The following is a 144,179-nucleotide window of genomic DNA, read 5'->3' on the forward strand; positions in this document are numbered from 1 at the left end:
AAACTTTCCATTATTTTACTCGAAGTCAACGAAAATCGAGCAGGACCAAAACATTTTACAGCTGATCACTGTGAACAAATTCAGCGACGACATCAAGTATAACAGCAGCAATTACAATGTTCTTAATAGACGGTTTCAGCAGTAACATAAACACATGGCTTTCGTGGTCATCACGTAACTTCCGGTAAACTCTGCGAAGAATAAATAACAACAAAGTCCTTTTTAAATTAGTTTATTTATATAACAAGCATAACAAACAACACGTAAATTACATAGGAACTCAAAACATTTGTTATTTTCGACGAGGTATTTGTTTAAGAGTTCAGTCAGACCATTAAACAAACAGAAACCGGAAGTTCGGACTAGACGCTTATCGCGTCACCGCACATGCACCCGATGAAACCGTTTATATGAAAAAATAAGTGTTTTGGTTAATGCCATAAATGTTTATTTTTTTAATCAGTGTATACCACTAGTCAACTAAATGAATATAACAAGGCAAAGATGAATGCACATTTATATATAGATTCATAGCATTTTGTGTAAAAATAATCAGTTTTTATAATAAATCTTGGAAAATCAAATTTATGGATTTCAATTTTTATGTTTTATAACCTAAAGATGCTATGTGAAAGTTTGTAACAGAAAATAGAATAGTGGTTTTCATCTTGTCACATTCTTGGTATCGAAAACACATTTTTACCCAAATTAGCCTAAATGGATTTATTGTGTTTTGGAACCAAACTCTCCACAAACTCTGTTTTTGGACAACTTTGAAAGGGGTTTCTCTGAATTTGTGGTAGCTAAAGCTGACCACATCTACATTTCACTGCAAGTTGTCTTGAGTGTATAACAACAAGCTGCTTTTTTGTTTTTGGGATTACTGGCTACACGCATGGATCCTGCCTACTAGTGTCTGCACGTGTAATTGCACGTCAATGCGGATGACGGCGCAAAAGTATAGAACCGTTGTGTAGCCTACGCCATAGCACCTACGCACAACTACAGTATGAGCCCTTTGTTTTTTCCTCACTTGTGCACATCTTCCCTCTAAAGTAATCCTCCTGTATCTTTTAACATTTCTCACACCATTCATCTCATCCGCTAACACAGTCCATCTGCTTTATTTCATTTTTTCCTGTCTGTCTCAAATTATTCTATTTTTTTGAAAGGTTAACAAGATTTTTGTCTTACAGGTTTGGAAAGACATGTGGGCCACCCGAATGAACCGAATCTTTAAATATGTGGGTCGAGGAACTTTTCCACATGGGAACACAATCCAAGGACTCGTGTGGTCTCTGCCGGCACAGAGCGCAGACCTTTCGCTATATTTATTAAAAGTGGAACACAGAGACGGCTCAGGAGGCCTGTTGTCAGTCAGGCTTTGTGTTGGGAAGATCTCGCTCTAATTACACGCGGTGAGTGACGGGCAGAGGAGAGAAAAGGTTAGAGAGACAGCGGGGTGACTGCTACAGCGGCACAATTAAAACAAAAACGCGCACACACACACACTTCATCTATCACTCATAGAAACTCTCCATTCTGTCCTTTGAGACCTCAGCATTCAATGGCTGAAGGCTTCTGCTGCTCCGAGCAGGAAGACACCACCTGGTGCCCGATCCCACAACTTCCTCCGCTCCCGAGACTCTTTTACCTTTGATTGGTTGAAAACAACAGGGGAGATGGTTTTCTTGACACATGTCATGATCCGTGTGCTCACTTGTGACATGTTTAATAACGGATCCGTCCTGAGACCTGTAGAGGCAACTTCGATATGCAGGGATTTTACTGTAGAATTCCTTTAAGGGTGTTTTCACATCTGTAGTTCGGTTCATTTGGTCCGGACCAAAAGCAAAAAAAAAGATGCATTGTAGTTTTTTAGCAGTTTTGGTTTCTTTTTACACCACACTGATTGCACAGATCCGCACCATTTGAAACGAACCAAAATTCAGTCGTTTGATAACTTCCACATCACTCATTGGCCGCATGTTTTTGAAAGTATTTCCTAAACTGCTTCTCGATTGGTCAGAATCAACGTGTTGGAAATTCCAACTGAACCCCGGAAGTAAACAAAAAGGAGAAAATTATGTAATTATGTCCGTGGTTGTTTTACACTACATAGTTTGTATACAGCACTCTAGACTAACTGTTCATTTCCAGAATGAAACGGGGATGCGGCTTAAAAACAAAGTTTTAATGCACTTCAAACAGCAAAGCCACCAAATTTCTGAGGCTCCCCAACTCCAGGTATGTCCGCGACCTGTCATTGGGCTAATATAACTGTCAACAAACACTTCCTCAACTGATAATGCACAGCGCAGCTGGCTACGGCAGCTGGTTTTGTCCAAAAATTCGCAGTACTTTTGCAGTTAGGTCTGTTTGATCTCGGACCGCGTTCTCACCACAAACGAACTGCTCTAGAGTTAGTTTAAAAGTGTATCAAGACCACCTCTTCAATGAGGTCTCCGTCCTAGGGTGACCATACGTGCCATTCTTCCCGGACGTGTCCTGGCCAGGATTTCGGTGCATGCGTATTTGTTGACTGCATACGCCATTCAGTTAAAAACATAAGACATACAATCGTAGTTTCATTCTTACCTTAAAATGTAACTGTTGCTTTTCTGTAATAATAATAATAATAATCATCTATGACGTATGCGGTCAACAATTACGACTTCCTGAAGACGCCCTCGAAATACTGGACAGGACGCGTCCAGGAAGAATGTCACGTATGGTCACCCTACTCGGTCCGCTTGTTTGATCTGCTTTTGGTGTGCACCCAAGTTTGATTGCTGCATTCCCACCTGCCCAAACGAACTGCACCAAGTGAGCTATCGAACTCTGGTACGATTCAACCAAACTAAATAAGGCGGGTGTGAAAGCACCCTAAGATTAAAGCCAGAGAAACAAAAAGGTATGACAATTGGCCGGTGAGGAAATTGGATTGGATTCAAGTGTAGAAGATGTTGTTTGTAAATTGTAAAACATCATTATCTGAACCAAAAAAAAAAATTTGTGTAGAAGTGTATAAAAATACACTTAAAAGAATAGGTGCCTAAAAGGATGGGCTGTATCGTTTCGGCTCTCTTGATTTTGCGGTTGTGGTTAATATCCTCTGGGTAACATTATATTGACCCTGGGACAACATCAGACTTCATAAGAATAAGCTGCTTCTTGTAGAGGTCTTCACTGGTCCACTTAAATCTGAAAACCAGAGGTCCGACCAGAGTTCGGGTCTAAAAGTTTCACTGGGTCGGGTATAGTATTAGAGGCCACGGGTTTTGGGTAATTTAAAGTGAATTGAACGGACCGAGAAGACCCGAACTCTCTCTCTCTCGTGTACATAGAGTCCTTTTCAACACCCCTTTGTTTGCCAAGACAGCTTGCGACATTGTGTGGTTGGCAGTATGTTAATTTTTGTTGAGCCAGACCTGCCAATCAAGGCCCTGGAGAAGTTTTGACCTGCACTAACATTTGTGCTTTTTTCAGTTGCTTAAATTGTTAAGCGTCGCCGTCCCGAATACGGGACACCTAAGTTTGCATTAATATTGTTGATGTAAATTTTAATCTATCACTACAAACTATATATCGTTGGAAAGGTGTAACCCTCCCGAATAGACATTTCAACAGTGTTTTATAAAATAAATTATGTAGGGAGAGTAATTGATTCATTTATGAAGAGAGTGTGCCTCAAAAAAAAAATGTTCTGCTAAATGTCACTGTCCCACCAACAGGACGCCTACATTTACTTCAATGTTTACATATGAATTCTTATCTAATCATGACAAACTGTATATTGTTTGAAAGCTCCAAGAATGTTTTCCCAAGACTTTTCAAAACAGGATCTAGTAGTCTAGAGTTTTTTCTTCAAAATGATGTGAAAATCATTCTGCCTACTCATTCACATAAAACAATATATTGATTTACAATTTCAAAGTCACTTTTTGGTTAGGAAGGCAATATGCAGGGAGGCTGGAAGCTCTTGAATAATCTGTGATTGACAGCTGAGGAAACAAAAGACTTTAGACAGTAATGTAAGAAGACGCCATTATTGTTACGTGTTTGTTTGAGAAGCAACACAAAAGAAATTCCTTCCCATGTGTGATCCTGCATTAAATAAACTTACTGTGCAGAGATATACGCGAATAAACAAGGTTTTAGATGTGTTTAGATGCGTCTTAATACCACAAAGTGCGTCAAATATGAGGCATCGTGTGTTCGTGTGTGCGTTTGCCCATTGTTCGGCTCAATCCCGGCCAGCTATTTTTTTTAAAGTTGCCCGCCAGTGTTTTTCACAAAATGCCTTTCAGAAAATTTTCTTCTAAAAATATATAAACATACAAATATATAAAATGAAAGAACAGACCCTCTGCTTTCAAACAAACAATAAACAAACACAAACAAAACAGAGGAAAAAAAACATTTTATACTATCTATATTTTTTTCGCTGTTTATAAACTCTTAAATATGGGTATTTTTCTTTTAAAATAGCAAAAAGCTGAAATAATTGCATTTTTATGAAGGAATTTTGTTATAGATCAGATTCAGATTGATTATCAAAACATACACAGAGTTTAAAATTAGTAGATAACGTTTCGACTACAGTATTTTTTTTCATAAATTGGGTAAGTGCGGTATTGCAGATTAACATAAAAATTAATCAGGAACCAGTTTTTATGCAAATGTTTTCTCTTAATTAAGGGAAAAAGTTAAAAGAGACACAGCCAGACTTTTGCAACTTAATTTATATTTTTGTTGTCATAACCCTTGCAAACTATTGTAGCAAAGCTTTGAACCATCCAGCAAAGCTCTCAATTTGTCCTGAGATAAGAGAAGTCTCACCTAAAGATCTTGATGTGCCCACCCTCTAAACCTTCATAAATTAATCTCTCTCCTTGCAACCAATTTTAATGATTTAAATAAAAAGAGAGATCAATCTGCTAATGGCGCAGAACCATTTTTATTCATTATGCAGATGCGCAGTAACCAAACAACACGCGCCCATCTTTCACTCTGACAATTAATCCCAATTTAAGACTCACGGAGGAACGTGGCAGACCCCCAACCCCATAACAGGACGAGTAATAGCATTTCATTTGCTGTATAAATTTTATGCCGACACCCGGAAACCATTGAAAGCCATCAATCTTGTGTGTGTGAGTCGCGCGCGTTTCCTATCAACACTGAAATCTGTGTCTCATGCTAATGTGTGGGCGTGGTCGATAAATGAAAGGCAGGGTCGGGAACCTCTGGTCTCTTTCTGATTTCCGAACATATCTATTGGCTTTGCAGTGAGAATGCTAAATAGATTCCTGTTGAATATACATGACCAGATTTCTGTTTACAGAGAGAGTGAGCGGTTGAGTGTTTTCATTCAGCTCACGTCGACACACACAACACACACACACGGAGAGTTTGAATGATGAAAATAGGAAAGGCTGTGATCAAAGACAGTATGAGCCAAATTACAATCAATTTAGATGCTTTTATAAACAACTAAAAGGCTTCATATCTCCTGAATAAAACATTGCATTAGCAGTGCAAAAGGTCAAGTGTTCAAAACTAGAAATACAGATACTGAAAAAAATTTACACATAGTAATGCACTGAAAGTCGCTTTGGATGTAAGCGTATCCAGAATATTGATATTGATGTGGATAATATAGCTTAGGTCAATTGCGCAGAGACAATTGTTATATTTTAAACACAAGACAATGCTTTTAATGCATTGCTCGTCGGGTAATCCACTAAAGAAACAATTGAGACATTAAAGAGTCTATGGCTCTGTCGTTCCCTCCCTCTTCTCTGTTCTTATCTCTCTGATAAATATATAAAAAGTCATTTAGTAGTCTCATGTGCAGCGAGAAGGTCAGAGATCACATCCAGCGGGGTGTTGAGGGGAAAGGGTGGACAAAAACCCTTCTATCATCATCATCATCATACAGGGAGCGAGCAATGCTGTACCATCGGTCTATTCCTCTACCGTCTGCCTCTCTCACAGTTTTCACTCTGGCATTGAACAATTAGCAAAGATGGGCCACAAATGAGGCTGAACATTTGATGAATAAGACTTGTTTATGCCAATTAAAAAATGGCTAACGAAGCGACACAGCCAATTATGTACCGGTTCTCTCCAATTCCTCCATCACCAGAAAAGAGATGCAGGAGCACGGCCCATTACCACAATCATATGAGTGGCTTTCCTCAGAAAGATTTATACTGTTATTTAGCGCAAGCGAGAACTCCGCTCATGACCAGACAAGTTGACATAAATCATTGTGCACATGTGTTAAAATATATGCAATTAGATTTAAATGCATGGATATTTAGATGTACCCATGTGGTCAGTCAGTTTTTTTCTGGCTCATTGTGAAGACTTATTTAAAAATGTCTGTAGTTTAACTAATGGGGCATACACACCAAATGCAAATTCAACGATTTGCACGAGTAGATTTTATATAAAATCAATGCAAAGACGCAAATAGACTTGAAATCTCGTGGGGAGATGTAAATGACACGAATTGGGAATGGCTCAAATGTGTCTTTGCACAAGTTGAAAATATTCAACAAGCAAAAAATGTGTATGACACGAAAATAAATTCAGTGAGGAACACAAATAATCTAGAGCAAGGAACGCAGCGCTTCATGTTTGGATATGCGACATAAGGCTTTGTTTACACGAAAATGATGTAGTAAAAAATGGAAACATTTCCTTTGAGTTTAAAAATAAAACGCACATTCACAACAATGTTGTTAAAACGTGCCAGACAAGTAGTCAGGGATGTTCGAAATTTTAAATGACGATGAGGTAGATTTAGTACCTTAAGTGACCCTGGACTATAAAGCGGCAACGTTTTGTAAACTATGTTAAGTTAATAAACTAAAGTATCTTGAGTAGCACAAACACAGTCCATAAGCCGCCATTGTTGTTAAGTACTCACATGCCTGTGGATTGAATACATTATTTTTAAATGTATGCTTTTTTGATGTTTACACAGAAATAGCTTTTAAAGATGTTTTAAAACACCATTGTTTAAACAAAAAAGCCAAAATGCATAAAGCTTCTGGTCGCTTGTTCACACGACCCCTTATGGTGCGTTCACACCAGATGCGGAAGAGACGGCAAGCGCGACTGATTTACATGTTAAGTCAATGCAAAAGACGCATCCTGCAGCACGGTAAGCACGAATGATGCGGATGGAGCGTGATCCGCACAATCTGAACTTTGGCGGATTTTTGCTGTGTTAACCAATCAGGAGCTTGCTCTAGCAGTGACATGATTACAGGAAGCGAGGAGGACAATGGAGGACAATCATCATCGCTACACAAGATATCTTCATACTTTTACAGGAAAAAAAAGGATCTTGTTTGGAAAAAAGTGACTGAGGAGGTCGAACAATCGGGTGAGTTTACTCAATTTGAGCTAAATAAGCCCCTCCCGTGATGCAAATTTACGCTCGAATGACTTGAATGACTCTCAAATGACTCGAATGTCTCGAATGACTCTCAAATGACTCGAATGACTCTCAAATGACTCTCGAATGACTCTCGAATGACTCGAATGACTCTCAAATGACTCGAATGACTCTCAAATGACTCTCAAATGACTCTCGAATGACTCTCGAATGACTCGAATGACTCTCAAATGACTCGAATGACTCTCAAATGACTCTCAAATGACTCTCAAATGACTCTCAAATGACTCTCAAATGACTCTCAAATGACTCTCAAATGACTCTCAAATGACTCTCAAATGACTCTCAAATGACTCTCAAATGACTCTCAAATGACTCTCAAATGACTCTCAAATGACTCTCAAATGACTCTCAAATGACTCTCAAATGACTCTCAAATGACTCAAATTTCACGTGCATAAACTCAAAATGTTCAAGAGTCCAACTACTCGCAAATAGCGCGTTTTCGTCGCCTCTTCTGTACCCAGTGTGAACGCACAGTTAAACTCTTGTTTTGGATGTGCACAATACCTCTGCCGTGTCCTAGCCAAACTTTTAAGCGCTGAACCTCCAAGCCTTCAGGACAGTAGACAGAACTGAAACTCCATGAATAATTATCAGAGACCAGGAGCGAAAACAGAAGGATGGTTGTTCAGATGTTAAGAAGTTCTCTGGGGAGGGAAGTAGCTGGTCTTATAAAACTTCTTCTGGCAGTGCTGTGCTCCCATTACATAATTTGCCTGATATTAAGTTTTTTGGGAGCTTAAGGCCTTGGGACACTGTGGTGTGGAGATAATGGAGAGCTAGAAGCACGAACCTCTTTGTTTCTCCATTTATTTAAAAATAAAACAGAATTGTTTTACAGTGGTTTACTTTAAATCAGTGCCGGATTATAAGAAAACACGAACACACAAAGAGAAAAGGCTAGAAGGATGAGATGTGTGTTTTAATCTGTCTGTGATTATTAGGGTAGCTTCTTTGAGAAGGATTTCATTTCTCCTATGTGAGCTGAAACCTCCAGGGGCATCAAGCTTTCTGTTCTTTAAACTTTATAATGAACTCTAATCTTAGTCTCAGCTTTGTTTTTGGTCAAAATTTGTTTATCATCATGCTTTCATCCAATCACTGTGATTGCTGGGCTTTGCTGTTTTTGTCAATATATTTTTTAAGATATATTGTAAAGGGTTTTGTTTTTAGGCAATGAGAATTGTTACAGATCAGGGGTCCCATTTATAAAACTGTGCGTAGGATTCTTACTAAAGGTCTACATATGCCTAAAAACCAAAAATGGCATGAGCCAAAAAATATTAAGACTTATAAAACAAAGCAATGTTCCTTTTACAAATCACAGATATCCTGCAAGAGTGCATGAATCATCCTCATATCCCACCCGTCAAGCCCATTCTCCCGTCAAGTTTGTTTTTGTATAGATTACAATTGTTGTGTGGGATCTGCACGCTTTATAAATGAGACCCCAGATCTTCGTCCTTCATGAGCACACTGTGTTTTTTACTAAATTTGTAAAATTGCCATAAAACTTTAATTCACTTATGAGGTGATGCCTTAAAAAATTAAGGTTCAGTGATTTCATAATGCAGCAAATACTGTAATGCTGTGATGTCAAAGCATTTGGTGTCATAATACAATGGATGTTGCTGTCTCATAAGACTGCAGGGCAGCTTTCCAGAAGAGACAACATAGATACTAATCAAAGACACGCTATTATCAGTTTGGTTTGGATTATTAGGGGTCGGGCTACTAGTCAAATGATGCGTAGTCCAATGAGCAGATATGCTCAATTTTTTCATAATGCGTTTAGGTTTTAGTGATGTCATAATCACACATTGCTGTTATGTCATAAGTTTCAGGGCAGTCATAATGCAACATGTTGCTGTGATGTTGTGAAGTTATGACTTTATTAGCTGCACTTGGTTTGGTAAAAAAAACAGCCTCTGAAAAAAAATGTGCATTCTGCAGCTTAGCAAATTTATATCAAAGAGATAAAAGCAGGTTTGGACACACAACCTCAGCACAATAAGCCGGCAGATTGATGTGATCTCAGTAGAGGTCTACACGGGTCCAAAAATTCCTACCCGAACCCGATCAGACCCGTAAATGTGCTACACTGAACCGACCCGGACCGTCTGTTGTTTTGAAAGCTGGACCCGGAACCGACCCGGACCCGTCTATTATTTAAAAGCTGGACCCGGATCCGACGCGGACCCGTCTATTATTTAAAAGCTGGACCCGAACCCGTCCGGGAAGACACAGACCCGACCGGCAAATATTCTTTAGCTAAATGTTATTAATAAGTCAATAAACAAGTAGCGAAAATTTAACTTTTTGTCTTACCCATAACGTTAGAAGTTAGTCTTTTCCCTCCTTGTACCTGACTGTGTGTGATGCACAATCCTTATTTCCAAGACAGTTCCATCCATGTTATTCCTCTCTTGACGATTGAAATGTTTAATGCTTATTCCAGCTTTAAAAGTCCACTTTGTTGTGTATCGGGTCAACTTGCTTAATAATGTTTGCCCATTTGGATTATAATAACGATTGCTCGTTCAGTGTCATAGCTGCTTTCGTTAGCTTTACTTTGCTATCATCTCTGTGCTCTTTGAGCAGAGTCGCGAAAACTTTAGATATAACAGCAAGACGGTCAATTTATAATATCATTATAAAATTATAGAAGTCACGTCAGTGCAAAATGCGCGGTACGGCGGAATAGGTCCCGCCTTCTAAATAAAAGAGCCAATTGTCAAAGGTAAAGTCATTGCGTCTCACTGCAGAAGCTCCTGACTGGTAGCCAGAGAAACATTACAAGAGAGCATGCGCGTTAGCTGCCTGGTTTGAGCAACCAATTATAAACTTTTAACGCAACTTTAGCGTCATAGAAAAAATTTATGCGACAGTTCATCTAAGTTTTTGTTGCTGGAGGAATATTTTATTTAAATGTGAGTGTGTGTTCTCCGAGTCCGATCGACCTCGGGTATTACCCATAATGTTAAACAGACCCGGACCCGAAGTAATAGATTGAGACCCGACCCGGACCCGGCTGATCGGGTCCCGGGTCTTCGGGTCTCGGGTCTTCCGTGTAGACCTCTAGATCTCAGTATTAAATGAGCACCATTCTGCTGCTTTTATGTAAGGAATGGATAAAGGTTTGCTGATGTGATCTTTATGTAATCCTCTTCTTATTACCTATTATGGAGAAACACAGCCTTCTAAATGCCATAAAGCAAACGTATATGACAGCAAACAGCAGAATCATGACTTTTCAGTAGATTTTGAGATACATAAAATCCTCTCTCCTGCCTGTACTTTAACCCATGAAGCTAAGACGTCTCAATTCAATTTAACATGAATCAAGTTATTGTACTTTAGTATTTACTTCATTTTGTAGTGTAGTTTAAATAGAATTGTGTACACAAAACTCTGTACAGTACATTTACCACTTACAGCCAAAATACAAGTACATTTGATTACGAGGGGTGAAAACCAAAAGGGCATTTGGGTAAAATGAAGGTTTAAATCAAGAGTTTTGTTCCATTATTTCTAAACATGTTAATTATAATGTTAACATGTTCTTATTGTTTTTTATATTGTGCTACTCAGCTGTATTTAGTAATAAAGGCTTAAGGCGGGGTGCATGATCTCTGAAAGCCAATGTGATATTTGAAATCACCTAAACAAACACACCCCTACCCCAATAGTATCTGGACCTTCTTTTGATAGACCCGCCCCACGCAATCCAGGCAACGAAAGGTGTGTTCGACTTCATGCGGCGCTGCGCAGACCGATCGGTGGCTGACTTGAAGCAGTGCATTCCGGTTAGTAATTTTGTCCGACTTAAGCTGCCGCTGCAGGCACGTGACTGTGTCATATGGTTTTTAAGTACCGCGAGAGCGATTCGAGATCAGCCGCCTGAGTCAGCCAGTGCATTTCCCGAAGAGGAGCTGCACGGGCTGTAATGACGACACAGCTGTTTCAAGATTGGTCGGATTCACCACATGACAACAATCACGTGTGTTTCGTGCTTATTTTCACGCCCTCAGTTCCACAAATGCTCACAAATCTGTATTTTTATAACAGTTAAAGCTATTTTCATGTAGTCGCGATGTTATATTGTGTCATCTTTATCAAATAAAATGGATAAAAAACATAGACCCCACTACATTGGTATTTAAATAATATATGCTTATGTTGAACTTTATTCTTGTAAAAACAGATGCTGTAAACCTCTTCAGTTCCACTCATGCTCATACACGGACATTCAAAACAGTATAATTCACTTTTTATATAGTTTACATCTTACAAATCATGTTTAATGCGATTAAGCAAGCAAACGGCAAATGATCAGCCATGCCTGACGTAAATTCAGCAAACTACGGGAACCACAGCGTGTCCGACTTCACGTCTCCGTTTTCAGCTCCACCCCGCCTGCACGTGGCTAATCTCGCCGATCGGTTACATCCAGCCGCAGCCGATGTCGAACACGCCTAATGTCGGTTAGTAGACACGCCCCTTACTGCTGATTGGATACAAATGTGTTTTGGAAGTTGGCCTGACTTCCCTTCTGCTAAAAAGGAAACGATTGCAATATTAATCACTCTGGAGTTATAAAAGATTGAAATTAGTACACAAAGTTAGATCAAACAATGGTAATATTTTTGCCCTGGCTCTTCTGTAAAGTTGGTGAAATGTCACTTACACCCCTCCAGTTCTCCTTCTTAAATATTAAAATCTTTTTAAATCTTCTGATTGTGCTGAAGCTCAAATGTCACAACATTGATCAAAACAAGTGTAAACATGTCTAGACAATTTTCCTGTATGTTAGTAAAATATATCTTTGGATTACTGCATGATGTAAACTGATAATGTCAGTGATGCAAGGTGTCACTCAAAAATCGAGTGAAGCTATTTTAAGAATAGCTTTGGAGAGAGTCTTTGTGATATACATTAATGTGACAGCTCGAGTTTTCTTTTACTCAACTTGGTTGCATGACTCCAGTTTGATCTTCCCTGCCGGCATTTTCCTTTGAGCTGCGTTCTGATTCACAGTCTGGAAACAAGAGGGTCTTATGTAAAGAATAAAGTACAACGAAACAATATTTGAAAAGAAAATCCTGTCCGTCAAAACACAGATTTATCCACAGAAGGAGATATGCTGAAATCAAAAAGACTCAAACAAACCAGATATGAGTGATGCTTACCTGTGCAAAATCCACCACCCTTAACATAACCAAACCAAACCATGCAGTTGCTGAACTGTTTGCAACAATGGACAATGAGAAAGTGCTATAGAAATAAAATTATGCATTTAACACAATTCTTTCCAAAAGAACAATTAAAAATGGATCATGTTTACCTTGAATGCAAAGCTGTGTTTGACAGCACATGTTATTGTCCAGAGATTGAGTCTGTCTGCAAGAGAGATGCGTGTTATCAGAGGACGTCTAAATCCCGACGCCGTACGTCTCATTGTCTCCAGGCGAGAGGTTTAACCCCTGTTATTAATTCGTCACATTGGAGGGGATGTTTGTGTCTCTGCTCTTCTCCTGTTGCTTTTAAAGGATAAAGTGGCATTAGTGAGGGTAGATAGCTGTCAGGTTTCTCTGTGTGCGTGCGTGCGTGCGCTTGCGTGTCAGAGAGGAAGCTCAGAAGGACTCAGGCTTTATCTAACTGAACGCTAAATTTTGCTTATAAATGATGAGGTTGTCAAAAAAATAATCCATTCTTTAATCAAATCACATGTCAGTCTTTTCTTCTCAGGAACAGCAGAACGACTGCAGAATTACAGGTGGCTTCTTAAATCCACACTTCATGGCCTGGTTTCACAGACAGGGCTTACCTACACTGAAAAAAAATATTCATTGAATTTAATCAATTTTTTTAAGGTAAGTGGTTGCAATCAATTTATTTAAGCTACATTTAAACAAAAGTTTTATATTTTATTTTATGTTACTAATCTTTTTTGTTTAAATGTAGCTTAAATAAATTGATTGCAACCACTTACCTTAAAAAAATTGATTAAATTCAATGAATCATTTTTTTCAGTGTAAAGTTAGGACTAGTTGAGACGGCTCAAACCTGTGTTTTAGTCTAGGACTAGCCTTAAGCCAGACTGATCTCACAGAAAGTTGTGTTATAGTCATGCAAAATTTGATACATTTATTCATCTCCATGGCACGAAATTCTGCTTTTTTATGCCTTTGAGCACGAATGTCTTTTTCGTGTGCGTTGCATGACTTTCTTTTTTGTTTCATTTTATGTAGTTTTCTCATTTTCTTCCTATTTTCTTGCTGTTGTCACTTCGGGTTAGAATCACTTTGTTACATTTTTAGACATCCTAACCCAAACCCCAACTCTAACCCCAACCAACAATGATTTAAAAAAGACTGAAAACATTTGTGCTCAAGGCACGTAAAAAGCTGAATTTCGTGCCATGGACACAAATAAATTGATAAATTTTGTGTGACTATAACACGACTTTCCGTGAGATTGTGTTGCTTTAAGACTTGTTTGTGAATCCCCGAGCAACATGGATTTTAAAAAGTGAAAGGTCCCAGCCTGCAAAACTTTGAACAGATATTTATGCATAATTCAGTTGACAGCAGACGACTCTGGGCTGGATCCGCACTGGATCTGGGAAGTCGGCAGGTCTGGAACGTATCCGGTGTGGAGTCGTCGGCTGTGTTTTAGTCGGTTAACAAATAATTAAACATAAATTATCCCACGCACTGATGCATTTGTTTTGCAGGTGTACATACATTCAGCAGAGGGGATTTAGGCCCTGTTTACACGTACATGGTTATTTTCAAAAACTGAGAAATTTCCCTTCGTTTACACGCAAACGGAGAACTCGCCTCTGAAACTGATTCTTTCTAAAAAACTCTGGCCAGCGTGGAGATTTTGAAAAACTTTGTTTGCACGGTTGCACGTAAACTGAGACAAATGAAAGTTAAGGCAGCCAACGTTACAAATCGCCAAAGCTCTCACCTACGCCAATAGTGCGACCTTGTTCAAAAGAGGAGCAGGAAGGGATTCGTTGCTGTTCTCAGGATTATGATTGGCTTACGTGGGCTTGAGCTTCTCTTTACAACGCCATCTAGAGGTTTGGCATGCTCGTGACGTCATATATACACAGATACATGTCAATGAACACTTTTCTGAAAACTGACATGTGTGCACAAAACCGGATGTATTGAAATGTCCGTTTATGAAAATAGCCACCCACGTGTAAACTTAGTCTTGTGTTTCTCACTCCTGTATCTTCTAAAGTTCACAGCTTTTTAGCATGACATCAAACAGCTGCATCTGTTTGAGTTTTGAGTTTGATTCCTAATAAAAAGTATAGTCTGAATGCTTAAAAGTTGTGTATAAAGACCTTACAAAATGAACTGTATTGTTTTTATTGTCTAAGAATGAGCCGTTTTTATCTACATAAACCGCGGGTCTCCATACATGAAAGTCGCCATCATGTTTCTACAATAACCCTAAACAGACAAACTGATCTACAGTGCATTTCGTCACTACGTTGTCCCAGACAATGAAGTGTTTGTCCTGTACGACGGCTACCATGCGCGGTTTGAAATGTGGTATGTCGAACGTCACCTGACCAAACCGGAAAACTGGGTTGATCGTTTCCAGTTGCCAGTATGTGCTATCGTAGCTTGTTATTGTTATTCGTAGTATTATTATTTGTTTTATGTTCTTTTTATTCTAATATCTGAATGTATGTGAGAAGAAAATGACTTTGTCAAAAGCTATAAAGTATAAAAAACTGCCCCATTACAGTACCATAACTGTACATGTTTTTTACAGTATGATGCCTTTACCGCAGTTCCATTTTACGGTATAATACCCTTACTGTAACCTAGTTTTAAAAAATATACTGCCTTGAAGGGAATCAAACCCGGGTAACCCGCGTCGTAGGTCTGTAACACTAACACAGTGCCACTAAATAAAAGTTACTCGCTAAGTTAATTTCATAGATATATTTTATTTTTCCATTTTATGTGCTTTTATAACACTGTTTTATTCAACTACAGTAGCACTACTGCTGTTGTTTTACAGCAGTCTACCGCAAATTCAAAACATACAGTAAATCACTGTAAATTAAATATTAATACCCATAATGCAATGCATTACACTGCTACTATGTTAATAAACAGGAATGTGAAAGTAAGTTGCGCATATACCCTATTGAGGGGTGAGATGTTGGTTGCAATTCACAATCTCACCACTAGATGCACTAACATTTACACACACACACACGTTTCCATGTTTTGTGGGGACATTCCTTAGACGTAATGCATTTTATACCATATAAACTGTATATTCTATTCCCCTTACCTACCCCATTCCCTAACCCCAACCATCACAGAAAACCTTCTGATACCTTAGATTTTCAAGAAACATCATTCTGTTTGATTTATAACCTTGTTTCCTCATGGGGACATCAAAATGTCCTCACAAGGTCACAAAAATACTTGTATTCCTATCTTTGTGGGGACAATTGGTCCCCACAACGTGATAATTACCAGGTACACACACACACAAATATTTTCAACCAAATGCATAAATGTAAAATGAACATCAGCTAAATCTGTTGATATCTGGCTTCTGTCATATGTTCAACCTGGCATGTTGGAAACTGCGATGTGTAGATAAATGAAATGCAGTATATTGTTCGTTTAACTGATAGAATTGTGGTTGCATTGAACATTGTGCTGCAAATCTTTCCAATCTTAAGTATCTGTATTGTTTCGCACACGTCTTTTTAAGATCATCTCTTCCTGTTTTTCTTCATTTACTTCTATCTCTCGGCTCAGGCTAATCTTTATCTTTTTGCCGTGAGAGGCAAGACAAGCCAAATGGCCGCATGAAATATAAGACCGTAAACATCAGATGCTCTGATAAGGAGTTGAATGGTGCATGAGACTCTCCGGAGAGACGGCGTAACACAATCCCCCATCCGCATGCTCTCTGGGTCTGCCAGGCCCGACCACCCATCAAGATCTCAGGGATAGTAATACAACTCGTTCCCTCATCCCTTGATTATGTAACGCTGGTTGCTTTGTTGAGGATTCTTTTAACAGAACTGAAGCCCCGTGATTGGACGTTGTTATTCTACAGTATAAACAACAAAAGAGTCGCACTGCAGTGTCTGATGGTTTCAGAAGAGCTGCAGTGTCTAGAAGATGCGTTTCATGGCCAATAGCTCAATGCACATCAAGCATAAATGAATCTTGATGGAAATGTCTCCACTGTTTTAGCTCACTAACAAAGCAGAGTTAAAAGAAAAACAATCACACGGGCCGGCTGCAAAATGAGATTTTTATAAAAAGTAAAACTGGCACAGCATTGCCACCATGTGTTGACTGTCAGTACTACAGCCCCACTGGTTAGGGCCCGAGCACCGAAGTGCGAGGACCCTATTGTTCATCAAAGAGTTATAATCCAACATTTGGCTTACACTTATTTTCTGAATTATTTGCGAATTTGTTCATGTTGTTAAGCCATGAATAATAAATTGTTGATTTGTTATTTGTCAAGTCATTTTTCATTAAATAAAAGATGCTTAAATGTCAAAACACAGCTAAAGAATGCACTGTAATCTTTTTCTACTAAGTAACAAACATTTTTATCAAACTCAAAACATGCGTTTCTCCTCTCATCCTGGTTGTAGAAGCGCGCACACACACACACACACACACACACACACGTGCCTCTCTATTTTCGTCTCTCTCTCTGTCATTGATGAATAGATTGTCTTTCTGCTGTGTAACCATGATTGAGTCCCTCATGAACAACTGTGATTTATAGCCCTGTACGCAGGGAGTTAGAGAAAGCAGATCTACCCGAACAACATCAGAAACTTTCATGTCCAGCACGGATGATTTCACATGCTACTGCAGGCCGTGCATGACCGAAACAACTCAAAATGAAACCTGAAAATTAGGCAAACAAAAATACAAGAGATGAAATAAAGATCACAAAGTAAATGTTCACTGATTGATTGCAATCTGTGCACAAACATTTCAATAATGTTGTGTGATGAGTTTTTATTTAGTTTTAGAGAGATGGGATTTCACAAACAGACAGAATTTTAAAAAGAAAGTTTATGAGGGCTGTGTTGCTGAACCCTACAGTATCTGAACTTCAAAACCCTACATGAGTATATTTGCTTTATGGATTTGCAAGGACAGCACCATAAAAATAAACCAGATGAATTAAATATTGTAATTCAAACCACATCTAGCATTTCAAATAGATTATGGGTGCACACAATGCACAATGATGCTAAATTCTGCACCACATCAAAAAACTATCAAGCCTCCATGACTTCACAAAGTCAATTTATCAGAATACACTACAGCAGGGGTCTTAACATACTGACCTATAGGTTACAATAGTGTTAATAGTTCATCCATTCTGGATAGCACACCAGTTTTTATTTACTACATTAGGGTTGACCTAAAATGTTACGGTTTCAACCCAGATGAACAAGCTGATAAAGAAACATGTAAAAAAACTAAAGTCATTTTTTAAAACTGTTTAAAAAATAAGAAATAAAACTTCTGAAGCACAAATGATGAAATGGTTTTCCACTTCTTTGACTTTAAAAATTAATCCCAGATTTTCCTTTTCTTTCTTTTTGCATTTGGCAAACACTCTCATTCAAAGTATCTGACAGCGTATTGTTTTCATTTCTTCATTTTGCTTTCATTCATTCATTCATTCATTCATTCATTCCTTCATTCATTTTGCTTAATTCCTCTTTCATTAATAGATTAATTAATTAATTTAATTTAATTTAAAGCCACTCATTCCTTCAACATTATTTTCACACATCAATTCACTCTCACACTCTCCTCTGGAGAGCAAATTTCAAAAACTGCAGGGTTTTTAAAGGTTTCTCAATAACCTGTAACACCTGCTGACACTAAGCAATAATAGGAAATTAAGAGGGTGTGGTTAAAACATTTACTATCATGAGCTAATTGGGCCTTGCTAACCAACCAAACCCTGTATGAAACTTGGGCTGGGTCAGAAAACTCTAAATTCTGCCTTCTGAGGCATCATTCCAAGGCAGGGAGGCATCAAGACATGTCCCAATCCAATGTTAGGTTTACTTCCTTACTCCTGACATCTTGGGAATGTGATTGGTTGAGCCTGGTCAAGTTTTAAAAAAAAATGGCGGCCAAGAAAGCAGCAGGAGCACAAATTTAGTGTAAATAAATGTATATTTTCATTTTCAATTAAATTCATATTCAATCGCATTTTTAGCAAGAAATTAGTATTGTAGTTTTCAAATATGTGATTAGTTATCACAAAGGCGCTTTCTGTTTATTAATCAAACACTAGGGTGGCCATTCATGCCAGTTCCGCCGAACACGTCCCGAACATGTTTTTGGGTTCGTTCTCCGGAAGTCGCGTTGCTTGACCGCATACGTCATCACATTTCAGTTAAAATACATTAGAAAATTAAGATTTATTTATTTTAAGACATACAATCATTGTAGTTTCATTCTAACCTTGAAATGTAACGGTTGCTTTTCTAAAAATTAAACCCGAAATATTAAACCTTGATGACGTATGTGGTTGACCAACGCGACTTTCGGAGAACGAGCCCGAAAACATGTTTGGGACATGTCCGGCAGAACTGGCACGAATGGCCACCCTATCAAACACGCTGCCTTTCAAGTTTAACCAAAAGGGTTTCTCTTAGCTGCCTTCATGTCTCCAAAGTCATGGCCTCATAAGGCAGCGAGGCAACAAGTCACTGCCTAAGTTTTCAGATGCAGCCTTGGTTAAATGTGCTTTTTTGAGACCAGAGAATCACTCGGGTCTTTTATTAGGGGCCATTCTTCCTGGACGCGTCCTGGCCAGGATTTTGGTGCATCTTCCGGAAGTCGTATTGTTGACCGCATACGTCATTCAGTTAAAAACATAAGACATACAATCGTAGTTTCATTCTTACCTTAAAATGTAACGGTTGCTTTTCTGTAAAAATAATAATAATCCTCTATGACGTATGCGGTCGACAAATACGACTTCTGGAAGACGAACCTGAAATCCTGGCCAGGACGCGTCCGGGAAGAATGGCACGTATGGTCACCCTACTTTTATCAACCAAATGATTTCAATCTTTGTTCTATTTAATACATACATTCTAGTTGAGGATTATGGTGACTCTACTACATGATCAATACGCTTTCTTTCTCCTTTAATAGCCTACATTTAAACCTTGTCTTGTCTCTCTGAGAAACTCTCAGCAGTCTGATGCTATGTTTAGCTTTCATGTTATGGCTCTCATTTTTTAACTTTCTTCACTCTTAAATAATGCTGTGCGCTCAAATGTGGACCCATGACACTATTTCCAGTGCCCTTATTTTCACATCTGAACTTCTTGGGTCAGAGCTAAACCAGGGCAGATGGTTTAAATTACCTCAAGTAGATTATTAGTATTTGTCTTTTTACTTTGCACTTCACTGTATAGCATGTTTGGTCCCTTATTATTTAACAGGAAAAGCCTTAAAAATGCATGAAAAATCCCATGCTTTTATTTAATGCAGCTGTTCTGCAGATTTTAGTTCCAAACACACCTGAACCTGCTATTCAAGTTGTTCAGGGTTACCTAAAAATTAGAGGCATGTGTGTTGGATTAGGGTTGGAACTAAAATATTCAGGACATGTGTCCTCCAGGAACAACATTGGAGACCCGTGATTTAATGGCTTTATGTGCATAATTTATTCAAGGGGTGAACGTCGGTCCTGGAGTGCTGCAGTCCTGCAAAATTTAGCTCCAGCTCTAATCAAACACACCTGAACAAGTAGGGTGACCATACGGGCCATTCTTCCAGTACGCATCCTGTCCAGGATTTTGGTGCGTCTTCCAGAAGTCGTATTTTTTTGACCGCATATGCCATTCAGTTAAAAACATAAGACATACAATCATAGTTTCATTCTTACCTTAAAATGTAACGGTTGCTTCTCTGTAATAATAATAAAAATTCTCTATGACGTATGCGGTCGACAAATACGACTTCCGGAAGATGCACCCGTAATCCTGGACAGGATGCTTCTGGGAAGAATGGGACATATAGGACAGCCTAATAAAGGTCTAAAGTGATACAAGAAAGCAACAGGCATGTGAGGTTTAGTAAAGGGCTCGTTATAGTCATGCGTAGGTCCTACGGCGTAGCAGCGACGGCGTAGGTTCCGTGTCGGTTTTCATTTATACTTTTGCGTCAGCGTCCGCGTCGATGTGCAAACAAACGCGCGACCGCTGGTAGGCAGTATCCACGCGTGTAACCACAGTAGCAGCACAAACGTGAAAGAAGAAGAAGCTTAGAAAGTTAACCCACAAACGAAGAAGAAACATCAACTTGTTGTGTATAATTTGAGAAGACCAGCAATGATGGAAGTAAATAAAGAGCGACTTTTGATGCAGTTTGAGTTAAATCACTCCTCAACTTGGCTCATCTTTGTTTGCACCGTCACAAACGGAAATACCTATGACGCAGTTTTTTTACCTGACGGGAGGGGTTCTGGTGGACCAATCACAGCGCTTGCGGTTCGCGTAGATTTGACGCGCTGTTAAATTTTTTGTGAGGTGCGCGTCAGGCTACGCAGAGCTATGCACAGGCTACGGATAGCCTACGCCGTAGCTACGGCGTAGAACCTACGCACGACTATAAATCGCCCTTAAGGGTCTGAGCTAAAATCTGCAGGACTGCGGCACTCCAGGACCGACGTTAACCACCTCTGATTTAATCCTAAATTTCAATCCTACTTTAATGCAGTGGTTCTCGATCCTGGTCCTGGAGACCCACTGCTCTGCACATTTGTATGTCTCCCTTATTTAACACAGTTGATTCAAATCATCAGCTTATTAGCAGAGATCTCATTGAACTGAAGCCGTTTCTCAATGTCAAGGAAGGATCCTCGGAAGCCAGAATTTCGAGGATGCTACGTCATCAACGTCCATCGAAGGACTGTTCCAATGTTGAGGATCCTCGGTATTTCAGCCAAGGACTAAGTCCTTCGTTTGAGAAATATCCCATATACAGGAAAGGATGCATATGTGTATACTTTGCACTCTTCACGCGCTGAAATCACCCACAATCCTACACCTTTCATTGACGCAATGACGTGCACTTGCTAGCCTGTTCCATTTACGTGTTCTCCAAATGCTTAAGAGGAGCCTCGCCTAGGAAGTGACTTGTAAGGACCAGTCCTACCAAGGAAGTATCCTTGACATTGAGGAAAGGCCAGTGTCTGTCAGATAAGAGAGATATATAAAATGTGCAGAGAAGTGGGCCTCCAGGACCAGGATTGAGGACCACTGCTTTAATGTTTGGTCATTTATCAGTATTAACCAACATTAAATCCTGAATTAGGCCAAGGTGGCATGTATTTAGCTCAACCTGTTAACATTAGGGTTTATCAGAGTAATGAGTTGTGTATACAGTCAACAATTACATTCGACACATTTTATTTAGAAACATTAATAAGCACCTGTATGAAATGTTTCTCTGTGATTAAGATAAGTGCATCTGCTCCTCATGATACCTTTGCACAGGTGTTCATTCTGGCATCATTACTAACTCAGTATTCAAATGTTTGTACTGTAGGCTTCTGGATTTAGGCTACATCTCTTTATGCAACTGTCGAATCATTACTGAACTGGAGAATACATTGAGCTGTAGATCACTGCCATGGCAACCAAGAGGGGGAAACAGGACATAGCCCATAATTCACAATGATCTACTTTCCTGGTTATTCCCATTGGCTATATCCTACATTCTTCCTGGTGGATGTACCTAAAAGTCTTCAGTAACAACTTTTTTAATCTCTGACACAGATACTTAGTTCTGTTTTAGGTTCATAACTTGACACTTGTATTTATTACTCAGCAGAAGGAAGTGATCAAACATCTGGATTACTAAACGGATATGTATCTGTACTAAGTAAAGCGCTGTGTAAAGTGATATTAAATATTTTTTTGAGGTTGTCTTGTCACTGCACATAAAAATGTGTTCTTAACCACCAATCCATATTTGAATGATAAAAACCCCAAGTAAATAAAAACAGTTATCAAAATCTGGGGGAAATTAGGAGCATTATCTACCCCATGGGGGGGGGGGGATAACACAAAATGTTAATTTGAGGTGAACTCTCATTTAAAGGGGACATTTCACAAGACTTTTTTAAGTTGTAAAATAAATCTTTGGTGTCCCCACAGTACGTATGTAAAGTTTTAGCTCAAAATACCACATAGATTAGTTTATTATAACATATTGAAATTGCCATTTTGAAGGTGCAAGCAAAAATGACATCACAAGGGGAGCCATATTTCAATTCATGCGTGCAGAGAATGCTTTACCAAAACTAAGTTACTGAGTTGATCTTTTTTACATTTTATAGGTTGATAGAAGCACTGGGGACCCAATTATAGCACTTAAACATGGAAAAAGTCAGATTTTCATGATATGCCCCCTTTAAGTTACTTGAGATATAAAGTTTTGTATAAAGATTGTAGATCATTAAAATCAGTCAAGTAAGGTAAACTTCATTGTGCTTTTTATGAAGAGAAAGTGAGCACTGTTCATCAATGATTATATGACTTCTGTTAACACCTCTACTTCAGTAGTTTGTCTTTTTTCACATGATTGTGATGTAATAATCTTATAATGATGTCACGCTGTGAGCAGGGTTCGAACCTGCGCGGGGAAACCCCATTGGATTTCGAGTCCAACGCCTTAACCTCTCGTTAAACTTTTTACTTTTTTTAGGTGTAGACTCATTATTGATCGCTTATATATAAAATTAGTGCTGGGTATCGATTCAGATGATCCAGATCGATTCAATTTCAATTCTCGGTTTGATTTACGGTTTCGATTCTCGATTTAACTCAATGAATATAGATTCAATACAAATACTATATTTATAAAAAAGAACAGTGAACATAAGTTTACAAGTGGGTAATTAATAAAAAGAAAATAATAGCCACAAACCTGTATATTAAACTTTTTTATTTTAGGTACACTTGGGTACATTAAAACAGAACCCATCTCTAATTTTCAAATGCATACAATTATGTTAAATACAATACAATTTTAATGCAAGATGAAAAATTTATGCAGAACAGTTGCATTCCTTGATCAAACAGGATCAGGTTATTTCATTAAAAAAATTGATTCATGGCCTTTGAGAATCGATTTTGAATCGACCACGTAAAAAACCGACTAATCGAAAAATCTTTTTTTTGCCTAGCGCTATATAAAATGTTATTTTACTTCTTATTGATCTTATACAGATGATGATATAGATGAGATTTTGTCCAATTAGACATCTAGTGGTTTTACATGAATAACAGACACAATTTTAGTGGATATTACGCAATAGGCTACAATGATTCATATTCAATGTATTACTGTCAAGATTTAAAATAAAATAATTCACCCAAAAAGAAAAATTCTGCCATCATTAATTACCCTCAAGTTGTTGCCCTAATCCCGACAAAAAAGAAACATATTTTAATAGGAAAAAATAATGTGGAAGTCAATGGTGGTCCAAAACTTGCTCTAAAGATCTTTCAAAGAAATTTAAGTTTGGGAGAACTTGGGGAAGTAAATAACACAAAATGTTAATTTGAGGTGAACTCTCATTTAAATGGGACATTTCACAATACTTTTTTAAGTTGTAAAATAAATCTCTGGTGTCCTCAGGATACATATATTCAAATCAATTCAATTGTATTTATATAGCGCTTTTCACAATTTGGTAATTGTATCAAAGCAGCTTTACATTAATAGAAGCAGTGAAAAGCACAGAAAATCGACAGATAGCACAACATAATACACAAAAGCACAAGCAGCTAAATTTGCTGCGGCTATAAATCAACATTAAAGCGAATGTATTACTAAGTTAAGCCCAAGAAGGCTGCCTCCCCGGGTTGAAAAACCCCCTAGGAGAAAACCCCCCGGATTTTTTAGCCCGGGAAGTAAAAAAAGTCCTAGGAGGGAAAACCCCTAGGGAGATACACATTGAAACGGATATGGAGATTAAGCGGAGATTAAGCAGGTTCTGCCGGTGGTCATTGGTCAGGCATCAGCTGAGTATCACGTTGAAGAACAGCCAGTAGATCAGAGGTGTGCCAACTTTCACATTTACCGGAACTGGATCTGTTTGTCTCATTGTCCTCGGGATCGAGGACGAGACAGGGAGAGAGAAACAAATTCTTATTAGCGTATAGGGGCCGTTCACATGTAAAGCAAGTGTCACACAGTGATGTGGTTTAACTCAGCTCGGTTCCGGACAGGCTAATTATTGCTGGTTAAGTGTATTACATATAGTTGATGATTTTAGAAAATTTGTGGGCCCAGGGTGAGTCTATGTATGGGGCCCCCCATATGATCTTTAAAACAGAAACTCGTTTGTCTAAGGCCAGAGGCCCCACTGCCGTCGTTAATACATTTCAATATATCATATTGAAATGTCAATTATTTTCTCTCTTTCTTTCTGTACTAAATGGCAGTGCCGTGGCTGGCATCACAAGGGGAGCCATATTTCAATGACCTATTTTTTCACATGCTTGCAGAGAATGGTTTACCAAACTGGTTCAAGAGCATCAAGAATCATATGGACTTCTTCTACTTCAGTAGTTTGTCTGTTTCTACATCACTGTGATCTGTGGGACCAAACTACAAACATTCACCATGTAACAATCTTATAATGAAGGCACGCTGTGAGCAGGGTTCGAACCTGCGCGGGGACACCCCATTGGATTTCGAGTCCAACGCCTTAACCTCTCGGCCATCACAGCTGACGTGCCATAGGAACCCATCACAAAGAAACGGATTGTATTGAAACTTTATCTCTTTAGTTGTAGACTCATTAGTGATTGCTTATATATAAAATGCTATTTTACCTGTTTCTACATGATTGTGATGTAACAATCTTATAATGATGGCAAAAGTCTTGCAAGACGTTGGAGAGGCTGTGTGCATTGCGAGAGTTGGCTATGCATCATCTTTAGCGCACATAGATGAAAGGAGTAGATGAAAGGTGTGTGCGTTGTGCGAGCTTTCGGAGGCAGATCACGCGTGGCCTCAAGTTCGCTTTATGTTTTCACTTCAAGAGGTTAAAAAGAAAAGTTTCATAATGCGATGTGTGCTGTGTGCACCAAAACAAACTGACATCTCAGCATACAAAAATTTAAGCTCCAACACATAGCGGTAAGTGTCACAGTAAACACTGTTTAAACAATTTAAACACTGTTAATGGTAATTTGGTAACTGTTCTGGCAAGCTACTGGCATGAAACCTAGTTGGATTCTTCTTGTAGTGGGCTGTCTTTTTCAAGTGAGAGAATTCTGCATATTGTTAACCTTGCAAACAGTGAGCAAGCACTTGACAGTAACTATGGGCATTTTTATCTCATTATAATACTATTTCACACACTGTCACAGTGATGTAGAACCAGATAAAGTTAGACCACCACAAATAGATGTTTGTCACTACGGCCCTGTCCCAAATGGCGCACTTCATGTGGATTCCGGTCTCGGGCCTTAAATTGCACGTGCTCGCTTAGTCCACGAGTCCGTAGGGTGTCCCATCTGTCATTTTTACGCTTTGAAGTGTGCTCATCAGCGCCTCCTTTGCCCCCTTGATGCGGTCTTCAGTGAAGCCCGCACTGCAGCAGGCTTCGCGCACTTTATCAACCCAGAAGTCCTTGCAAAAGAGCAATCAGACCATTCAGACGACGGAAGGGAGGAGCTCACACTGACGGGCAACTTCTTTACCTATATCCGGTGTGAGGCTCGAGTCTGTCCCAAAATATGACTCCGTTGCACCCACGTGGACTCGCATTAAGGGTCCCTAAAGTCTGGACTACGTGATGTCATCAAAGTGTGGACTCTGAGGAGGACCACAAGTCCGGAGTGTGCCATTTGGGACAGGACCTACCTCTGTCTCACATGACCGTTTCTGTACATGTGTGTGTTGCCATAAACTGCAAGGAAAACACTGGTATGGTGTTTCTGACTCTCAGCCTGGGGATGTTTTTCATCGCTAAAAGGGAGTTTGGAAACTTACAACAAAGGACAGATGACAACAGCCCAAGCACAAAGGTAAAGCTAATATTGCATTTAGCATTGATGATGGTAGTGACGATTCTCTCAGATCAGTCAGTGATCTACAGTGTTTTCACCTCACGTTTTAGTATCAACTTTATTGGCCCTGTCCCAAATAGCACACTCCAGACTTGTGGTCCTCCTCAGAGTCCACACTTTGATGACATCATCTAGTGCAGACTTTAGGTACCCTTGATGCAAGTCCACGTGGGTGCACCGGAGTCACATTTTGGGACCTTTCGCAAGGACTTCTGGGTTTGTAAAATGCGCAAAGCCTGCTGCAGTGTGGGCTTCACAGAAGACCGCATCAAGGGGGCAAAGGAGGCGCTGATGAGCACACTTCATTTCGTAAAAGTGACAGATGGGACACCCTATGGACTCATAGACTAAGCAAGCATGCTTAATTTAAAGGCCACGAGACCAAAAGTCCACGATTTTGGACAGGGCCATTGTGCTTTTTATGCAGAGAAGCAAGCCTGCCCTGTTTGTCCGTTTCTACATCACTGTTATATGTGGGACGAAATATCAGATGTTCATCATGTAATAATCTTATAATGATGTCACGCTGTGAGCAGGATTCGAACCTGCGCAGGGAAACCCCATTGGATTTCGAGTCCAACGCCTTAACCTCTCGGCCATCACAGCTGATGTGAAAACGCATGATTCAAGAGAGGATGATTGTTCTCACTGATGTGATCACAAAGAAAGGGATTGTATTGAAACTTTTTCTTTGCCAGGTGGAAATGGGGATTGAATCAACAACCTACATGAACCACTGAACCAATCATAAATCATCTTCTCTTGAATCACAGGTTGTCACCTCAGCTGTGATGGCCGAGAGGTTAAGACGTTGGACTTGAAATCCAATGGGGTTTCCCTGCGCAGGTTCAAATCCGTTATAGTAGGGTTCCCCAAATCTTACCCTGGAGGGCCGGAGCACTGCAGAGTTTGGGTCCAACCCTGATCAAACTCACCCACCTGTGATTTTCTAGTGATCATGAAGACCTTGATTAGCTTGCTCAGGTGTGTTTGATCGGGGTTGGAGCTAAACATCACAGTTGACATGTAAATGGACGAACTACTGAAGTAGTTCTGATAACAGAAGTCAATATGATCCTTGTTGCTCTTGATTGGAGATGTGCATTCCTGGTCCTGGAGAGCCACTATCCTGCAAAGTTTAGCTCCAACACACCTGAATGTCATTTCCAAGACATTCTGCAGCCATAGGTTAGCTTTTTCAGGTGTGTTTGATTAGGGTTGGAGTTAAACTTTGACGGGTAGTGGCCCTCTAGGACCAGGAATGTCCACCCCTGCTCTTGATGAATCTCATGTTATTCTGTGCAGGACTGGTGGTCCACAATGCTGAGATGAAGATCCTTTTGTATGAACTTGACCATAACCTTCTTCTCACTGCTTTATTAGGATCTCTGAACATCTCTGATGAACGAGTTATTGAAGACATTTAGTGCAGTTAAAGACTTTATAAAGACTCGCATGTTTTATGCTTGTCTCAGACCAATCATACGGGCTCTTTTTCTCAAACTGATATTTTTACTTCATCTGGCTTTTTATATGGTAGTCATCATGAATCATTATAAGGTATTCTGTAATATCCACTATAATTGTGTCTGTTATTCATGTAAAACCACTAGATGTCTAATGGGGCTTTTCCATTGCATAGTATCTAGTATAGTAGTTTACTTCTGGGGATTTTCCACTGTGTAAAGAAAGTAGTACCCAAAACTGTTTTAGGACCCCCTCAGTTGGGGTTCCAAGCGAGTTAAGTTGATACTAAAACGTGAGGTGAAAACACTGAAGATCACTGATTGGTCTGAGAGAATCGTCACTACCAGCGTCAATGCTAGATACAATATTATCTTTACCTTCGTGCTTGCACTGTTTCGAGCAAACCTGTTGTCATCTGTGCTTTGTTGTAAGTTTCCAAACTCCCTATAAGCGGTGAAAAACATACACAGGCTGAGAATCAGGAACACCATACCAGTGTTTTCCTTGCAGTTTATGACGACGCACACGCACCCACACCATTTTTGCAAATTAGCGAAGCGCGTCGACTAATGCCACTGGTGTTTGAACAGAAAGGTGTCATATGAGACAAAGGTATTGATAAACACGATGTACAAAGTAAACATCCATTTGTGGTCAATTTTGAGGCATGGACTTCTGTTATTACCTCTACATCATTGTGACCTTTGGGACCAAACTACAAACATCCGATGGGGAAACAAATTAAGAATCAAGAGCAGAGGTGGGTAGTAATGAATTACATTTATTTTGTTACGTTTACTTCAGTAAATTTTTTGGGTAATACTACTTTTAGAGTAAATTTAAGGATGGGTACTTTTACTTCGATTCGGTGGTGTTACTAAGCTACCGTTAAATGAAATAATAACTGAATATATATATATTTTAAAATGTTTATAAGGCTTGTTAGAAAGTCTCGCGAGACGTTGGAGAGGCTGCGTGCGTTGCGAGAGGCAGCTACGCATCACCTTTAGCGCACATAGATGAAAGGAACAGAGGAAGACGTGCGCGTTGTGCGAGCTTTCAGAGGCAGATCACATGGGCTTCTATCATCACCTTTACAGTCTACAACAAAAAGAAAAAGTTTCAATACAATGCCTTTCTTTGTGATCACATCAGTGATATGAACAATCAATCATCCTCTTGTGAATCATGGATTGTTACATCAGCTGTGATGGCCGAGAGGTTAAGGCGTTGGACTCGAAATCCAATGGGGTTTCCCCGCGCAGGTTCGAATCCTGCTCACAGCGTTTCATAATTATAAGATTGTTACATGGTGAACATCTGATCTTTGGTGTTTCTGTGCAAAAACCTGTGGCATTAAGCCCGGGATACACTGCAACAATCGCCGTGATTTTTGTTATCGTGGCTCTTCATCGGTGATCCTATGTCGTACAGTGAGAGAGGTTCAAAGATGGCAGTTTTTCCGGTCTTGTGTCCAAAGATAGCCTTAGCCTATAAAAGTGTCACAGGTCGGGCGGACCCGAGATATCTGAAGGGTCACGCCCCTTCCTAGTTTCCACCTCGAGGAGGTCCCAAAGCCACCCCAATGACCAGACACACAAAGTATTAAAATTTGACAACTTTTATTAAATATTAAAATAGGGGGAATTAAATATTTAAAAGAACATCATCAGTCCTCAGGTCGTCATAGCAAAGGGGGAGGGGGAGTGATCTACAGTGTTTCTTATGCGGAGAACGTGAGCATGCCCTGTTTGTCCAGTAGTTCATCTGTTTCTACATCATTGTGATCTGTGGGACCAAACTACAAACATCAGATGTTCATCATGTAACAATCTTATAAGTATGTCACGCTGTGAGCAGGATTCGAACCTGCGCGGGGAAACCCCATTGGATTTCGAGTCCAACGCCTTAACCTCTCGGCCATCACAGCTGATATAAACCCATGAATCAAGAGAGGATGAGAAGGAGTAGAGAGAAAAGAGACACGGGACCTCCTCTTGGTGATCCCGATAATACCCGGCTCACCCACGCTCTCCTCCCTCTTCAGTGGGGCCGAAATAATATACAGCACAAAACAGGTAACCTAGTATTTGCAATACAATGTAACCAGCAACACTACCCACATGGATGCTTCACTTCTAGGATGACTCCCGCGGCTCCCCCACGCCTATCTCTCTCTCTTCAGTGGGGCCGAAATGATATACAGCACAAAACAGGAAATACTTCGTATTTGCAATACAATATAGACAGCAGTACTACTCACATGAATGTTCCACTTCTAGGACGACTTCCGCGGCTCGCCCACGCCTATCTCTCTCTATTCAGTGGGGCTGGAATGATATACAGCACAGAACAGGTAATACTTCGTATTGGTAATACAATATGAACAGCAATACTACTCACGTGGATGCTGCACTTCTAGGAAGACTTCCACGGCTCGCCCACGCCGATCTCTCCCTCTTCAGTGGGGCTGGAATGACACACAGCACAAAGACGGGTAATACTGTGTATTTGCAATACAACGTAAACAACAATACTACTCACGTAGATGCTGCACTTCTAGGATGACTTCCACGGCTCTCCCACGCCTGTCTCTCTCCCTTCAGTGGGGCCGGAATGATTTACAGCGCAGCTCAGATGTTATCTGGTATTTGCAATACACACCATCCAACAACAATGTTACTCACATCCGTTGGGAAATTCAGTTGCCAAACAACCGCCGTCCTCGCTCCACTGGCTGAACCACTTCACGCTTAGCGTTCTTTCTTCACCCAGTCCTTCGTCTTCTAATCCTTCGTGGCATCCACAATGAACAGCGCAACCCACTAACGCCAACGGACCGCAACCAAACACACAGTCACCAAGCACCCGTTCTCTTTCCGTGGAGCTCTGCTGTACGAAATAGCCACGACTCTTCCCTCTGCGCTTCTCTTGGGCCCGCATTCTTTCCGTCCGCTCTTAGAGCGTTCCCCGGATCAACGGCACCCCTGGCGCCTTACAGGAAGTGTAAATAGTGGTCCGCCTTAGGCGGAGCAGAGCTCGCCCCGGAAATCAACTCTCCCCTTGTGCTTTTGCAGGTCTCTTTATGTGTCATCTTCACCACCTCCTCCAATCATGAGTTGCCATCCAAATAATCCACACCTGTTTCTCATGAGCCCTAGATTGCGTTGTCCCGGGAAACCAGGAAGTAAAAAGGTGTCTTGTGAAAGAAGGTCCAGCAGGAAACCATCTTCAGGTGGAACCAATCTTCTCTACTTTTGGTTCCGCCCTCTCATAGTCACCCTGTGACAGTAGTTTTCTGACAGTGTCAGAAATTCGGCATGATCACCGCACAGTGTGTTTGCTGCTACGACCTGCCACGAGCGCATGCTGGTGATGTTGCGCAACGTGTGACGCTGCCACCGAAGCTTCCGTGTCATCATCGTACAGTCTACATGCCTGTCCTACCCGAGTTTAAACGATCCATGTCGTACAGTGTGATAAGTTAATGATTTTATAAGAGGGCAAAAATCCTGCAGTGTATTCTGGGCTTTAGTCGACGCGCTCCGCTAAGTTGCAAAACTGCAAGGAAAACACTGGTATGGTGTTTTTGATTCTCAGCCTGTGGATGTTTTTCATCGCTAAAGGGAGTTTGGAAACTTACAACAAAGGACAGATGACAACAGGTTTGCTCGAAACAGCCCAAGCACAAAGGTAAAGCTAATATTGCATTTAGCATTGACGCTGGTAGTGACAATTATCTCAAACCAATAAGTGATCTACAGCGTTTCTTATGCGGAGAACGTGAGCATGCCCTGTTTGTCCAGTAGTTCATCTGTTTTTACATCATTGTGATCTGTGGGACCAAACTACAAACATCAGATGTTCATCATGTAACAATCTTATAAGTATGTCACGCTGTGAGCAGGATTCGAACCTGCGCGGGGAAACCCCATTGGATTTCGAGTCCAACGCCTTAACCTCTCGGCCATCACAGCTGATATAAACCCATGAATCAAGAGAGGATGATTGATGGTTAATCTCACTGATGTGATCACAAAGAAAGAGATTGTATTGAAACTTTATCTCTCTAGTTGTAGACTCATTAGTGATTGCTTGTATATAAAATGCTATTTCACTTCTTATTGATCTTATACAGATAATGATATAGAAGAGATTTTGTCCAATTAGACATCTAGTGGTTTTGTACATATTTAAAGTTTTAGCTCAAAATACCATATAGATAATTTATTACAAATTATGTTGAAATTGAAACTGTGCTGTCAATTATTTTCTCTCTTTCTTTCTGCACTAAATGTCAGTGTTGTGGTTGGATAATGCAGATTAAGAGGCTGGATTATGGTTGGAGCTAAACTCTGCAGGACACCGGCCCTCCAGGACCGAAGTTGCCCATCCCTGGATTAGATCATTGACATCGGTTGAGAAATGTAAACTTTATTTTGCTTTTTATGCAGAGAAAGTGAGACTGCTCTGTTCACTTGTATGCAGACAGGGGCGGAGTAGGACCCAAAAATCTACCGGGAAATTTCCTAGACCACCAGCCCTCTGTGCTCAAAAAAAAAAGAAAAAAGAAAATGGTTCGCTGTAAGTAAGCAAATGCTGAAATCTAAAATTACAATAAAATGACTGCAAAACAACATGAAATACCAAGTGTAATAATTATTAAAAGATCTTAAAGTCAACAACAGTCCCCTAGTTTTAGGTATGCTAAAGCTTACTTTGGTTGCAAAGCAGTTGCTGATAAAATGATTAAGCCTGTTTGGAGAGAGATATTTTATGTGACAAAATGTCAGTCATCGTGTGATAACGAAAATATAACGAGGCTTAAACTAACTTGCGTGTTCTGAGCAGATGTTGTCATTGAACAGGCTGTAAACTGTTGGCTAAGCTACAGACACTCGTGAAAAACTGATGCTGATTATCTGGGAAACATTCTCTAACAGCAGTTAAGTTGTCATTGTTTGTGTCAAAGTTTTGCATTTGTTGTAACATTAAAACAGGAGATCAGTCTTACTCTGTGCTGCTCAAAGTGATACTCAGAGCTCCATTCCTCTGTGGGTGTGCGTTGCTATGCTATTTTATTGGTTTTTGTGTGTTCTGATTGGCTATTGTGTAGCCTCTTTCTTTATTTTTTGATTGGCTGATAGAACTCCAGGGGAGACAGGCTTGATAGAGAAAGCGGTGCGGCCAGATACATTTTGAGCGCTGAAGCATATTAAATACATGATAAATAGGTTTTAGTGTGGCCGGAGTGCATGACTAAAGACTGAAAGCACGGCTTTTATCAGACCAGCCCTCGCAGCCTTAAAACACTACCGGCCCACCGGGAAAAGTCCCGACTCTACCGATTGCCACTCCGCCACTGTATGCGGAACAACATCATGAGATTCAAGAGCAACAAGGATCATATGAATTTCTGTTATCACCTTCACTTCAGTAGCCTGTCTTATAATGACAGCACGCCGTGAGCAGGACTCGAACCTGGGCGGGGAAACCCCATTGGATTTCGAGTCCAACGCCTTAACCTCTCAGCCATCACAGCTTATGTGACTGCACGTGATTGAATAAAGTCCACGGCTGCGTCCGAAATCTCTAAAATGCTGCCTGACAAGGCAAGAATTAATCAAGGCACATCTGAATCCAATGTTTGCTTTACTTCCTGACTCATGAGATACCTAGCTTTACTTTTGTGTTTGCGCTGTTTCGAGCAAACCTGTTGTCATCTGTGCTTTGTTGTAAGTTTTCAAACTCCCTTTTAGTGGTAAAAAAAAACATTGACAGGCTGAGGATCAGGAACACCACACCGGTGCTTTCCTTGCAGTTTATGACAACTTGCACGCATCCAAATAATTTTTGCAACGTAGCGGAGCGTGTCGACTGGATTTGAACCTGCGGGGGGAAAACCCATTGGATTTCGAGTCTAATGCTTTAAACTCTCTGCCTTCTCAGCTGATGAGACAACCCATGATTCACAAGAGGATGATTGATGGTTCATCTCACTGATGTGATCACAAAAATACTTTTAGATCAATGAAATCAGTTGAGACATGTAACCTTATTGCCATTTATGTGGAAAAAGCAAGCCTGGTCTATTCACTTGTATGTGCCAGTACACATCACTGTGATGTAACAATCTTATAATGGTGTCACGCTGTGAGCAGGATTTGAACCTGCGCGGGGAAACCCCATTGGATTTCGAGTCCTACGCCTTAACCTCTCGGCCATCACAGCTGATGAGAAAGCCCAAGAATCAAGAGCAGAGGTGGGTAGCAATGAGTTACATTTATTTCGTTACATTTACTTCAGTAATTTTTTTGGGTAACTAGTACTTTAAGGATGGGTACTTTTACTCTTACTCAAGTACACTTCTAATGAATAAACAGTACTTTGCTACATTCGGTGGCGTTACTAAGCTATTGTTAAATGATATAATAACTGAATATATATATATATATATATATATATATATATATATATATATATATATATATATATATATATATATATATATATATATATTAAAAAGTTTATATGGCTTGTTAGAAAGTCTCGCGAAACGTTGGAGAGGCTGCTTGCATTGCGAGAGGTGGCTACGCACTTTTTTCTTTATTATAATACTATTTCACACACTGTCCGAGTGTTTTTTTTTCATATGCGCTCTTGTGTAAGCAAATCCTGTAAACTTTAGAAACAACACACGTTCACATCTGCACATTTCCATATAATTTCCTCACAAAACTAAACAAAGTTAACAGCATAATGTGACGTCTCATGTATCTATTGCAGGACTGAGATAGGCTGCTTTACTGTAAACTAGGTTTCACGTATATAAGCAGAACAATGAAACTTGTTTGTGAAAGCCCGCCAAGTCATCTGAAATTCAGTGTTTTTACACTTCTTCTCTATCAGATCAGAACTAACCAGTAACTAACTACTTGAGTAGCTTTTTTATCTTATCTGATTTTTTGATCTAATACTTTTTTACTCTTACTCAAGTAAATATTTAGACTGTTACTTTTACATCACGTTTACCACTACCTTTTTCTCACATGACACGTTTCTGTGCAAACACCCGTGGCATCAGTCGACACGCCCCGCTAAGTTGTAAAAATGGCATGGATACGTGCGCGAAAGCACCAGATGCCGGAGCGCTGCCCACTACACCCTTCGGCTACGACTAATATTGCAGTTAGCATTGACGCTGGTAGTGACGATACTCTCAGACGATGATCAGTGATCAGACCAATCAAAAAAGTCCATATGATCCTTGTCACTCTTGATGAATGTCATGATGTTGTTCTGCATACAAGTGAACAGGGCAGGCTCACTTTCTCTGCATAAAAAGTACAAAAAAAGCTTACATTTATCAACTGATTTTCAGTCCACCTTTTTAATATCAGCTTTATGTATCTCTGCTTTTTATGCAGAGAAAGCAAGCCTGTCCGGTTTGTCAATTTCTAAACCACTGTGATCTGTAGGACCAAACATCAATTCAATCTTATAATGATGGCACGCTGTGAGCAGGATTCGAACCTGCGCGGGGAAACCCCATTGGATTTCGAGTCCAACGCCTTAACCTCTCGGCCATCACAGCTGATCACACTGATGTGATCACAAAGAAAGGGATTGTATTGAAACTTTATCTCTCTAGTCGTAGACTCTATATTACGCAATACCTTATAATGATTCATATGTCATACTGTCAAGATTTTAAAAAGATAATTCACCCAAAAATAAAAATTCTGCCATCATTAACCCTCAAGTTGTATATATAATGATTCATATATTATTTAAACCTGTATAAATGTTTTTGTTGTCCTAACCCTGACACAAAAGAAACTAATGTGGAAGTCAATGGTGCTCCGAAACTGTTTGGTCACAAAAAATATCTTTCAAAGTAATTTAAGTTTAGGACAACTTGAGAAAGTAAATAACACAAAATTTAATTTAAGGATAACTATCATTTAAAGGGGACATTTCACAAGACTTTTTTAAGATGTTAAATAAATCTTTGGTGTCCCCAGAGTACATATTTCATATTGAAATGTCAATTATTTTCTCTCTTTCTTTCTCTCAGCAGTAAATGACAGTGCTGTGATTGGACAGTGCAGATTAAGGGGCGGTATTATTATTATAAGATCCCCTTATGACATCACATGGGGGGGGGGCATATTTTAATGACCTATTTTTTACATGCTTGCAGAGAATGGTTTACCAAAACTAAGTTAATGGGTTGATCTTTTTCACATTTTCTAGGTTGATAGAAGCACTGGGGACCCATTTATAGCACCTAAACATGGAAAAGTCAGATTTTCATGATATGTCACCTTTAAGTAACTGGAGATATAAAGTTTTTGTACTCCGCACAGATTAGATAATTGATTTCAGTTGAGAAATGTAAACTTTATTCTGCTTTTTATGGAGAGAAAGTAAGACTGCCCTGTTCACTTGTATGCAGAACAACATCATGACATTCAAGAGCATCAAGAATCATATGAACTTCTGTTATCACCTTTACTTCAGTAATTTATCTGTTTCTACATCATTGTGATCTGTGGGACCAAACTACAAACATCACATGTTTATCATGTAACAATCTTATAATGATGGCACGCTGCGAGCAGGATTCGAACCTGCGCGGGGAAACCCCATTGGATTTCGAGTCCAACGCCTTAACCTCTCGGCCATCACAGCTTTTTTGCTTTACTTCCTGACACCTTTTGATTGCATTTCTAGCCAGAAATTGGTAGTTTTCAAATATGTGATTAGTTAACACAAAGGCGTTCTCTGTTTATATTTCAAACACAATTTCATTACACTGCCTATGAAGGCTGTCTGAATGTGCCTTCATGCCAACGCAGTCTTTGCTTCATAAGGCAGCGAGGCAAGAAGTCATCTGCCTTGGGTTTTGGACGCAGTCCATATGATCCTTGATGCTCTTGAATCTCCCGATGTTGTTTTGCATACAAGTGAACCAGACAGGCTGCATATAAAACACAATAAAGTTTACATTTCTCAACTGATTTCAATTATTTAATCTGCGCGGAGTACTTCATCTTCAGTAACTTAAAGGAAAAGTTCACCTCAAAATGAAAATTTTGTGTTGTTTACCTCACATGTTGTCCTAAACTTACATTTCTTTGGAAGATGTTTTGAGAAATATTTGTGACCAAACAGTTTTGGAGCACTATTGACTCACTCGTTATTTTTTCCTATTAAAATATGTTTATTTTGTATTGAGGTTAAAACAAGAAATTTGTACAGGTTTGCGTAATGTATGAATCATTATAAGGTATTGTGAATTTTCCACTAAAATTGTGCCTGTTCTTCATGTAAAACTACTAGATGTCTAAATGGACAAAATCTCTTCTATATCATTATCTGTATAAGATAAATAAGAAGTAAAAAAGCATTTCATATATAAGTCTACAACTAGACTACAATCCCTTTCTTTGTGATCACATCAGTGATATATGATACATCAGCTGTGATGGCCGAGAGGTTAAGGCGTTGGACTCGAAATCCAATGGGGTTTACCCGCGCAGGTTCGAATCCTGCTCACAGCGTGGTATCATTGTAAGATTGTTACATGGTGAACATCTGATGTTTGTAGTTTGGTCCCACTCATCACTGATGTTGAAACAGACGAACTACTGAAGGAGAGGTGATAACAGAAGTATATGATCCTTGTCGCTCTTGATGGATCTCATGATGTTGTTCTGTGAATGCCGAGATGAAGATCCTTTTGTATGAACTTGACCATGAGCTTCTTCTTACTGCTGTATTAGGATCTCTGAACATCTCTGATGAACGAGTTATTGAAGACTCTTCAGTGCAGGTTAAAGACTCTATAAAGACTCCACACCACTGATTATAGTCGTGTAGATTATATTGCACGTCTGTCAAGACAATGTTACACAATGTACCTTTAACATGCGTCTCAGAAAGGAAAACAGCTGTGATGGCCGAGAGGTTAAGGCGTTGGACTCGAAATCCAATGGGGTTTCCCCGCGCAGGTTCGAATCCTGCTCACAGCGTGATATCTTTATAAGATTGTAACATCAAAGTCCTATAACAGATTGTATGCAGAAACAAATATAAGAAAGCATGTAGCAAACAAACCCTTGCTACAATCAGTGTTGGGTAAATTACTCAAAAAAGTTACTAGTTATTAATTAAATATTCAATCATGTAATTTGATTACTCTACAAATTACTCCAAAAAAGTATTTAATGATTTATTACTTTCTAAATCCTGTTAAGTAAATGATATAAAAATAGGTTTAAAACAGCTTGAACTTTACTGTTTAAGCAGCTGGAAGATATGACATTTTTGAAAATGTGCTCATCTGAAAAATGATGGACATATTCATCTCGGACAGCTTTGGGGTGAGTGAATCATGGGTTAAATATCATTTTTGGCCAAACTATCCCTTTAAGTATTGGTATATTAAGTATGTAGAATAAGGTTTTGCAGAATCATGCATTAATATGTGTTATTTAAGTATAAATAAACAGACAACATCTCATTAATATTATTGCTAATACGTTAACCAACCAGTTAATAGTGAGAATTGTAAACTACACTACAGTGTTACCATTACCACTCTTATTAACATAAAGTGAGAAGGATACATAAAAAACATGCATTTTAACCTTAGACTTTAAGGGGTGGTTTCCTGGACAGAGCTTATCCACGACAAACGGCAAATTACATTTCAAGTATTTTTGTTTTTTAAGATAGTTTTTTTTCTAGATTTCATGCTGTCTTTGGATTCTTTATGAAACCACACTGCCACCTGCTGTTTACTGTGAGCTATTACATATACATTCTGTTTTTATTTAAAACTAATTTATCACATTGCAAACACATTACATGTGTGATGTGTCCAATGAATATAAAACGAATGAAAATGCACATTTGACATGAGATTCTGTCTGAAAAGTATAAAAACTTTAGGATTTAACACATTTTTATAATATAATAATATTCACTGACAATCATCAAAATATTTTTCTTTTATAACAACACAAATAGAAAGAAGACGTACAGTCATTTTCCTTTTATTCGCAGTCAGACCCAGGGTGAAGATTTGATATGAAAACTAGTTACATTCAATTCATATGAAACCAACATTTGTCACAAACACTCAACCAAGGGAAATTTTTTACAAACAAATCTGTGCAAAGTTTTTAGGTTCTGTTGAAGAGTTGGGAAACTCTATGTCTATAAATCCACTCATCCTATCTTTGAATGTTCAAGAATTTTTTACTTACACTTTTTATTTAAACCAGACAAACTTTTATTTGCATACCTTTGCAAATGCACACAGGCTCCCAAACTCTTCAAACAGCATGAGCCGAACACTTAAACATAACCGATAACATTAAAAGAATCAAACACTGCCATGATCACACGGTGGATATCGTACATACAGATGACATAAATAGATGAGCTGATGGAAGAAGAAAAATAACTGTGCTGTACAAAAGACTCTCGGGTGTAATGATATTTAAAACAAGTCTCTTTCAAAACACCATCTTCAGAGACCTACAACTACAACAACTCGTGTCTCTAATATTAAAGGCCTTTAGTGTCAATTTACAATCCATTATATACACATCATCACATTCATGAAAACATTAAAGCATATCAGGATATTTATGTATTGAGGTCAACCAAAGAGGGTTGTGTTTAATTAGCCAATGAATATCAAAATACCAAATGCATTCTGAATACGTAAGAACTTTGTGCCTAGCTGTTTTTTTATTTACGTTACACAGTATTTTCCCTCTTTCATGTCTTTTTGTCAAAGTTGTGAATTAGTGGTAGACATCACAAAACCTTTGACCCAGTAGGCAGTTAAACAATGGTCATTTTAAAAGCACTTGTGTCATGTTAATATACTTAATTCACTTTTCTATTGAGGCAATAAGTGTCGGTCATAAGGGTTTTCCCTTAAAATGTTGTGCAGTGTCTTGTACACAGTAGATCAGACTCAGAACAATGTTTTATAACATGATGTTACAGCAGTTACATGTCTGTAAAAAAACATTAGTGGCTCACATGAATGATCTTAAAGATGCTTTCATTAATCTGCACCCATCTTCTACAATTGCACTTCATTCAGTTTTGTAATAATCAACCTCTGCAATCAGACTGAACCAAGTTAAAAACTTAAAACTAACAAAAAAATTAAAGTTTGGGATTGGGACTTTGAGAAAAATCAGATCAAATAAAATACAGGTGCATTTTAAATCTTAAAAGTGTAATATTAACCTGAGGACTACTAAATGTGTATCTGCTAAATACTAAAGGCCATCTTGTGCAACCAACCGAACACGTGGAGATTATTTCACCATTACATCAAACAAAAAAATCTTTTTTTTTTGATTCTTAAAAATTTCAAATCCTACGATCAAGTGTTTTTTTAATTTGTGAAAAAAGTTCATTGTAATTTTCGTGTCAATAAAGCCATAAAACCGTTAAAGATTACAAGTTACACAACTTAAAGATAAAGGGTCAGTTTCCCAGGACTAATCCAGGACTAGGCCTTAGTTGTAGGACAATTTAGCAACCTTTCCAAAAATATCAAAACCATTACTGGTCTGCATCTTGAGACAAATTATATCAATATAGATGGGGATATTTTTTGCAGTGCAAAGCTGCTTTCAGTTAAAACGGCTCAAACATGTCTTTTAGTCTTGACTAAACTTAAGCCCTGTGAGGGAAACGGTTTAGACTGACCAGTAATGAGAATTGTTGGGAAATAGGTTTACTTGTCACAAAAATCTTGGACAGACATCATTTTCCTTAAAAAAATAATATTTTAGGTTTGAAATAATACCCAAATGTGTTTTCATTAGATTCCCCTCAACATGTCTTTTATTTCTTTTGTGTGTTGTTCCTTGTATTTTTATATTCATCATGTCCGTGCTAAAAATGAATTAGCTAACATAAACTAACAATGAACAATAATTCTATAGCATTTATTAATCTTAGTTCATGTTAATTTCAGCATTTACTAAAACATCTGCTAACAGTAGTTATACCACGGAGCTGTTGAATGCTTTATTCTGATTGGTTGAGAATGTTCCATGGGTGTGGATTATTTTTCACATAACTTTTAAAATGACCAGCAATATTTTTGGTAATCGTGGTATAAGAGAAATAATTGACTCTGGTCCTTTGAATTATTCGAAAATAATGCACACCCGCAGTGTAACGGCATAACCACCTTATGACAGCCCGTCGTCAATTATTCCTTACTTAATGCACTAACATGAACTAACACAAATAACTGTATTGACGTTAACTAACATTAACAAGAATTAATACATGTTGAAAAACTATATTGTTCATTGTTTGTTCTTGTTAGTTAATGCATCTACTACATGTAATGTTAACAAATGCAACCTTATTGTAAAGAAATGATTTATTTCTTTGTAAAGCTCTCTGAATTACCTTCATGCATGTCATGAGTCAAGTTTTAGACGTCTTGCATTTAAATGAAGTATAACTGACGTCCCACACGGACTATCTTTCTTGTTGATCAGAGTTGACTTTATGCTCCGCCTCTTCAGTGGGCGTGTCCAGTACTGGATTAACAAACCCTTCAAAGTCCTCATCACCACGATCACCGCTGTCCTCGGCATGAGCGCTGACAAAATCGTTCTCCCATTCAAGAGCGTTTGAGTCTTCCGATGTGGAGGTAGGACCGCTGCTCAACTGTTTTCCACCCGGGCGAAGAGCTGCCCGTAAAATGTCCTCCTCCGTTTTGGAGCGCTCCCATGCGTGACCCATCCTGTTCATTCCTGTTAATATACCATAAAATATAAACTTAAGACTAAGGGCACTCAAATGTGACATTTAACACATCAAACCAGTTGCCAAAAATTAATGAAAAAATAGAAAATCTACTGGATTTAATGGGAATTTCTATGAATCTATAATAGTCTTTGTGGGTCTACTGGTATGTGTTAGGTTCAATTGTAGGGGCCCTTAAAGCCTACTGGAATATGTCCCAAAACACTACAAAAATACATTTTTGGTGACAGCCAATGGTATTTTAATGGAAACCAACAGAGTTTCTGTGATGTTTTTTTAGCAGGGATGATCGATGACTCCATCATGATATCTAATATTTCATTAACTGATGTGAGAAGCGAAAGCTCTTGACGTTCTGTAACATCACTCACCTTCCTCATCCTCCCACTCCAAATCCAGTGATGTGGCGTCAGTTTTACTGGTATAGTCCCAGCTGCTCTCGGTGTTTGGAGTCACCACATTCGTTTCAGAGCTGAGTCCTACGCACACACACAGCTTGAGTTTGACAAACCATTCAAAATGTTTAATTTCATAAGATAAAAGTAAGAAATGAGTACTCACTGTTAGTACGAAAGGCTTCAGACTGTGCTTTCACACCCTGCAGGTACACATCAAACTCTCCGTCTGACAATTTGCTGGAGAAACAGCAGACAAGCAGTTACATCATCCGTCTGATGCAGACATAGATAACTTCAGTCTCAAAAGTTTACTGTTTGCACTTTTAATAGTAAAACTGTTTACTTATTCAAATTGCAAAATTCACTTTTGCAAGATTTTTGGAAATAAATGTGTGTTCTGTAGAGCAGTGGTTCTCAAACTGGGGTCCGGGGCCCCCAGGGGGTCCGCGAGATGGTGCCAGGGGGGCCCCAGTTTTATGACATTTTATAATACATTAATTTATCATGAATTCTGCGTAATTAAACCTAAAAAAATAAGGCAGCACTACTTTGTATAATTTAATGTTTGTTTAATTAAAATTTGAAGTTTTAGACCTTTTTTTGTCATACATTTTCTTTGGGGGGCCACGAAGGAATGCACCGTACACAAAGTGGGCTGCACGCTGAAAAAGTTTGAGAACCACTGCTGTAGGGCTGTCACTTTCCGTTAGAAAATCGATTACACAATCGATCGGACCAAAAAAAAAAAAGTTAAATAGGGAATCGATTTTAACCAAATATGTACACTATTAATTTTAAAAGAATTACACAATTAAAAAATATAGATAACACAAAACTCACAAACAAGCAGAAAAAGAAAGTACAGTAGGCGTTGGGAAAGCTAGATAGAAAATACCCAGCAATTTTACATGCCTATAGTTTCACGGTTTCAACCGCAGCATCTAGTGTTTTGCAAAAAAAATGGAGGACAATGGCAATAAACCTGTGCAACACGAAAGAGCGTCGAAAGCGAACTTATAGGAGATGAGTTATGAAAAAGAGCCACCATTGCCAGCTGACAGCGACCCGCTTTTGTGGCGAAGATTGGCAGTATGAAATACCCCCACCTTGCGCAGCTGGCAACGAAGTACCCGAGTTTCTGGGACATCAGTGCGATCCGAGCGCGTCTTCTCAACAGCTGGACATAGTAAATAAAAAATGCTCTGCTGGACCCCAAAATGTTGACCGACTTGTTTTCCTGTCCAATAATTTTTAATGGCCCTAGCCTTTTGTGCATTTCATTATGCCTGCCGGTGCCGCCTATAAGTGTCGATTACGTTTAATAAAAAACACACATGGCCTGTTCTCAACTTCAAGTAAGTCCATTTAAAGTTTCATTTTTGAACAGTTGTTTGAAAGGGATTGAATCATTATTTAAAATAATTTTTGAATTGCCTAAATCATGAATGCAGCCGGTTTGAAGCCTGCAGCGATGTTTTTCATTTATGCTATATTTTTGCTGTTTGTTATTCTGCACGAAACTTCATGGCAATAATAAATAAAAAATATTGCTGACTTGTGCGTTTTCAGCGCTCTCTTTACGTTCGTCCGTTACTTGGTGTTGAAATGGAAAACGCCTTTTTTTAGACATGGAAAATCGATTTTACAATCCATTCAATGAACACTTGTGTCTTAAAAATCGAAAACGATTGAGTGACAGCCCTAGTGTTCTGGCAGTGTGTGAACACAACAACCTTACAATAAAAAACTTTTTTTAATCACCATTAAACCAAAGCAGTCTCATAACAGATGCTGTTTTGATTCTTATATCAATGTGACATCACACTGATTAAGCCGCACCCACAGCCAATGACTGACTGGTCATTTTGCCCAAAAGCTTTTTTAAATGTGTTTGATGGCACGTTGAAGCGCAAATGTGGCGCTGTTGGTAAGGGAGTGTGGAGCAGTATCTCAATTGCATGATTTAATGAAAACTGCACATTTTTGCTCCTACACATTTAGGGGAATTTTAAAAATGCTTATAATCACATTAAATTAATATATATCTTTTTAAATTATAGCTGGTCAAATACATTTAGGGGGTCACTAAAGACTGTGTGTATTTACACATACGCTTTGTGTCGAGGTTCATTGCTCTCCGCTTCTGTCCTGAGTTTCATCTTATGTGACGGCTGCTTCCCCTAAAAAACAGGAGAGTTTAAAAATGTCACTAAAATACCACATATGCTCCATAAAGAGCTACAGTCCTTTGAATCTCTAAAGCTTCAAGTCAATAATCATTTCCAACTATTTGTGCCAAAGTTTGCTGGCCTGCTGAGATACAAACATCAAGTGTAACACTAGCAGATGGTCAAACACACTGATCATGCTACAAAGCAATGAAAGACATTAAAAATAAACACAACCATGAGGGCAAATAAAAAGGAAAACAATAATGAAAACGAAAAAAGGAGAAGATGAGGGAGATCTGCTTGTATATTTTTTCTCTTGTTTTAAGGTGGAAAATCTAGTTAAATATGACATTTGTTATTTATATTAATCGACTACATGTTTGATAGTCTATTAAAACGTTTGTACCATTTTATTAGATAATATTGCATTTATGAGGACAATACATTTGCAATAATATCATATATTCTATATGCATTAAAGCAACACTATGTAGTTTCCATGTAAAAATGACTTACAGCTCCCCCATGTGGTTGAAAAGCGCAACAGTGCGTGGTATCAGACACTCTTCTGCAGGCAGGGGGAGGGGCGGGGCTGTGTGCTCTACCGCCACTTTTAGAGTGTGCTTGTAGCAGCTAGGAGGTTGCTCAGGTTGCAGCAACAGTACAATTTGTCCAGTTAAAAGTTGTTATATCACTGAAATAATTTTAGAGACATTATTTAAAGGTAAAAAAAACTACATAGTGTTGCTTTAATGATCTATCTGCAAGCAAATAATGTAATATTTTAAACAGTGTTAAGTGCTGAGGTTATTCAAAAGGCAGATTAATATTTGATGTCGGAACCTCAAACATAATGTGATGTTAAGAGTGTCTGATATGCATGTCTCAATCTATAATTTACAAGATGATTTAGTTTGAACAAAAGCAAGCAAATGAGATACAGCACATCTGACCTCAAATCAGTTTGATTTGAATTAAAAACATAAAAAAAATAAAAGGGCACAAGTGTAAAATGCTTTAGGACTACAGGTGTGCGTTCTGTCAACGCCTCACCTCCTTTAGCTTTCGTTCCTTAGCGAGCCGCGCTGCCTCGCGCTGGGCGGCAAATATTGCCTCCTCTTCTAGCCTTAACTTCTCCTCTTCTGCCACTAACTGGGCAGAAATCAAAAAAGAAAAAGAAGGTTAACTAAAACCAAAAATAAAAGCAGGGGTGATAAACAAAAGCAATGGAAATGACAAACGAAACCATAAGAACTGAAGCTCTGACTCTAAATGTGTGTGAAAGTGATGTTTTGAATAACCAGCCTGACTGCTACACAGGTAAAATGGGTTGTGAACAGCATTTTATGTTGATTAAGATGATTATTGAAAATCAAATTGAAATGTAAAGATGTTGAGTCACATCTGTTTTAGGTGATGGCAACACTTCAATGATCTGTACCTCTGCTTTCAGCTTTTCATCCATCAGCACCTGTTTGTCTGAGATGGCACCGTAGCGATGCTCCTTCAGGTGGCCAATCTCTTCATCATTGATAGGTCTGGACCAATCAGAAAGAAGAGGTCAAGTGTTTCCTCAGCAAAATACAATCCATATCACATCAAACTATGCGTCAGGTCAGACAACTTGTTTATACCAGACGGGGATAAAGCGAGAAAAAAAAATACACGTAGTTGGACGCTTAAACATTTTGAGTTAACTCGCTTCATTCGAGTGTGAAATTCAGACGTGAACACGCTCAATTTGGCAACTTAAGCTAGCTTGTAGTCTTAGGGACCAGTCACACCAAAAGCCCCTCAATATGTATATTTATATATAGCTCAAATTGAGTAAAGAGCATTTTTACAACTTACCAGATTGTCTGATTTCCTCACTCACTTTTTTTCAAGCAAGATCCTTTTTATTCATGTTTCTATAAAAGAACGAAGATGTGTCGTACAGCTCCGGGTGTTCACATACAGCAATGATGATTTTGTCCTACATTGCGGTTTTGTATTTTTGACCCCGCTCGCTATGTTGCAATCACTTCACTTCTGGAGATGACGTGAACGCCACTGCTACGCTCCCATTGGTAGTTGCCAAGGGTGCCGCACAAGCCCAGAAAAGTGAAGCCAAAACGTCTTGATCTCCCCCCAGTGACTGGTCCCAGTATAGGTCATAAAGCCCGCCTCCCCATGTTATTCAATAGGACTTGAGACCAACTAAACAATTTAATTACACTTCAATTATCTTTTTTCCGAAGCTAGTTTCTGTCATTTACTGTAGTTTTTATCACGCTGATGTTAATTCAAATGTTTTTTTTTAAATAGGTTTGTGTTTAGTTAGTTATTTAACTCTTTCCCCGCCATTGACAAGATATCTCGTCAATCAAGAGAAAACGCTTCCCCGCCAATGACGAGTATTTCCGTCTTTCCGCAATACCGCTACAACTTTTTAAAACCGGAAGTATTGCCCTATGGCAAGCTGCTGCATGTCCGTGTCTGTTTTAAAGATCGCTCTGAATGGGATCTCTATGAAAAGTACGTCACAAAAATGGAATTATCTCTGCTTTTTCCTCAAAATGTGGTGTTTTTGCAGAAACCTACCCATATTCAAAAGCTGATTACAAAAGAACTACTGAAGGTAGGATGAAACAGTTTTTTTTTGTTTGAAAGCAGAGGGTCTGTTCTTTCATTTGGTATATTGTATGTTTATATATTTGAAGAAGAACATTTTCTGCAAGGCATTAAACTTTTGTGAAAATCATGAAAAACGCTGGCGCTGGCTGGCAACTTTTTTTAAAAAACGCTGGTGGTGAAAGAGTTAATGATATAAAAAAGGTGGTGTCACGTCATGATTGACTGCTGTGATATCGTGTGATATGCGCATTCTACGAGAGCGGGGTCTTGATTTTTCGCGGCTTCACTTCCTGCTCACTACCGCGCATGACTGGTCCCGAAATTACTACTGCGCAGACTCAAGACCCAAGATGTCAGCGCCATATCGGGACACTGGCGGCTTCACTTTTCACCAATGGAAGAGAGCGAACACGCGTCGTCCATCTTTTTTTACAGTCTATGGTAGTTGCTCATCATTTGCATAAATGTAAACTTTTTTCAACTTTGTCGCACAACTGGACACTCCCCATCCAGTCGCCAACGGTCACTGTCGCGCCTTTTTATTCCTGTTTCTATAAAAGTACAAAAATGTGTCGTACAGCTCCAGGTGTCCACAAAGCGGCGACTATTTTGTCCTCTATTGTCGTTTCATTTATCTGCCTTCACTCCCTATGTCGTAATCAAATCACTACTAGAGCAAGCTCCTGATTGGTTAACGCGGCGCAAATATCCACTAAAGTTCCAATTTTTCAACTTGCTTGAATCACCCGTTACACGTGTCAACTCCAAAACGCTCAATTGGCGCAGGATGTAAACCACTCGTGCTTAACACTCCATTCGCATCTGGTATGAACGAAACATAACATAAATGAGTAATATTTGACTTAAGCAAATAAACTGATGAGTTACCAATCATTGTAAACCTCTGAAAAACTGTTTGCTGACAGACATTTCTCCCTATAATTGACTATTATTTGGGCATCAAATGACCCATGAGCATTTTGTAGGTGTGTCCATGCTAAAAATGAATCATGATGATGTAATAGGCCGCATAGAAATATGATGTGATTCTCCTCCAAGATCCAGCTTGTGATAAAAGTGTCTAAGTTGAAAAGATTATGTAACGAAAACTGATTACGAAGAGAAAATGTTCCAGGAAGTGCAGAAAAAAAAGTTCACACCTGCTCAAATAAGAACAAATGTGTTTGCAGTAAGTCTAAATAAAACCTCAACATCAGTCAGGGTGTGATGAAGTTTACAACAGAGATGAAATTTACAAAGCAGCACACAAGTGTACATTAAACAGATGTCATACCTGGGGCAGCTTTGCGAGCTCTCACCCTGAAACAGAAGACAACTGTGAGTGATCATGTCTTGGCAAAGGAGGAGGAACATTATAAAAACTAATAAATGGATATAGGAGTAAGTGTGGTCTGACCTCATCGCTCTCCACAAGGTTCTCAAACTGTAATGCAAAAGTAGATAAGAGTTAAGTCAATTAAACTGCACAGATTTGGAGAAAGAGGATTATCTATGCTTTAATTTTTATAATAGTTTTACATAGATTAGGATGTACCTCTATTGTGTAGTGTTCCCCAGCTGTGCTACTTTTGAAGTACTTTGACCTATTGGTATACAAAAAAAAATCAATGTGACACCTACATTTCCCGATCAAACATGACTTAAAGTATTTGTGGTTTCCAATATAATCATCACAACATGCCATGGGTACAGTCAGTCACATGATCATATAGTAATAATATGGTACTTTCTTGGTACTGAATGATATAAATGTATACACCATGGGATATCATAAAATACTATGGAACTACTAAAAACATCACAATACTCTTGTCCCGTTTAATCCTCACTAATTTTTTTTATTGATTGTACTCAGATGTGTTATTGTTTTTCAGAATAGAGTTGAATTATTTAGGATCTTCCAATGAGTTTAATATTACAATCAATAAATATGCAAATGCATTGATTGGCATCATAATGTGTCACTTTAAATGGATCCACTATTAAAAAGATAAATTACAGCCTGATGTCCACGGGTCGATTCACAGGACGCTTCTGGGCGGAGCCCTTTGATCATAAAGCCAACTAATGCGGAAACCCAAGAAGAGCGGAGACGTTCAAATCATTTAAACGACTCGTTCGAATAGAGCGTTTCAATGAACCGGTTCAAAAGTGACACATTGATTCGTGTGAAGTCATCACTCAATTGTCTTCACAGAGACATAAATAGATAAATAATTAACAAAACAGTGGATAATAATGGATTGTAACTCATATCAAACAAATCAACTGATTGAACGAATTGAGTGAATTGGTTCAATCGAAGTATTAAAAATGAACCGTTTGAACAAACGATTCCTGAATCACAACACCAATGGGACTGGTATCAGTCATATTCCAGTTGTTTTTAAACTATATATGTTTACTGTAACATTAAAGTTCTACTAACAATTTCTAGTCTATTCCAACGAAACGATACCGAGATTGCCCATTGTTAACCGGACACCGGCCGGACAATTAGCCTATTTCCAATACAATGCACCTGATACCACATACGAACCGGCGAGTCACGCAGAACACTGCCAAAGATCAATCACCCACTTGTTATAATACCTATTAAATAACATGCAAATGACTCACCCTCCTCCTCTTTGGATCCGGTTTGCTTCTCTTCTAAAGAGCCCAAAACATTGAGCCCAGCAGTTCCCCATGGCATGCGCGTATCAGGTGTGTGTGTCTTTCAGCTACTCTCACATTCCTGATCGAGGTCTTGCACTTCTTTAGTTCGTACTTTATTCTGCATGACTCGTAGGGCTCGCGCAGGTACACATCACCTGCGCACGGTTCTCTCGCGCAACTGCATCATTCTCGCGTTCGGCCTAAAACCTCTTTTGTTTCTTCTTCCTGACAACTCGTACAGGACGTTAATGTTTGAAGTACGGCGAGTCGTGAGGGACATGTGATGTAATGACGTCTCCAAGACACAGAGTGGCGCCAGAGATTAATCAGCGTTACCGCCAAAAAGCCGTGTCATTCGTATTTTGAGGTAAAGTATGATGTCCATATCAAATATGCTTTAATACGATAAATATAACATTAAACTTATTGTGAAATATTAAGATAATATTAGTTAGTCCCTTTATCGCAATGTCACAATGAATGGAGCATTTAGATATTTAACTTCACTGACATTACATTACATTAATCAATGCATTAGATTTTTTCCACAATACACGTTGTTTCAAAAACTATTTTTATGAAAAACATTGCTTTACAAACCTTTCAGCGAATAAGCCACGTGAGACTTAATTATGATCCTCCTTGGTCTGATGCAATCATGTGTCATTTATAATGTTGGTTTTCGAAGATACTTGCAGAACTTGTACATTGAGATAGTATGTAAAGTAGCCTATAGTAAAGATAGATGGACAAATATGTATAAAGAATATACTTATCAAAATATGCAAAAACCTGCAGACAAAAAAGTATCGGCTCTCTAGTAAAGACGATTATAAATGTGATAAGTGCTGTTAGAATGTAAAAATATGGAAAGTTTTGGTATAATAATTAATAATAATAATAATTGGTATACTTCCATCGTCTAAAGTCCTTTTGGACAGTGGTTTCGAATTATGTGAAAGATTATGGGGTTGTTTACATTTGGGATTTTACAATTATTTAATACAGAAATATTTTGGATTAGACAAATAATGGACAAATAAAGTATCGCTTTATGGCAGCGCAGCACAATAATTTTGACCAGATGACCCCCCCAATTTATATGTTTGTGCTTTATAGGGCAGTGGTTTTCAAACTGGGGGCCGGAGACTCCAGGGGGGCCGCGAGATGGTGCCAGGGGGCCCCAGTTTTATGACATTTTATGAAATACATTAATTTATCATCAATTCTGTGTAGTTAAACCTAAAAAAATAAGGCTACTAACCCAAAGCACTACTTTTTGTATAATTTAATGGTTTTTTTATTAAAATGTTGAGTTTTAGAACAGTTTTTTGTCACAAATTTTCTTTGGGGGGCCGCGAAGGAATGCACCGTACACAAGGGGGGCCGCACGCTGAAAAAGTTTGGGAACCACTGTTATAGGGGGTCCCTTAATGCTTATAGGTGGTCCAGGACCACCCTAGCCCCCCTCAGTGCAAACACTGCTTTTGAATGTTGAGGACTACATATGGACATCCATATGAGCATCATTGTGACTCAATGGGGTCTGTGTATTACTTCATCAAAACAGAGACCCTGCTGTTTTTTTAGGGTCATGGAGGATTAAAATCATATAAGCCAGTATACACTTGATTTCAGAGAGCAAAAAATGCTCATAACAGCAGGTACAGATTGAACGCCAGGCACCTTTACGAACCCTCAGTATTGTGTTCATGTATGATTGGAAAACTTTAAGACAGCCATGCACACGCAGATAAACCCACATGCACACCTGCTTCAATCAGCAGGCCAGAGGGGTTGTTAATGAAAAGTAGATTATACCTGTAGACAAAAGAGCACTGAACACAGGTGAGAGATCTGCTGTGATCTGAAACAAACTTGGCAAAGGTGCTGGAAAAAACTCTGTCAGTTTTAAGGATGTTTGTGGAGGTGGCTATGGTCATTTAGCAAGAAGGTTAAAAACATGAAATCACGCATTATTTGTTCCACATACAGATAATCCCCTCCATATGGCTGCATATGGTGTTATGAAGCTCTTTGTTCAAATGGATTTGCAAAATGACTCTAATTCTTCACAGACTCGAAGTAAATGTGTCTGTGGCCATTAAAGCGCATGCGAGACTTTCTGCAATCAGTGGCTGAATGTGTCATTTAACCTGTAAAGACTCATGAGATCATTTTCTGTATTCCAGGCTGCTGCGGTACCATTTGCTATTTAGTTGTTTAATCAGTATGTTGGTTAGTCCAAAATTAGGATACGAGAACACTTCTCAAAATAAAAGTACTTAAAGGTTCACTTTTGTGCCAATTTTACTCAATGAAATTGAGGCAACTATTTGCATCAGCCTTTTCATTATTTTTTAACTCATATTTTTGTTTGTCCTATAGCATTTACGCATTTTATCAAAAGCAACTGAACTTACAGTCGATTACAAGGTAAGCATTTTTTACAGCATTAGACTTTTTTTTTTACTTCCACCTCTAATTAATGTTAAGTTTACAAAGATTATTTATCTTGTTTTAAGTTTTTTTTTTAAAGTAGCCTAATATTTACCAATTTTGCAGTTCAGGTCCTATCCATCACAGGACACTCACACATTGATTTCAGTGTTAGCATTGCCAATGTGATGAATTCAATGTTCAACTTCAACTCTTCGGCACAATGGTAAGATCTTCAAAATACCAACATAACAGTAATTGTTTTTTAATTCCAACAAAACCACACTTTTCTTGTCTTTATTAAAAGTGCATAGTTATTTTAGCTTATTTGAATGCTTGTTTTGTCTTATTTTAAATCATTTCAAAGCCCCCCTGTTAGTCAACAATTTAATCTCTTAAAACTCATCTTTGGGCCTTATATTAGCATATGTAAAACATTTTAATAGTAATTTCTTCATGCTTAAAAATAGGTTAAATGAAACTGTAGTATATGCGAAACAGGGCAGCTAAGTGGGTAGCACTGTTGTCTCACAGCAATATATGTTGCTATATATAACAATATATAATACCATCTATATATATCCATAGATGCTGGAATGGCGTGAAAAATAAATAAATAAATTAAATAAATTTTTCATTGATCTATATGCAAATTAGTCCCACCACTACTCAATCGCACCAGCTCCGACCATAGATATGAATTTGCTAATTAGTGCCCACCTATATTTGTACATATATGCTACTAGCCTGGGTTTCCCCATGCTGCCTTGCGCGCAAATTTATTCACGCTGCAAGTCTAGCATGGAAACCATGGACCTATTATTCCCCTGAAACGATGACGACGTCTATGAGACGTTTATGTGACACACCGAAGTAGTTTTGTTTATACAATTTCACTATGCTGCCCTACAAAGGCAAAAGGCAGTAACTTCGTTTCTGGTCAAAAATTACTTATTGATATTTTTGAGACATTCAAGACCTCCTTTATTATTTGCATTAGTATCTTGAGTCAATTTTATGTTTTTTCAAGAAAATAAAAATGAAGAAGAAATTAACTGACAACTGAAACTCACTATAAGTCTAAACTTTAAAGTAATTTTTCTCAGATTAACACTATAGCGAGTTAAGGTCTTTTGCCTTTGTAGGGCAGAATGCATACGTGAGTTGCGTGTTGACAGAACAGTTTTTTTTTAAACTGATGTTAATGTCCCCCTGGGGTGAAAATCAAGTTTTTATTGTTGTTGTATGTGGTGTTTTTAATATGTTTTAAGACAAACAATGTGCAAATTCACCATTTACCACCATTTCCTCCATAAAATTTTTGTTTTCTAAAGTAGTTATGTGTTGAATGGAGCATCTATTTGCATTATATATCTATGGTTCGAGGTTTTGCGTATTCTAAATGAGGCAAGCGCGTAGAGATTATCGTTTTTGAACATTTATATGCATTTGGGATTTTATTTTGTCAATATTGATGACCTCAAAGCTAGCAGACTAAAATCCTCAAATGAGTGAGTTTGGCGACTGAAGTTATATTTTTCTTTCAGCTCTTTTAGACTTTTAGACTTCAGAAGGTTGTAAGGCCTCATTTGTAGTGGTATACACAGTAACAGTGACCCTGGGCAGGGTGATTTAACCCGAGGGAGATGACAGATGGAGAATTTGGTCGGATGTGATTAAACAGTCATGTGAACATGTTAACCCTGCTGAGACCCATGGCCCAACTCGTGTCTAATTCTGATGCACTAACAGAGCGTTCTGAACACAGTGGGTTGCTGGTGATTATAGTGAGTTTAACAAAAGCCTTAGAGAATGAAGTGATGTGAAGTTTAAGTTTGCTTGTAAACTGCTGTGATCTGTTGCCATAGTTACAAAAATCGTTCCTCAACCACCGTAGATCCTGATGTAAACCGCAATAATGACATCATAATGCTTCACTGGGACTAACATCCAATCAGGGCACAGATGGTAATCCAAAGGACTGTTTTATTTCAGAAATTGCCCTTAATAGCTCAGTAGATCTGGTTTTAGTTGTTTGATGTACGTTTGGTCTCCTAAAATTGTTTAGGACAAATAGAAACAGGCACAAACGAGGCCATTTTTGACACAAGTAAAGAAAATGAACATTCATAGCTCAGATCATTTGGTCTTGAACGAATGTTGAATATTTTGACTTAAGCAGACTTTGCTATGTTGGCAAATCCACAGTAATCACAGTTTGAGACATGCTGAGTTTCTGAAACTCTTTCTGGTGTCTTTTATCCAAGAGACAGGAATCTCAGTTTGCTCTCATTTTTTTATTGCTGCCTAGAAGAACCAGCTGATTGTTTTTTTTAAAGTGTTTTTTTCTATCTTAAAAGGTATCAAAGAATGCATGTAAATAATCTGTTAAATTGTTCTCTGATATCTACATAGAAGGATTGGCTTTATCAAGCGCAAAATTATCCAAAGACAGATTTACATGTCCATTTACAACCCTAAGATTTGCCTTTAGAATGAAATGGCCTGTTATTACTGTAAAAAATATGGACGTAGTCAGGGCCGTGCACAGACATTTTGAGGGGCAGTGGCCCAAACCAAAAAGGGGGCACGGGGGGCACAATTTATATGGTTTTAACAATATGATGTGTTACAGATTAGTATCAGTGATTATAATGGAAAATAGACTTTATAACAAGATTTAGAGTGTGACAAAACTTCTTAATATTCTATATGATTTACATGCTGAAGCTTTGAATCCATGTTTGCAATTTTGAACAGCTTTTGCAGCCTCCCTTCCAACTCTGTTTTTTATTTTTTGTCGACAAAGTGTGCCAACAACAGCAAATTTGGTGTTATTTATATTAGATCTCATCGGGTACTCATTAGACAATCACTGTAATTCAAAAATTTTTTTGCTAAGTTGTTAGCACTTTGAGAAGACAGAGAGCATCCATATTTTTATTTTTGCTGCTTGTTTTCTCATGATCTCGAGATAACAAAAGTTGTTTTCTCGCTATCCAGACATAATAATCCAAATGCCATAATGTAATTTCCTGTCCATAATATTTCATTTATTTTGAAGTGGACTGCTGATGCATATGGAGTCTTCGCCGTTACCACGCGTAGCTAATTGTCGATAGACTTAATAAATAAATAAAGTTTGATGTTCGTGAATTCAGGGACCATCTGTAAAGTGCACTGTACACGTTTTTATCTTCAATAGTATTTAACAGTTTATTTGAATAAATATAAAACATCTAAAAAAGTGTGCATTATAGTTGACAACCACGAACACTTTACAGTTGGTTTTGTTACTGTTTGTTGACTTTAAGTTATTCCATTTTAATGCTGTTTAAAGTAGAAACGTATATGGAGTACTTTAAAGACGGTCCCTGAATTCACCGCGCTATCAAATGGTCATTGGCAAATCTGTTTCATCTTGAGCGAATCCCTGAAGTAAAATCTACGGAGCCCTTCTGGTCACCCCCTGGAAAAAAGAAAACAATCCGTGATCACGGTTTTGTAATTCGTCCCCTCAGTTTATAAACCGTACTCACGGATTATTAAACTGTTCCCTCAGTTTTAAAAAGCGTGCGCTCTGATTAATAAACCGTACGCACGAGTTAACAATCCGTGCTCTTAGTTTTGTAAACCGTACCCTCAGTTTTTGCAATCCGTACCAACGAATTTATAAACCGTGCGCACGCTTTTGCAATCTGTTCTCACAGTTTTGCTAACTGGATTTGTAGCCCCTCCCTCATTTTAGAACTCGCTATTCATTCTTAATCATTCTTTCCAAGTTTCCTATTAATGTTTGATATTTTCGGAAATTAATAAAGTTTAAACCGTGTTAAGCTGTTTTATACGTTCCTAACTGGAAACGTGCTTTAATATTTACGAAATATTTTAATCGGATGCTACAGTAAACAGATATCTTTGTGTAAAATTAACATGTTATTTAGATTTATTCATCAAATAAAATAAGTATTTAACTAACAAATGATTTCTACATATCCTATATATTTTAATCAATAGGCTTGCTATATATTTTCGTTTTTAATTGCTCATTTCAAATTCATATTTTATGTATTTAACATCAACTTATTAGGTAAGATTAAAAGATTACTAAGAGCTGCACAATTATAAACATATACGTTTTATATACCTATAATTCTTAATTATTGTAAATCAATATTATTTGCATTTAACATCAACTTCATGCCAAACTTTTATTATGATTTACTTAATTTTTTGGTGAAAAATTTTTACATTATGTTTATTATCTGAGCTATAAGCAAAAAAGTAGTTAGAAATTAAGTAGATCACATGTTAATTTAAGGATCAATGAGAAAATATTAATCAAAGGAAACTTCTGGGATGACAAACATCTGAGAAACTCTTTAAAAAATCCAGATAAGTTTGGAGTTTATTAATATTTAAACTTAAAATTTGTACTTTGTTAATTAAATATTGTCTTTGTCCTTGCGTAAAGTTTTTTTATCTGAATACTTGAAGTTATACTGTTATATTAACTGGGTAACAGCTTTCTGTGCAAATACTGCTAGAATAATCGTGACTATTTGTATTGTACGTATTTATTTAGGTCACCAAAGTGTTAAAATAGCTGTGCTCTTTGAAATGTGTGTAAAAGAATCAATTTCTGGTCATATTTTTAATGCACAATGAGCGGGTATAGGAGCCACACTCTGTAAAACATTTACTATGATTTATTCAATTTTTGGTAAAACATTTTATACTTACAAATACTGAGTAAATTTGAAAGCTTTAAATCTGGTATTAACAATAATTAAATTGATTTCCTATTAAAAATAAAATTGAGTAAAAATAAGTAATTGCAAATGTTAAGTAGATGTAGCTGTTTTTTATGAATTTTATTTAAATAAAAAATGAGTTGAATTTACTTAATGTAAAGTGAATTTATTTCATACCATCCTTTATGAACGATGAACAAAGCAATTGTACACAATTATTTTATTGAACATTTATTTACACATGACATAACTCTACAGTCATCATGAAACTCCAAAAATGCCAAACAGTACATGTTACAAATACAATGAGCTGAATAAACTCTGAGAGGTTGCAGAATCACTTCTTCATTCCAGACAGGTGGATCAGCAGAATCCTGCACCTATATTGTAAATGTAATTACTCATACTCCACACTTACCAGGATTTTTGAGGAGATTCGGAGATGTTTATTTTCTGCAAAAGACGCAATTTCATCTGCTGCTGAATAAAACCCGTTTGCTTTGTTGATTTTTAAATTAACACGTGATCTACTTTGTTTGCCTATATTTACTCAAATAATAGGCTACAATGTAAAAATGTTTGATTGTCGATGTTATGTTGATGTTAAATACATAAAATATTAATTTTAAATGAGCAATTATTATTATAAGTTTTAAAACGTGTAAATATTTAAGTGTGAAATTCTCAAATATATTGATAATCAGATATAATAATATTGATTTACAATAATTAAGAATTATATGTATATAAAACTTATATGTATATTATTGTGCAGCTCTTAATAATCTTTTAATCTTACCTAATAAGCTGATGTTAAATACATAAAATACGAACTTGAAATGAGCAATCAAAAACGAAAATATATAGCAAGCCTAAGTGTGGCATTCTCAAATATATTGATTAAAATATTAAGGATATGCAGAAATCATTTGTTGGTTAAATATTTGTTTTATTTGATGAATAAATCCAAATAACATATGTTGGTTTTACACAAAGATATCTGTTTGCTGTGGCATCCGATCAAAACACCTCGCAAATACCAAAGCACGTTTCCAGCTAGGAACGCACAAAACAGCTCAACACGGCCCAAACTTCACCAATTTCCGAAAATATCAAACATCAACAGGAAACTTGGAAAGAATGAATAGCGATTTCCAAAATGAGGGAGGGGCTACAAATCCAGTTAGCAAAACTGTGAGAACAGATTGCAAAAGCGTGCGCACGGTTTATAAATTCGTGGGTACGGATTGCAAAAACTGAGGGTACGGTTTACAAATCTAAGAGCACGGATTGTTTGCTCGTGCGTGCGGTTTGTTGGTCCGAGCGCACGGTTTGTAAAACCGAGGGAACAGTTTAATAATCCGTGAGTACGGTTTATAAACTGAGGGGACGAATTACAAAACCGTGATCGCGGATTGTTTTCTTTTTTCCGGGGGGTGACCAGAAGGGCCCCGTAAAAATCTCATTTGTTCATCCATGCTAATTTGCTAAATATGCTTTTGCTGTCTAAAAATTATGTTCTATTGAGTACACGTAAGCTTTAATCACAACACAAGAATACAACTTTTGTTATGTCGAGATCCAACCCAGTATCACGCTAAAGCGTGTAATAGACACGCTGGTCCACTAGAGGATGCGTGTCAATGTCACGCTTTGCCTCCTCAAGGCGATCACGAGAAAACAGCAGCTTGTTTTCTCGTGATCTCGACATAACAAAAGTTGTATTCTTGTGATGTGATTAAAGCTAAAAGATGACGAGAAAATTAAGTAGTGATCACGAGAACACAAGCAAGCAAAAATAAATACAGAACACGACCTCTCTCGGCTTCAAACTACCAAATTACTAATTGAGCAGCTCAACAACTGAGGTAATGTATTGAATCTACCTGTTAATACAACAAACTGTCGTCTTCGCCCTTCAAAGAGTGGACACAGAATGTGAGAGATGCTGCAGAGCGGCGGGAAATCACGAAGTGGATTACCAGAAACAGTGGATCTTTAGACGAGCAGCAACAGAACACTTTGACTGGGGTTGGCGAGAGGGGCATCTCAGGCGATTAGGGCAGAGGGGCAGTTGCTCTAGCCACCAGGCCACCCCCCTGTGCACGGCCCTGGACGTAGTGTCCGTGACGTCACCCACTGGTTTGTAAAAAGCTTTTTTGTAGCCAATAGTTGGTGGAGCCTGTCATCCCCATTTTGGCTGCCGTCATCATGAATCACTTGTGGATAACTGAAAATGGGTAAAGAGGTGGGATGTGGGTTAAGCTGAGGTGGCTGGTTCATACTTGTGTGAAAAATCTTGGCGTTTCACTAGATAGTTCTCTGAATCTGGATAAGCAAGTAAATTCTGTTGTCAGATCTTGCTTTTTTCATTTACATTTGCTGACAAAAGTGAAGCCTTTTTATGCCCCCAAGCTTTTGAATGGGTGATACACGCATTCTTATCATCTAGACTGGACTATTGCAATTCCTTATATTATGGAATAAACTCAACAACTCTTACACGTCTTCAAATAGTCCAAAATGCAGCAGCGCGACTTTTAACAGGCACTCGCAAACGCGAACATATTACTCAGATTTTAGCATCCCTTCACTGGTTTCCGGTCCGTTTTAGAGTTGATTTTAAAGTTCTTTTATTTGTTTATAAGTGTCTAAATAACTTAGCCCCCCTTTATTTGTCTGAGCTATTAAAGCAGTACAATCCTCCCAGAATCTTAGATCAGGTGCACAGCAACTTTTAACTATACCACGGTACAGACTAAAACATAGAGGTCACCGTGCCTTTGCCATTGCGGGCCCGACATTATGGAATAGTCTGCCTAACCACGTACGTTCTGCATCTTCCCTATCAGTTTTTAAATCATGCTTGAAAACATATTTTTACTCAGTTGCTTTTAATAATTTGTAACCTGTTTCTTAATTTTCCTTGTTTAATTTATTGTGTGATATTTTATTGTTTTGTAAAGCACATTGGTCAGCTTGCCTGTATAAATGGTGCTATATAAATAAATTTTGACTTGACTTGACTTGGTTGCTAAAACCACGCCCGCCTAGCTCGACTCTAGTGACAGCATTGGCAGTTCACCTGTCACTCAAGCGGCCACGCCCTTAATTATGCAGAACTTCAAGGTTTAATGTAATTTAAATGGATGAGTTACAAAAAAATTCACCCCCTCACAGTTATCATTTTGGTCTATATTGCAAAATTAGCAATATAGACCAAAAACTTTAACATGGAGGTCTATGGGAATTGATTCCCTTTTGGATCCAGCATCTAGCGGCCACTCAATGAATTGCACATTAAGTCACTTCAGTATTGGCTTCATCAGAGAGATCGGAAGGTTGCACATCGATTATTACCTTATTAGAAAGGGTCATGAATAATAATGTTAAGCTCTGATTGGCTGTTTCTCAGAGCAGCTCTTTCAGTAGCTCTGTGTGTGTGTAAACAGATCTTATGTTTGAGTCTGTATCAGATGAGGATACGTATTTTAAGGAATAATCAATTGTTTGGAGATTGTTAGACTAAATGGTACATTTTTTTTTTCAGTATGGGCCTGCAAAACGTAAATGTAACGCAATAGTAAAACTTCAGCCTAAACACTAGCATATAGTATTAACTAGCGCTAGTCACAACATTGTTTTTAGCATTGTAACAACATTGTAATTAATTGAATGTTGGGGTGTACATCTCGACTGTAACGACAAAGTTGGTGTTATGTTGAGATTGGTCTGTTTTCTACCGGTCTTTTGGATGCACGAGGTTTACATATGAGGAGGAAACAATTGCGTTTGAGGCTTATGATATGTCATTAACATGTACAGAACTTTTATTATTCATCTATGCCTACATAAAAACAGTTTAACATTCTACGGCACCTTAAATACTAGAGAAGAAAAGTGGTGTTTATTTCACAAAACTTTCAATGCACAGTTGCATGCCCTTTCACATCAAACATGTAACATGCATGTTTAATATGTTTTTCCTGAATGCTGATGCTGTGGATATGTAAACAGGGCTGTGAAACGCATGCTTACAGTCTTCATTCCCCTTCATGTTTCAGTTCATCCAAGACCTAAAGGCAGATGTGATGTGATGTATGTGATTTATATATTCATCATAGCTTTTTACAATCACAGTCTTCCCGATTTGGGTTTGTCTACTCCTCCTGTGCTCAGATCCACCTCTCCTGATCCCTCTGAACTATGCCAGCTTGCATCATGGAAAAATATCCACACATCCAAGTTAGATTTTTCCACTGTACATGCAAACACAGAAAAACATCTTAAAGCTGCCCCCCTACTGTAATATTTATCTATGGTTGTGTCCAACAAAGAGAAGGCCATCCAGAAAAACAGTGCGATTATGTCCAGACGAGTTTAAGTAATTTAGCCTATTTTGAAATTGGCTTATGCTTCGCCTCATTGATCATTTGATGATCATGTAATCTTTTTTTATTCTCTTCATCTATGCTTAGTGCAAAACATTGCTTCTGAACAGTGCTTATATATGTAATAGAAGATCATTTCGCTATTTCCATGGCAACACAACCCTCAGTTCAAAGGTAGCTGCGGGATAAAAGTGTTTTGGGTCTTTATAACGCAGAAGAAACACTCTGCTTTTACTGTACCCAGACTGAACAACAAGGTTGTGGAAACGCATGGCTGGATGGTCATTAGTGTGGCTGGATGGTCCAAAGTGTTTTGGGTCTTTAAAACGCAGAAGAAAATACTCTGCTGTTACCGTACCCAGACTAAACAACAGGGTTGTGGAAACGCATGGCTGGATGGCCATTAGTGAAAATCTATTTGTGCAAGTCTGTCTAACTATGACCAATTTGATTTGTTAACATTTTCCAACGTGTCCATAAGGATTGTCCTTATTACTATAACTGTACGATGCAAAAAAAGAAACGCTTGACATGTCAAACTAATAATCTATCTATCAATTACTTGCTCTTCTGATTCATGTAAAATCATAAACTGATCGTAAGCGCATCCGTATATTAGTGTCTCCTTCTGGTCTCTGTCATGGCTGGGGAAGACATGGTCACTAGACGCCTTGTAAACAAATGACAATATAAATGACTCTCATTATCGCAGTCACTGGCACATAACAGAGACCTGGAGAAATGCCACATCGTAAAATCTACTCTCACCCAACTGAAGCTCATTTATACAGGCCAAATATAACCCTCCCAAGTCATCGTCTCCATCATCCGAAGTTTCTGTCCTAATCCATAAGGGTGCACTGGACCACAACACACTAACTTTATATATGTGGCTAAGTGGGCATGACAGATTTAATAAAGCAACCATATGCATGTTTACCTGCAACAGTTTTAGAGTGGAAGCAATGGAAAGGTTGCGGGTATGAAACCGAATAAATCAATGAAAGCACTGGAAGTCACTAAAAACATCTGCCGAAATGCATAAATGTTTTTCAAAGTAACACTTTTGCATTGTTTCACTTGAATTATCTTTTACCAAAAAAATCATGAATCATTTAGAGACGCTTACAGCACAGCTGTCCTCAACAAGCGCAGAAGTTTAATATTTAGGTTAGAGGTTTGTACAATCAAATGATTTATTGAGAAATGCTATGCAAAGAATGACAACAGATAGACTTGCTTCTATATTTCATGCAGATAGAGAAGATCGAGTGATTCAGCATGCTGAGTTTCATTTTCTTTGTGGCTTCAGGGATCATCATGGGAGAATTATGATGTCACCTTAATCCCGGTTTAATGGGGGTCTCAAGGGTATCTTGTTTAAGGACATGCTGTTGTCACATGCTGTCTGCACAAATAACAAGATGAGGTAAACTGTGTGTGTTTGTCTACTTTCAAATCCTTAATAATCGTAATTATGAGATTGAGTTTTTACACCTGCGGGCCCATGAGTGAAATTTAAACCACTTTTCTGTGACCCAAATAATCTTTTTATGGGCAAACTTCATTTCTATTCACACAGGCTTTGCGTTTCTCTGATTTAATTTGCTAGAGCCTTGTTCAAGCTTGTAAACAAGGATAACCAGACTGTTACAGATTTAAGAATGAATAGATTAATGGGTGAATCTCATGAATACATATTGTACAATATTTGTTTTACTAGGTTATATTGATTTAAAGTAAACATTGCATTGTACTTTAATGTTTTTTTAAGAAGTGCTACTGTATTACAGTAGTAGAATCAGCCTTAGGATTAATGGCAATTGCAAAAGATCAATTGTGCAACTTCCACATTGCACGCAAAGGGATTTAAAGGAATAGTTCACCCAAAAATACACATTTTGTTATTTACTCACTCTTATATTGTTACAAACCTGTATAAGTTTTAATGAACACACGAGAAGATATTTTGAGGAGTGGTTGTAACCAAACCGATCAGAAGCCCCATTGACTTCCATAGTATTCTTTATCCTATATGGAAGTCAATGGGGCCTCTGAATGGTTTTGGCATTCAAGCAGGTTTACAACAACATAAAAATGAGTAAATTGTGACTGAATTTTTATTTTTAGCTGAACTTTCCCTTTAATTCTCTTATTTGTCAGAAATAACTTTGGCTTTTTTATTTCTTGTTTTGTTATTCTTTTGAATTTGGAGTGAAATATGAGCGGCATGCGTTTTTGTGAGACTCGCCTTAATATGTCAACATTTCTTTCAATTTTACTGTGAAATACAACACTTTACGGAGGTTTTTACATACTGCAATAACAGCTTCCTCTGATCAGCGCAGATCTGTGCTTTAAAATGACACACATCCATCATAGTTCAATATCAGTGAAATGAGGTTCCCTCCGACCTGCACAGCTTGAGGATTTTCCAGTGCCAACCTAAATTGCACAGTTTAATTTTACCGCCTTATGTCTATGTAAAGATATGAAAGGCCCCCCGGTGCAGTGTGAAGTTCAATTTTAGCTCCACACGTAAGCAGAGCCGTACAGAGACATTTGAGACAGACACCGTTTTTGGGAGTATATAGGTCATTTAGCATGGGAACTAATGTTCGTGGGGAACCTCCGTCCCTTCAAGGTGTTCTTTAATCCTTCACGTTTTCTAATGGGAAGCTAATGGATGCTGAGAATCAACCAATCGTCACGTTGACTTCAATGTTTGTGTTTTATTTATCGCTGGAATTCATCAGATCTTGGCACTCAGTGGGAAATTAGCCATTTTCAAAGTGGGAGACTTCCGAGGGAACGTTCTGGATCGTAAGATTTCTTAAGATGTTCAGAGATCTTGTGTCACTAAGAAATGTGTAACTTTTACTGCCTCCTTGTGGTTTCCATGGATACAATCAATGGTCTGATGTAAAAAAAACATCTTACACAACTGAAAAGTCCTATATGGAGCATGCGATCCCTTAAGTTCCTCCATCCGTTCTGCCCTGTCTTTATAGCAGATGATGAGGTGTGGCAGCAGTAAGAAGCTCCTCTGACGCAGACTGGAGATCATTCCCCAGGTTCTCCAGGTTCCCCAGCGGTGCCGATAGCCTACTTTATAATACAGGTCAATGCGAGTGATTGCTCAAGCAGTTCGCCCTCACTTAAAGGTTTTTATAAATCTTACATAGTGCACATGTACTGTACTGCCTTTATTTTATCAGATTTTTTATTTTAATGAAGTGAAGAACTGGGACTGATAATTAATTATTAAAAAGACAGTACTGCATCTTGAGCTACACTCCATGCCATGACCTCACATTATAACTAAAATGCTTAAAAGCATTTATAACAGAGTCATAGAAATATGACATCAAAATGGTCCCATGGCACAATTTGCCAACATCCAAACATAGCCAGAATTTTTGGAGACAAGAATGTTGTTAAATGGATAGTTCACCCAAAAATTAATTTAGTCACACTATAGTTGTTCTAAACCTTTCTTTATTATGTTAAATATGATGGTAAGTACACAGCTCATGGTACCCATTGAATTATATAGTATTTGTTTTTACCACTATGAAAGTCAATGGGTACCATCAACTGTGTGCTTACTATTATTTATCAAAATATCTTTCTTTGCTTCCTATGTAGTTGATAATTTTGAGCATCATAATAGCATATGTAAAAGTTTTTCCTGTGACAGTCTGTCTTTATGATGTCTTTATGCTTTAAAACAGCTTGATTGTAACCCTTTAGTATACGCAGATCTATAAATATGCAAATTAGTCCATGCCGCTACTCAATCGCACACTTTTGACCATAGATATGAATATGTAAAGTAGTCAGACATTTTAGACGTTGATGCCTAAAAGAAACATAACGTCTCAGGTTACGTATTTAACCTCTGTTCCTTGAGAAGGGAACGAGACGCTGCGTCTCCTTTGACATAATTCCGACGTAAATGTACACCTGCTTCGGCATATGCCAGATAATGTAGGCGTTCCATTTTGTCCTATTTATGCTCTCTGGCTTCTGCCTATGACGTCACTGCTTAAATCACCTTTCTTTCCATTCTGACATTCAGTTTGGAGTTTAGGAGATTGTCTTGACCAGGACCACACCCCTAAATGCATTGAAGCAACTGCCATGTGATTGGTTGATTAGATAATTGCATTAATGAGAAGTCGAATATTGTATATATCACTGCAAAAAGCCTGGTCCTGGATTAATCTAAACCCTCTCTGGGAAACCGCTCCACAGTCTTTACCTCAGTACCTACCAAAACTCTCACTTCAGATTGTTGTAGTGTATATAAGTTATGTATTCTGGTCTTCATGCTTTTTGCATTCTTTACAATCTGTCTACAACATTAAATGCATCCATGTTAAGTACCAAGAGTCTCTTCCCTCTGCCTGTTATAAAAAATGTTTTAGTACCATCAACCACCCACTTGTTCTGTTCAGCTCCATTCGCCACATTCTGAATGCACTCATGTGACTGCTGAAGTCTCAGATCACAGCTCCTATATTACAGTAGCACCCTCGTGACACATTATAAAGGAGAAAGTTCAACCAAAAAATAACCTCCTGTCATTATCTACTTACCCTCATGTCATTTTAAACCTTTATATTTGTGTCTATAGGACACAAGGGAAAAGTGTTTTGGCCATACTTTAGCTATTGTTGTGTTGTTTTTGTCTTATGACAGATGTGGGCACTATCTGTGGTTGTGTAAGCTGAGATCCTTTAAAAATTCTCCTTTTGTTTTGTCTTCCACGGAAAAAAATAACAGCATACGGGCTGGGAACGGGATTTTTTTTATATTTGGCTGAACTCATCCTTTTTATACACATTTTTAAACCAAGCATTAATCCTGTTTAAAGCACTAATGCATCTGTCAGACTTTACCTGTGAGATGCTCTTTTGAGGAACTCGGCTTAGCAGAAATGACAGCTGAGAAATTTGCACATTTGCACGACATCAGTCGCGTTTTTCAGCGGTTGTCATTCACTTGGCACATTTGGGAACTGTTAGAATACAACACTGTGTTACTCGCACGTCCGTGAAAGTAAGATTTTTTTTCTGTAAAATAAATAGATGTTGAGTCTAAATAAAGTTCTTACCACCTGCACACATTTCATTTATCATATGTTTAATTCTCACCAGACATTTATAGAGCATGTTTTAGTATTCGCAACGCAACCCTCCTGCTTTCTTCATCCTACACATTGCGATATCACTTTATCTGTTCTTGTCTGTTTCCTTTTTAATTGGTGTTAAGTGAAATCTCAGCCGACATACAGTGTTTTCAGATCCTCGAAAATTAAGGCATTTTCTTTCCCATTTGTGGAAAGACAGATTGGTTCATCGTAAACCAGCACTGATACTCAAAGTGTTAGGAAAGCTCTTTCTGTCAGCTAATGGTATGATGCTGCTGAACAGATGGAGGGATTTGGAGAAAAAAACAATACTGCTTTAAATAAGAGGTCTGCTTGATTTATCATAATACAATTCTTCATATTTACGGTTATTGAATGTAGTGTAAAAATAGTAGGTGGTACCTGCCTGTGCCAAACTCTGCTCCATGATGCTAGTGTGTTGCTATGCAGTTGCTAAGGGGCTTTCATTGCATTGCTATTTGTTTGCCAATATCTTCTGGTTGTATAGGAGTGTTGTAGGTGGTTGGTTTCTGGTCGAAGCCATATAAACTTAACCTCAAGTTTACGATATTCTGGACTCTTGATATGACTCGGGTTAAGGGGGTCACACACCGGACGCGCAGCTAAGGGTCGCGTGGAGTCGCGTCTAGGACAACTCGGAGGTTTCGTACACCGAAAGTGCACATTAAAAAGCTCAAGCTTGGTCAAATAGCGTCTACTTAATCTTTAATTATTTGGGACAAATTTGATGTTATTTAATGTTAAACTGTGAGTGGCGCTCTGTGGCACAATAGAGATTTGGGCAACTTCCTGAGTCAAAGCTGGGCGCTGAGGACAGGTGACACCTGCGCCGGTGTGCGTATACTCATAAAAAACAATGTGTTTGATTTTTTTTAGAAAGGTGCGGCACTGAGCGACCCCCTTTTAAGTGATACTTCAGCCAAATATCAAAATTACCCCATGATTTATTTACCCTCAAGCAATCCATGAATCATATGTCCATCATCTTTTTCAGACAAACACATTTGGACAAATTTTGAAAAATTCAAAATAAGTGTTGGGAGTGTAATGTGTGTTGCTCGTGTTTTCAAAATATGTGTTTGTTGCGTCATGTTAACCATGTGCATCACATGTTTTGTCAAAATAAGTGCCTGCTGCACACGCGTCTCTTTTATCATAAACCCTTTAGACGTGTCTGCAGAAGGCACTTGATGCACATAGGTTCACTAAATGCGCCGACTGCATATTTTGAAATTACGAACCACATACATGATGGGCTACATACATGTTGTGACGAACTTCGCACCGTGCACCCCCAAAAAAAGAAGTCACAGGCCACCACTGCATTTTGATTTTTTTTTTTTTTGTAAATGTACTTGCTTTTTCGAGCATATAAAGGGATGGGGGAACAACTTCTGACTTTGAAACCCAAAAAAGTGCATTCATCCTTCACAGAAATAATCCACATGACTCCAGGTGGTTAATTAAGGTATTTTGTGTGTCATTGATGCGATTTTGTAAGAAAAATATATTTTGAACTTTATAAACTATAATAACTAGCTTCTGGTAATGATGTCATCTTGGACTTACGATTCTCCGCAACATACCCATGACAACCAACACTCACTGCGCTAAAACTCTCTTGAGTCCAAGATGGCGTATAAAGTTTGAAATATTGATATTTTTCGTACAAAATCGCATTGATTACCCAGAGAAGACCTTTATTAACCCCTTGGAGCCATGTGGATTACCTCTGTGAATGATGAATGCACTTTTTTTGGGATTTAAAGTGAGAATTTGTTCCCTGATCCCTGTTTTCTACTATTATTAAGCTTGGAAGAGGGAGGACATTTACTTAACTCTAAATATGAAAGCTTATGGACATATCTATCTCCGCTTTGGCTGTAGTATCTCTTTAAGTCTTTGAGATTTTGTAGAATATCCCTACAGTATTTCATCACCCGGCAGGCAAACATTGTAAGTATCAACGATAGGGTAATAGCCCATCTCTCCTCATCAAGTCACAATTTTATGTATAATTTTTCCACATAAACTGTGTGGGTCGAGTCACACGGCTCAAGTTTAAGAAGGTTTCTTTTAATTTGTAACTCAAGTATGAGCACTACCCGGAGGAAAATTGTTTTACTCCGAGATATGATGTAGCTCTCAGTTGTTTCATTTCAGTAGTATTAAGTTTGTCTCAGATGTCCTCAAATTGCTTAAGAGAAGTAATATGTTCATTAGTATATAAAATGAATGTAGATTGTATTGCAATCAATTGTAAGGTTATTTAGATGGCCGTTAGCCAGCTCACTGCAGCAGTTACTACAGCGATCGCCCTTCTGTCCAACTCTCCCGCAGTGCCACCGGGCATCTGACCGCCTCGTCCCTGTGTCCTCACAACCCTCCTTCAACACCAGATGTTTCTACATACAGTACCATCCAATCAGAACGCAAGATTTTCCCTCCCTTAGTCAAGTCCAGCAGGTGGCATTGGCAGATGAATGTTGAACGTTCTTCGTATTACGTAAGCCTTCTTGTTTCTCTAAACAGGTTTTAAAAACCTATTGATGCTTTAAAATAAACAAATAAATCTTATTTGTTGATATGCTCGTGGACGTGACAGTGTTTTAAATGGAGAGATTTATTATGAAATGCATTTTTTTACTCTCCTGCATAGCAAGTACAGTGCAGTAGGCAGAAATACAGAAAGATGGATATATATACCGCCACCCACACGTGCATGTATGACCCTGTACATTTCACAGCAGCGAGTCGGCCCCCACATCTGCGCGCACACACCAGTGATTTTAGCATCCAGGGGTCAGAGTCGCTCCCAAAAACAAATGCATGGGCTGGCGGAGGGAGTCACGGCGCTGAGTATCACATGGACCAAGGGCCGGTTCAGAACCGTAGAGATCAGAGTGAACACACAGCGTTCATACTAGCAAAAAGATGAATATATGTATGTAGGTTGGAAAAAGAAATAACAAGAGTTTGTGCTGTATTTAGCACACTGCTGGTGTAGTGTCAGTGTTTAGAGACGCTGCTGTGTGGCTTTTTCTGGGATTATAACAAATCTGTCATGAATTTTAGATCATGCTAAACGCGGCGATTCATCGGCCCACGAGACGAGAGTTGGCTGTGAATTGTCATTGTCATTAGCGACTCCCTCCACGGTTGTGAGTGGTGTTGTACGCTGGTGAGAGAAGTTTTTTCTCTCTGTGTCCATATAGAGCTGCAGATATTATCAAAAACATCTGGCAGTTCATGTCCGTCAGTGCATGTTACATACAGGAGAAAAACTGACCCCAGATAAGCTCTCATGGCTTTAGCAATATAATACCACCATAGATCAGCTGTCTTTGGATTTAGAGTTATGAAAGAGAGAAGACAAAACTGATCATAGGTCAGTTCACATTGGATTTAGAGTGCTGATAAAAATGATCCTAGATCAGTTCACAATGGATTTAGAGTGCTGATAAAAGAAAAATCAAAACTGACCACAGATCAGCTGTCTTTGGATTTAGAAGTATAAAAGAGAGAAAACAAAACTGATCATAGGTCAGTTCTCATGGGATTTAAAGGGTAAGATAAAAACTGATCCCAGATCAGCTCACAATGAATTTAGAGGTATGAAAGAGATAAAACAAAACTGATCACAGATCAGCTGTTTTTGTATTTATAGGTCTGATAAAAAACGGATCTTAGATCAGCTAACAATGGCTTTAGAGCTCTGATAGAAGTAAAAAACAAAACTGACCACAGATCAGCTGTCTTTGGATTTAGAGGTATGGTAGAGAGAAAACAAAACTGACCACATATCAGCTATCTTTTGATTTAGAGGTATGATAGAGAGAAAACAAAACTGATCACAGATCAGCTGTTTTTGTATTTATAGGTCTGATAAAAAAACTGATCTTAGATCAGCTAACAATGGCTTTAGAGCTCTGGCTGAATCCGAAATCGCATACTTACTGTGTAGGTACTGAATTTCATTGGGTACCTACTTAACGTGCGCTAAGGCAGTATGTACGTTCGCGTTAAGTATGTACAGCATTCGCCATGTTGACGTTATCATGTGACATATGACGTAGTAGACTTGTTCGAGTTCATGCGGAACCACAAGAACCGACAGGGGGTTGACATCACAGTGCCGCGAGAGCAACTCGAAATCAGAGTTCTCCGTGTGATTTCTGGAATCGCTCTCGCGGTGCTTTGATGTCATCCAGCTGTTGGTTCTTACAGCGGTGCATAAACTCGAACAAACCTAATAACAGACATGAAAACGTATGCGTGTGTATGAGGGACAGGTGCACTAACACCTGATTGCATAAGTAACTTGATCTGTAACAGTGTTACAGATATATTACACATTATTTTGTAGGGGACAAAATAAGTAAAACAAGCAGATTGTAATTTAATATCTATTGTCAGATGACAGCTGTGCTTGAATACAAACTACACAATGCAGCCAATGTGATTATATACATTTTAGTCAAGCAATCTCTTGTATTTACTTAAAACGACAGGAAACATGAATAAAAAATGAATGAATAAAACCATCACAATAAACTTTCCCATATGAAACAAAAGTTTATTCAAATGTATTTTTCTAACAAACCATCACATATTTACTGTCAGCCCAACATAGCTGTGACAATTCTACAGCTTTATTTTCATGAATCAGCTGAGCACTTTAATTGTGGTATATCCTGGGTCTGTGCGTGAAGTCAGGGTGCTGAGGGACAGCCCTCTGTAACGTATCAAAATCACCCGATTGGTTGGTCTCCGGTCGATTGCTTTGTTTTCCCGTAGCATCATGGGAAAGCTGGGATAGAAGTGTCCATCCGATGCACGCTTCAGAATAGGGGCGGAATCAGTAGGGCATCCGGGGATTTCTCGCCTACTGATTTTATGGATACTGAGGATTCGGACGTACTACTCTGTTCACGTGCTGTTTCCCCTACTACATTTTCAGTAAGTAGGCGGTTTCGAACAATACTTAAGTACACGTGCCTCTGAATCTCGCGAGAAATAGTCCAAAATCCCGCAAATTCTCGCCTACCCTTTTACGTATACTGAGGTTTCGGACATACTATTCGTTCGCCTACTGCTTTTTGCCTACTATATAGTATGGCAGTATGCGATTTCGGATTCAGCCTCTGATAGAAGTAAAAAACAAAACTGACCACAGATCAGCTGTCTTTGGATTTAGAGGTATGAAGGAGAGAAAACAAAACTGATTACAGATCAGCTGTCTTTGGATTTAGAGTGCTGATAAAAGAAAAAACAAAACTGACCACATATCAGCTATCTTTTGATTTAGAGGTATGATAGAGAGAAAACAAAACTGATCATAGGTCAGTTCTCATGGGATTTAAAGGGTAAGATAAAAACTGATCCCAGATCAGCTCACGATGAATTTAGAGGTATGAAAGAGATTAAACAAAACTGATCACAGATCAGCTGTTTTTGTATTTATAGGTATGATAAAAAAACTGATCTTAGATCAGCTAACAATGGCTTTAGAGCTCTGATAGAAGTAAAAAACAAAACTGACCACAGATCAGCTGTCTTTGGATTTAGAGGTATGAAGGAGAGAAAACAAAACTGATCATAGGTCAGTTCTAATTGGATTTAGAGCACTGATAAAAATTATCCTAGATCAGTTCACAATGGATTTAGAGTGCTGATAAAAGAAAAAACAAAACTGACCACAGATCAGCTGTCTTTTGATTTAGAGGTATGATAGAGAGAAAACAAAACTGATCATAGGACAGCTCTCATTGGACTTAGAGGTATGATAAAAATAATCCTAGATCAGTTCACAATGAATTTAGAGCGCTGATAAAAGAAAAAACAAAACTGACCACAGATCAGCTGTCTTTGTATTAAGAGGTCTGATAAAAAAGCTGATCCTAGATCAACTGACCACATATCAGCTGTCTTTGGATTTAGAGATATGAAAGAGAGAAAACAAAACTGATCATAGGTCAGCTGTCATGGGAATTAGAGGTCTGATAATAACTGATCCTAGATCAGTTCACAATGGATTTAGAGTGCTGATAAAAGAAAAAACAAAACTGACCACAGATCAGCTGTCTTTGGATTTAGAGGTATGATAGAGAGAAAACAAAACTGATCATAGGTCAGCTCTCATGGGATTTAGAGGTAAGATAAAAACTGATCCTAGATCAGCTCACAATGGATTTAGATGTATGAAAGAGATAAAACAAAACTGATTACAGATCAGCTGTCTTTGGATTTAGAGGTATGATAGAGAGAATACAAAACTGGCCACATATCAGCTATCTTTTGATTTAGAGGTATGATAGAGAGAAAACAAAACTGATCATAGGTCAGCTCTCATTGGACTTAGAGGTATGATAAAAATTATCCTAGATCGGCTCACAATGTATTTAGAGCGCTGATAAAAGAAAAAACAAAACTGACCACAGATCAGCTGTCTTTGTATTTAGAGGTCTGATAAAAAAACTGATCCTAGATCAGCTAACAATGGCTTTAGAGCTCTGATAGAAGTAAAAAACAAAACTGACCACAGATCAGCTGTCTTTGGATTTAGAGGTATGAAAGAGAGAAAACAAAACTGACCACAGATCAGCTGTCTTTGGATTTAGAGGTATGAAAGAGAGAAAACAAAACTGATCATAGGTCAGCTCTCATGGGAATTAGAGGTCTGATAATAACTGTTCTTAGATCAGCTCACAATGGATTAAGGCTATGTTTACAAGTATTTTGAAAATAGTTATTTTTTAAACGTAGATTTCGCCTCTGAAACCGTTTCTTTCTAAAAACTCCAGCCAAAGTGGATATTTTGAAAACCTTCGTTTGCGGGCTTGCATGTAAACTGAGACAAACGGATGTTTAGGCGGCCAATGTCACGGTATGCGCCAGAGCTCGCACCTTCGTCAAAAGTGTGACCTATGTGATTGCTGCTCTGAACGCTTCCATGATCACATTTATGTTCGTGCAAACTTGTTTCGTGTGTTTGTATTTGCAAATACAGCTGCTCCATTATGTTGAGGAGCAGAGACGAGTGATCGGTGGTCAGCAATTTTACGCGTGTTTGACTTCATGCGGCGCTGCAAGAACCGACATGCGGATGATGTCAACGCGAGAGCAAGTTGAGAAATCACACGTAGAGATCTAATTTTAAATTGCTCTCACAGTACTTTGACGTCATCGAACACCTACTGCAACAGCTCCTCCCTCCAACACGGGGAACCGGTCTGCGTCGCCACCAGCGCCGCCGGTGATTGGCTTACGTGGGCTTGAGCTTCTCTTGATGGCATATATGCATGGGTACGTGTAAATGAACACTTTTCTGAAAACTGACTTGTGTGCACAATATTATTTTTGAAACCGGAGAGGTTGAAATGTCCGTTTATGAAAATAGCCGCCCATGTGTAAACGTAGCCTTCGAGCTCTGATATAAGATAAAAACAAAGCTGACCACAGATCAGCTGTCTTTGGATTTAGAGGTTGGATAAAAAACTGATACTATAGATCAGCTCATAATGGCTCTAGAGATCTGATAGAAGAAAAAAAACTGACCACAGATCAGCTATCTTTGGATTTTGAGGTATGATAAAACTGATCCTAGGTCAGCTCACAATGGATTTAGACGTATGAAAGAGAGAAAACAAAACAAAGCTGATCATAGGTCAGTTTTTATTGGATTTAGAGATCAGATAGAAATATGACTTATATCGTCTGTCATAGTGAGGTCTGATGAAAAAAGCTTTTATTGGTTTCAGAAACTCAAAATACATAACTATAGATGTTTAGATTTTCTGAGCAATATATAAGTGATGCTTTCTGTGCTTAACCTGTCACTGTGATGGTGGAGTGATGGGTGGCTTTCAGAGCACTGCTGTGGTTGTTGCTAGGGTGTTCTGTGTGGTTATGTGGTTGCTAACATGTTTTGTTTGGTTCATCTGTGTGGTTATGCGGTTGCTAGCGTGTTCTGTTTGGTTTAACTTCTTACACCCTGAGGCTATTTTGGGGATTTTTGCCTGGATTTGGCCTACCCAATTTCAAAAGCTTCCCATACCCACATGCAGAGGTGTACATACAAAAGTTTGGTATCATTTTACAGGAAACCCTTTGACATTACATAAAACACTGTTGAAAGTGCTAAACATGGTTGTACGTAATGTCAATCCTCTAATAAACACAAAAATAAATAGGTGCTTTTTGATGTGTTTTTTTTTTCTAAAGTTTTTTTTTTTAAGTGTATAACTGTGGCCCTGGGTGCTCCAGCAACCTGCAGAAAGTTTTGTTGATTCCAGCAATTTTCAGCTTACAGAGAAAAAAATATTTTTTTCTCTATCATAAACTCTGCAAAAGTTATTTTACTCCAACTGAAGGGAGGCATATTACCATTTTTGTATACAATTTCTGCCTAAAAACATTTGAAGTGTCCCCATAACCACATACAGTGGAATAAAAGCTAAATTAATAAAATCTTTATATCATTTTAAAGAAAACCTTTTGAAGTTACATAAAAAGCTGCTGTTTGTGACAAATATTGTTATTTATGTTGTTGACACCAAATTTTCTTTTTTATGTTGTAAACACTGTCTTTGAAAGTGTATAACACTGGTTCTGTGTACTCTAGCAGACTGCAGTTCTGGTTGTTAGCGGCAGCAGACAGTAAACACCCCAAAAAATAATGATCTCTTTAGGATGTCGAATTCAAAAGTTATTCTTATTTTACTGAAGGGTGCGAAAATACATTTTTCATATAAAAATACATTTTTCGTTTTGCACATATAATAAATAGCAAGGGATTATTCATGCACGCAACCAAAGAAAATGCTGTGAATGGACTCATTGTTTAGAGTAGGACCTAAGATAAAAGATGGTATAGCATTTGTGGCTATCTGTGCTATCTGAGGCTAGCCTTCAGAACAACGTCTGGGACTGCTGTGTAGAGTTTCGTTTTCTCCGGCAAAAATCTGCAGGTCCAATCAGCAAACAGCGGGGAGTGGCTAAGAACGCAGACGTTGAGGTCGTGCGTCAGATTGAGTGACAGACGTCACGACCAAACGTTAGCGATTGGTTATGGCAGATTCAGAGTGACTTTGGGCAAATCCAATAGTTTTAAACTCCACAGAGGACCCTCCTTAACGGAAGTAACGCTTTGCAATGGAGCGCGGCCAGACTCTCTGTACAAATGAAATGAATGTACGAGAGTCTGGTTGCACCAGGCTAATCTGAGGCAGTTCACGCTCAAGTTTCACATATGTTTACAAAAGACAATTTTTTACTTCCTTATTCATTCAACGGTTGTTGGATGTTGTGTGATGATAATAGAACAAAAATAATGATGTAGCCTTATTCCTGAGAGTGAGAGCTTTAATTTGATATAAGACTTGCCCATGTTTGTCATACTTGAAAAATATGAAATATGTGAATATTAAATGATATAAAAAACATGGGGGGTGATAGTGTAAATTAAGTGTAAATAACTTTCTTACAGTAAAACATATCTCAAAGTGCAGATGCATATCCACAGAAAGTAAAGAATTCTAAGCTTTCAAACAGTGCCTCATATGTGTTACTGGGGTCCATGACAGACCATTAAAAATTAAAAGAATATTTTATATTAAGGCATAATAAGTAATTTTGGACCCGGGATAGGGTCTTAATCGTGTTGTTATGCGGTTGCTAGCGTGTTCTGTGTGGTTTAAGCGTGTCGTTATGCGGTTGCTAATATGTTCTGTGTGCTTTATCCGTATTGTTATGCGGCTGCTAACATGTTCTGTGTGGTTTATCCGTGTGGTTATGCATTTGCTAGCGTGTTCTGTTTGGTTTAAGCGTGTTGTTATGTGGTTGCTAACAAGTTCTGTGTGGTTTATCCGTGTTGTTATGTGGTTGCTAGCGTGTTCTGTTTGGTTTAAGTGTGTTGTTATGTGGTTGCTAGCGTGTTCTGTTTGGTTTAAGCGTGTCATTATGCGGTTGCTAACATGTTCTATGTGGTTTAAAGGTGCAGTGTGTAAATTTTAGCGGCATCTAGTGGTGAGGACGCGAATTGCACCCCTTTTAAAGCACATAGAGAAGCTACAATAGCCGTCACAAGATAGACATGTCATCATCTGAGACAACGTAAAGACAAACACGCTTTGTAGAGTAGTTTGTCCGTTTAGGGCTACTGTAAAAGCATGGCGATGCAAAATGGCGGCTTACATGTAAGGGGACCCGCGGTGTTTGTAGACAAAAATGGCTCATTCTAAGGTAATAAAAACAATACAGTTATTTAAATAAGGTCTTTATCCACCAATGATAATCTAGTTATCTATATTATATTGCATTGCTGTCAAAAGATCCTTCTAAAATTTACACACTGTAAAATACCTTTAAGCGTGTTGTTATGCGATTGCTAACATGTTCTGTGTGGTTTATCCGTGTCGTTGTGCGGTTGCTAGCATGTTCTGTTTGGTTTGTAAGCAATAATTTACTGACTCAAGTCCAAGTGTATGTATAGTATATTTTGATATTTGAAGTGTGAATTGTTTTAGTTGTTTCAATTATTATGATCAGACAGGTCAAAATTATTATATCAGCAACTATACTCAACAGTTTGTCATTGTATTGTTATTAATGTCATCTGCAGCATCTGTGCTTTCACTAAAGTTCTGCTAGCATCACAGAGCGACAGTGTTTATGGGGAAATTAACCTTCACTATTAGTTGTGTGAGCGTATTTTAACATATAAAATCACACTTATCACTTATATCTGTAAACAATAGCAACAGTGATATTTGAAACACACCACTAGTAAAAAAACAAAAAAAACCCAAAAAGCTTCCTTGTAAACTAATTTGTTGAATTATTTGTGAGCAGATGCTCTAATGGGCCTATTAACAGAGAACAGGCCTGTAAGCATTCTTGCAGTTCTTCCCAATTTCTTTTAATTCGTTTTCCCCCTTTTTCAGTTTTTTTTCTTTCATGGGTCTAAGAAAAGCTCTGTATAAGCCCTTGTGAGCAAATCTTTTCCTTTTATAGATAGAAAGACAGATATATTTATTGATCTCCCAGGAGAAACGCAGTCATTATCCATGGATTATCTGGAGATTTTTACTCTTCAGGAATCTGGAAGTTTTTCCAGGAGTGTCTTTTGATGCAACATTAGGAATAACTGGCATTACCGTTAAGTCTCTGAGACAAAGCAACTTTGTTTTAAGTGTGTTTTTGAAACAGATCTTTGATCAATAACTCATTAACCAGGGCCACTTTGTTACGATCGTTATAATTTTAACAGTATGCTGGCACGGTCAGTATTGATAAAAGATTTGTGTGGCACCTGGTTCGAGTGTGTATGTTTTCATTGATTTGGTTGTCATTTGCCCCAGGATCTGAACAGTCTTATCGACTGTGTCCCATTTCAGTAGTGCTTTGAATTATTACAATTACACTGTAATCTTGTCCCTTCACAAAGCTGCTTATAAAGTTCATCATTGTTCACTCTTCTCTTGGCTTTCCAAAGCCCATTAGATGATGTTCAGCATGAGACCTTCCAGAAAGGCTGATGTGATATCCATTTTTAAGAAATATGTTTATAGTAAAATGTGGTTTTATCACACAGCTTTTGTTGCTTTGTATACACACGAATAGGGCTGAGCGATAGGACCAAAATCTTATTTCATGATATGAGTACTTTTATATCATGATAATGATATATATCAAGATACAGTTGTTTTTTTCTTTCATTAAAGTCAAAATGAATTGAAATGAAAAACTCTCATTTGTTTTGGAATATTGTGGGGTTTTTTTATAAATTACTTAATTCTTTTTTTAATGTATTTGGCCTCATAATCTTTAATCAAAAATGCAAATCTCCTCCCCTCCTTGAAACTATCTCTCTTTACTTCCGGCCATATGGTATATGGCAGGTGGGCGGAGTCGGGGAAAAGATTGCAGGGATTAGCAATTAGCAACATGACCCAACTTAAAGCGATATGTGCATTTAAGGCCAATAAAGCGGTTGTTGTGTGGCTTGCGCGCTTCTCTCACTGAGAAACAGCGCGAGCATATAGCACTGTTGTTTGTGTTTCAAGGGCTAAAAAATCACTTGTTTTAAATCTGCGCTCCTTAAAAATGTTTGCAAAAGTTAAGTTTTCGTGAACATGTGTTAAAATACTTTTCACTGTTATGCGAGAGAGGCGCTCTGCACGTAACCTGAGAGAGAGGGGAGGGAGGCGCGCTGAGCGCTCGCTACAATGAATTAAGCTGTTTTAAATAGTAAAAAAAAATGTAAATGGGAATAATACAAATTTATAAAATGTAAAAATAAATCAATGTATGGGAAACACTGTTGGAACCAAGTGTTTGGAACCAAGTTAACAACAAAACCCGATATCTATTTACCTCCATGCTTTTCCAACAACGTACACAACAAGATGCTTCTTCTTTAGCTTTTGCCTTGATACCGTGTTCACACCAGTATTATGCCTGTGTCTACTAGCGATCTGCATGTGTAATTGCACATCGACGCGCACAAATGACGCAGGAGTATAAATAAAAAAATTATCTGCATAGAGGCTACGTTGTAGGTCATACTCAAAAGTATAAATTGAACTTTTGTCCAGTCAGAAACTTTGAAAACACACACACACAAACAGTAAAGTAGACATTAATGGTGTTGTACTACCATAGTCAATGGGTTTCATTTATATTGTATACTTGTTGAGCTTCAATGCTAATTAAATTCCGCCTTTTTATAATTGAATTCAGAGTGAAAATGACTTTTGTTGCAAGTGCAGTTAAGAAATGAATTTGCTATTAAAATGCCATACTGAGGCAAAATGTACCATTTACTGATAAACGGGGTTGCTGAAGTAGAATTGTGTCTGAATATTGAACTCTTTCACCTGTGACGGCACATCACAAACGATTCAAACATACTTTAGAAAGAAGACAGAAAACAAGTTAAAGTTGTACATGTGTAAAAGTATTTGTTTTAGATGCTCTCCGGTCATTTATCTGCCAATATTGTGTATTTCAGCATCTGCTATACATTATGCATGTGCATTTATGCCTTAATACTTGCACGAGATGAGATATCTTGTCTTTTGGGGGGATTCAAAGCACTGAATGTCTGGGTAGATCAACATGAAATGGCATCTAACTTCCCTGTTGTGATCTGTTTCTGCGTGAGACAGGCACCCACAAAGCTGTTCAACAAACATTTTCAGACTCCATTCTGGTTTGACTTTTCACAACAACTCCAGACCAAGTTGTTGTGAAAGTCATACCAGAATGGAGTCTGAAAATGTTTGTTTGCAGTGAATTGTGGGAGATTTTCTGAAACACAAACACCTTTAATGTGAAGGTCAGGTTTACACTCCAGGTGTCACTATAGTGATTTTTCAAACCCACTATTCAATAACATTTCGTGCAATTATTTTCGTGCAATAATTGTCAGAATCCTGCCAGATCCGTGTTTGTATTTAGATCTAGTCAGCGTGGCAGGGTTCTGACAGTACAATGTTTCATGTGGGAGATGCGTGGTTTTAGTATTGATTTATTCTGACCACGCATTTCCCGGGTCTCGTCACTTTTCCCCCGATCCCTTACTTGTAATGATTTCCAGGTGTATGTAATTTATTTTCTCCCTATTTAAGAGTCCTTGTGTGTGTTGTTCAGTACGGGTTTGTCTGTTGTACTTTGTTGTTTGTGCCAGTCGGTGGCTTCAGTATGTTCCAGTTAAGTAAGGGATAATGTAGAGGCAGCCGGTAGTTATCGGGAAATAAGCCCCGACAGTGTGATCAGGACCCGACGCGAAGCGAAGCCGTGTAATAATCCCGCTTATTACACGGCTACTTGCCACATAAGAAAAAAAACTGGACATGAATATGAATTTGAAACATTTTATTGGCATATTTGTTTTAAATTAAAATTTTTATCCTTCCGTGAAACTTTGCACAGATGCATAAAATGATCGTAATACCTAATTAAGATCTTCTGCTTCATACTTGTCTGTCTCCATTTTTTTCTCTTTTAGCCAGTCTTTGAGAAGTTTTAATGCCCATTCTGTATTTTTTTGAGTGTTGGCTTCATAGCTGTCATGCTCTATTTTGTCAAGTTCAGTCTCAGTAAGCTCTCTGTGTCTTGTCGTTTTCGTTCTTCTATCCACTGTTTAAATGTTTTGTTTTTTCCGTACATGTTAAAATGAATGTCAAAATTTTCCATTCTTAATTGTGGTTGTCCAGTGTTTGTCACAAGATGGCGACAAACAGTAATCTTTGTTGGCGCGGAGGGATTTAAAACATACAAGTAGTCCGGCTATGCGTTATTACTTTGGAGCGGTTATTATTTGAAAAGAATGAACCTGCAAATGTCAAATGTTAAGTTAAGTTAAGTTAAGTTAAGTGTGTTTTGGTTTAAGTTTAGTGTTTTGTTTAAATGTTATGTTTAGTGTAGTTCTGAGTTTGTGTTTGATCTGTTTATTTGCCCCCTCGTGGGTTTTTGTTTTCTGTTTTGCACTTAATAAATTATTTTTTACATTTTCGTATCCGTGTCTGCGTTTGGGTTCATCCTCCAGTCAAAATCCTGACAATAATCATAATTAGGAAAATCAATAATTATGATTTTGTGATGAATGTGCTCCCGTGGCATGTGATTTTTACTTGATTTGTTTATTTGCAGCTAAAATAGCCCGCAAACTAAAGATTTACCGGATATGAATGCACAAATGAAATAGTAAGATTCGCTGTATAGCTGCCTGTCATAGTTTCACCAATTCCTCCACCCAAAATCATTTTTTTAAATAGTTTCTTAAGCCTATAATAATAGTTTGCAGCTGATGTTCCTTTGGAAAACATAATTAAAAATCTAACAACCATCAGTGTAATGATGTGTAATTATGTGAATGTTTTATTCTTTAAATAAAAACAAATTGCCTAATTAAAACACGGGGTGTACTTCAACTTTTTTTTTACAGATATTTAGTTACATAGACTGCAATCTATACAAGCTTTTATCACAGTCATGGCCCCTATAGCGGAGTCAAGAGGGATAAGGTAAAGCTAAGGGTGCTCCAGACCAAACTTCTGAACAAATGACTTACAGAAAGGATACGTAACTAAGAACGTTTCGGGAAACACGTATTAATGATAAGAATGACGTAGAGCTAAGAAGGTTTCAGGGAACCCAGACCAGATTTCTAACAAAATTCCTTTGCAAAAAAGCAATTATTTTAGCTTTTTGCTCAAAATGTGGTATTTTTGAAGAAACCTTCCCATATTTATAAAAGTTTATAAAAAGAGAACAAATAATAAATATCCGGTTTTGTTTGAAAGCAGAGGGTCTGTTCTTTTATTTGATATTTGTATGTTTACACTGTAAAAAATAAATTGTTGGCTCAATGAATTATTTTTTAGTAACTAGTTCCACAGAAATTTTACGTTCACTCAATTTCTGTCACCAAAGTGTTACCTGGATTGATGTTTTTTAGTTGGCCCAAATTTGACTCAAATATAAAAAAGTATGTTGGCTCAATTAGCTTTATAGTTCATTCAACTAAAATGTTTTAATCAGTTGAATCTTTAAAAACTTACAGCAAAGACTCTGTCAATTAACATTTAAGTATTCACTCAATGTTTTATGTGTTATTTCAATTAATATTTATTATTTGGGATTTTTTTAATAACATTTTTAAATTATTTATCAAATAATTTATGCTGGTGTTGTAAACAAAATAATTAACTTCAGTCACATAAAAACAAAAGCTTTTTATTCACTTATTCACTTATCATACAGACTGAACATACAGAATTAAGTCTTTAAATAGAGGGCATAAAACAGTCCAAAAAGCCTCCAAAGTCAGTCAGAACATCTCCAGGGCCATTTAGGAGACTTTCCTCAGCCAGTCCAAGCGGAGACTGTCTCGCTATGTCTCGGGTCTGCCTCTCACATCATCTCCACTCTGGTTTGATAAACAGAAGAATAAACACACACACATAAATAAATAACATGTTTAATATAATAAAGTTTGACGGTGAAAGACTTTATTCCCTTAATAACGTTAATGTTAGGCCAAATTTCCCTCAGACATCACACATTAAACACTATTGGGCGGTTTTCTCGGACAGGGCTTTTCACTGACTAAAATAACTTACTGACATCTCTTAACATATGAGTGCTATTGTTTTGTCTCAAAATGCACGCCAGTATTGTATTATATAAGGTTTGTTTGTAAAAATGTCCCAATTATAATAAAGACCGAGTTCTAAACTCTGTCCGGTAAACCAACCTTATTATCTTAACTAAAATAGCTCCACTTTACTTCGGACACATAACATAAACACACTTCTAAATATATCTTTACAAAAATATCATTACAAAAACGTCGAGTATTTGCGTCTTTGCCAATTAATATATTCTAAAATTAACATTTAATTACAAACACTTACCTGACATGAACTTGAGGAAACGGCTGACGTGTGTCCTTCCTTGTGTGAATCAGTAAGTGATTCCAGCTGTTGCGTGCGGATTGATCTCAGATGAAATGACCTGTGATCCAGATCCTTCCGAGTTAAAACATTTTAAATTCAGAATACACAGACGCACGCGCATACATACATACATGCACACGCGCGAGCACGCGCGCGCGCACACACGCACGCACACGGGTACATACACGGGTATATTTAGAAGTTTTAAGATTGTTATGATATTGGGACTATTTCTCCACTCGCACCTACCGCTCTGAAGTTCAAATTCGCAGGCAGTACGCAGCCCAGTTATAACAAATGTGAAAGATATGAAATATGATTCAACAGCGATATCATTTAAGTGCAATCCTAAAATATGATTTAAAACATACCGGTAAACCTTTTATTATTAAGTATAAGAAATTAAAATGAATTAAATCGCATGCTTAAACGCCACAGAGATATCAGAGCCAGCAGTCGATTTCTGATGGGCTTCCGAGGCGAGGCTGCGCTGGGCGGGGTGTGAGCGCTTAAGTGTCTGTGATTTTCTGGAGCTCAAATGGAGCTCTTCTCCGTCCGAAAGTGTCCGAGCACATTTTTAAATAGACGCTATCTATATTAACCGACCGCATATTTAAACTTAAAGCACATACATTCACGCCTGAACAACTCTTAAAATTACATTTTGTAACCAAATAACAGTAATATTATGAGCATTTTGTTGTCAGGAAACATAGCTGTCATAAGTCCACATATTGACCAGATTTGTCTTAATTAGTTCAGTCAAAATAGCCATTCTGAATGTTGACTGAATTTGGAAATAACCATTCACTTAATGTTTTAAACACAGATTTATCTAGACTTAAAATAATATGTCTACTCAACTAAGCCCAAACAAGAAAATTGGTTTAACTTATATATTTTTGCCCTTCCAACATTTCATTAATTGGATTTTTTACAGTGTATATATTTACAGAAGAACATTTTCCTGGAAAGCATTTTATGAAACTTTTGTGAAAATCACAAAAAAATGCAGACCAGCGACTTTAAAAAAAAAGGCTAGTGGGGAATGAGTTAAAGAAGATTGTGGATATAGCCATAAACATCCTGCCAACACAAACAGACACATTAACACATCTTACTGTTTCTGGTCTTCTACCTTTAGATTTTTGGAGGATCCAGAGCAACCCCACAGTGTCCCACCTGGTTTTACACTATGAATGCAATGTTGAAATGTCTTCCTCTTTTTGAATTTAAGGTAAAATACATCGACTTTTTGACATATTTAGACTTCATGAAATTAATACTCTTATATATAAATTCAATACACTTACTATATGCATAAATAAAGGATTATCTGAGACAAAAGTGATATCTTTATCAGAATTGATCAAACAAAAGTGTCTATTTATTACCTGAGCTTTAAAGGAGCAACATCTGAGCAATAATATTTTTTACAGTATGATAGCATTAAAAGTGTGATGCTAGAAGATCTCAAACCAGCTCTGAACTATGATATTAACTTTATGAAAAAAGCACAGTCCTAATGGAAATATTCTGTATATTTCACATAATTTAAATAATGCATAATTTATAAAAGTTTAATAACACAGCAGAGATGCAAAGAGAGTCAATTCTTACCTCGCTGCACCAATTTATTAACAACTGCTCCTCTGCTTTTTTGTCCTTCTGTTATTTATCTCCTTCCAAAATATGAGCAAAAATAGTGACGGGAGGTTAAATCCACACAAATGACTCACGGCACATGGACGTCAAACTGATCGGGTTATTTTAAGAAAACATGATGTCGTTGTGCTTTAACCTTATTGTGTGCGAGGAAGAATAATTAGATAACAAAAAATAATGATAACTGAACTATTAATAATCGCATTCTAATAATAGGGACTAATTTGATATTCGACCTTTCACAAATTAAATAGCACTTTAGCATAAAACTCAGTGCTGAAGACTGAATTAATGTTGGAAACGTTTAATGACACTGCGGGGAGAATAATTGCCATTGAATCTTATTATGTCAAGAACCGCTCAATTTCCTCTGCGCCTGGACACAAATGAAACTCACAAAAGACTCTGTTCTTATTCACCTTGACATATTAAATGACCGTGTGTTGAAAAGGACTCAATCATACATGTCCGGGAGGGGGTAAGTGACCGATGTGTCCTGAATCTCACAGCGGTCTAACTTTCCAGCTAAATGGCACAAAATATGTGACTAAATAATAAAACAAAATAGATTATTAAAAATATCTTTTCAGAAGATTGATGTGAAAAATTATGGCTTGTGGTTGCTCATAGTGCATTGCTATGTGGTTGCTAGGGTGCTAAGAGTGGTTGCTAAGTAGGTGAATGCTGCAAGGACAGAGTCAAAACTATATTTATGAGGATAAAATTTCATCACTATTTATTTACTACGGTCATAAATTAATAAATGTTTCATTTAATAATTCATATTAATAACTCTAAACATAATAAATAAATAACTAAAGTATATACATATATAAATAAAAACTACATTCAATACAAGAATGAACATTGATCCTTGGAAAATAATTTTTTAAATTGCGAGTTGTCAATATGGCTCAAGATCAGACGTTCAGCCCCTTATGTGGTTTTAATACTGATTTAAAAATAGCACCTTATTTCATCAGGCTTCATGTAAATCTGTCCCACTTGAAGAGCATTTAAACCCTGGAGAGCAAGAAGCCTATCCTTGTGTTCACATGGATTCATGTGCTCTCTTTACTGCTCCTTTGTTGTTTTTACTGTCGTAAGCTGTCAAGCATATAAAATTTAAAAGAATTTAGCATGGGTATAGACGTAAGATGTGTTTGCCGTTGCCAGATAGCATGCAGTCCTCGGCCGTGCATCAAACGAAAGCAGGCTGAGGTAAATGAGACTCTAACTAGAACTGATCCGAGTGTTTTTGCTAACTAGAAAATCTTAATGGTTATTAAAATAGACAAAATATTGTTTTTATATTTTAATGGTGCAATATGAGATCAAATACATTTTTTGTCAGTTTTTGTGTACTGTGCGGATGTTCAGACCATTAATTGGAAATCAGCTGCAAAAACACTTCATTTAAAAATGGCTAAAATAACACATTTACCCAACTAAAAATCTGTGACTTGTACACATTTTTATTCATTTACACTCATTTTGGCTAGCTAGTCATAACCGGAGCCATTTAAATATAAACATATCAAAGTCTTACAACCAGTAAGAGCCTGCTAAGGGTCATAGAGAGAGAAAGAGATGGTGCCAAATACAAAGCTATATTGCGACTGTTTTGGTGCATGAAACCTTGACCAAAATGGACTTGAAAAATGAATCCTGTTTGCTCTCTGTGACCCACGCTTTCATATTAATCATGCACTGTATTTTATTTTTCCTTCTCGAACGTCACTGGTTTGAAAAATCACAATGTTGATGCATATTTTGTTTTGCAGTGGAGAGGAAAATTGCAGTGGACAAAATGCATTTTCAAGGTAACAAAATTCAACACAGTTAAAATGAAGTGCACAAACACAAATGCTTTATTTAAATGTCTCTCCATTAGGCTAAGAGGCTGTAATTTGGTGATGCTGATCTCAGATCAGCCCACTCACATTCTCTAAAGTTTAATGATCCTGCACATCACTGACCCCAGCACAGATACTGAAGTGATGGAGCCCTGCAGCCATTGTTTTATAAACACATTTTAGACTTAACTTCAGTGTGTTCATATCACAAAGGGTCTTGGGGTTTCATTTAAGCTACATTAAATATTATTAGGTGTATTAAACATTATTTATTGAATTGACTTAGTCATTGGGAAAAATTATGTTAAATATCTGTAACTATATAGGTCACCATTTGCGGTTCTCCCGCCGTGCCAATGACATGTAAAATGGTGACTCTAAGTGCCACTTGGATGTTGATGCACGTGCACTTTGCAGCACCAATTTTTTAGTGTTGCAGTTATTATTGTTAAAAAATAGATTGTAGGTAGAATGTACCCATTATTTTATATTTTACTTGCCAGGTCATATACTTAAGTAAACTATAACTAATTTTAATAGGTTGTATTTAACACCCTCCAGAGTAATTTTTTATTATGCATGGGGCCTGTAATATTAAGCTGTTTTAGCTGGCTAACCAGGTAAGTTTAGAATGAGTTTTTTGCCAATGTGGTACCCTGAAAGTAGCTCTGCATGAAAGCGGTGTTTGTTGTCATGGTAACTTATGCTACACTGCTAACCGGTTCCGGGGTTATGTTCTGTATTAGAGATTACACTCTGAACTGTAACCAATCAGCTGTAAGCAAAGTGACACATGAGGGACGCGTCTAATTCATGGTTTGCATTGAGATGGTTTTCCCTTCTAATCCTGGGTAGATTAACATGCAAACCCTGAGGAAACTTAATAGGACACTCCGCATTTTCTGAAAATGTGCTGATTTTCCAGCTCCCCTAGTTAAACATTTGATTTTTACCGTTTTGGAATCCATTCAGCTGATCTCACTTTTAGCATAGTTTAGCAAAATCCATTGTATCTGAATAGACCATTAGCATCCCACAATATTTTTCCTATTTAAAACTTGACTCTTGTGTAGTTACATCTTGTACTAAGACCGACAGTGTCCGATATTACGCAGCGCTGGGTAATATCATTGCACCTGGATCGGCATACATGAGCATATTTTCAAAAAAAGTGGAATGTCCCTTTAACCATATTTTTATTATAGTAAAAGTATAGTCAACATGGGTTTTTTTGGTGGATTGATTACCATTTGTGTTACGATATGTTTACTACACTCTAAAAACATTGGGTGAGAATTAACCCAACTTGGACTGTTTTTTAACACAATGTTGGGTCAAAGATGGACAAACCCAACCTTGAGTTATTTTAACCCAACAGGTTGGGAGTTGGTTTGACGTTTTAACCCATCTGTTGAGTAGAAATAACTTTTCGTTGGGTTAAAACAACCCAATGTTTGGTTAATGTGTTTGAAGCTGTACAAAATGTTTAAAAGTATCTTGTCTAATTTTTGTTGGTTTGAATTGCTTTCAATTGTGGTTCATATATTCTCGCCTAAAACTAATTTTAAAAATACATTTTTCGAACCAGAGAAGTTATATTGTGAAACGGCTATATGGCTAATAAGTTGGCTCTGTTTCAAAATGACCCAATCCAACAAATTGGGTACACAGAAACCACTGATAAAATAACCCAATAAAATGACCCAACTGACTCAACCCAACGCTTTATAAAGTGTAAAAACATATTATTGTTAAACTATGGTTACTATAGTTATGCCTAGTAAATTTGTGGTTATTACGAACAAAACCAACCACTGTATATTACATGATTAATATTCATAAGAGAATTGTTAGGAGAGCACTTCTTTATTTGTAATCAATGGAACACATTTATCATATTAAATTATTAGTGTATAATACGCACATGCAAGTTTGTTTATTGCAATCATCATCTACAGTAAAAGCAAACTTTCTTCTCTCTTGGTTTGACACATACAGAGAAACATTATATAATTGCTTGCCTGCAATACATGTTGTCTACTTAAGGGATACTTCACCCAAAAATGAAAATTCTGTCATCATTTACTCACCCTTGTGTTAATACAAACCTTTATTCATTTCTTTGTTCTACTGAACACAAAGGAAGATATTTTAAGCAATATTTGTAACTAAACCGTTTATAGGCACCATTGACTTCCATAGTAGGTTTTCCTAAATCAATGGTGCTTCTCTTTCCTGCTTCATTACAAATATCTTCATTTTTGTTCAGTAGAACTTTATAGGTTTGGAAAAACATGAGGGTGAGTAAATGACAGAATTTGTATTTTTGGGTGAACTATCCATTTAATATTTGCGCATGATTATTGAGAAGTAAGAATATTGGGCCCTATTATAACGATCTAAGCACACTGTCTAAAGTCTAAATGGGCGTGTCCGAACCCACTTTTGCTAATTTAACGACGGGGAAAATGGTTTGTGCGCCGAGCGCATGGTTGAAAAGGGTTGGTCCTATTTTTTAAATGAGTAATGGGAATATTTTGGGCGTAACGTGCAATAAACCAATGAGAGTCTCAGCTCTCATCCCCTTTAAAAGCAAGTTGCGCTGGCGCTATGTCTAATCCCTATTTAGATGACGGACTTTGTAAACTGAAAAACTAAGCAGAGGAAGAAGATCCCCAGTTTAAGATTAATGTTAAATAATTGTGTTGTTTTTAACTTGTATTGAAATTGTTATTTTTTATTGAAACCTTTAAAACCTGTTTTCTTTTAGTCATGGAAGTAAAAAAGCAGGATTTTAGTTGCTTTAAATGTATGGCTATCCAATATCATCAAAACATAATTTACAAGTATGTAAGAAAAGGTTTGTACTCTAAAAATACTTTATTTGTAACAAACAGAAGATAAAGAATTTACAAACGGCTCTCCGCACGTTTCAGCACTTGGACTGCATTTTTTTAAGCAAAGAGTTTTTTTAAGCATTACTTAATAATGTTTTATCTCACCATATCCACATGGTACAGAGTCATTATATACAATAAATCCGTGAGGTAGCATTAAAAAAAAACATTTAAAAACAGATGCATTTGTTTAAAGCAAAGCATTTATTTACTTACCAAGCTGCAGGTGAAGCTGCTCTTTGCGCCTTCTAACGTCTCATAATAAGTCCTCATTTATGTCCAAGAGACTCAATAATAATCTTTAACATTTCAATCATTTAATCTTTTTATATTTGAAAAGCATTTTTGTGCTGCTGAGCATTTATATGTGATAAGCAAACCTGCGTTGTCGTCCCGTTTATATAGCACTTTTTTTTAACGCGCTCTTTAAATAACAAAAAACATATTGTATTTTTAGTTGCCTCAAAATAGCAACGCGCCAACAATGCGCCTGAACACACCTCATTTTCAGACCAGAACGCCCATGGGCGCAAAAGGGGGCGCAAATGCATTTTCTATTTAAACAATGCGGCGCTAAACGTGAAATGTATAATTGCGCATTGTGGAAACTAGCGAAAGACACTTGCGTCGCGCATTGCGCTGCATTGCGCCGGGTGTAAGCTAGAGCCCTAAATGTCTGTCCATGTTAAACGTGATTGGTCGATCAGTTTCACTCTATTACGTGCACATGCCTGTGAACTAATCATAGCTTTAATATCAAAACCTGAGTTGACAGAGAAAGTTGATGATCAGCTTTATGCATTGGTTTGGTTTGTTTAACCATGTTCATTGTACATGCCCCTGATCTCTTATTTAAGGTGTTTACTTCATTTGAGCCTTTATCATTTGTTTTTTCCTCGCTTAGCCTTGGCCTGCTAAAAGACACAGCACACATAACACAGCTTTTGGGTCTGAAAACATTGTTCTTACACACACACACACACACACACACACACACACACACACACACACACACACACACACACACACACACACACACTGAAAGTGTCCTTTTGCCCCACACTGCCGGTTGGTAATTATCAGTGCTCATCTGGTCCTGCTGGCTGGACAGCCGGTGAAAGAGCGAGACAGATCGAGAGTAAGACAGACAGAGATATGTTGACTAATCTGAAACAGCTTCGTCATGTCAAGTTTGTTGAGCAAAATAAACACAAATATACCAGACAGATCATTTGATGTAGAGAGAAATGTTTATGAATGCACGACAAGGACATTGGGTACAGTGTGTGCAGATGATTTGACATTGTTGTGATACAATACAGCATAATTTGTAACTGTTTATGGCATAATTTGTCTATTATATTATAATAAGTATTGAACGCATCAACATTTTTCAGTAGGGGAGAGCAGGGCACAACCTAACGCTTTTTGACCTTGGCTCTGTTATTCAAAAAAATATTAAAGTTAATGTTTTTTTTACACAATCAACACACACACATTTTTTCTGCAAATGAACACTTAAAGTTTTTTTTTAAGGATTTACCATTATTGGACAATTATACCAAAAGTGACAGGAGTGCAAACATTACCCCATTGTAACAAACAGAGGGTTTGTTGTAACACCTGCTAGAAAATTAGAACAAACAATTTAATCAAATTCTGTCTATATACTAAATGTGGATATTGTTTATATATCTGCCTATAATAGATAGATATCCACACATTCATCCATCCATCATCCTTCATCTAACTATCTTTGTATTATCCATCAATGCATATAAATAGATGTTTTGAAAAAGCCGTACAATTATAACAAAAAAACAAAATTGTGCGTTATTTCCCCTGATATTGTATTAACAGGTAATCATATAGTATTTTGTTAGCAAGGTGTCACACAAGAAACATCTCATGATGGGTAACAGCAAAGAGCACTTCCAAGACCTTTGCAACCTTGTTGTTGCAAAACATATTGATGGAATTGGATACAGATGTATTTCAAAACCTCTAAATCTTCCTGTAAACACCATTGGGGCTTTTATCCAACATCACACTTATCATCAACCGCCAACGCACAGGAGCTAAGCAGAGTAGCTGAAGAGCCAAGGACCACTCGGAAAGGCAGCAGGTACCATTGTCACAGAGAAAACAACAGGCAATGCACTCCACCGTCATGGACCTTATGCATGCTCACCTCGCAAGACTGAAGAAAAGACATGTCGAAGCTCGTTTAAAATTTGCTGAAACTCAATTGGACAGGCCTATGAAATATGTAGTCTGGTCAGACGAGAGCTGTCACGAGCTGTCACGCTACACGCCATGTTTAGAGAAGAAATGGCACTGCACATCACCCTTAAAACACTAGACCAACAGTGAAGTTTGGAGGTGGAAGCATCGTGGTGTGTTGGCTGTTTTTCCATCGCATGCTACTGGCAGACTTCATGTAATTAAAGGAACGATGAATGAAGCCGTTTACCGGGATGATGAAGGTGAGATGTGGATGGACCTTCCAGCAGGAAAATGATCTAAAGCATACAGCGAAGGAACCTCTCAATTGATTTCAGAAAAAGAAAATCAAGGTGTTAGAGTGGCCCAGTCAATCACCTGACTTGAATCCTATTGAACATTTGTATACATAGCTCATCAATTTACTAATCCTGCTTTCAGACCAGCCATGGTTAGAGGCATCAAGCGCGAGTGATTTCAATGTTAAGTCAATGTAAAGATGCGTGGACATGCGTCTGGAGGTCTCGCGGCACGAATGAGGCGTTTAGCGGTAGACTCGATTCTGCCTAATTCTGCCTAATTTGAACTTTGGCGGAAAAATACGCTGCTTTAACCAATCAGGAGCTTGCTCTTTTAGTAACGTGATTACAAAAAGCGGGCGGAGTCACAGAAGCCCCTCCCCTGACGCCAATTTCCGTGTGAATGTCTCAATAACTAGAATTTCATGCGCGTCTTGATGATGCGTGAATGAAGCGAGTAAACTCAAAATGTTCAAGCGGCAAACTAGACGCGAATCTGACGCCTTAAACGCGGCTGGTGTGAACCCAAGGTTACCAAGCTGATAATAATTTGCACAGATAGGAAATATAATTACTTTATGGATTTTGGCTGGTTCCTTGCCTTGGTGACTAGTGTCTTCAATACTTTTTCCTGTGTTATTCAATTTTACTTTATTTAACTTTATTTATGGACTTTAATGTTGTGAATTCTTTATATTTGTTGATTTCTTATGTTAATACTGATGTCTGGTGAAAATTTCTTGTGAATAACCTCATTGGAATGTTGACGCGTTCAATGCTTATTTCCCCCACTGTATTTCTCATTGCTGCTTTTATTTAGAGAAATTGGGTATGCCAGGTTGACAACTTTTGCATGTCTTGAGGTGCACCTACATAAATGTAAGAAAAATTGAAGTACTGTTCTCTGTTTCAGGCTTTGGAAAGCAGAGAATCATAATAATAAAAATAATAAAAAACATGCAGAAATGCTTGCCTGTTGAGGTTATATAAAAGAATATTAAATGTTTGTGGCACACAGAAAAATTTGTTGTTAACCATCAAGTTAAATTTAAATGATAAAAAGCATATAAAAATAAGTTAGAAATAAAAAAGGTTAATAAAACAGACATGATTCTCTGCTCTCAAACGCTGGGGGCGTGTCCGCTGTTCGTGCTGAAACCACGCCCACTTGTGGGAAAGCTGCCATCTCTCTTAAACTTTCAAATACCGCTACAACCTGAATGTATGCTCACGATTGTATTAGGGGCGGAGCCATGCTCGGTGGCTCCAGTGCCTCATCAAGCCACCTTTTTAGCCCCACCCAAATAATCTTGAACACAAAAATAGAGAAAGCGGTTTAATGGTGTAACTCCACAATTCAGTCTTTGCAATGTGTTTTAGCAATACATTGCAAGACAAGTTAGACATTTATAATGTGTATAGAAACAATAATGACTTTAACAATGTAAGCAAAATATAATGTCTTTGACATAATCCTGGTGACCTAAACCCTTCAACATGCAGGATTTTAAAGCATCAGATCAGTATCAGTATAGCTGAGAAAGTCCAAAGACTACTTTAGCTCTTAATGTGTTTTTTAGTCCTTTCTCTGTAATTATCAAATAAAAGTTGTTCCTGCTCTTCTGAGTTTCCAAGCAACAGTAAAAAGCATTTACATCTTCTGCTTTAGGGGACTGAAAACAGTAGGGGAATAACAAAGCTAAATGTGTTTGTGCATTTACACGCATGCGTTTGTGTGTTACCGTTATGTGTTTGGTGAATGTTTATGAAGTGAAATCAATATAAAGTGACTTATAAACATCTTTTTCGTCAAACCCACATCAGGATCCATTAGATGAATCTGTTTCGCTGTTTCCGAGCCATTATCAAAGCGCTAGGCGTTAACACGTCTGTTTTGGCTGGTTGTTTTTGCATGACTGTCCCCAATCTTACTCAATTTTCTTTTAATTTGGGAATGAATGGAAAACAAACAACTCTCTCTCATTGATCTATGTTTTTATTGCCCTGCGGGAAAGACATAAAACGAGTAAAGGCCACATTCGTTGAATCTCAGCTTGTCCAGCTAAGTGAAGCGATGAATCTTTGCTGCTCATTTTAGCGTTTTGTTTTTGGATGTGGCGTGAGTCTTGGGACGAGAGATTTGAAACAGTCGCTTTAAATGGCCGAGGTGTTATGTGAACACATACTGGATGTTCTTTTAGAGATGGGAATTAAGAGACCATCTCAGACCTGTGCATATCTTGCATAAGGGTTCAGTTATCATAAAATAAACCCGGATGGGGCGATCATGACTGTACACTATTAAGCTTTTTGCATGGCTACTTAGCTAATAAATAAATAAATGAGCATGAAATATTGATTTGAGTAGAGACATGAAACTAAAACCGCTAGGAAATATTTGCGTGGGACATCACTTCATTACGAGTGTAGCAGTCATTATACAAGAATATTTAAATGCAGATTGCTGTAACTGACCAATCAGAATCAAGTATTTTGAAAACAATTAAAGTCTGTTTACTACTAAAGTTTTGGTGCTTTTAAAAACTTAAAACTTGACTAGTGTCCATTCATTTAAGATAAAAAAAAAAATCTTAACCCTCTCCTTTTAGTGTGTGTGTGCATGAGCGTGCGTGTGTCTGTGCTTTTTTAGTAAAACTTGACTAGTTTAGTGTCCATTCATTTAAGATTTTTTTTTTCTTAACCCTCTCCTTTTAGTGTGTGTGTGCGTGAGCGTGCGTGTGTCTGTGCTTTTGCACTTACTTAAAGCTAATTCTGACTTGTGAATTTCTTAGCTGTCACAACCGTCAACTTTGTCTCAGATATTTAAAAAAAATCCTAGGGAGAACTGATAGACATTAAGGTGAGACAAATGTTGACATACAGAACTGTCAAATTAATGTTAAGCTTCTATTAATGTAAATGAATAAAAGCACAACCCTGCTAATTTGCTCTGGAAGGAATTTGATGAGAAAGAAAATCTGAGCATATTTTCTGAGACACAAGTGAGATCCTTTGAGTCTTTTTCTCAGAAGAAACATTTGAGAAGCAAGACACATCGTCCCCTTGGAATTATAAGGTTCTATCTGCGTTCTGAGCAGTTTTGAGATATTGAGCTTCAAAGTTTTTGCATTACATATAGGAAAACTTACATGGGGAAGAAGTTTCTTTCAAACATGAAAATAACAGGGACCCTAAATGTATTCTAAATATACAATATCAAAATCCTCTCAAATTTCTAAATGTGGATTTTTGGAAGGGGTCAAATGCAGATAGAACCTTCTAATTCTAAAACAACACTTTTCGCTAAGAATTATAAGGTTCTATCTGCCAAAACATTATTTAAACATTAAATATAAAATTAATGTTGTAACAATTTTTAACATGTGTTAGAAAGTAACATTTTAATCCTTTCTATGACATTTTATATTTTTATTTTTAGCACTTTTATCTCTAAGAGTCTGATTTTACATTGCTCCTTCCCTCTTCTGCCTCAGTTTCTCTACCATCCTCCTGTATATGTCGGGTTCATTACAAAATAGACAATTTTGTTTTAGCATGTTATACCATTCCCTACTGAAGAATCCACATAAGACCAGCATAAGCTGGTGAGCTGGTTTGAGCCGGTCTCAAAACTTGGTTTTAGCAGGTCTCCCAGCTTGGTTTTAGCAGGTTTGCTGGTGTAGTAGCTGGTCTAGCTGTGTTTTGGTCACTTTTTAAGCTGGTCTAGCTGGACTTAGCTACTACCATCTTAAACCAGCTAAAACCAGCTACCAGTTTATGCTGGTCTTTGCTGGATTTTTCAGTAGGATTAAGCAGCTACAGGCTACAATCATTCTGAAATCATTGTAATAATGAGGTAACTCTGCTTTAGTAATCTTTCTCATGTTTACATTTTGACATTACAATCATAACTTACTGTAAACACACTTTTTTTGGGTAGGATAGGTTAGTTTGTTTTTTTTCTGTATTTTTTATCTTAGTGCTTGCCTCTTAATATCAGGAACTAAGAAGCTTGCACTGCTGGCTAGTGTGGTGTCTAACTATGAAAACAATCTCCTCAGCAAGACCTAAAAAAACTGCCCCTACTGAAAAATCCAGCAAAGATCAGCACAAGCCGGTAGCCGGCCCCAGCTGGTCCAAGGTGGCAGTAGCTGGTGTAAGCTGGTCCAACCAGCCTGGCAAAGCTGGTCAAGCTGGTGGGTCAGCTGGTCTTCCAGCATGACCAGATAAGTCCAGCTAGACCAACTTAAAAAGTGACCAAAACACAGCTAGACCAGCTTAAAAAGTGACCAAAATACAGCTAGACCAGCTTAAAAAGTGAACAAAAACACAGCTAGACCAGCTTAAAAAGTGACCAAAACACAGCTAGACCAGCTTAAAAAAAGTGACCAAAACACAGCTAGACCAGCTTAAAAAGTGACCAAAACACAGCCAGACCAGCTTAAAAAGTGACCAAAACACAGCCAGACCAGCTTAAAAAAGTGACCAAAACACAGCTAGACCAGCTTAAAAAGTGACCAAAACACAGCTAGACCAGCTTGCTATACCAGCGATACCAGCAAAAACCAAGCTGGGAGACCAGCTAAAACCATCTCACCAGCTTAAGCTGGATTTTACAGTAGGGTGAACTTGCCTATAATTCGGGCTGTCGATCTTAAGGTTTCTTCAAAACCTTGCGTTGCGTGCCATAATCCTCACAGATATTGTGTGTCTGTGATTTTTCCTATCGTCAAGGACAAAGCCGGCAACACCACATATAGGGACAGTTTCACAGACAGGGATTAGACTAGTCCTAGAATAAAGCTGTCCAAACTGAAAACAACTTGCACTGACATATCTTAAAATACATCAGTGCCCTTTGTTTAGCCTCAAAATGCACACAAGTAATAATTTTAGTAAGACATGTTTGTTAAATATTTTCTAATGAAACTAAGTTCTAGTTCTGGCTTAAACTAATCCCTGTCTGAGAAACCACCCCATAAAGTTGATCCTGATTGGTCCCCTTCTGTGCATTTGAAGTGCTGATTAGCTCACGCAGATAGAACCTTATAGAGCCAACTTAGAGTTCGATTTTGTAGATAGAACCTTTTTGTTTTTTTAATAAAACGTCCCGAAATGTACAAAACTTAAAATAAAACATCACATAATGTAAATAAGTTGTCACAGAGTAAGAATATGTGAATAACTCAATTTTGACAAAAATGTTAGATAGAACCTTATAATTCCAAGGGGACGACATGCATTATTTTTGCAATCCTGCTATTATGTTATCACGTGCATTATTCAGGAGTCTTTGTTTGTTTGTCATTTGCTTGTCTAAGAGATACTAGTAACACTTTTGTAACAAGGTTGTATTTGTTAATGAATTAGCTAACATGAATGTAAAATGAATAATATTTTTTTTTTTTGGTTTGGAAACATTAGTTAAAGGCGGAGTCCACGATGTTTGAAAAACGCTTTGGAGAAGGAGACGGGCCGACTACCAAAAAACACTTGTAGCCAATCAGCAGTAAGGAGCATGTCTACTAACCGTCATCGTTGCCGGGGTTGCGTATGTGTGGGGCGGGTCTATCAACAGAAGGTCCAGATTCTATTGGGCTAGGGGCGTGTTTGTTTAGGTGATTTCAAATATCAACATTGGCTTTCAAACATCGTGGACTCCGCCTTTAATGCGCATTATTAACAAAGATAATCTCGCACAGCGACAGTACATCACGTCCGCTGGGTTCAGTTGTGGCTTGTGCGTTCTGTCAGGAATGGCAAGACAAGAACCCAGGCGCAGACGGATGTATACAAAAAACACTGATGACTTTAATAAAAGACACAAAAACAGAAAAACAAAACCTACGTGACGGCAAAACATCACAAATACAAGATAACAAAACACTGACTAAACTAGAAAGACTTACAAACAAATTCTACTAAATAACAATAAACTAGACAGGATATTTTCAGGACACAATACTCACAATAAGAGAGACAAACGCACAAGAGCCGTTTCTCAATACCAAGTACGCCAAACTCGGACTTGTGTCCTTCGTAGTTCGAACTTGCAAGTACAGACTCGGAAGAACAAACTTCTGACGCGAAATGCATTCTGGGAAACTTTGCTGTCATAAGTCCACACAAGTCTCCTCTGATGCATCCTCGATAAAATGGGCGGATCAAGAACACATCTGGGGATTTTATGTGAACTTGGGCTTGATGCGAACTTTGATTTGGAACAGTACTTGGTCTGCGACTGAAGACGTTTCACAAGTCCACAAGAACACAAGTACAGACAAGAACGCATATTGAGAAACGGCCAAGGACTTTAAATAGGGAGAAAATAAATTACATACATCTGGAAATCATTACAAGTAAGGGATCGGGGAAAAGTGACGAGACACGGGAAATGCGTGGTCAGAATAAACCAATACTAAAACCACGCATCTCCCACATAAAACATAGTACTGCCAGGACCCTGTCAAAAAGACTAGGTATAATTCAAGACATGATTCTGACAGGATCCTGACACCTACTGCATCATTTACTAATGTTTACAGTTGACAGATGGTTTTATCAAAAGCGACTTACCGTGGGTTCACACTAGTCATAAGGCATTTAAGGCGTCATAATTGCCTTTACCGCGTCTAGTTTGTCGCTTGAACAGTTTGAGTTTACTTGCTTCATTCGCGCGTTAAAGCTGCACGTGAAATTCTAGTCATCGAAACATTCATGCGGAAATTCGCGTCATGGGAGGGGCTTGTGCGACTCCGCTCGCTTTCTGTAATCACGTCACTACTAGAGCAAGCTCCTGATTGGTTAACGGAGCATGTTTTTCAGCCAAAGTTCAAATTTTTGTTTGCCGCGGCAACGCTCAAATCGCGCCAATGAGGTGGAATCGCGTCTAACACGCTGCGCTAAATGCCTCATTCGACCTCCAGATGCTCATCAACGCGTCTTCACATTGACTTAACATTGAAATCATTCGCGCTTGATGCCTCTACCGCGGCTGGTGTGAATGCAGCATTACAGTGCATTGCAAGCTTAAATATTTTTTTATCAGTATGTGTGTTCCCTTTTGCACTGTTAATGCAATGCTGTACCACTGAGATATAAAGTCTTTCATGTGTGTTTTCGCACGTGGACTGAACTTAACCCGTTTAATCCTAAATTTTTTATTGGAATTTGAATACATGCAATTTACTCCTTAGTCCTCCCTAACACACAAACTTAATGCCTTCTTTGATTTTATGTTGGTTAAGTTAGTGAAATATTAGGTTTTATACTCGGTCACAATAGTGACTGGGAAACAGCATAGCCGGACTTCATTCAAATTCAATTAGACATATTTACATTAGAAACAGTGTGTTAGACTACCGGTCACAATTGTGATCATTAAAAAATTCTCAAAATATATCTGTAGTAGACCCCACCTACAAAATTTGATAGTTCTATGTTAATTAAGATGTTTTACTTCATTTTGTAGTAGTCTGAGGTAGACATCTTCTTCTAGATGTGCAAGCAGGAAGTAAACTGATCTGGTCATGTGACCTTTCATGCTAGTCACATGACATTGATACATTTTAATCAAGACAGTCTATTTTTTTCATTTAAAAGTTTAATTTCTTGCCCAGAGCCAAATAAGAAAAAAGACAAGGTCACAATTGTGACCGTTGGGATTCCAGTCTCTGTTTTTTATGGTCTGGTTAGTTGCTAAACTGAAACTAAACTAAACTGAATAACAAATGTTTTGGTTTCCTAAAGATGAGAGGAGACGGCGATCATGGATCACTGCTAGAGGTTTGGCAGCAATCTGTAGTTAACATTGCATATACATTATATAGTACACATTTTACACAGTAACGTTAGCTCAGTGTAGTTTTTGATATGTTTTATTTTGCTTGTTTTAAGAAGTAAACTACTCTAAAAGGACTTTATTGTTATTGATTCTTTGTGGAAGATTACCGGAAATTGCGTTTGTTCAATGAAAGGCACTTGTTTATGTTGTTACTGCTGAAACACATGTAAATACAAATACAACCTTAAGTGTTACTGAGAAACTTTCGAGAAGAGATACATTTAAGAGATCCACATTTATAAGTCCATCTCCAGAGATTTTCCTGGAAGCTGATGCTTATTTCTGGAGTTCTGGAGCAGGATCCTGAATGAGATGAGTGGCATCCTGGATGAAAAGCAGTATGGCAAAAAACATAAATGTTAGCATCACTGTGGTGATGCCCCTTTACCCTGGTACCACCAAGGCTTTTCTGTGTGGTTCTTGGTTTTATTTGTAGTGTCTTTTGTATACTATAGTGTGGCGTTTGCTAACACAGGTTCATTTAACCACTGCAGGCTATGATAATGTGTTGTGCTTCAGTCGCCATTGGGTGAATTTCTTAATCGCTCGCTATTTGTAATGATTGATTTGGTCAGTGGGCCGCACAGAGCTCTAAATGAACATCTTTTTCTCCCTCAGAAACTACAATGATTTACATTTGACTCAGAGGAGGCAGATGTTCAGGTAGATGTGTGTAGGTGTGAGGTTAAAGCCACCTGACACACAAAGGTGTTTTTCACCCTGACAACTGGGGAAATGGCTTTGTTTATATTCTGTGTGCATTATTTTCCTTTTGCATATCTTTGGTTCATTTCTTGCACTACTTTGATTGGAATATATTGGACTTATTTCACACTTGTTAGTTTATTCGCTGACTATATCAGCATTTTTGTTTTAACAACTGTACATTCACAAAATACATTTTTAAATGTACTTTTTATTATTAATTTAAAACCCTCATTTCTCTCTCTCTCTCTCTCTCTCTCTCTCTCTCTCTCTCTCTCTCTCTCATACAATACGACACCTTGTTTCTATAGGGACACTGATGAATGAGTGTTGATTTCCGGCTCTCCTGATAATGTAGTTACTAACACATTTCCTATTTTCATTTTTCCTTCTCCCAACTGAGACTTAAGCATCTTTTTAGCGACACAGTGCAGTGCAGCATTGCACTTCCTCATACATCATGTGTGTCAACATTCAAATCGACTGCATAGAAAATTGCCCCACAAATCAGCAAGCAATAAAAGAAACAGAGCGTTAAAAAACACATTTTACAATTATGTGCTACTGTCTGTGGTTCTGCATATACAACACAACAGCCTGAGTTTTAAATGTTAAAAAGTCAAATCAACCCATGTGAATTACTTTTTGTGTGCATGTGTGTGTGTGTGCTTGTGCGTGTGTGTGTTGTTTTAAATATTTATTTAATAGGCTTGTGTTCTCTCTTTGTCCTTAAAGGTGTTTACAGTCTTAACAAGGAGTTATCAGTCACATGAGACATGACACTTACTGTACAGGTCCAGCGATTGGCCCAAGAGAATAAAAGGATAAACACAGTCACACCTAGTTTGTGTGCTACTTATAATGATCTGGTTCCTCAGGCTGTATGCTTCTATAAAAAACTTTTCACATCCATCGAACCTTTCTGTTGCACAAAAGGTTATCTAAAAAGTGGTTCTACAGATTATACTGTAAAAAGTCAAAAGTTGGTTCAACTTAATAAGTTCCTTTAATTGGTAACACCTACAAAATTTTGGTTTATTCAACTTAAAACCTTATTCACCTAATGAAGTGAAATTTTACCAATTGAACGACGACCACGGGAGTTTTACCACCCTCAAAATCTGCTTGAATGGACAAAAAATGTGAAGCAGCCGTATATCCATGTAGTAGATGTCTGGATATATTAGAATGTGTGCATAAATGCAAAACAATAGTTATGAATTGAATATTTTGTTTTTAATCTAAAACTTGTAAAGGAGTTTAGATTCAAAACCCTTTGGTTAAAAACAAATGAGATCTTGGAGCCAATCTTGGGGTTATTAGTGATATTCTGAATAAGTAGTGTTATTTGTTGTAATTAGTGGTTTGTTTTTTTATATATCTGACTTTTCAGAAGTAGTATTTAGAGGATCTGGCAAACAGCTTATCCTGAAAGATTCAGGTCAATATCTCAAAAATGTAAAAAGTTATAGCAAAAATTTTATAATTTTCATGATTCAGTCACACATTTTCTAGAATTTTAATGAAAAAGTTTAGTTTAAATGGCCAGTATTGTGTTATTCCTGAACCCATAAACATGATCTTGAGCTCAAGCTCTTTCTATCTGGACAACTAGTTTTAGCGTCTAACCATTTAGAAAATTTTAGCAACATACCTATTTTAATAACTTGACTGAAATGTTTTGTAGGGAATTATGTTTCTTCTAGGCTTTAACCCTTAAAATTAAGGTGCTTAAAAGGTTCTTTACAGTGATGCCATAGAAAAAAACATTTTTTTGGTTCCCCAAAAAACACTCTTCCAAGAACCATTTCTCAACAGAAAGAACCTTATACAAAAAGGTTCTTCAGATGTTAAAGGTTCTTCATGAGGGGCAACCTTCTGATCTCTCTGATGAAGCCCAATATGGAAGTGACTTAAACTGCAGTTTATCGACTGGCCTGTAGAGGCTTCAAAAGGGAGTGAATCCCCATAGACCTCCATGCTAAAATGTCCAACTTACAGCCTGGTACAAAAAGTGTTTTTGGTCTAATTTTGCCCTTCATGACAACTGTGAGGGAGGTGAATATTTTTACAACTCATCCATTTAAAGGATATTACTTTAAAGGCTCTCAAACCTTTTCAGCGTGCCACAGTGAGATGAATGAGAATAAAAGGGTCACTTTATCCAGACATAACAAACTCCTTGGTTTACACAAAACAGTCTTTTTCACTTAAAGGGATAGTTCACCCAAAAATTTAAATTACCCCATAATTTAGTCACCCTCAAGCCATCATTGATGTATATGATTATCTTTTTTTCAGGCAAACACAATCTGAGTTATATAAGAAAATGTCCTGGATGTTCCAAGCTTTATAATAATAGTAAATGGTGCTTCTTCCATAGAATCTTGTTATTAAAGTTATAAATATTAATATTATTCTTACATCACATCTATTGCCCTCATATTAACCCCATGGAGCCATGTGGTTTAATTCTGTAAAGGATTGATGGACTTTTTTGGGCTTCAAATCAGAAGCACCACACTGTAAAAAATCAACTCAGATTTACAAGTCATTTCAACTTATTATTATTTATCTTGTCATGAGATGAGTTGCTACAACTTATAAAATGCAGTTTTTCAACTGTTAAGTTATAACAACTCTAACATCATATAAATCGATGATGACTTAAGTGTGAGTAAATCACGGATCATTTTCATTTTTGGGTAAACTATTCCATTAACTGGAAGTTCATTGGCTTAGAAAAGTACATTTAACCCTTGGCAATTGGCCATTTACATCATTTTACAGATCACAAACCCCTTACAGTATATTTATTTATTGTATTATGTATATGTTTAAACAAAAGCATTTTGATTATAAACCCTCTTGAAATCTACGATGAACATAAAAATTTAAATTATTTCTTAAAACATATTCCTGGTTGTGCACAATTCATTACAACACACACGCACATCTTCTTAATCTTAATGTAGTTTGCTGAAATGCCTTTCTTTTCATCATGTGTTGGCTCTTTGTTTACCAATAGCCAAAAAGCTATTCAAACATCTTTTCACACTGTTTGGTAAACGCATCTCCTGAGGTTTCTGTCCGCACACAAATCACCGATTCTTTTTGCTTCTGTCTGCCCGAGCATCAGGACGAAATCGTGAGCCAACTGAGTTTCTTTATGTTTATTCTGGATCTGATCCCACAGCAGTGGAGTTCTTTCATCACAGCAAGTTGCACGTGTTGTTGGGTCTATGTAGTTTGCAGGTATTTATTGGCTTAACATGAGTGTCAGTGAGGTATAACACTGCCTATTTACAAATGCTCTCCCCTCAGGCCAGAGCGAAAGAGAGAGAGAGAGAGAGAGAGAGAGAGAGACTGAACTTGTGAGAGAAATGTCAGTTTGATGAAGAAACACATGACTGAAGTATGGTCGGATAAAAGTGCAAGATATATAAGTCTGGGGTTTGTGGTTGTGTACAGTATACATGTTTTCTTTCTCCCTTTTGTTTTTTCATCATCTCCCTTAGCTTTTGCGTATTCATACAGTGCCTAAATGTTTCAGCACAAGACAGCAGGATGCAGCTTTCCTGTTGATCCGCCGGTTATCAAGTTAAATTCTGATGTTTGACAGTATAGCTTCATCACCAGCATTTAAAGCCCCCGTAGGGACGTAAGGTTGCCCACTGGGCGCATTTCTGACTCCATCATGAGTCACTTGATCAGAGCTAATTGTTTTAAATGAAAAAGAAAACACCGTAGCCCTCGATCCGATCAAGTCCTCTCTGTCTTTTTGTTCGACGCGATCTTTTACTTTTTTATTTAAACCAAATTAAACATTTAGTCATGCGCTGGCTTCACAGTCTTGTTGTAAATCACGCCATAATCTCCACGTGGTCCTGCGGCACATCACCGAAGCTCCGAGGCTTGATTTCCAAGGAGCTTTTTTTAATGAGGTGACATATTTATATCCACGTCATCGATTTAGTTTCTTAGCTCTCCACTCTTTTCCTTATGCTTTCATGAACAGACTCCAGACCCCTAATGAGTTTCATCACTGTAATTGATGCTGTAGGGTTGCTTTTACAACAGGGTTCGCAATCTCAGCGCCGCTGAAACCACTGTGAGCACACACTGTACCATCTCATGTGTGAAATTCTGTACAGCAATTTCCATCATGTGACTTCAGGAGAAAATGCAAACTTCTTGGCTATGTAACAGATGTTTTCTTATAGGGGCTTGTAATTTTTTAAAGCATTCATGAGCAGTTCCATGCAAATATCAACCTTACCATGAAAAAGATTTAACCATACTGATGTCTCAGATATCTATGTCATAATAACACAATATACACAATAGCCATTTCTTAATATTACAGTTTCTTGGTCTCAAAGTGTAGGTTTAAGATTAGTTCAAACGAGAATATATATGTATAATATTCAAATCTGCAGTCGATTAGTAAAGATAGCCCCTATTTGAACATTTGCTTAGGAAAATTTGGACGTGAGATCCAGACACGGCCAGCGGTCTTCAATGTTCGGTCACCCCACTGACCACAGCCTGATTTCGGACACTTATAATTCCCAGCTGGCTCTGATATATCTGTGTTTGATGGTCAAAAATTAGATTTATTTGTTTTGCGTTGATTAAAACAGCAGTATTTGTTCTCATGAATCTATTACTTGCTTCTTTTATTCGTATTTAGTGTCTTTTGTGTTGTATTGTAATCTTCTCAACCACTACCAATGTGTAGCATCCACCTGGATGATGTGACGGCAGCCATATTGCGCCAGAACGCCCACCACACATATAGCCAATCAGTATATATGGAGATGATTAGTAGGCCAATGGGCAAGTTTGGCCAGGATGCCGGGGCACATCCCTACTCTTTTCGTATGACATCCTGGGATTTTTAACGACCACAGAGAGTCAGGACCTCGGTTTAACGTCTCATCCAAAGCAATGATGAATATAAGTCATCAAGTGCCTCAATGTATAATGAGCCAGTGTCCTTACCTGCAGTTCAAAAACTGTGTTTTTTCGTCCTTTTAAGGGCACTTCGGGGAGGAGAGACGCTTACAAAGATGCACCAGATAAAGAGAAAAAGATTTTTTTCATTGCTTATTTGCAAGCATGACAGTCCCTCGAAAGTTTACATCCAGAAGCTATTAGGGCATAGGGAAAATCACTTCCGATTGGAATGATTCACGAGCTGGGGAACTTATTGAAACACAAAAGTGTTTAAAAACGGCGTTTGTGTCCGTGGGTGTGTAACCATCCGCTCTGGTGGCAGCTTTTTCCAGTGGCAGCGTATGACTCACGTGTTTAAAGAAGCCTCCCTCATTAATTCTAATGACCACCAGGTGGCAGAATGATGAAGTGAAGCAGTTACTGTTATGATATTAGTAGAAAATTGCATGGCTGGAAAGAGCTCTTAGCCAATCAGATTCAAGAACCAGAAAGAACCGTTGTATAAATAAATATATATAAATACACACACACACACACACACACACACACACACACCTAAAGGATTATTAGGAACACCTGTTCAATTTCTCATTAATGCAATTATCTAATCAACCAATCACATGGCAGTTGCTTCAATGCATTTACGGCTGTGGTCCTGGTCAAGACAATCTCCTGAACTCCAAACTGAATGTCAGAATGGGAAAGAAAGGTGATTTAAGAAATTTTGAGCGTGGCATGATTGTTGGTGCCAGACAGGCCGGTCTGAGTATTTCACAATCTGCTCAGTTACAGGGATTTTCACGCACAACCATTTCTAGGGTTTACAAAGAATGGTGTGAAAAGGGAAAAACATCCAGTATGCGGCAGTCCTGTGGGTGAAAATACCTTGTTGATGTTAGAGGTCAGAGGAGAATGAGCCGACTGATTCAAGCTGATAGAAGAGCAACTTTGACTGAAATAACCACTCATTACAACCGAGGTATGCAGCAAAGCATTTGTAAAGCCACAACACGCACAACCTTGAGTAGGATAGGCTACAGCAGCAGAAGACCCCAACGGGTACCACTCATCTCCGCTACAAATAGGAAAAAGAGGCTACAATTTGCACGAGCTCACCAAAATTGGACAGTTGAAGACTGAAAAATGTTGCCTGGTCTGATGAGTCTCGATTTGTTGAGAAATTCAGATAGTAGAGTCAGAATGAGAACATGGATCCATCATGTCTTGTTACCACTGTGCAGGCTGGTAGTGGTGGTGTAATGGTGTGGGGGATGTTTTCTTGGCACACTTTAGGCCCCTTGGTGCCAAATGGGCCTCGTTTAAATGCCACAGCCTACCTGAACATTGTTTCTGACCATGTCCATCCCTTTATGACCACCATGTACTCATCCTCTCATGGCTACTTCAAGCAGGATAATGAACCATGTCACAAAGCTCAAATCATTTCAAATTGGTTTCTTGAACATGACAATAAGTTCACTGTATAAAACGGCCTCCACAGTCACCAGATCTCAACCCAATAGAGCATCTTTGTGATGTGGTGGAACGGGAGCTTCGTGCCCTGGATGTGCATCCCACAAATCTCCAGTAACTGCAAGATGCTATCGTATCAATATGGGCCAACATTTCTAAAGAATGCTTTCAGCACCTTGTTGAATCAATGCCACGTAGAATTAAAACAGTTCTGAAGGTGAAAGGGGGTCAAACACAGTATTAGTATGGTGTTCCTAATAATCCTTTAGGTGAGTGTATATATAAATTTGTTATTTGAAGAGCCAAACCTTCTCCATTTGTAGGGTATTATTGCTTCTGGTTTGTGCATTTTTATTTACAGAAATCTTACAAAAACTTTGTCCTTTTTTGTCACATGTACGTTTCCCTCATGCTAAACAGAAAACGCATGCGCAGATATTTTTCTGGACTTTGTCATTAGAGGTTTATGAGAACAAACAGATGGTTCAATATATTGTTAATGAAAACATTCTCTGATAAATTGTATTTTAATTTTTGACTGAAAATGTCACAGCTGGATTTGCACTTATATATTTTCTTAATATTATTACAACTGCCAACAGAGTTAATAACTTAGGAAATTAATTAAGTTAAGCTTTTAAATCATAATAATCTGTTGTCACATTCCAACTGTTTTATTTTTTCCCATAAGCCCTCCAACAATATCTAAGGACCAGAATATATGAAAAAACAGAAGATAGGCTCTTTTAATTCAATCCAATAAGTATAGGTTTTATTTATTTATTTTCTTATATTTGAAACTTTAAATGTTATTCATCTTTACCTAGCTTCAAGCTTTCTAGACTACTCGTTGGCTCCTTAGACAAAATGTTAAATGCTCTCTCATTTCAGTCACTTTACTAAATAAATAAATGTAAAAGTAAGTAACATACAATGTACATATTAATTTAAGACAAAACACATTGTATAAATGCCAAATGTCTGGATCTTGCACACAGTAGAATCTCTTTCAAAAAATTTCCATGCGTGTCCATGTTTTCTTTTCCTTTTTTAGAAATACAAGATTTAAAAAAAACAAAACGAGACTTTTCCATTCCTCCATCTCTATGGAAAAACGGTCACAGTCGGCTCCTGCATCACTTCCTCAGTCATCGCCGTGGCGACAACACCCCCCATCAGCGGGAGCAGATGTAACCCAGCACTTTACTGGGGCTTTTGCTGAGCCGAGAAAACAGTGCAGAACTTGATGTAACGACATCACGCATTAGAAAAACCCTCATCGAATTCGCACGACTGTAACAAAGACAAAGTGGTGAGAGCTTACACACAGTGCAGGTCACGGCCGTCTTACTGACATCTGATTCTTTGATCCGCACCGAGACTTTTTCCCCGGTTGTATTTGAGCATATTGTCCTGCTGTTCTAGTTTTGCCTGGAGCCAGATCACAGATTGTTGTTGCAGTATGTCCACAATCTCACCTTTGAAGAAGCAAGCTCAAAATGTTGGTTTACATTGAGTACCAGCCCACCACAGTAACAGTGATGTTTATTCAACCCAGTCACGAAATTTAAATCTGTCGATTTCTCATTGTTCGTGTGACTCGGCACAATAGGTCGATAAGGCTCATCGGTATTAATGTAAGATTTGTAACACCCTAACAAACCTGAACATTTAAAATGATAATACAGCGTCTGTGCTCCTGAATGGCAGAAAGAAAAACGTGATGTAGGGTGCAGAGTAACACGAAAAAGAGGAAAAAAAATCCATGAACATGAATCAATAGATGACATTTTCATGACTATAGCATGTACTGCCAAGAGACATGGTAGGCTTATCGTATTTGTTCAGGCTTTATCAAAACAAAACTGTTGCATAGACCAAAACATTAAGCATCTTATCAAAATGATTAAAAAGTTATGATTTTGTTTTCTATTTCAATTGTTTCATTAAAAAATCCACTCAGAAAATATGTTAAGACTCGCTGCAGGTGAACCTGTATTTAAAGTAATCTGAGTCTTTTTTTGTCATGGTTTTATTTTTGGTTTCAGGATGACGGCATGTCACGCAACCTGTCCATGTTGGCATGTGCCAAATTTGGCTTCTGCTACCAAGTGACAGATGTATTTGCCCCAAAATACCATTTCGTTTGGATGCACGGCCACTGACGTCTACATAAAGGATTGGGAAGTGTTTTTCAAAAAAGTTTATATTGCAAACACTTTCTTATATGCATCAGTATCACTGCTACCGGATAACACTGCAATAAATCACACAAAGTAACATGTTAATTGAAATTTGACCAGACACTTTTATCCAAAGCAACTTACAGTTCATTCAAGGTATACATTTTATCAGTAAGTATTTTCCCTGAGAATCAAACCAATGTGGGTTTTTTTACGCTGCTAATGTAATGCTCTACCAACTTAGCTGGATTCATCACTAAACAAACTAGCTAATTATGTAAGTTGTAATATGTAAAATTTAACTGTAAAGGTGCGTTCACACCAGACATGGAATAAATGGCAAGCACGAGTGATTTACATGTTAAGTCAATGCAAAGAAGCGAATAGGCATCCTGCGGCGTGGTAAGCGCGAATGGCGCGGATGCAGCGTTCTGCGTGAATTCAGCATTGCCGCGTGATCCGCGCAAGTTGAAAACTTTGGAGGATTTTCGCACCGTGTTACCCATACAGGAGCTTGCTCTAGCAGTGACTTGATTACAGATAAACAAAACAACAATAGAGGACAATCATCATCACTACACGAGACATCTTCATACTTTTACAGGAATTTAAAGGATCTTGTTTGGAAGAAAGTGAGTGAGGAGGTCGAACAATCTTGCAAGTTTACTCAATTTGAGCTATATAAGCCCCTCCCATGACGCAAATGTATGCGTGAATGTCTCGAATGACTAGAATTTCACATGCGACTTTACCACGCAAATGAAGCGCATAAACTCAAAATGTTCACGCTTCCAACTACGCGCAAATAATGCGTTTTTAGGGCCCTATAAAATCCGTTTTACTTTTTCCCAAATTCCGTTTTATTTTTTCCCAAATTCCGTTTTCTCCGTTTTAATTTTTGCAAATTCCGTTTTATCCGTTTTAATTTTTGGCAATTATATTTTTTACCCTTTACTGTTATTTTAGTAATAAAAACAGTGTGCCTTTAATGTTAATGATTAAAATGTAAATGATTTAGGGAAAAACTGGATAACAGGATTACTTAATGACTATAAAAGATGCATTTACATACACACACGCGCGCACACACACACACCTCAATTCAATGCATTGTTTAGTGTTGTTGCAGAAGGCTACAACAAGGTGTCAAAGCAGTGGTGTCTTCAGAAGTGCCTTAAACACATCAATCCAGCGGAACGCGATCCATATTTTATACACAATCGCTTGAAATGCATATAACTTTACAAACATACACAGGATAGTGATCTGACTTAGGACAGCATGAGCATGCAGCTCTTTTCACGTGCGAGCGAAAGAGAGACAGAGAGCGGCGCCATGATGCAGAGGATTATATTTTAAATGCGAGGGATAGTTAGTTTGCCTCAGCTCACTTGAAATGCATAAAACTGAACAAATACATGAGGATTTGTGTTCGCACTTCAGACAGAATCGTGAGCGCGTGCACGTGAGAGAGGTAGGCTACAGTGAGACAGACGTGGATGAGATAGTGCATGTATCTTTGCGCTCACCGTGAACAGAGTGTTGACAAAACTTCCAAAATAACAGTTCTCCGGTCACATAAAAGTCATGTGAGACCTGCTCGAAACCAAGTGCTTAGCGTCGAATTTCTTAATTTTTTCGCTGACGAAAGCAGAGTCGTGAAGAGCCGCTTTGCCATGGTTTCAGTGTTTTGGAGGGGGTCTGAAACGACGGGAGGGGGCGTGTCGCCCAGATTTACTTCCCCGGTCTGCATTTCCCCCAGACATACGTTCGTCTCCCACACAAAAACATAATTTTATTCAAAAAATGTAAAATTCCGCAAAATTCCGCGTTAATACTAGATTCCGTGTTAATTAGCCAATTCCGTGATTCCGTCCGCGATTCCGTGATCGCGGAAATTATAGGGCCCTACGTTTTGCTGCATCTTCTGCCTCACACACAGTAACACGATTCTAAGCTTAAAATTTAAGGAACTACACTGCAAAAAAATGATTTTCAAGAAAAAAATTCTTAGTATTTTCGTCTTGTTTTCAGTAAAAAATATCTAAAAATTCTTAAATTGAGATGCTTTTTCTTGATGAGCAAAAAGACCCAAGAAAGTAAGTAAATCAAGTTTTTAGACCAAAAATACAAAATGTGATTTTGTGCATAAAACAAGCAAAAAATCTGCCAATAGGGTAAGCAAATTTTTCTTGATTTTTTCTTGAATTTAGTGTTTAAGAAAAATTGTCGAATTTGTTTTGCTTACCCCACTGGCAAATTTTTTTTTATGCACAAAATTACTTAAATTTGATATTTTTGGTTTAAAACTAGACTTATATTCTTGGGTCTTTTTGCTCATCAAGAAAAAGCATCTTAATTTAAGAATTTTTAGATATTTTTACTGAAAACAAGACAAAAATACTAAGATTTTTTTTCCTTGAAAATCATTTTTGCAGTCCTTTGGTGTGTAAGTTAGTATTAGTACATGTTAATGATATGCAAAAGGTACAAACCCCAAAGGAAACGATGACACAAGTTATCATCTCCAGCGTAAATCTCTATTCTTAGACTACAACAAACACACAGATTGTAGGCAACAGTTTACTTCCTGGTTTGATTGGTGATGTAGTAAAGACCGACATTATCATAATTCCTCCCGCTTCAGACTCACAGCCTGTAAGTTAACTCCTGTTAGCATTGCTTTGTGAGTGAATCCTTCAAACATGGTAAGGAGCGTCACATTTCCGGCTGACATCAGAGGTATTCAAACCAATCAAAACGTACAGATTAACTGGCCAATCAGGGACACAGAGCTTTTCAAATCTATGAGTTTTGTACAAAATCAGAGCGTTTGAGGAAGTCAGTATATCTGGAGCTACAAAAATGTACGGGATGTGGAAAATAATGTGTTTTTTAACCATAAACCAGGCAAACACACAAATACAAAAAATAACTTAGTTTTTAGCAATGAAATAGGTGCAATTTAACACATGTTACTTGAGAAGAATAATAATGCGTTATGTGTAACTCGTTTCCCTTAAGACACAGGTCAGAACATAAATTGTAAAATTTTTCTTTGACAGCAGTCAGACAGCCGAACGCGAGCTGGACGGACAGATAACATGATGAGTGAATCCACACGATCAGATGAAAAAGAAAGCAGTGTGTGATGGGATATCTGAAACGCAAGCAGGATAGCTGTGAAGCTCCGAAACGCTGGAGCGTGGCCGTTCGAGATTGCGAGTAGTGTGGGAGAGATTGTGGGCAGAGGATGGGTTTCAGAACATTCACCGAGCAATAATACAGGGATTTGTCAGGGCCAATGGTGATTATAGGAAAATGCAGCATGTTTTGAGCGTGTGTGTATGTGTGTGTGTGTTTGCTCATGTCAAGTGCTTTTCTGTGGATAGGATTTGATTACCAGACAGTTTGAATCACAGTTCTGAGTCATTAGTTTCATTTGCCAATTCTTCCATAAGAGCCCTGAAACATGCAGCAAAAGTCACATCTCTCTCTCTCTCTCTCTCTCTCTCTCTCTCTCTCTCTCTCTCTCTCTCTCTCTCTCTCTCTCTCTCTCTCTCTCTCTCTCTCTCTCTCTCTCTATCTCTCTCTCTCTCTCTCTCTCTCTCTCTCTCTCTCTCTCTCTCTCTCTCAACACCTTTATGAACTACTCTCTAAATGTTCCCCAATGTTCCTGACTGGCAAGGCACAACGGTTGACAGTATCTGCCTACTAAAATAGACACAAATCAAATCACTTGACACAAAACAAAATGTCAAATTGTAATGGAAAATTCTAGCTTGTTGTCAGCATTGTACTGTATTTATAGCAGCTACTGTATGCTGAGTTCTGCACGTTTTGCACTAGATTTGTTATACAATCAAACATTTGTCAGGTACAGTATATACACTGTACAGTACATAAGCAACTGTCTATACTGATGAACACTTTTTTTAAGAAAGGGATAATGTACAGTCAGCTGGTTGCTATCGCAGAATAAGTCCTTATTTCACCAAGTAAGATGTGATCCTGGATCAACATTTTTTGTTGATCCTGGATCAGCGTTTTAATCAAAGATACCCCAACCTACCATTAACTCAAACCCTAACCATTTTTAAACCCTCAAATTAGTGTGAAATAATAGTTTGAGGAGTATTTCTTAAAAGCCCCCAATCCTAAACATAAATCTAACATGCACACTAATCCTAATCCTGCAATCTGATTGGTTAATGAACATGTTGATCCAGGACCAACAATGGTGTTGATCCAGGATCACATCTTACTTGGTGAAATCACGTTCACCGTGAAGGTACGCCTGTGAAGATGACTTGCAGTACCCGGATGATGCGGTTTTATTTTGTGTTTCAAGCGGCAATCTGGGAATAACAAAACTTGGAATGTCAACCAATCAGAATAAAGCATTACATACAGTCATAAATAAAGTTACACAAGCTATCACTGGAATGGTACAATTTTAAAATGGTTATAATATAAACCATTTTGTCAAGATGGGACCCAAGTGTAGGTAAATGGTGAACTTAAAAAGGTTTATTTAAACTAGGAAAACAAAAGCCCACGTGCTGGAAAACATAACATAAACTGATGACAATAACAGACAAGACTACCCAACAAGCATTTTTGGCTAAAACAAGGCTAAATTGGGCTGCCAGTGAAAGTCTAATAGACGTCTTACCAAAGTCCAAGAATAGATGATCCGTATACTTTTAAAACACCTTGAACACCTGTTGACTTTGCTTACATGTTGGAATATCATACATCTTCAAGTTATTTTGGCAAAAATGGCATGTAACCAAATTCGAGGTTATTTAGGGTAGAAGTGAGTTACTCATAGCTGGACTATATTGGGTCCATAGTTAGCCGTCATATCAACGTCTTGGTTTTTGCTTGCTGGTTAACTAGACAAACATTGAGACTATACTTGACTTTGAAAAAATTGTCTAACAAACAGACCAACCAACCAAACCGATTAACCAATGGACAGAACACACTGGGGCATGAAATAGGAAAAGCTAAACAAGATTACGAGGGAAGGTCAGGTTAGGGGAGTTAAGCCATAATAAATAATTAACGAGGAAACAATGGGGGGCGGTGTAAAGAAAAGATACGGAAGCACACAGCCCAGACAAAGGCCATGTGCCACCACACAAAATCCTGCCACATGAACTACGAATTACTGTTACAGGCTGGCAGATCATGACTAGCCTGGCTAACACCAGACCAGTCTCATAGAGAATAAGATGTGGTCTGGGAACCCTATGCTCATTTCTCGTATTTGAGGCGTGGTTTACGAATGCCCAGAGCCGTTTATTGGGCGCTACAAAATGTCTATCAAATGCAGCTGTATGTAGCTCATAGCCAATCGTTTCAATTATACCAGATGACGTATGTAGAGCGACATAAATTCAAGCGTCAACAACTTTTATCGGTACATGTGCACACAGTTGAAAGCTATGCAACTAAACCAGTAGCTGTATATTGATATTGAAAAGCAACACAATTTAGTGGCAACCACAGTACAGGCATAATGACAATATTATATTAATAAATACCACTTACCATTTATAAGTTAATTGTACTTCGTCAACGACGATGCCTAGCAGGACGGTCCTATAAAACTCTGTGGCTTTCATGTCTTGCCATATACAAACATCCTTCTTGGATATAAAATTGTTTAACGGCAAAAGTTGCTCTTTTTTGTAATAAATTTTCATTCAAAACTACTTCAAACACTATCTAAGGGCGCAGTCACACCAAAAGCGCTTTAAACGCTTGCAAACGCAAGGCGCGACGCACTGCCTTTTTTAAAAAAGAGCAGTGCGGCGCGGCTTTTCATATTGCTAAGCAACCACCGAGTCAGCTGTCTTGTCAATCAAATATTGAAGCGTGAGCGCTCTTTAGCTGTTAACTGTCATATTAGCAGAAACTTTAAAAAGATGACGCTTGCTCTGACCTTGTTTGAGGGTGAGAGGTGCACAAACACGCAGGAGAGAGTGAGCGAGTGGAGTCCGGTTCTTCAAAGCAACTGTAAACTTCCCTCACCACAACGTAAGGCCCGCCTCTCCCCTCATTTGATTGGACAATGGAAGACGCGAATGACGTCAGGCGCTTCTCCGCTCTCAGCGCTCCTTCAAAAACGCGTGCGCGGCAGGCGGCAGAAAACCGCAAGGCGCTCGGCGCGCATAAACAGCGCGCAAACGCGCCCTGCCCATAGAATATCATTCAAAAAAGGCGCCTGCAACTGCCATAAACGCTTTTGGTGTGACTGGCCCCTAACCCTACAGTCACATTATAGCTACAAAAGTGAACGACACCGAGCGACACGCACTCGCTTGATGGGCGTTCCTTGGGTAGTTTCTCAAAGCGGTATCAAAAGTCACTTTAGAGGTATTGTTAAGTTACAAGAACGGTGTTTTTGGATTTAAAAGTATTTATTTCTCGATAAAAGTAACAAAATATATTAGATAAAATGCCAAACTTATCAGATATATACATAAATACGCATTTTCCGCCATCTTGAATTATTTTCTCAGACTCGACCACAGACCTACGTCACGCCGCTCCTTCACTCTGATTGGCAGTCGCTTTGTCGCATCGCTCAGTATTTGCATAAAATAGCCTGCTTGTCTATTTTGGCCCCGCCTTGCTCGCGCAGTGGCGAGCTCGTCGCTTGTCGCTGGCAAACGGCCACTTCCATTGAAAATGAATGGTAGCCTGTCGCTCTGTCTCTGTCGCTTGTAGCTAATGTGACTGGGGGGTAAGGCTGCATTGAAAAGTAGCTTTGCATCTGCTGCCGTGTTGGATAAACAAAACTGCTTCGGTGTGTCGCATAGACGTCGTCATCGTCTTGCTGCCCCCTCCCCGTTCTGTGATTGGTTCCCTATTTCAGGGGCAAAATTATTCCATAGTTTCCATGCTAGGCTTGCAGCGTGAATAAATTTGCGCGCAAGGCAGTTTGGGGAAACCCAGGCTAGATCATGACACCATTTAGCTACAAATATGTACCTTTGAAGTACTAATATGCACTTTTTGAAATGGTTCTTACCCAGTGAAAGCATGTGTACCATTATTTCCAAAAGTGCAGAGCGCTAGTAGGTTTAATTTTCACGTTGACTTGATATCTATTAATTGACAGCGACTTCTCGTGTTTGATTTCTTAGATTCTTTTCCCTCCGAGCTGAGGAGAAGAGCGCTGCCTTATTTTAAATCAAAATTAGGACAAGCCTCCAAAGCCTCTTTCCTTTTAAATCATAATTGCCATGGACGTTGTTATGGCATAACATGAAAATTTGCAATGCGGAAACATCTACTACAAATGATGACACAACTTTACAAACCCTCGCTATGAAATGCACAATAGGCAAACACACCTGACCGCCTATCAGAATCATTTTATCTACGTACATGATTTAATCACGTTCATAAAGTGATAGTACACTTGAGTTCTATCTTTAGCTCATGACATTTATTATAAGCTTTTCTCATCACACATGCACAGCCTGTGAATAATACCTTGCTGCCAACAGCTGAAACATGTTCTCTTTATGAAAATAGTCCATGTGTTTTTGAAGTTGATTTCTTTAATTGTAAATTGCGCACAGGTCATGGGTTCAAGGGAACACGCATGCCTATAAATGACATGTATGCACTGTAAGGCGCTTTGGATTAAAGCATCCACCAAATGCATAAATATAATCGGCACCTACCTACAGTACAGTACCAGTTGTGTGATTCACCAAAAGCACAAATGCTGATCTGGCATCAGTTTTTGCCCTGTACTGTATAATCACGAGAACAACTGTAAGCATGCAGCACACGGAGCTGATCCTGAATCAGTAATGTTCAGAGCTTTTTATGGGTCCTGATAGTGGGTTGCTTAATAGATTTGGGTTATTGTGTTCTTTCTCTTCTGCTGCAAGTGCTGTGTGTATGATAAGGATCAGTAGATTTGACTGCTATCAAAGACAATTCAGCGAGTGTTAATTAGCTTTCCATGTCACGGTTACCATCGAATGTGGGACTCTAGAGAGTTTCTCTATGCGGAGAGCCGGCCAGGAGAACAGCATGGAAATCAAACGTAGCCTAGCGCTCTTTCCTGGTTCATACCTGCGGGCACAAGCACGCATGAATACATGCACACATGATACTCTGAAAACTTGCTTCTGTCCCAGGTGTACAGGAATCTGAGCTGTGTGTGGTTTGTCCTACTTCTTGTACAGTGTGACTGTATCTCAGTATGCGTGCGTATCAGAATGATGCGACAAACACTGACCCATTTTAAATGAGCTGTATTGAATTTAAAATGAGTTAGAGGTCGACCAGTATGAGGTTTTTAATGGTCAATGGCATCATGTAGAATTAAGGGTGGCTAATATAGTCCAAATATTTAATAATACAATATAAAAGTTATATAGTTTTTCTTTATTTTTCACTTTGTGCTACCCCCTCTTGGGTTTTTGCAAGTATTGCAATAATTTATCTAAAAATAAGTTCGAAAAGGGTTCTTCGCAGTGATGCCACAATTTTTTTCAACAAACATTTAAAGTCAATGGTTCCTAAAAGAACGATTTCCTTTTTAACTTTTTGTAATCTACAAAGAATATTTTGTACAACAGCAATTTTTCGGCATATAAAGGTTCTTTATGGTACAATATATCTCACAAAGTGAATAGTACAAAAACATACAATTATCATAAAATACTAAATGAGTTTGACTGTTAGAACACTTGGGACATACTGTCCACCATGACATTGAAATTTCGTGTGACTCATATTTTCACTTACAGCGTAGTAACAACGACCGCAAAATAATTTACTTAGATGTTGTTAAAATAATACAGTTTAACCGGAATAAATTTTTTGGTAAAGTACGGTTGGAGCATAGATACACTTCCTGTATCACTTACACTTGAAAAGAACCGTCCGGTTAACAGTTTTACATGATCTTTTGTATCTATTAACTTTTTTTACATTTGGCCATTCCTCCTTTCTATACATACTAAGAAATCTTGGCTGAAGAAGTGGACATACTATCGAGGACATACTAATTTTGCATACTATAATAGTTTGGAAGTAGGCAATTTCGTGCACATGATTAGTTTAGCAGTTTTGTGTCACAGTGGCACAGAAAAGATATACATTTTAATTATGAAAAAGTTCTCATAAGTTTTTTTTTCTTGTTGACCCTGAATTTGTTCTTAATCAGTTGCTGTTAATACAGTAATACAAACGGGGATTCATTATTTTCCAGGAAAAGCAGATTAAAAATTAGCACTTTTTAGTTGCTTCTGGGCCAACGTCAATTAACACCCGTCCCCCAAAGTCAAAGTTTACGCATGGCAAGATCGGGCATGACAGTTGCCGCAGAGTCCATGCGCAAAGCTGGCACTACATCATCTAACTATTCTTGCGTAGTCCGTGCACAAACATGTACAGGCAGACTTTTCTTAAGTGCTGTAGTTTCTCTGAGTGTGCGCTGCGCGTCGGACGCACGTCCCAGTTTTGGCACTGAGGATACAGTGTGTAGGAACCCAGCGCGTCCTCCACTCTCCTCTAACCTCTCCACAGCGAGACGCACGACTCCAAAGGATGCTTCACCATATGTTTCTCTCAACCGCAGAGTTTGGGTTTTGGATGTAGGCGATCCATCGGGCGCACACAGAGTTCTGGATTTAGATGCTTGGCTGGCGGTAAGAAGACATTGCGGGTGATGGTAAAGCGCGTCTTGCGCGCTGCCTCTCGTTTCCTCGATCTTTCCTCGGGACAGGGCATTTGGCGAAGGGAAATGTGAAGAACGCTTAAAGAATGGCATGTCAACATGGTTTCTGCCAAGAAGGAGATGGTGACTGCGATGTACCCCACTTCTATTTCCACTCTCCTCTACTTTCTCTGTGTGGCGGCTTGGTGAGTCCTAACTGGATCTGTGCGTTACGCATCGCATCTCTAGCTTTGACATTCTCGATCTAAACGCCTTGAGGTTGCAAACGCCAGATTAAGTCGCTGTTGAACGTTTCATGCTGTTGATTAAAAACAATACGCGTAATTTTCGCGTGCGCAGAGTGCGCGCTTTACAGAAATGTTCAAATGCCTTAGTTTGCTTTGTGTTGTTTTTAGCATAAAGAGAATATCTGGACAGATCAAAAAGGATGAGAAATTATACCCAGCAAATTTCACGCGCATTCTTGACCGACTCCTGGATGGATACGACAACAGACTCCGACCTGGATTTGGGGGTACGTTCCAAAAAGCGCTTGGTCACACCATTGCATTGCGCAAAGTGAGCTTTCTAAATGTTGTTTAATAGATGTCGCATGTTGTTTACTAAGTGTGGTTTATTTGGTGATGGTTGGTGTCATCGGGTTGGTGTCATCTATGGGGGGTGGAGGAGTAAGCCAACTCCAAACGTCCTTTTGCTGCCCACTCTCTTTTCTGCTCTCCACGTATCTTTTAGATGAATATCTAAGCGAGTTTGGTTATGTAATCTGCCCGAGAAAGCCGCTTAATGCGCACTGTAAGTAGGAAGAGTGCGGATGATCTCTTTGTGCGCGTAACGGCATCTGCGCTCTTCTGTATTTTAAGAGAGCGCGCATCAGTAAACGCGCCTTCTTTCACTTGTTTTGCGCATGCCAAATGACGCGTTGCTGTACAGTAGATTTTACTTTAACTTATGTTTTGTGGATTTTAGATCAAATGTTTTTGCTTTGGACAGTGTGCTTTTACTGTAACTTCAGAACTGATGTAGTGTGTGCATGAAAGACAGATGGGAAGATTATATGTATTCTATTTTACATATAGAAGAAAAACACTGATTGTACATTCAAACTAGAACCACGCTTTAACTCATATATTTTCTTATATATGGATATACATGAGCTACTGATGTATTAATCATTACATAATATGTAATAATAACTTATTAATAAAAGTTACAATAAAGAAAATAAAACATCAAGACTCTCTGCAAAAGTCAAAGCTCTGTATCCCTGAATTTTTTATTCAAGAGAAAATATATAATCAAATCGCTAAAGAGTGGATCTCTGTGCGTAATACTGGGATGTGATTGGTGCTGAGGGAATAAAGCGATGCTTTTTATGTAACTTTAGTGAAGAGGCAGAGAGCACGTCTCTCAGAACAGAACAGTACACCCACCTTCACATAACAAGAGCTCTCGAGCAGAGCTCTGTCACACCGGAGGGGCTTCATGGGCTCTCGGATAGAAACTGCGGGTTCATAGTTCTAGTAGGATCGCATGAGTTGCCCTCATCACAGAATGTAGTGCTTCAGAAATTATAGATGTTAGGGCTCGTGTGTGTCTCTCATCACTGACCCAGTTGTTGTGATCTGAAACACGTTGGAGAGTTTGATAGTGCCACTAGGACATGCCACTTTTGACTACAATACATGGTATATAGTTTACTCAAAACGTAACATTCTGTCACTGTTCACTCGTGTTGGTCTTATATTCTGCATCTTCTGACAGCTTTCTGTGAGAAACAGATTGAAAGTCATTATTCAACAATCTTTCAACGCTAATCTTGTGAAAACTATTCAGACAGAAGTGAGAGAGTGTAACTAATGACAGATTTTCATTTTGAATGAACTGTGTTTGTTTTTTAGAAATTACATGATTTGCATTTGGAAGATTTTATCCACCAATGCACATTGCAGTGCATTCAATATACATTTAATTAGTAATGTACACTGTAAAAGTGAAAGTTGAATTTACTTATAAAATAACTTCAATTGGTGACACCTAAAAATGTAAGCTTTTCCAACTTAAATTTTTCACTTTATGTTAGAAAATCTTTGTTATTTTATTTTATTTTTATTATTGAGTTATTTTATATATATATATATATATATATATATATATATATATATATATATATATATTTGTTTATTTATTTATTTATTTTTAGTTGATCCAACTTTCATTTTATAGTGTAGGTGTGTTTCCTGAAAATCAAACCCATGACTTTTGCATTGCTACAATCCTCTACCAACTGAGCTACAAAGTAAACTAAAAGTATTTTGTAATGATTCATATTAGAGGGACTTTTATTTTCTTGAGTTACGTACACTTTTGTCTTGTTGCTGTCTATACTGTCAGAAAAATTGTCATTTACTGTCACTGGGGCGGTAAGGGGTCATATTAGCACCTCAATATTGGTACCAAATGTATACATAACTGTATTCTGGACATTTTTAAATGTTTCTGTCCCAGTGACACTTAAGGAAATTGACAATTTTTAAAGGGGCCATGGTATGAAAATCTGACTTGTTTATGATTGGGTCCCCAGTGCTTCTTTCATCCTAAAAATGTGAAAAAGATCAACTCAGTAACTTAGTTTTGGTAAACCATTCTCTACAAGCACATGAAAAAATAGGTCGTTGAAATTTGCCTCTCCGTATGATGTCATAAGGAGCTCTTATTATAATAATACCGCCCCTTAATCTGCACTATCCAATCACAGCACTGCCATTTAGTGCAGAGAAAAGCACAATTGAGTTTTAATTGCAACAAACCATCATCATTGTGATCAGCGTTTGAATTTCATCAGCTCATTTGCATTTTAAAGGACACACCCAAAACAGCACATTTTTGCACACACCTACAAAGTGGCAATTTTAATATGCTATAATAAATTATTTATATGGTATTTTGAGCTAAAACTTTACATATGTGCTCTGGGGACACCAAAGATTTATTTCACATCTTAAAAAAGTCTTGTGCCATGGCCCCTTTAAGATAAGCATTTTTAAGATCTTGGATAAATCTCTGTATTTTGTCTGTACGCTGGATTGACTGAGAATCTCTTTCATATTTCTGTGGGATTCATGGCTGTCGGTTGTGAAATATGCTTTGAGTATCTGGTAAATGACACGTAATCAATTTTCTACCGTTTGACCGAAAGCTCTTCGTTTTCAAGTGATTTACTCAAGCATCTATCAAAGAGGCTTCTGAACCATTGGAGTTTACGCTCTCGAGTTCAGCCAATGAGATGCTTGAGTCATTAATCATGTGATTAAGAGCCGCGTGTGTTTAGTGACATTGTCTTTATTCATGTTTGTTCATTAATTTCTCTTTCTACAAGAAACCATTAAACTTTAGGATAAATGGTTTCAGTCAGACAAGCACTAAGGTTGAGAAAATAAAAATCAACGTTCGTTGCTTTATTAATACACATTCCTGCTCAATTAATCAATGCATGTTATATAAGGTTAATAGTATATATTTGGATATTGTTTAACATTTGCTAATGTTAATGTCCCTCACAATAGCTCCATTCTTGCCTTCATTCAGGTCCTGTACTACATTTCATTTTGTTTCCAAAGATGAATGAAATGAATTGTTACATGTTGACTTTGATAGCACAAAAAAACAATAAATATTCTGTGTTAATCCATCCATGGGGTACATCACATCTAGACAGACTTGTGATCAGTTTTGCAAAATGTAAATGTTATTTTTCTAGTCATGAAACGTTTTTGGTCATACATTGTGATGCTAACAGGTTTTGTGTCTGTACAGGTCCAGTGACAGAAGTGAAGACAGATATTTACGTTACGAGTTTTGGCCCCGTGTCCGACGTTGAAATGGTGAGTGAGTGTATACAGTACACGCATGTATGTGTGAGATGTTATTATATAAGGTGTCATAGTAGTCTACTGAGACATATAATAAATAATTCAGGCAGTATTTTGTTCAATTCAACATGAGGTGCTATTACCTGCTTAGTCAGAGTGAATCGGGAGCTATGAAGTACAGATTGAAAACAAAAAAAATGTATTGAGTCAACATTTTTGGCAGGGATGTTCCTCTGGGAATATTTGTGAAGTTTAACACCTTGCTCAACAGCATAATGTGGTAAAATATCGTAACCAACCCTGCAGCGTTTGGCTTGGATGTAGATACATGCAATGTTAACACTCTCTTATTTTAATACTCATGTTTTATTTAAGTCAAAATAAAAGCTAAATTTTTCCTGTTTTTTTAATGCCTGTTTTAGTCTTACTGCGTATGATTCATTGGCGCACATTATTCCAAACAAACACGTTTGTCCTCTCATCAGCGGTTACATCATCAAAAAGTTGAAAGTGGCAAAAGTTACATTTTTAATAACAAATTATAAGACTGATAAAGACTTATATTTTGATTTATGTTCATCAATTTGCCACCATAGTTTATCCCCATAAGGAAAATGGTTTGTCTGATTCGTATATGCTGGGGTTTATGCTTATATTTTTGTCAGGGGTGTTTGTGAAGTTTTGGGATTAGAGGTTTGGTTTAGGAATGAGATGTGTTTGCAGTTCTGAGATTGGAGTTTTTGTTGTGTTTTCTTTAGGAGTACACCATGGACGTGTTTTTCCGCCAGACGTGGGTTGACAGGCGTTTACAGTACGAAGGTCCGGTGGAGATTCTCCGGCTAAATAACCTCATGGTGACCAAAGTCTGGACCCCTGACACCTTCTTCAGGAACGGAAAAAGATCTGTGGCTCACAACATGACGGCGCCCAACAGGCTTTTCCGAATCATGAAGAACGGAACGATCCTTTACACGATGAGGTATCCATCTTGTCCTGAGAAATAATGGAGAGGCATTGTTCATCGCTATTTTCTTTTTTATTGTGTGTATGTGTTTTCTACAGGTTGACAATAAGTGCAGAATGCCCCATGAGGTTGGTTGACTTCCCGATGGATGGCCACTCCTGCCCGCTGAAATTCGGCAGCTGTGAGGATTATATTTTATACATGCTAATTTCCTAAGAGTCTTAACCAAATTTCACCGCCAAAAAGAAAGATTTAAGGGAGTATGTTAGGATGGCAAAATGACAGTATGTGAGTGCCTCATGATGTGAAATAATCCTGGCTTTAAACGGCTGTTCTTCACAGACAGCTGATTTAACAATTCATACTAGAAACCGATTGGATTATTTCGTTTTCTGGGTATTTTTGTTGTTGTTTGAGTTTTTAAAAGGTACAGAAGTCAATTCTGTAACCTGTCACTGCCTTCATACATTGGTACGAGTCCACAAAACCATGCTGTATGTTCAATTTGTCACTTCAGATTTCAAGTGCTCACAAGTGCCCCCTATGCACCATCGATTGCACTTTTAGCTAACAGTCGAAGTGTCAACATGTCAAAGCGTAAACATGATGTTAGACCATGAAGGCTGAAATTGGTATTTGGACAGGGTCTTTAAAACATTGTGCCGCTTGGGACCCAACTGCTGCTGCTTTTGTGTTGTACTTGTTTTTAAAAAGTGCATCATCTTGCTTCATTTCTTTCTTTAACCGTGACCAATAAATGTAAACTCATAACATTTGAGTTTTTTATTAAAAAAATATAAGCTAAAGTTATATTTAACCGCAATACCTTGGAGATCTCCGAGCAACTTTCCTCTGTAAGGAAAATGACTTTTTTCCTCACGGTGTGTAAATACAGAATTGGTTCTATAAACTGAACAAAGACTCTCTATATCAGCAGCCCTGCTCATGACAGTCGGTCAGCAGAAATTAAAACGAAAACCGCAAAGAAAAGTACAGGAGAAAAAAGAAATCTAGGAAAAGAATGGGAATACGTGGCATGTGGGTTGGGCTCTTTTGTGGAGGCTGCTGAGAGATCTGGAGATAAAATCAGTCCTGAGAGCTCCTGATGGTGGATGGTGACATTGTGATGGAGGACATTCACATATTTTTGATTTTTTTTAGTGGTGTGTGCGTTAATGTGCTGACAGATATATCTCTCTCTCTCCTTCTCTCTCTCTTTTGTCTTATACATATTTCTGTCATTTCTCTGGGCCTGCAGGGAAAGACAGAAAGCTGTTCATCCCCCTGTAGAGCAGAGAAGGTCACCATAGCTTTCCCTTCTGCCCCGGGACAGCACAGACCTACAACAGCTCTCCGTTTTTATTTCAGCCCTTTTTCCTTTGTGTTCTGACACGTTTTCGCCTGACTTGGTTCTCTTTCTCCACTATCGCTTATACTTGGGATTAGAGATTTGAACCTCAAACCCTACTCCTGCATTCAGACCAGCCACAGTAGAGGCGTCAAGCACGAGTGATTTCAATGTTAAGTCAATGTGAAGATGCGTTGACGTGCGTCTGGAGGTCTCGTGGCGCGAATGAGGAGTTTAGACCAGTACGGTAGACGCGATTCCACCTCATCCGTGCGTCTAGTTGAGCGCTACCACGGGAAATTGGCGAGTTGAATTTTTTTTTATTAATGCCTCATATCAGGAGCTTGCTCTAGTACTGACATGATTACAGAAAGTGAGTGGAGTCGCAGTAGCCCCTCCCATGAAGCAAATTTCCGAATCTCTCAATGACTAGAATTGTCTAAAGCGCACAGCGCAACGTCTAAATGGGCGTGTCCGAATCCACTTTTGCTAATTTAACGACGGGAAAAATGGTTTCTGCGCCGAGCACATGGTCGAAAAGGGTTGGTACAATTTTTTTAATGAGAAATGGGAGTATTTCGGGCGTAACGTGCAATAAACCAATGAGAGTCTCAGCTCTCATCCCCTTTAAAAGCCTGTTGCGCTGGCGCTATGTCTAATCCCTATTTAGATGATGGACTTTGTAAACTGAAAAACTAAGTGGAGGAAGAAGATCTCCAGTTTAAGATTAATGTTAAATAATTGTGTCGTTTTCACTTGTATTGAAATTTTTATTTTTTGGATTAAAACCTTTAAAACCCGTTTTCTTTTAGTCATGGAAGTAAAAAGCAGGCTTATAGTTGCTTTAAATGTATGGCTATCCAATATCATCAAAACATAATTTACAAGTATATAAGAAAAGGTTTGTAATCTAAAAATACTTTATTTGTAACAAACAGGAGATAAAGAATTTACAAACGGCTCTCCTTTCAGCACTTGGACAGCGTCACAAGATTTTTTAAGCATTACATAAAAATGTTTTTCATCTCGCCATATCCGCAGGTACAGAGTCATCATATACAATAAATCCGTGAGGTAGCATTTTAAAAAAAAACATTTAAAAACAGATGCATTTGTTTAAAGCAAAGCATTTATTTACTTACCAAGCTACAGGTGAAGCAGCTCTTTGTGTCTTCTAACGTTTCATAATTAGTCCTCATTTATGTCCAAGAGACTCAATAATAATCTTTTACATTCAATCCTTTAATCTTTCATATTTACAAGCGTTTTTGTGCTGCTGCGCATTCATGTATGTTAAGCAAACCCGCGTTGTCGTCCCGTTTAGGCGCATATTACTAATGCGCTCTTTAAATAACAAAAAATATATATTGCGCCATTGACTTTAGACTTTAGAGCAGGTTTTTGTTGGTCAATAGTGTAGTCTATTTTAGTTGCCTCAAAATAGCAACGCGCCAACAATGCGCCTGAACACACCTCGTTTTCAGACCAGAACGCCCATGGGCGCAAAAGGGGGCGCAAATGCATTTGCTATTTAAACAACGCGGCGCTTAACGTGAAAATTATTATTGCGCAGGGTGGAATATAGCAAATGACACTTGCGTCGCGCATTGCGCTGCATTGCGCCAGGTGTAAGATAGAGCCCAAAATGTTCAAGCGGCTAACTAAACGCGGTAGATGCAAATTTGACGCCTCAAACGTGGCTGCTGTGAACCCACGGTAAGAGAGAGAAGCCATGTATGATATAGACATGAATAATATACTGTACATCAGTGGCCAGACAGAACACTTTACAGTCCTTCCAGAAAAACATTTTTTTTATTGTTGCGGGCAAAAATCCTTGATCTAGCAGCACGTTTTCTTAAAAAATGCGTTGGAATATGCAGGATATTTATGCAATTTTATGCAATGAAATTGCGGGAACTTGCAAAAATTGTGGGAACTTGCAAAAATTGCTAAACTGTTTGCAGCTTTTGCAGCTTTTCAATGATGTTCACGTCACATAATAATGTCACATCATAACATTCCCATGGCAACAGGGGACATGGCTGCGCTTGTGTGAAATAAATGCAACATTTTTCAACTTTCTGTTAAGCTATAGACGGTTTCATCGGACGCTGACACGATACACGTCTGGATCCGAACTTTACTTCCGGTTTCGTTTTTTTTAAATGGTCTGACTAGTTGCTAAACTGATATCTTGAACAAATGCCTTGTCGAAAATAACAAATGTTTTGGTTTCTAGGTAATCTGTGTGTTGTTTTTTTTGCTTGTTATATAAATAAACTACGTTTAAAGAACTTTGTTGTTAATTATTCTTAGCGGAGTTTACCGGAAGTTACGTGCGGGACGAGACAGCCGCTTGTTTATGTTGTGACTGCTGAAACCGTCTATATGTAATTTTTGCTATGAAAATGCGGGGATTATGAAATCATGCAAGCCTGGCATATTTTGCACACAGAAATCTGCAATTTATGCTGCGAAAGTGCGGCGTATTTGAAAAAATGCGGCCCCCACATAAATATGCTGACTTTGGCTGATTATGCATTGAATCATGCGTTCGCATAATCGCTTTTTCTAGATGGACTGACTTTAGCATCCACACACCCTATCAACATCATTCAAATCCTGTATGCTTACCCAGCAAGCAATTTTGATTTTTAAAGACGTCTAGGCTAAGAAAAATCTAAATTTGGGCTGTCAGTGAAATCTAATTGACGTCATAACCCAAAAATAAATAAAATAAAATAAATAAAACCAAACACTTTATAATCACTGTTGAATTTGCTTACATGATGGAATATCAGACATCTCACAAGTTATTTTGCCAAAAACTACAACTTATTTTGGCTAGAAGTGGGTTACTCATAGCTATTTTTGGTCTGTAGTTAACCCAGATGGTGATATGATGGCTATTGCTTGCTGGGATAGTGTTGTTTTAGATCAGTTGGTAAAGCATTGCATTAACAGCACAGAAGGTCATGTGATTGTATCACACATACAAGCTGTCACTGGGACGGTATCATAGAAAGGTCTGAGGTATTAAAATGCACTTTTAAGGAGTAAAGATATACATTTTAACTCTTTCCCCGCCAGCGTTTTTAAAAAAAGCTGCCAGCCAGCGCCAGCATTTTTCATGATTTTCACAAAAGTTCTTCTTTAAATATATAAACAAACAATATATCAGATGAAAGAACAGACCCTCTGCTTTCAAAAAAAAAAAAAAAGTTTCATCCTACCGTCATTAGTTCTCTTGTAATCACCTCTCAAACATGGGTAGGTTTCTTCAAAAACACCCAATTTTGAGCAAAAAGCTGAGATAATTCCATTTTTGCGAAGGACTTTTGATAGAGATCAGATGCAGAGCGATCTTTAAAACATACACGGAATTCTTTGAACAGCTAGGGACCATTTTTTTGACAAAGTAAACCAATCCTGTCAACTCTCCCGTTTTTCCCGTGATTCTCCTAAATTTTACCATCCTATCCCGCTATCATCTCGTTTAAAGGTGCAGTGTGTAAATTTTAGTGGCATCTAGTGGTGAGGTTGCGAACTGCACCCCCCTGCTAAGTCCACTGCTCACCTATCACTTTTGAAACACATAAAAAAGCTACAATAGCCGCCACCAGACAAACATGTCAACGTTGGAGACAACTTAGTAAAAATTTTGTCCATTAAGGGCTTCTGTAGAAACATGGTGGCACAAAATGGCAGCTTCCACTTAAGGGGACCCTCGGTGTATGTAGATAAAAACGTCTCATTCTAAGGTAATAAACACATAACGGTTCATTATGAAAGGTCTTTATACACCCCTGATAATATAGTTTTAGATATTATTTTGCATTTCTGTCAAGAGAGCCTTCTAAAAATTACACACTGTACCAATAAATATTTTCCCGTATTTCTTGCGCATTTATAATTTTTATATATAAAAAAATCCCACAGGGATATTTGATATGTTTGCTACATTCGCAAACCAGCTATTAGCTGTAACAACTCACTTAAAGTCGGGGTGCATGATTTTTGAAAAACACTTTGGAAAAGGAAGTCGGGCCGAGTACCAAAACACACTTGCGACCTATGTGTAAAACAAGTCCTTTGTAGATTCAGGAGAGCCACACAACAAATGAAAAAAGGTATTCATGGGTTTTTAAACTGTGAGTCGGGACCATCAAGTGGATTGCCACTTAGTGTATGACTCAAAAACAGTTTTGTCCTGTTAATGACAATTAATGGCAGTGGTTTTGATGTCAGGTAGTTTGGGATTGCAATTAAACCAACATTATCTCACATAAGTCGTAATTTGATTAATTTATTTGTGTCCATGGAACGAAATTCAGCGTTTTTATGTGCCTTAAGCACGAATGTCTTTGTCGTGTCACCCACACGAATTTCTATAAATAGTGGCACGCCTTTCTTTATTAATTTCATTTTATGTATTGTTTTCTCATTTTTAAATCATTGTCTCTTGGAGTTGTGGTTAGATTTGGGGTTTGGGTTAGGATGTATTGTTATGTATTGGTTTCTACATGTTATCTTCCGATTTTTCTCGCCTGGAATTGGGGTTAGATTTGAGGTTTGGGTTAGGATGTCTAAAAATGTAGCAGAAAGTTCTAAACCCAAGCGACAATGGAAAGAAAATAGGAAAAAACTATGAGAAAACAATGCATAAAATGACACAAAAAAGAAAGTCGTGCTACAGACACAAAAACTATTTAGTGAAATTTGTGTGAGTCACACAACAAAGACAATTGTGCTCAAGGCACAAAAAAGCTGAATTTCGTGCCATGGACACGAATAAATTAATCACAATTTTTTTTGACTATAGGCGGTTTCAGCAGTAACAACATAAACATGCGGCTGTCGTGGTCCGCACGTAACTTCGGGTAAACTCCACTATAAGAATAAATAACAAAGTACTTTAAATGTACTTTAAATCGACAAGGCATTTGTTCAAGAGATCAGTTAAAAAAGAGAAACTGGAAGTAAAGTTTGGATCCGGACATGTCCGATGAAACGGTCCAGATCAGTCTGAATTAAACTTACATTTAGTTCATACATTGAAAAGATAAACTACTGTCTTCTAAAAGAAAACAAATTTCTTTTTGTATTTCTAAATGTATTTTTTCTGCATATTTCTTTATAAAATATTTGGTGAGTCCTGAGATAGATTATAACTGTTTAAGTGGGCCGTGGAATGGAGGGGGGGTTAATGTTGGGATTGAGAAATTTCCCTTATTTTTAAATCCCAATATTGACAGGTATGGTGTAAACATACCTCGTGTTGATAATGTTGTAATGTTATTTGTAATCGTTCACCTTTTAACCGAAGTGTCTGGTATTTCCCTCTTGGTTTGATTCACTTCCCATGTGATACCTCCATAATTTGCATTGTTGGAAACCTGCTAAATTTTACAGGACCTGGGAGAACGTTCCCGGTTCTCCCTCTCTGATAGCAGCCCAGGCCCAGTTTGACACTTGGATCATGTGCAAAAAAGCAAAACAACATTTCTCTTGTCCTCTATTTCTCTCTATGGGGTTGATGGTGGGTGTTTTGGAAACCTCTTCCTCTGCTCTGTTTCCCAATGTGTGGGGGTTCAGAAGCAGAAAGGCGGAGAGAAAAGAGAGAAATAGGAAAGAGATGGAGGTTATAATCTCGAACGAGGACAGGTGAAGTCGGGTCGCTGAATGTGCAGTGAAAGTCTTGACTCTTTGATATATGGATTTCTCCTCCATAAATGAAATCTGTCAGATTTGGAGAGAGAGAATTTCTCAGTGGATCCAGTTTCTGTGTCAGGATGATTGTTCTGTTTGGTCCTTGGCTCAGATTTGTGGTTGGCGTACGCTGTAGGGAAGGTGGGCAGCAGTGAGAAGAAATGTCTTAACAGCGGTCATTCAGCCCTGATCTCCAGGACTAATACGTGTAGCGCGGAGCGTGGGCACGCTCAGAGGAATATGTTATTGCTCAGAGGTTGCTCTTTTATAGCTCAGGGGACTTCAGGGCGTTTTATATTTAAATATCAACTTCATCTGCTTATTCTCTCAGCTTCTTACAATCGATTAGAAACAAAGGAGACATTTTGTATATTTAAAAATTTGAAGCGTCAAAGTTTGATGTCAATCATTGACATGACCTTACTCATTCAATATTAAAGATATCGATGTTATATTTTCACAATATGTTCTTTACGTTATGTAGGAAGATTTTATGTTAAAACAAAAATGACTTTAGCTGAGTTTTCACAGGGACAGGGTCAGTTTTGTAAGAAGTGTATGGCTCAGAATCTCTGATGTTTTATGTACTATTGTATTTTGGCACAACTCAGCACAGTGTGTGCCATCTTAGGTCTTTTTTTGATCCTGTGATTTGTCAGAAGATCACTTAACACAATGGGCCCTATTTTAACGGTCTAAGTGCATTGTCTAAAGCGCACGGTGCACTGTCTAAATGGGCGTGTCTAATGCCACTAATTTATCGACGGGAAAAATGGTTTGTGCGCCAAGCGCGCGGTCAAAAAGGGATGTTCATATTCTCGTAATGAGTAATGGGTGTGTTTTGGGTGTAACGTGCAATAAACCAATGAGAGTCTCAGCTCTCATCCGCTTTAAACACGTTGCGCCATGCAGATTTCCTATTTAGATGACGGACTTTGTAAACTGAAAAACTTAGCGGAGGAAGAAGACCCCCAGTTTAAGATTAATTTTAAAAAACAAATTGTGTTGTTTTCATTTTTATTGAAATGTAAATTTTTTTGATTAAAACCTTTAAAAGACGTTTTTTTACAGTCATGGAAGTAAAAATAGCCGGGTTTTAATTGCTGTAAATGTATTGATATCATACATAATCATTGTAATCTCATAAAATAATTTGCAAATATGCAAGAAAAAGTTTGTACTCTAAAAATACAAACAAGAGATAAAGAATTTACAAACGCGCAGAGAGCCGAAGCGTTTCAGCCCTCGGACAGCGCCATGGGATTTTTACAAAGCATTACTTGAATGTTTTTCATCTCACCATATCCACAGGTACAGTGTCATCATATACAATAAATCCGTAGGTTTTAGTTGGTCAATGGCTTAGTCTATTTAAGTTGCCTCAAAATAGCAATGCCCCAACAATGCGCCTGAACACACCTCATTTTGAGACCAGAATGCCCATGGGCACAAAAATGGGTGCAAATGCATTTGCTATTTAAACAACGTGGAGCTAAACGTGAAAATTATCATTGCGCCGGGTCAAAACTAGCATAAGACACTTGCGTCGCGCATTGCTCTGCATTGCGCCTGGTGTATGATACAGCCCATTGACTTTTTGAAAAAACAAATCTAATACACATTATTCAGCCTGCTCCCATGTTGATTTCAATCCAAGGCTGTGATGGATGGACGTTCAGAGCGTGTGTTTTAAACTCATTGTTATGTTTCAGGTCATTCAGCCATCAAAAAAAAAAACATAATTTCACAAATTTTTGTATATGTAAATGTAAGTGTCTTTTGTACGTCCTGTGCGGCAGACTCTCTGTCCAAGACAAATTTCTCCCAAGGGAGACAAATAAAGAAACTAAACTAAACTAAACTAAATTTCCACTTTGGCCATCTCCAAAGTGGTCGCCTTTGAAAATATGTCCTATAAACCACTGGTTCTCAAACTTTTTTAGCGTGCGGCCCCCTTTGTGTGCAGTGCATTTCTTTCTGGCCCCCCAAAGAAAATTTATGACAAATTAGTTCTAAAATGTAACATTTTAATTAAACAAAACATATAAAATTATTCAAAGTAGTGCTGTTGGTTAGTAGCCTTATTTTTTTTGGTTAAATTACACAGAATTCATAATAAATTAATGTATTTTATAAAATCTCATAAAACTGGGGCCCCCTGGCACCATCTCGCGGCCCCCCTGGGTGCCCCGGCCCCCAGTTTGAGAACCACTGCTATAAACAACCATGTTGTATTCCTTTGTATATCAAGAAGTGTGAAAAATACTTGAATTTTGGAAGTTAGGAAATTAGAAAGTGATTCTCGTGTGGAAATAGGATATACAGAACAATGTAACAATGTTATTGTAAAAAAATTTAATTGCTAATAATTTGTTTGCATGTTGACAGGCTGTCGGGTCTATGTAATGTATGTAAGGTATTAATTAATGAATGAATTTATATATTTATTTATTCATTTATGTATTTTTTGGTGATGCGATGAGTACATGGGCCAGATTTCAATGGACTTATAGCTAGAGTTGGACTAAGGAGTTATTTGTTATGGTGTTATGAACTATGGTGTGATGGCTGGGTGGGGACGGTGGATGGGTATCTGGGGTTGGTGTTTAATGGTGTTTCACTGTATCAATAAAAACAAATTTCCACAGGACAAAGAACCTCAGAAAATGTGCTTTGTTAAATAAGGAATAAGAAATATGACCTAATTTAAGAGGAGAGTAGCGCATTGTGCACATAATATATGTTTTGGATATTAGCTAATTTCTCATGTTGTAAGCATCTTTACTTTTCTTTAAAACACCATTATAGTGCAACAGTACAATATTTTATGACAACAACTAAGTACATCTCCAGTTCGCATAGATTATAAGAGTTTGTTCCATGTATTTTCTCTGTTATGTTTTTTCAAGACATGAACCTAACGTTTGATTGACTTGATAACAAGCTACTTACATGATAGTACTTACATTTGAAGTATTGTTAGAGGTAAAACCCCATATGAACCCCCAAAGTTGTGCACAAATGTTATTTAGTTAGAAATGAATCCTGATGCTTAAAAAACTTACCAGAGAAAAGTTTTTTACGTATTCATGCTTTGCCTTTTTTTTTATCTGTACGAGTCAAAGATATGTACTTAGTTATAGGACTATATTAGTGTTTTAAAGAAAATTATAAAACGGCTCGTTCTGGTTCTTCATTCTGATTGGTTGAAACGCGTTCTAAGCCGTGATAAAATACCCCGGTAAACCCACGGTTCAGACCGCATCACAAGTATCACTGCGCCACTGTTGCTGCGTATTGATTTATGAAAATAAACACCTCAGTCTTTAATCATTTTTTTATTTTTCTACCTTTGCAAAATTATGGCGATATCCAGATAAATGTCAATAAATAAAACATTTCATCAATAAAGAGAAAACGTTCTCTGAAGTTTTTTTTGTCTTATTGATATTTCCGCTATTATCCACAAGATGGCAACCTTATCCAACTTAAAAACTGAGGCATTCACTCGACACAACAGCGTTGTGGTGGATTTAGGGTGACGTGTGTTTTGATCAGGCTCTGAATCTGATCTCTTAGTTCTTCATAAAAATGGAATCATCTCCGCATTTAGCTGAAAATTTGAGAGGTGATAACTGATAAGACAACAAATGAAGGTAGGATGAAACGTTTTTTGATGTTGTTGGAAAGCGGATGGACTGTTCTTTCATTTGATATTTTATGTTTATTTAAAGAAGATCATTTTTCTGTAAGGCATTCAACTAAAACTGGGTGGCACTTAAAAAAAAACGCTGACGGGGAAAAAGTTAAGCATGCTTCCAAACATATTTGATCATCACTTCAACAGTTGCACGATATAAATGTTAATGTATAAATTAGATGAATGTTGATTTATAAAATAAACACCACAGTCTTTAATCATATTTTCATTGTGCCTTTGCTGCGTCTCTGTTGTTTGTGAACTGCGCTCTGTTGCAGCCACACTTGATTCTGAGGAACTACTTTGTTTGGCGGAAGAGTAATATTTATACTAATATAATTAGTAATTACAACTTATGTGTTTGTGTTTTATTTGATAAAATCCCGCTAACGTTATGCATATGAAGTAACCGTTTTATAAACGCAATAAACCCCTCGAAGCGTTGGGCCACCAGTGCACTTTATAACAGCCAAGGGGGTCTAGGCACTCCGCTTCGCGTCGTGCCCAACAACGCCCCTTAGCTGTTATAAAATGCACTGGTAACCCAACGCTTCTTGGGGTTTATTGCTTTAGTAAGCATGTACACGACATTAGAAATTAATAATGATTTAAAAAGATAATATCAAAACAGATTTTATCTACACGTTGCGCTGCTCTTATCTTAAATAAAGTAATATGTCCCTTCTAATTTTAACAATCTATGATTTCTGACATTTTTATCCTGGGAAAATTTGTAAAATTATGTATTTCTTTGTATTTTGATGGCTAAATGACCAGTATCCCGCTACAAAATAATCAGTTTAAAGCGCACGCTGGACGTCCATCTATCACAGCCTTGTTTTTGGAATTAAAATAGCAACAAGCTGAAAAGAAGAATTGCGTGTTTTGATAATAGCATAATTGTTAATAATAGCATAAAAGTTCATTTCATAGCATTTTATGTAATCTAGATAAACACACGAATAATATTTTCTCACTTGTGGCATAAACTGACAAAATTAAAGTATCATTGTAAATGACACTAACAATAACAAGTAAAAGTGTTTCACTTGATTTGTTTTCTTCACTCTTTATGTCTCATACTGTATCTCAGGCATTCTCTGCACTGACACCGTTGTTTCCTTGGTAACCAAATACAGTAACTTTTAAATTAACATTTTAGAGACAAAACTGTTGATCTATACATAGAAGACAAAGAAAAAATAGCAAAATGATACAAGGAAGAATGTTGCAATTAAAGGATCTAACAAAAAATGTGCTCAGATTTGCCAAGGTATCAAAGCCTGTAATCAAAATTCAGAGATGTCAATATGGATTTAAAGGGCACCTGTTATGGCCTTTTTACAAGATGTATTATAAGTCTCAGGTGTGTCCAGAACGTGTCTGTGAAGTTTCAGCTCTAGATCAATTATTATATCATGTCCAAAATGCCCATATTTGGTTAAGAGCAAAAACACGCTATTTTGTGTCTGTACCTTTAAATGCAAATGAGCTACAGCTCCTCACTTCCTTACAAACAGACAGTGAGCGCATTACAGTTAAAATAGATGTGATTAATACAGTCTGAGACAATAGTATTTAGTAAATGGAGTACAACTCGCTGGGGGTGGAAACTATGGTGATGCCGGACTGTTAATGGGCGGGGCTTTTGTTAATGTGACCTCACATTGATAAGAGAATCAAAATGGCATTTCTAATGAGGCTGCTTTGGTTTAATGAGGATTAAAAAACAAGGAGCGTGGAAAAAACACACTTCTTCTTTCATGCCATTGTTGAGTTTTGAAATGAAACAAAGCTGTCGCGTGATGTGATGTTTGTAAGTTCTAGCGTCTCCCGCTGATTAAAGGGTGGACAGGGTTTTCCGGGAAAAGTGCCCATATAAAGAATTGATACGTATAGAAACCCCTGAAACGTCAGTTGGACCTGTAATCGAAAAAAAAACTTTACCTACGTTTAGCACGAGGAAACAACTCTATAACTGTGTTAATAAGTCAAAATGCTTGAAATAACATTGAACCACCCCTTTAAGTTTTTGTCTTTGCTCTTTCAGTACCCAATTTTTATTTTTGGGTGAACTTTTGGCCCAAGTTTCCAATTAATCCTCGTTTTATCTTATTGCATATATTGAGATCTTTTTTTCACAGATTTTGTGATGAATTTGATCTAATGATGCTTTTTGTCTGTGTGTCAGATGCCTATCCAATGACTGAGGTGATCTACACCTGGACCAAAGGTCCACAGCATTCTGTGGAGGTTCCACCCGAGTCATCCAGCTTGGTCCAATACGACCTGATCGGACAGACTGTGTCGAGTGAAACCGTAAAATCCATCACAGGTACATTATATACAGTACACAATATTTTTTATTTCAGCACATGACCGCACACAGACATCAGAAAAAGCTACTGAGATCAATTTCTGTCCGGATCCGTATCAGACATTCCTCATTAATATCAGCGTGAATCTGTAGCACTTGTGTTGACTGTGAATTCACATTTGACTGCTAACAAGACTCACAGTGGATGTCATGACAACGGTCTCCTCATTTACATGCAACCAAGAAGTAAAAACCACATTTACAACTTTAACACAGTTCTTCTTTTGCCTTGCAAGCACTTCTATTTTCTTCTGGAAATGCAAATTTAGTTTTGATTATAAAACTGCTGGTTAGAAACATTTATGCAGCTGTTAAATCTTATTGAAACTCAACCTTTTTAGCTTCTGCGGCTAATCCTGTGCAATGCTGTTTTTTATACTTTTTGTCACATCACAAATAAATCCATTCATTGTCGACATGCACAACATGTTTCTGGTAAGACTGCAAATCCAAGTCATGTGACCAAAAGGTTACGTGGATGTTTTGTTATTAGAACATATTAGATAAGAAGGCTTGTGTCTCAGTTAACAGATGGCAGAAAACAATTCTGTTTATTATTTATTTATCTATCAGATCTATTTTTTGATTTGATCAAAATTACATAAGAGATTTTGTAGTTTTCTGTTCTGATTTGATCACTGAAGTGTTTTCTCCCAGTTCAACTGTAAAACCTCATTCTGTTAAAAGAAAATGAATCCGCCAGCAGCCAAGAAAACTTTGCAAATCAGCTAAAATAAGTTGCTGCAGTGACAGACTGTCATTCTGACCTCGTTCTTTAGCGTGTCTGAGGTCAGGTTAATAAGATCTTTCTGTACGCTCTTCTCTTTCAGGTGAATATGTTGTGATGACGGTCTACTTCCACTTGAAACGAAAGATGGGCTACTTCATGATTCAGACGTACATCCCCTGCATCATGACTGTAATCCTTTCCCAAGTGTCTTTCTGGATAAATAAGGAATCCGTACCCGCCAGAACTGTCTTTGGTACGTGTTACTCGCAAATCTTCTGCACTGTTTCCCCTCTGAGCCGCCAGCATCATTCACATGCAAATACAGAGAAAAGTTATACTACCATCTCTCAATCCCTCTTTCCCTCGGTCTGTCTGTCTGTCTGTCTATTTATTTATCCATAAATTAATCTATCCACTGTCTGTCTGTCAGTATCTATTTATTTATCCATAAATTAATCTATCCACTGTCTGTCTGTCAGTATCTATTTATTCATCCATCCATCCATCCATTCATTTATCCATCTATCCACTGTGTCTCTGTCTGTCTGTGTATCCGTCCATCCATCCGTTTGTCTGTCTTTCTGTGTGTCTATTCATACACATATACATCTACTGTATCTTTCCATCAATCCATCTATCCACTCTGACTGTCTGTCTATCCATTCATCTGTCTGTCTGTCTGTCTGTCTATTCACCCATCTGCCCATCCATCCATCAGCATTATCTATCCATCTATCCACTGTGTCTATCTGTCTGTCTGTAAGTATCGTTTCATCCATTCATTCATTTATATATCTATCCACTGTGTCTGTCTGTTTGTCTATCTATCCATCAATGTGTCCGTCAACAGTATCTATCCATCAATTCATCTATTCACTGTGTATGTCTGTCTGTCAGTATTCATCCATCCATCCATCAACAGTATCTATCCATCTATCCACTCTCTCTGTCTGTCTGTCTGTCTGTCTGTCTGTCTGTCCATCAATCCACTGTGTCTTGGCATTCATCCATCAACAGTATCTATCCATCAATTCATCTATTCACTGTGTGTGTGTATATATATGTCTGTCAGTATTCATCCATCCATCCATCCATCAACAGTATCTATCCATATATCCACTCTGTCTGTCTGTCTGTATATCCATCTATCCATCTATCTATCCATCAATCCACTGTGTCTGTCTGTCTGTCTGTCTATCCTTCTGTCTGTCTGTCAGTATCTATTTATTCATCCATCCATCAACCAACAGTATCTATCCATATATCCACTCTCTCTGTCTGTCTGTCTGTCTGTCTGTCTGTCTGTCTGTCTGTCTGTCTGTCATTCTGTCTGTCTGTCTGTCTGTCAGTATCTATTTATCCATTCATCCATCCATCAACCAACAGTATCTATCCATCTATCCACTCTCTCTGTCTGTCTGTCTGTCTGTCTGTCTGTCTGTCCATCAATCCACTGTGTCTTGGCATTCATCCATCAACAGTATCTATCCATCAATTCATCTATTCACTGTGTGTGTGTATATATATGTCTGTCAGTATTCATCCATCCATCAACAGTATCTATCCATATATCCACTCTGTCTGTCTGTCTGTATATCCATCTATCCATCTATCTATCCATCAATCCACTGTGTCTGTCTGTCTGTCTGTCTATCCTTCTGTCTGTCTGTCAGTATCTATTTATTCATCCATCCATCAACCAACAGTATCTATCCATATATCCACTCTCTCTGTCTGTCTGTCTGTCTGTCTGTCTGTCTGTCTGTCTGTCTGTCTGTCATTCTGTCTGTCTGTCTGTCTGTCAGTATCTATTTATCCATTCATCCATCCATCAACCAACAGTATCTATCCATCTATCCACTCTCTCTGTCTGTCTGTCTGTCTGTCTGTCTGTCTGTCCATCAATCCACTGTGTCTTGGCATTCATCCATCAACAGTATCTATCCATCAATTCATCTATTCACTGTGTGTGTGTATATATATGTCTGTCAGTATTCATCCATCCATCCATCCATCAACAGTATCTATCCATATATCCACTCTGTCTGTCTGTCTGTATATCCATCTATCCATCTATCTATCCATCAATCCACTGTGTCTGTCTGTCTGTCTATCCTTCTGTCTGTCTGTCAGTATCTATTTATTCATCCATCCATCAACCAACAGTATCTATCCATATATCCACTCTCTCTGTCTGTCTGTCTGTCTGTCTGTCTGTCTGTCTGTCTGTCTGTCTGTCATTCTGTCTGTCTGTCTGTCTGTCAGTATCTATTTATCCATTCCTCCATCAACAGTATCTATCCATCAATACATCTATCCACTCTCTCTGTCTGTCTGTCTGTCTGTCTGTCTGTCCATCAATCCACTGTGTCTGTCTGTCTGTCTATCCTTCTGTCTGTCTGTCAGTATCTATTTATCCATCCATCCATCAACCAACAGTATCCATCCATCAACCAACATCTATCCACTCTCTCTGTCTGTCTGTCTGTCTGTCTGTCTGTCTATCCATCAATCCACTGTGTCTGTCTGTCTGTCTGTCTATCATTCTGTCTGTCTGTCAGTATCTATTTATCCATTCATCCATCAACAGTATCTATCCATCAATACATCTATGCACATCTATCCATTCATTTATCCATCTATCCACTATGTCTGTCTGTCTATCCATCCATCTGTCTGTCTGTCAGTATTTATTCATCTATCCATTCATTTATCCATCTATTTACTGTGTCTGTCTGTCCATCCGTCTGTCTGTCTGTCCATCATCTATACATACATCTACATTATCTATCCATCTATCCACTGTGACTGTCTGCCTATCCATCCGTCCGCTCGTCCGCCTGCCTGTCTGTCTATTCATCCATCCATCCATCAACAGTATCTATCCATCAATCCATCTTCAACTATGTCTGTCTGTCTGTCTGTCTGTCTGTCTGTCCGTCTGTCTGTCTATTTATCCATTCATCCTTCTTTCCATCTATCCACTGTGTATGTCAGTTTGTCTGTCTGCCCATCAATTCATCTATCCTCTGTGTCTTTCTTTCTGTCTATCTATCTATCCACCCTTTTTTCCATCTATTCACTCTGTCTATCCATCCATCTGTTTGTCTGTCTTTCCGTCCATTCGTCTGTCTGTCTGTCTGTCTGTCCATCAATTGTGGTTCCACAGGTTGTTTAGACTATAATAAGGTACGAAATAAACTGCTCTATTAAAAACATTTGACTTAAAAGATTTCTTTGAGAACATAATATTAAATTAAAAAGATGTTTCTTCTATGACATCGCTGCAAAGAACCATTTTAGAACCTTTTGTTTTTATGTGTGTGCTATGAACTGTTTAGTAACAACCATACAGTAAGTCCATATGACTCAAGCACTATTAAAGGTCTTTTAAATGCATATGGTAGCTTTTAGTTTTTATAGCATTGTTTTCTCCTACTCATGCATCAAGAACACATCAGGTCTGAGCGAGTGAAAGGACGGTCTTAGGTTTTAATTATGTCAACTCAGCATTTGTCTTTGACTCATTAAATGCTCATTTCCACTCTGTGACATCATTGTTAGCACCATGTGCCTGATCAGTCCTGAATAACCTTATCTGTTATGACCTTATGTGTCTGGTGCAATCTGCTAATCAAACGCGCACACATACACTTGTACTCGTACTTGTGCACACTTTACCTGGGGCATCGAAGATGCTGAGAATAGCACGTTCTCATTCTACACTGGAAAAGTGTAACAATGACCCACCTTCAGATGGCTATCAGCTCTGCGTTTGGACCCGGGCCAGAGGAGTGGATTTTCATGTCCTAGATAGAAGTGCGCTTAGTGACGGGGTTTCTGGGCAATGACAGCCAGCAAAAATTCGGACCGTCCCCAACATGAGACCACAGTGATCTGATGTTTCTCTATTCTGGGACGGGGTCCATACTTTGCTTCTAGTGCACGTGTGTAGAAAGGTTGCAGGGTTTCTAATGACCTTGCTACAGATTTTTGGTAGTGTAATAAGTTTATTCATACATGTTTGAAATTAGTTTGGTAGCGTTTGATTACAGGATTTCACTTGGCCTTTTAAAATGAAAGTTTTGAGCTGCCTGCCCAGTCTTTCTGGATCATTATTAAAATTCAACTGCAAAAACGGGTCATTCAGAAATGGCTGTGATTTGACAACCACGAGCAGATTAACATAGACCACAGACCACCTACAGTACACATTACCACCTATTCAGTATTAAGCAATTTGTCCCACACTTACGAACAACATATGCAGAAATACAGAGGTTAGTCAATCATAAATGAGGTCATTCACATACAGTACAGAAGTCTTAAAGGTACAATAACAAATACTGTCTGTTTGAATACAGGGCTGGAGAGATAAATGGAGGAAAATTATTCAGAAAATGCGAAATGCTGGTTTTTATATCAAGTAATACATCATGAGAATTCAATTCAATTCTTCAATTTTATTTATACAGCGCTTTTCACAATTAGTAATTGTATCAACGCAGCTTTACATTACTTGAAGCAGGGGAAACACAGAAAAATCAACATAAGTAGCAAAGTACAGCGGTTGAGATTAAACTGAACAAGCAAGCGTAGTGATATGTAACGTATAGAAGGGGGTGCTAAGTTTAGCCAATGTCGGCTGACTCCCAGGGGTGGAAAAAACCCTAGGAGAAAAACCCAATGGGAAAAGTCCTAGGAGGGAAAAAAACCCTTGGATATGTGTGTGTGTGTGTGTGTGTGTGTGTGTGTGTGTGTGTGTGTGTGTGTGTGTGTGTGTGTGTGGGTGTGGGTGTGGGTGTGTGTGTGTGTGGGTTCAGCCGGTGGTCGTTTGGCAGGCATCATGCTTGAAGGACAGCCAGTGGATCAGTGACGTGTTGACCTTCACGGCAGCCGGAACGGGGCCTGTTAGTCTCATTGTCCTTGGGTTCGAAGGAGAGAGAGACAAAATCATATTAGCGTGGTGGCCGTTCGCATATAATGTAATTGTCACACAGTGTTACAGTTTAATATCTGCTCGGTTCTAGACAGGCTAGCTATTGCAGCATAAGTATATTACCCAGACGAGTTATGTGAATGCTTTGTTCCGTACAAGCTTACTATTGCAGGACAAGAACATTTACTAGACACATTATGTGAATGCTTTGTTAAAGAAAAAAGTCTTTAGTCTTTTGGGAATGACTTTAAATGAAAAAAGCATGGTGCTGACTTTTCTTTTTACTGTAGCAAAAGGTTGTTACCGCTCATTGGTTATAGCATTTGCTTTTATCCGCATTTGAAAGACCATTGAGCTCCTCCACCGTTAACACATACACCCTCAAGCAAAGAGCTCTGCAGAGAAGCCAAAACACATCCAGCACCTCTGGCTAAATGTAATCTGTGATGTACCTATTGATCGCTCCAGATCGTCTGCATGTAGGCGTTTGTCAGAGCGCTGTGGTTGTGTGAAGTTTTCTAGAAAGTGTGGATTATTCTCCAGAGCTGTCACTTGATACTGTACACCACTGGCTGTTTTAACACTTTTCAATTACTCGGTTTCAACCTGAGCTCCGTAAGATCCCTGCCCTACAAGTCTTTTTATTACACTGAGATCAAACTGTGGAGTGCTTGAGTCACCAACATGAGTAACAATGTTTACTACTGTAACTACTATAGGTAATGACTGGATGAGATGACAGCTTTAGTCTTTTATGTGTTTGTCCCTGTGCTAGGTACAGTAGATAGATGCATTTTCCTGTAGTGTTCCTGTAGCACAACTGATGGATGCATTGCATTAGTAATGCAAAGGTTGTGGGTTCCTTTCCCAGAAGACTGCTTGACTTGTACATTTTTCACTTTGGATATATGCATCTGCCAAATGCATTAATGGAAATTTTCAGTGGAGATGATAAGTTATGAGAAATGTGTTAACAATCGGATGAAAACATTCATGTGTCATATTCACCCTCATAAAAAAATATTGGCCATTTTACATATTTTGACAATTAAGCCCGTCTCCATTAACCTAAAATTCATATTAGCATAAATTAGCAACATCTTTTGTAATTCCCATTATTTTTATTAGGGTGCTGTACACAATAATAAATGCTTTTTTTATCCCAGCAAAAGGGACCCAACACAGCTGTTGGGTTGTAATTTAACCTGCTGGGTTGTTTTAACTCATTGTTGGGTTAAATATAAACATTTTATTTGTTCATTTTAAAGGGTCATATGATGCATTTGGTATAATGCAATGTGTTTATGCAGTTTAAAAGGTACCTATGGTCCGATTCACGATTTTACATTTCCTTTGGTGTGTAAGTGTGGTACAAACCCCCAAAGTAAATGATGACGTGAGTTAGCGCTCCAACGTAAATTTCTTTTCTTGCACTACAAGAAACACACAGATTGTAGGCAACAGTTCACAGTTTAGGACACGACGGCTCCTCTCGCTTCTGAAACACAGCCTGCATCTTGAAATAAGTTTACTTTTTTCTTAAACACTTTATTCAAGAAAAAAATTCTCACCCCTTTGGCAGATTTTTTTTTTTTTTTTGCTTGTTTTAAACACAAATTTATTTAAATGCGATATTTTGTTTGTCTAAAAACTAGACTTATTTTCTTAGGTTATTTTGCGCATCAAGAAAATACATCTTGAT

The 144,179-nt window shown here is 38.0% G+C and overlaps 2 protein-coding genes, 3 long non-coding RNA genes and 11 other non-coding genes across 20 annotated transcripts in view; 5 read left to right on the forward strand and 11 right to left on the reverse strand.

Annotated features, from left to right (window-relative positions):
• Positions 1 to 12,110: 12,110 nt before the first annotated feature.
• Positions 12,111 to 13,192, reverse strand: LOC141350132 (uncharacterized). Its single transcript, XR_012358131.1, has 2 exons — positions 12,822 to 13,192; positions 12,111 to 12,515 (listed from the first exon to the last, which is right to left on the reverse strand). It is a non-coding gene; the product is annotated as an uncharacterized lncRNA (long non-coding RNA).
• Positions 13,193 to 25,207: 12,015 nt separating this feature from the next.
• Positions 25,208 to 25,289, reverse strand: trnas-cga (transfer RNA serine (anticodon CGA)). The gene has a single exon. It is a non-coding gene; the product is annotated as a tRNA-Ser (tRNA).
• A 1,871-nt stretch (positions 25,290 to 27,160) lies between these two features.
• trnas-cga (transfer RNA serine (anticodon CGA)) lies at positions 27,161 to 27,242 on the reverse strand. Its single transcript has one exon. It is a non-coding gene; the product is annotated as a tRNA-Ser (tRNA).
• A 2,065-nt stretch (positions 27,243 to 29,307) lies between these two features.
• On the forward strand, positions 29,308 to 29,389 carry trnas-cga (transfer RNA serine (anticodon CGA)). The gene has a single exon. It is a non-coding gene; the product is annotated as a tRNA-Ser (tRNA).
• A 562-nt stretch (positions 29,390 to 29,951) lies between these two features.
• On the reverse strand, positions 29,952 to 30,033 carry trnas-cga (transfer RNA serine (anticodon CGA)). Its single transcript has one exon. It is a non-coding gene; the product is annotated as a tRNA-Ser (tRNA).
• A 1,965-nt stretch (positions 30,034 to 31,998) lies between these two features.
• On the reverse strand, positions 31,999 to 32,080 carry trnas-cga (transfer RNA serine (anticodon CGA)). Its single transcript has one exon. It is a non-coding gene; the product is annotated as a tRNA-Ser (tRNA).
• A 1,483-nt stretch (positions 32,081 to 33,563) lies between these two features.
• trnas-cga (transfer RNA serine (anticodon CGA)) lies at positions 33,564 to 33,645 on the reverse strand. Its single transcript has one exon. It is a non-coding gene; the product is annotated as a tRNA-Ser (tRNA).
• Positions 33,646 to 34,252: 607 nt separating this feature from the next.
• trnas-cga (transfer RNA serine (anticodon CGA)) lies at positions 34,253 to 34,334 on the reverse strand. The gene has a single exon. It is a non-coding gene; the product is annotated as a tRNA-Ser (tRNA).
• Positions 34,335 to 35,615: 1,281 nt separating this feature from the next.
• Positions 35,616 to 35,697, reverse strand: trnas-cga (transfer RNA serine (anticodon CGA)). The gene has a single exon. It is a non-coding gene; the product is annotated as a tRNA-Ser (tRNA).
• Positions 35,698 to 36,715: 1,018 nt separating this feature from the next.
• trnas-cga (transfer RNA serine (anticodon CGA)) lies at positions 36,716 to 36,797 on the reverse strand. The gene has a single exon. It is a non-coding gene; the product is annotated as a tRNA-Ser (tRNA).
• Positions 36,798 to 37,587: 790 nt separating this feature from the next.
• On the forward strand, positions 37,588 to 37,669 carry trnas-cga (transfer RNA serine (anticodon CGA)). Its single transcript has one exon. It is a non-coding gene; the product is annotated as a tRNA-Ser (tRNA).
• Positions 37,670 to 38,058: 389 nt separating this feature from the next.
• trnas-cga (transfer RNA serine (anticodon CGA)) lies at positions 38,059 to 38,140 on the forward strand. The gene has a single exon. It is a non-coding gene; the product is annotated as a tRNA-Ser (tRNA).
• A 1,010-nt stretch (positions 38,141 to 39,150) lies between these two features.
• ap1ar (adaptor related protein complex 1 associated regulatory protein) lies at positions 39,151 to 50,085 on the reverse strand. Of its 2 annotated transcripts, XM_055178697.2 has the most exons (10): positions 49,756 to 50,071; positions 48,671 to 48,719; positions 48,533 to 48,559; positions 48,410 to 48,435; positions 45,941 to 46,037; positions 45,553 to 45,651; positions 44,441 to 44,508; positions 42,492 to 42,565; positions 42,302 to 42,409; positions 39,151 to 41,917 (listed from the first exon to the last, which is right to left on the reverse strand). In XM_055178697.2, exons 1-10 carry the CDS (start codon positions 49,824 to 49,826, stop codon positions 41,640 to 41,642), a joined length of 897 nt encoding a protein of 298 aa, XP_055034672.1. In that variant the 5' UTR covers positions 49,827 to 50,071; the 3' UTR covers positions 39,151 to 41,639. The 2 variants fall into 2 exon arrangements, with proteins under 2 accessions (XP_055034672.1, XP_055034673.1); XM_055178698.2 differs by lacking the exon at positions 45,553 to 45,651 and having other exon boundaries at positions 49,756 to 50,085.
• Positions 50,086 to 52,041: 1,956 nt separating this feature from the next.
• On the forward strand, positions 52,042 to 84,202 carry LOC129422660 (uncharacterized). Of its 2 annotated transcripts, none has more exons than XR_008637499.2 (4): positions 52,042 to 52,230; positions 52,360 to 52,459; positions 62,691 to 62,807; positions 84,162 to 84,202. It is a non-coding gene; the product is annotated as an uncharacterized lncRNA (long non-coding RNA). The 2 variants fall into 2 exon arrangements; XR_012358048.1 differs by lacking the exon at positions 84,162 to 84,202 and adding an exon at positions 68,895 to 69,131.
• Positions 82,275 to 83,962, reverse strand: LOC129420731 (uncharacterized). Its single transcript, XR_008636897.2, has 2 exons — positions 82,976 to 83,962; positions 82,275 to 82,488 (listed from the first exon to the last, which is right to left on the reverse strand). It is a non-coding gene; the product is annotated as an uncharacterized lncRNA (long non-coding RNA).
• A 34,276-nt stretch (positions 84,203 to 118,478) lies between the features above and the next one.
• gabra4 (gamma-aminobutyric acid type A receptor subunit alpha4) overlaps positions 118,479 to 144,179 on the forward strand; it is a 41,468-nt gene continuing 15,767 nt past the window's right edge. Inside the window, exons 1-7 of one of the 3 annotated variants that reach the window (XM_055178678.2) lie at positions 118,479 to 119,023; positions 119,234 to 119,352; positions 122,652 to 122,719; positions 123,466 to 123,686; positions 123,770 to 123,852; positions 136,623 to 136,766; positions 137,639 to 137,791. In XM_055178678.2, coding sequence (XP_055034653.1) covers positions 118,938 to 119,023; positions 119,234 to 119,352; positions 122,652 to 122,719; positions 123,466 to 123,686; positions 123,770 to 123,852; positions 136,623 to 136,766; positions 137,639 to 137,791 — 874 coding nt within the window. In that variant the 5' untranslated portion in view covers positions 118,479 to 118,937. Of the gene's footprint in view, positions 119,024 to 119,233; positions 119,397 to 122,651; positions 122,720 to 123,465; positions 123,687 to 123,769; positions 123,853 to 136,622; positions 136,767 to 137,638; positions 137,792 to 144,179 lie in introns of those variants that run through there. The other 2 variants (XM_055178677.2, XM_055178679.2) reach the window with 2 other exon arrangements.

The sequence above is a fragment of the Misgurnus anguillicaudatus genome, chromosome 16, assembly GCF_027580225.2.
Source record: "Misgurnus anguillicaudatus chromosome 16, ASM2758022v2, whole genome shotgun sequence".
Taxonomy (NCBI): Eukaryota; Metazoa; Chordata; class Actinopteri; order Cypriniformes; family Cobitidae; genus Misgurnus; species Misgurnus anguillicaudatus.

Excerpts from the sequence above, each read along its gene's own strand:
- ap1ar (XM_055178697.2), bottom strand. The coding sequence starts at position 49,826 with ATGGGGAACTGCTGGGCTCAATGTTTTGGGCTCTTTAGAAGAGAAGCA. Across the intron at positions 46,038-48,409 it reads AGCTCGCAAAGCTGCCCCAG|ACCTATCAATGATGAAGAGA; the intron begins GTATGACATCTG and ends TGATTGGTCCAG. Across the intron at positions 45,652-45,940 it reads ATGAAAAGCTGAAAGCAGAG|TTAGTGGCAGAAGAGGAGAA; the intron begins GTACAGATCATT and ends ATTTCTGCCCAG.